The 144,179-nt window shown below is 36.3% G+C and overlaps 10 protein-coding genes and 3 long non-coding RNA genes across 17 annotated transcripts in view; 9 read left to right on the top strand and 4 right to left on the bottom strand.

Moving 5' to 3' along the window:
* disp1 (dispatched homolog 1 (Drosophila)) overlaps positions 1 to 2,855 on the top strand; it is a 55,269-nt gene extending 52,414 nt beyond the window's left edge. For both annotated transcript variants that reach the window (XM_052586530.1, XM_052586529.1), the window contains exon 8: positions 1 to 2,855. This exon is cut by the window's left edge and continues 2,016 nt beyond it. In XM_052586530.1, the coding sequence (XP_052442490.1) occupies positions 1 to 1,551 (1,551 nt within the window). In that variant the 3' untranslated portion in view covers positions 1,552 to 2,855.
* Positions 2,856 to 5,828: 2,973 nt separating this feature from the next.
* On the top strand, positions 5,829 to 7,018 carry LOC127984059 (uncharacterized). Its single transcript, XR_008160537.1, has 3 exons — positions 5,829 to 6,001; positions 6,500 to 6,573; positions 6,680 to 7,018. It is a non-coding gene; the product is annotated as an uncharacterized LOC127984059 (long non-coding RNA).
* Positions 7,019 to 13,782: 6,764 nt separating this feature from the next.
* On the bottom strand, positions 13,783 to 15,118 carry LOC127984060 (uncharacterized). Its single transcript, XR_008160538.1, has 3 exons — positions 14,826 to 15,118; positions 14,478 to 14,566; positions 13,783 to 14,420 (listed from the first exon to the last, which is right to left on the bottom strand). It is a non-coding gene; the product is annotated as an uncharacterized LOC127984060 (long non-coding RNA).
* A 5,879-nt stretch (positions 15,119 to 20,997) lies between these two features.
* On the bottom strand, positions 20,998 to 22,937 carry thbd (thrombomodulin). Its single transcript, XM_052586531.1, has one exon. It carries the CDS (start codon positions 22,731 to 22,733, stop codon positions 21,201 to 21,203), a length of 1,533 nt encoding a protein of 510 aa, XP_052442491.1. The 5' UTR covers positions 22,734 to 22,937; the 3' UTR covers positions 20,998 to 21,200.
* Positions 22,938 to 45,997: 23,060 nt separating this feature from the next.
* Positions 45,998 to 49,756, top strand: LOC127984062 (alpha-1,6-mannosyl-glycoprotein 2-beta-N-acetylglucosaminyltransferase). The gene is made up of 2 exons (XM_052586532.1): positions 45,998 to 46,119; positions 46,237 to 49,756. Exon 2 carries the CDS (start codon positions 46,363 to 46,365, stop codon positions 47,602 to 47,604), a length of 1,242 nt encoding a protein of 413 aa, XP_052442492.1. The 5' UTR covers positions 45,998 to 46,119; positions 46,237 to 46,362; the 3' UTR covers positions 47,605 to 49,756.
* Positions 49,757 to 50,990: 1,234 nt separating this feature from the next.
* Positions 50,991 to 57,913, top strand: LOC127984063 (E3 ubiquitin-protein ligase rnf8-like). 2 transcript variants are annotated; one of them, XM_052586534.1, is made up of 8 exons: positions 50,991 to 51,258; positions 51,477 to 51,605; positions 52,289 to 52,978; positions 54,621 to 54,683; positions 54,766 to 54,855; positions 55,147 to 55,254; positions 56,160 to 56,371; positions 57,481 to 57,913. In XM_052586534.1, the coding sequence occupies exons 1-8, from the start codon at positions 51,130 to 51,132 to the stop codon at positions 57,521 to 57,523; spliced, it is 1,464 nt and encodes a 487-aa protein (XP_052442494.1). In that variant the 5' UTR covers positions 50,991 to 51,129; the 3' UTR covers positions 57,524 to 57,913. The 2 variants fall into 2 exon arrangements, with proteins under 2 accessions (XP_052442494.1, XP_052442493.1); XM_052586533.1 differs by having other exon boundaries at positions 56,160 to 56,364.
* A 2,330-nt stretch (positions 57,914 to 60,243) lies between these two features.
* Positions 60,244 to 68,183, top strand: tcte1 (t-complex-associated-testis-expressed 1). 2 transcript variants are annotated; one of them, XM_052586536.1, is made up of 5 exons: positions 60,244 to 62,513; positions 62,662 to 62,840; positions 64,092 to 64,660; positions 65,131 to 65,580; positions 67,872 to 68,183. In XM_052586536.1, exons 2-5 carry the CDS (start codon positions 62,672 to 62,674, stop codon positions 68,031 to 68,033), a joined length of 1,350 nt encoding a protein of 449 aa, XP_052442496.1. In that variant the 5' UTR covers positions 60,244 to 62,513; positions 62,662 to 62,671; the 3' UTR covers positions 68,034 to 68,183. The 2 variants fall into 2 exon arrangements, with proteins under 2 accessions (XP_052442496.1, XP_052442495.1); XM_052586535.1 differs by having other exon boundaries at positions 60,244 to 62,840.
* Positions 68,184 to 69,196: 1,013 nt separating this feature from the next.
* tmem151ba (transmembrane protein 151Ba) lies at positions 69,197 to 81,932 on the bottom strand. The gene is made up of 2 exons (XM_052586537.1): positions 81,700 to 81,932; positions 69,197 to 73,371 (listed from the first exon to the last, which is right to left on the bottom strand). Exons 1-2 carry the CDS (start codon positions 81,775 to 81,777, stop codon positions 71,896 to 71,898), a joined length of 1,554 nt encoding a protein of 517 aa, XP_052442497.1. The 5' UTR covers positions 81,778 to 81,932; the 3' UTR covers positions 69,197 to 71,895.
* LOC127984067 (uncharacterized) lies at positions 75,823 to 78,579 on the top strand. The gene is made up of 3 exons (XR_008160539.1): positions 75,823 to 75,962; positions 76,558 to 76,674; positions 77,477 to 78,579. It is a non-coding gene; the product is annotated as an uncharacterized LOC127984067 (long non-coding RNA).
* A 4,455-nt stretch (positions 81,933 to 86,387) lies between the features above and the next one.
* On the top strand, positions 86,388 to 100,569 carry nfkbie (nuclear factor of kappa light polypeptide gene enhancer in B-cells inhibitor, epsilon). The gene is made up of 6 exons (XM_052586538.1): positions 86,388 to 86,964; positions 92,096 to 92,198; positions 96,242 to 96,452; positions 98,137 to 98,225; positions 98,306 to 98,554; positions 100,124 to 100,569. Exons 1-6 carry the CDS (start codon positions 86,654 to 86,656, stop codon positions 100,187 to 100,189), a joined length of 1,029 nt encoding a protein of 342 aa, XP_052442498.1. The 5' UTR covers positions 86,388 to 86,653; the 3' UTR covers positions 100,190 to 100,569.
* Positions 100,570 to 101,756: 1,187 nt separating this feature from the next.
* On the top strand, positions 101,757 to 111,515 carry slc35b2 (solute carrier family 35 member B2). The gene is made up of 5 exons (XM_052586539.1): positions 101,757 to 102,133; positions 103,614 to 103,804; positions 104,858 to 105,021; positions 106,087 to 106,365; positions 107,421 to 111,515. Exons 1-5 carry the CDS (start codon positions 102,114 to 102,116, stop codon positions 108,075 to 108,077), a joined length of 1,311 nt encoding a protein of 436 aa, XP_052442499.1. The 5' UTR covers positions 101,757 to 102,113; the 3' UTR covers positions 108,078 to 111,515.
* Positions 111,516 to 120,592: 9,077 nt separating this feature from the next.
* On the bottom strand, positions 120,593 to 127,029 carry hsp90ab1 (heat shock protein 90, alpha (cytosolic), class B member 1). Its single transcript, XM_052586540.1, has 12 exons — positions 126,246 to 127,029; positions 125,305 to 125,448; positions 125,018 to 125,224; positions 124,773 to 124,932; positions 124,048 to 124,181; positions 123,639 to 123,953; positions 123,386 to 123,551; positions 122,624 to 122,814; positions 122,398 to 122,545; positions 121,809 to 122,077; positions 121,150 to 121,483; positions 120,593 to 121,077 (listed from the first exon to the last, which is right to left on the bottom strand). Exons 2-12 carry the CDS (start codon positions 125,446 to 125,448, stop codon positions 120,962 to 120,964), a joined length of 2,184 nt encoding a protein of 727 aa, XP_052442500.1. The 5' UTR covers positions 126,246 to 127,029; the 3' UTR covers positions 120,593 to 120,961.
* A 666-nt stretch (positions 127,030 to 127,695) lies between these two features.
* Positions 127,696 to 144,179, top strand: part of LOC127984071 (RNA-binding protein 25) — a 24,420-nt gene continuing 7,936 nt past the window's right edge. Inside the window, exons 1-10 of one of the 2 annotated variants that reach the window (XM_052586541.1) lie at positions 127,696 to 127,858; positions 129,027 to 129,150; positions 129,617 to 129,666; positions 131,654 to 131,692; positions 133,567 to 133,734; positions 134,996 to 135,053; positions 135,840 to 136,006; positions 136,162 to 136,350; positions 136,606 to 136,689; positions 141,484 to 141,740. In XM_052586541.1, the coding sequence (XP_052442501.1) occupies positions 129,045 to 129,150; positions 129,617 to 129,666; positions 131,654 to 131,692; positions 133,567 to 133,734; positions 134,996 to 135,053; positions 135,840 to 136,006; positions 136,162 to 136,350; positions 136,606 to 136,689; positions 141,484 to 141,740 (1,118 nt within the window). In that variant the 5' untranslated portion in view covers positions 127,696 to 127,858; positions 129,027 to 129,044. The remainder of the gene's footprint in view (positions 127,859 to 129,026; positions 129,151 to 129,616; positions 129,667 to 131,653; positions 131,693 to 133,566; positions 133,735 to 134,995; positions 135,054 to 135,839; positions 136,007 to 136,161; positions 136,351 to 136,605; positions 136,690 to 141,483; positions 141,741 to 144,179) is intronic. The other variant, XM_052586542.1, reaches the window with a different exon arrangement.

Raw genomic sequence — 144,179 nt, forward strand, 5'->3', positions numbered from 1 at the left:
ACCTGGAATATCATCATCAGCTTCTATGCCATCATATCCATTGCTGGAACCATATTTGTCACAGTTGGGTCGCTGGTGCTCTTGGGTTGGGAACTAAATGTGCTTGAATCAGTGACCATCTCAGTTGCTGTAGGCCTCTCTGTGGACTTTGCTGTCCATTATGGAGTGGCGTACCGCCTTGCACCACAACCAGACAGGGAAGGAAAAGTGGTATTCTCCTTGAGCAGAATGGGCTCGGCTATAGCGATGGCAGCACTCACAACCTTTGTAGCCGGTGCGATGATGATGCCATCCACCGTTTTGGCGTACACTCAACTGGGGACGTTTCTGATGCTAATCATGTGCATTAGTTGGGCATTTGCTACGTTTTTCTTTCAATGCATGTGTCGCTGTTTGGGACCTCAGGGCACCTGTGGACAGATTCCTTTGCCAAAGAAACTCCAGTGCTATGCCTTTTCAGAGCACACATCTGAAAACCAATCTAATCCGAGTCCAGGTAAACTTGGTGCTTGCTACGCAAGCAAGTACCAGATAGATAACGCAAGAAGTGAGGGTGGGCACGAACACTATGAGCTTGAGCCCTTGGCGTTGAATATCAGGAATGAGGAAAAGGCTTCTGACGAGGAACAGGAAGCATGTACGCAATTGAATAATGACGTCACTTCTCATCACTCAACCTTGAATAGCTCCACCGACCCAGGAGAACCCAGTCCTGAGATTGAAAATGGCTTACCAGGAACTGAGCTTTCAAATCTTCATCAATATGCATACAGTGCGAGGTGCACCTGTGAGAACTCCATGCATCAGTATATGAGAGAGCGACAAAGGACTCCTTACCATCCTTGCAGTAACCAATGCCCTGCTAAACAGACCAGTCACTTACCTGTGGGTCAGAACCTTCAGTCCTCACAGGATACAGCGCACACTCCCACTGACTGCTTCGTAAATTCTGGCACCTTCCAACATTGTTCACAGAGCCAAACATCAAGGCCAAACCCTCACAGATGTTTCCCCGGGGGCTACAGCATGCATGCAGTGCACCTTTTGCATCAGGCACTGTTGTCCGATACTGCAGTGCATGACGAGTCCCACATAAATGCATGTAGCCCCAATTCACCTCTACCAGAGAGACAGGACTTTCCAGCTCACATTCAGTTTCCAGATGTTCAGCGCTGTGCTTTACCTGACATGACTCGAGTCTGTACTGTTAATCATGATACACAGAAGACAGGGGACCTAGCATTAAATTCCCAGACCTCTCAAAAAATACCATGGAACCATATAAAAACAAAAGTAAATGGCACTTGTGTTTTGCTGCAGGACAGTCGTGAGATTCGCGAAGCGATTCCAGTGGTACCAGAAGACAGTGTCAAATGCAATCTGAGTAACAAAGACAATAATGAAAGGGCAGAGCCTGTATCTCCCAAAACATTTAACTGTTTTAAAAAGACTGTAAAAGCGAAGTGCAATTCTGTAGAGTTTCACAAGCCAAAAACCACTGTGCCTACTATTGCCATTCATTCAAAAGCCTCATCTGAAAGTTTATGCTAACATTTAAAATTAGAGCGTTAGATCGAGATATCAGAACGTATTGCCATATTAAGATTTAGCACAGAAAAGCAGCTGGTTGTTTTCTGCCAGGAAATAGTTTCTTGATATTATGTGCATGGGAATTGTGACATGACGTCAAGGAAAACTTTTGTCTGATTTAAGAGGACACTATTTTGACCCAGTGTCTTGTACTATTAGTGTGACATCTGTTTTAGATTATTTTTTTAATGTCTGGCCACAGGCCATCACTTTTTCATGGGAATAGAAAAACATAATCAGAAATATTTTCCTGCACATTTCATAGGAATTTGTATATATTTTATGTGTCGTGTATGTATTTGAATCATGCACTTTTTCATTGATGCTGATTGGTATGTTTCGCCTGTAAAACTTTGAATACTTCACATGCAAAGTTCAGAAATTTCTGTGATGGTGAATTGAAAGACTCATTGGTGATTAGTTTTTAAGTTGCCTGCTTTTTTCCAGTTTCTCATATAAAGCCACTTCCTCCTACAGTGTGCAAACATTTACATTAGCCTCATGACTTCAGGGAAATTGAGTCTGTTTATGTGATTTCACACAAAAGAAAATAGTTTTTGTCAAATATACTACATGCAGAATTAAGTGTCATGTGTCCTTGACATATACTGTGTACCGCCCATCTGAGAAATTAGGATTTGTTCTGTTGTTTTTTAAAAGAAAGAGAATCAAAAAAAAATTACCTTTTTTTTTTTTTTTTTTTTACAAATGTTCTGTGTTATTTGGTTACATTGGATGTACCAATAAATGCTGCTATCTGGTGTAATACTAATATTATTAATCATAGTAATTTAAATATATAGCATACAATTTGGTGAATTTCAAATAATTGGTACCAGTTGTAAAAAAAATATATATATATTTGTTCTCTGATTTGTCCTTTTTAACAGTAACCACCTGCTGCATGCAAAGGTTAATTCAAATAACTGAATGCAAAACAGCAATAATTTTTTTTATATAGTCACATTTCATTAAAAAAACAAGTATTGTTCTACAGTTATTTGGACACATGTGAATTATAACACACAGTATGATTTATTCATCTTAATGTGCGAATCGTGAAATGGCATGAAAGTTAAAAAATAGTTTACTATTTACATATGTAAACCATTATTTAAAGCAATTACAGTGTTAATGCAGGTATTTGTTCATCTAATTAAAGATTTATCTGTAATGTCACAGTTCCATTAACTTTTACACCAACTGAGAAGTTCATGCTACTGCACATTTTTGATGATACAAAATAAACTTTTATATATGTATACTGTTCAGTATGGTGTCAAACTTAATGCACTTAATTTTCGTCCAAAGAAAACAGGTCAAACACATCACATCCTCAGTTGAGTGAAAAGGGATTCTGTGAATCTTATGTTGTAAGACAAGCATCTGTAGAGACACCAGAGGTTTGAGGACATCACCAGAAAAAACAGAACCATCTAAACTGCACTGAATAAGAGAAAGAGATTCTCAAGGCTGGATAATCCCATTAAAAACCTCTGTTTCTATTTGCAGGAAGCGGTGGTAGTCTAGTTTAAGTAATATTAGTTGGGAGCAGGGGCGGATCTACCGGGGTGGCATATCAAATGCCACCCTAAAAGAAAGCCTTGCCACCCCTGCTGCCACCCCAGTTGGCAGCAAAGAATTAAAGGTTATGTCCAATTTGAAAATTTAAGAGCGCGAATCTTTCGTGATTCGTGATCCCGCTCCGAACTCCCGAACTGATTCAAATGATTCGCTATCCCGCTCCGAACTCCCAAACTGTCTCAAATGATTCGCGACCCTGCTACGAACTCCCAAACTGACTCAAATGATTCGCGAACCCGCTCTGACCTGACTCAAATGATTCTCTATCCCGTTCCGAACTCCCGAACTGATTCAAATGATTCGTTATCCCGCTCCGAACTCCCAAACTGACTCAAATGATTCGCGATCCCGCTACGAACTCCCGAACTGATTCAAATGATTCGCGACCCCCATAACTGACTCAAAAGATTCGCGATCACGCTACGAACTCCCGAACTGATTCAAATGATTCGCGATCCCGCTACGAACTCCCGAACGGATTCAAATGATTCGCGATCCCCATAACTGACTCAAATGATTCGCGATCCCGCTACGAACTCCCGAACTGATTCAAATGATTCGCGACCCCCATAACTGACTCAAAAGATTCGCGATCACGCTACGAACTCCCGAACTGATTCAAATGATTCGCGATCCCGCTACGAACTCCCGAACGGATTCAAATGATTCGCGATCCCCATAACTGACTCAAATGATTCGCGATCCCGCTACGAACTCCCGAACTGACTCAAATGATTCGCGATCCCGCTACAAACTCCCGAACTGATTCAAATGATTCGCGACCCCATAACTGACTCAAAAGATTCGCGATCACGCTACGAACTCCCGAACTGATTCAAATGATTTGCGATCCCGCTACGAACTCCCGAACGGATTCAAATGATTCGCGATCCCCATAACTGACTCAAAAGATTCGCAATCACGCTACGAACTCCCGAACTGATTCAAATGATTCGCGATCCCGCTACGAACTCCCGAACGGATTCAAATGATTCGCGATCCCCATAACTGACTCAAATGATTCGCGATCCCGCTACGAACTCCCGAACTGACTCAAATGATTCGCGATCCCCAAACTGACTCAATAATGGTCGCCTAAAGAAGCTCACGCTAGGGCTCAGCTAGAATATTTTAAACTCGTGCTGAAGGGTTTTATTTCTAAAAATGACTAAGCTCAAGTGGGACTGGGACTTAGTTGGGAACACATTTTATATTTTTTTACTAGAAGCAGGACATTTTACTCTCTCTCTTTCTCTCTCTGTAATTGGTATAGCATTTTGGAAGGTATTTCGTGAAGATTGCATAGAAGTGAAATTGTGTAATTCTCACCTTTTTCTAGATCGAAACTGCCAGTTAACTTACTAGTTTGCAGAAGCTCTTCTAATGGGGGAGACTTTCATTTTCTCAAGCTATGAGGCCACTATTGAACACATACATGAAGACATGGGTAAACGTCTCTGATGCAGGGGATGGTGGATGGTGGATCTTTATCAGTGTAATAGTTAAACATCATATGCAAAAAAAATAATAATAATAATAAAAAAAAATTGTATAGCCTACTATTTGATACAAATGTATTATTAACCAGTTTTAAAGTTTTACTACATTATGTTCCTGAAATCCACACTTTTGAAACCAAGATAATCAAAGGTAATCAAATCAAGCACAACCTAATAAATCATGTTTCGTGGATAAAGGGTTTTGTAAAAAAAGATCATGTTGGTGGATATTCTGGTGATAGCATGATCCGTGGATAATTCATCTCAAAGTGCACCACAATCCACCAAATGATTAAAGACGAAAACAAAGTGTATAAAGACATTTTACAACCTTTTTATAACTACATAGTACATTTTGTCTAAATGTATCATTCTGGGGCAAAAAAATAAAAATAAAATAGAGAGACTAAGAATCTTTATATTCCAGTTCATTTGTATATAAACAAAAAAAAAAACATTCAGCTTTCGCTTTTCTATTAAAACTTTTTTAATGATTGAGCAAACAATTAGGAATGACACAGATCTCTGTCCATGATTGCAAATGCGGTTACTTCCGTTCACGCTTAAACGACTTCCTTTTACACTGAAATGCCTTCCGTTTACACAGAAAATACACGCACATCCACATATGAAATCACCTGCAATTAGTAATTAGAACTAGCTACTAAATTAGTTAAAAATGCCTATCCATATAACCAACCACGGCTATGATTCGCAAACCCCAAACTGACTCAAATGAACCCACTACGAACTGATTCAAATGATCCGCGAAGCCGCTCCGAACTCCCGAACTGATTCAAATGATTCGCGATCCCGCTCGAACTGACTCAAATGATTCGCGAACCTGCTCTGAACTCTCGAACTGATTCAAATGATCCGCAAAGCCGCTCCGAACTCCCAAACTGACTCAAATGATTCGCGAACCCGCTCCGAACTCCCGAACTGACTTAAATAAGATTCGCGATCCTGCTCCGAACTCCCAAACTGATTCAAATGATTCGCGATCCCCAAACTGACTCAAATGATTCGCGAACCCGCTCCGAACTCCCAAACTGACTCAAATGATAAGTTGTTGTCAATATGGCGGCACAGAGTAGAATATTGATTAAGTTTTAAGGGAGGCAGGGATTTTAGGTAGGATTTGATGCATGATGTGTGTGCATATTAATGTTAGGGGACAATGTGAGAGATGAGTACGTTTTAGCAGGAAAACGTATTATATGATCTACACTCCGAAACAGAAGAGGGCGGTAATGCACCAATAAGCTGGATGCCAACTGCCTTTAAACTGGAAAGAAGAATATGAGAGCTTGCTGTGAGAGACAATGGTGAGAATATATTTTTTCCTCGAAATAATTATTTAAATTGAAGTGTATAAGTCATTTTCATACAGAGGTATTGTTTTTGTAGTTAATAATCTATTAAAACTAAGGCGTAAAGTAAGCAACATATAAACAAAAGTTCTAAAGACGCTATCGCCAGGTTTCACAGGTTTAATCTACCCTTTCTGTGACCTACATAATAGATGTAGATGAGCACATCTAACAGACATGAAACAGGGGTCTGAGTGATGTGTGTGTGATATTGTGTAGAATTCACTTTTGTCAACATTGCAATAGATGAGTATAAGTCATGTAAACAAACAAATCTACATAAAGTAACTAAACATAAGTTATCTTTTTTATTTGTCCATTTGCAATATTGATAATTTAGGGAACATTTGTGTTGGATAAAAAGTGAGTTACATCAGTTATTAGTTCAACATGTAAATGCAGTATATCACAGATATATGACAGAGGAGACTGACTCTTGTCTGGATGTTACAGGGACAGATGAGACACACGTGTGTTTATCTGCTGTAGAGACACTGATGAAGGAATGCTGCCAGCAAATGAGTTGTGTAAGTACTCTACAATTTAAATCTTAAGTTGTATTTTATTTTAATGTAATTTTAAACAACTATTACATCTCTTTTCTTATTCTTGATTTCTGTGCATTTGCTGCAGATCTTTTGTGGAGGAGCAGGACCTGCAAGGAAAGGTGAAAAAAGAGGGAAAACCTGAAACAAAAGAATAATGTAATGACTTTTTGTATTGTGTATGTGTATTTTTGTAGGACATGAAAATGTATGTAGACTGGTGTGTGCACTGAGGATGGAGAAGACGGGAGTCACAGATGAAACGCTCCATCACTCCACCTGCCCTTTACTGTCTCATCAGGACCAGAAAATTAATGTATTCACATCGACTGCATTTATTTAACTATATATTCATGTATATTTCACAAAAGAAAATACATTTTGCTTCTTTTACTAAAATGTCATTTAAAAAAAATATATATAATTATTGGTTGGCATTTATCTTTATTATTGCATGTAAGTGTTGGGGTGGGCAAAAGATGCAATTCATAATGGGGTAATGTTAATTTTCGGGTAGTAATACTTACATTTTTAGAGTATCAAATCAACAGTCTTCTCCAAAGGTGAGATCTTCGAGCAGCTGATTGAAGTACACTTTGTGCAGATAACGCTGTGAGGAGTTAGTGCACCTAATCCTATTTTTTATTATTATTGCCAAATTATTACATAAAAGATAATGGTAAGAGGTTGTATCTAACAATAAACAATCATAATGCCATAAAACATAAATAAAAAAATTCATGTGTTCATCATAGTATGAGATACTATACAAGAAAACATTTTTCACGTAAAATTATTAAAAAAATATTCAAGAGATAACGATTTCGGGTTTTCTAATAATATAAAAAAATGCTTTAAGGATAACACTTGACCACAAGTGGAGTTAAATATATACAAAATTAAAATCAACAGTATTGGCTATACTACAATCACAAAATAAAAAGGCAGCCGTTTCTGCAACAAGACTACAACATGGGCAATGTTATTCATTATCAAGATACTTACAAATACATTAATTAAACCTGATAGTTTTTGTGCTTGTTTTAACTTTGTAGGTCACATGATCAGCATAGAGGATGATCATATACAAATTGCATTCATACTTCATATACGCATTTAGGCTGTAGAGTATGTACTCTTTTAGCACTCCGTAAGTTAGTACTTATTGAAATTAAGTGCTTAGTTAAAGGGTATGCGGTTTCGAATGCATCCCGACAAAATCTCGTTTTGACATCTCGCGTGGTTCTGTGTGATTTGAACAACTTCAAGTTACGCCTCCTACTTCAAGTTACGCCCCTATCTTGCAGTCTGCAGACAGACCCTTCTCCAAATGATTCGCGATCCCGCTCCGAACTCCCGAATTGGTTCACATCAGATTGTGATTAATCTTGCAGATCATGACTTATATCTACTCTTCCTCTCCCTGCAGTTTGGTAATATAAAGATTCCTCCTTTGAACTCCCACCTCTTCTGTGGGTTTTATGGTTCTGGGTCTGAATTTGGGCTCCTGTGGTCTCAAAAAAGAAACATTTTCAATCTCCAAGGTGAACGTTATGACATCACCAGTGTTGTGCTAGTTACTAAGAAATAGTTACTGTTACTGGTTACTTAATTCAAAAAGTAACTCAATTACTTTGTTGATTACTTTCACAAAAAGTAATGCGTACTGTTAAAAGTAACTTTTTAGTTACCTTTTTAAATAACTTTCTGTTATGTCTTCATGTAGACAAGAATTTATCTTAGTAAACTTTAATAACTACTATGAAGTATGAACAAGCAGGTTAACATGCATGCAAATGCTCAGCCGTCTTACTCATCTCACTTACTTACTATGTATGTATCTAACTCAAGAGGCTTGAGTGCCATCTAACGGTGCATTAATGTAAGGACATCACATATTCCCCTCTTAGTTACATGAATTATTTCTGTAACTAACAACTGGCATGAAATAGAAATAAAGAACATTAGATCTGTAATCATCAACAATTTTACATCTATATGAATTATGCACTAAGAAACATATAAACTGAATGCAAAAGATCATTTTAAATAATAAGCAGCATGAACCAAACTACTCAACTTCTATTCAGTATTGAATTGTAATGTGAGTGTGTGTAATGTATGTTGCAGAAGTCCATGTCAGTTTCTGTTACTAACAAACATAATCTTTTAGCCAACCTGGCTCATGTCTTTGACGTTTCTCCCGTGGACAAGCTTCAGAAGACACTGAATTTCCAGAAAACTGGAAACTGAGATGGAATCAAGTTTTCAGCATTAGTGGTCAGTCCATTATCCACCAGCACATTAGTCGGTACAGGTGCGAGACACGATGCATGCCATTTTTTTCCATCATCCAAGAGGTAAGTGTAGGGTAAGGGCCAACTTTTTTCCTAATCTCAACTGGAGGAGTGAATTTTGGATGAGCTTTTGGTACGTGCTGACTTTTTAATGTGCACTTTATTCCCTTTCTGGAAAGAAAAATTACGCACACGATTCTTGTGGTCAAAGCGAGATTTCATGACATCCTGACGTGATGAAACACGCTGCTGCAATTGTTTAGGCTCCTGACCTGAAGGTGAGGGTTTCAGGACATTGAGGCGGGTACGCATTTTCCTTCCATGAAGTAACTCGAAGGGGGGAACACCTGTCACAGCATGAGGTGTAGCGCGATAGACTTGCAGGAAGTCAGTCACTGTTGTTTCCCATGGTGCTGATTGTAGGATTGCTGACTGAATTGTACTTTTAAGAACTCTGTGGAAGCCTTCAATAGCTCCATTTGCAGCAGGATGATACACTGATGTGCGAATATACTTAACGTATCTCTCTTTCAGGATCGCCAGTTTTAAACAAGGTGCAGAAGGTAAAGGAACAGGCTGGAGTGCCACCTAGTGGTGCATTAATGTAAGGACATCAAACTTTCTTTAATGCTCCCATTAATGCGCTTTTATCAGAATCAGAATCAGAATCAGAATGAGCTTTATTGCCAGGTATGTTTACACATACGAGGAATTTGTTTTCGTGACAGAAATAAAATTACTGACCCCAAATTACTGACCAGTAACCTAGTGTATTAAAAAAGATTTATATTTAAAAAACATAGCTTCTTTTTTTTTTTACTTTTTATTCATCAATGTATCCTAAAAAGTATCATGTTCTGAAAAAATATTAAGCAGCAGAACTGTTTCCAACTTTGATAATGAATCATCATATTAGAATGATTTCTAAAGGATCATGTGATAATGATCCTAAAAATTCATCTTTGCATCACAGAAATAATTGATAATTTAAAGTATAATAAATATATATATAAATGCTGTATAAAAATGAAATCTATGTTATGCTGAGGAGATGACTGAAAGCCGGCGACTCCACAGTAGAGACAGGTGCATGTTTTCAACAATGTTTCACCTGTATGAGAAAAACATACAGAGAATCACTTAAGACACTTTGCTGTTGACCCATTCCACATAATAATATTCATTAAAACTGTATGTTAACACGTAGGAGCTTGCTGCATAAATCTGTAAGTAGGCTACAGTTTACAAATCCATGGCAACGGATTGTGAAAGTGTGCGCGCAGATTATGAATTCGCCAGTACAGATTCAAAAACCGAGGGTACGGTTTACAAAATCTGAGCTCACGGATTGGAAATTCTTGGGCTAGGATAGGACATTCGAGCCAGAGAGACACAGCTTACATTTGACTAAAAGGTTTTTGTCTTTATGCTCAACTAAAGTGTTTACAGTGGTTGGCATCCACCAATCCTACAATGCGTCGCTGCTGCAAACGGGTTAGGCTGCACTTCAGTCAAAATTAATTAATTATTTTTACTAATAGTCTGCCCCATAGACATCATATGACGTCTATGGTCTGCCCAACACTGGACAAACTGATTCAAATGATCCGCGAAGCCGCTACGAACTCCCTAACTGACTCAAATGATTCGCGACCCCGCTCCGAACTCCCGAACTGACTCAAATGATTCGCCAACCCGCTACGAACTCTCTAACTGATTCAAATGATTCGAGAACCCGCTCTGATTTCCCGAACTGACCCAAATGATTCGCGAACCCGCTCCGAACTCTCGATCTGATTCAAATGATCCGCGAACCCCAAACTGACTCAAAAGATTTGCCAACCAGCTCCAAACTTCCAAACTGACTCAAATGATTCGAGAACCAGCTCCGAACTCCCGAACTGAATCAAATGATTCGCGAACCCGCTCCGAACTCCCGAACTGATTCAAATGATTCGCGATCCCCAAACTGACTCAAATGATTCTGGAAAAATGAGCGCTCGCTGCTTCCATTATGAGCGCGCATACCGTGCGCCTACATTTGAAATAACGAACTTGAGAGCGCAAAAGAAGGGATATGTGAATGGCCCCTTACTTATAGCCTTGTTTGCTGCTCTTTAATTTCATTCTTTGTCATTACTGTGAAATTATGTATACCACAAAACAGTTTTGCTTCATGGAATTTTTGTTAATCTGTTGAACACAAAACATAAACAAAAAGAAGAAATAAACTCATTATTTTCATTAATTTTACAAAGTAAACAATTTGTTTGGATTCGCGCGAGCATATTCACACAGCGCTGACTCGCGAGTGCCGTGCACGTTTTTGAATTCCAACGGTCGAGAAGAGATTGATCCCCGTCTGCTGATTTAAATGTTCTGACGGAAATATTGTTGTGGTAAGTCAGAGAAATACATAAAAAAAAAGCAATTTACTTTTTATAAGCTTTAAACCCATTAGTAATTAAGTTGTCAATGTTTCTACAGCGGATTTACACTAAAACACGAAAGAGCCTGAACCGCGACAGTGTCAAAAGTTGCCTTACATCGGTAAGTTTTGTTGTGCTTGTTGTAAATAGATTTTGTTATTTACTACTTTTTTCAGATTATATTAAACCTGGAAAACAGAAGATCACTTAAGTTTTCAAGAGCACATTACTGTGATAAATACTGAACTATGTAAAAGACAATCTGACTACACCAGAACATTTTCTGAACTTGAGTTCCAAACTGTATGACGTTCATTGTGATGAGCAGATATTTGAGATGCCATCATTTTAAAGAATTGACAGCCACGATCACTTGATTGCATGTAGCTCTGTGAATGTGATAACAAATTAAATAAAAATGTCTTGCTCTTGTAGAATAATGTTCTAATGAAGAATGTTTTCCTCTTATTGACAGTTGTTTTGTAATATCAGGAGGAATACAAAGATGTTAAAATTGAGAGAGGGCTGCTCAGTTTCTCACAAAAACATTTGCACAATTTAAATGAAAGACGTAGAGGCAAAAAATCACTGATGCTTTTTTTTTTCAGCAACCGGCCTTTAGATCTAGCATTCTGCATGTTTTAAATCAGAATAATGTAGCTTGAACGAATAGCATTTTTATTTAAATGAACAACAGTGAGAAAGTGAGAAACTGCATGTTTGTGTAGTGTCTCTTCAATAATCAAGCTGCAAGTTACAGTAGTTAAATCAAAAACAGATACATTGTTGCTTTTTAGTTTTTCAGTATGCTATCCAAGCTATTTTATTAATGAATATTGCATTGATCACAAAATTTCTGTGGTCATGATTGTTTGTGAGTTGTGTGTGCAACCTAGCCAGTGAACTGGCCCTTTCCACTGTGGTAAAAAATGGTCAGTCACATCCCTAATTGTTTGGAAGAACCCGTCTGTCTTCCTCCTCTTTTACGCTCGTGGGCGGAAGAAGGATAAAAAAATTCTTAGGTCTATCTTCCTGAAGGGTTACAACGACTGGATTGAGGGTTATATCCACGATGTTGAAGGTAAACAGTTACTACGTATTTTGTGTAGTTGTAAGGAAATTTCTAGACCTCCATGTTCAGGACGGTCCATGTTAAGTTCAAGTTTTGTTCCTCAGTTCATTTTTGGACATTGTTTGTATGTTTGCTCGTTCGTTCATTCATACTAAATACCAGGCAGGGCTGAGAAGGTTACTTTTAAAATGTATTTCACTACAGATTACAAAATACAAGCTTTAAAAGGTAACCAGTAACGTATTTCGTTAATTACTCAGGTGAAGTAACTTAATCTAAATACTTTAGAATACTTTGAAATACTTAAGCTTAGTAACACAAAGGAACATATTAACCTGATGTCTTTGTTTTTATGCTTTCCGACATCTGCCGCCATAAGATTTGTGTTTTCTTTGCATTTTATTTTTAAGAACATCAATTTTCCAAAGAATTTCTATGAACAACGAAAATGTAATTTCATTTAAATCTTCCAATCAATATAAATTCAATTTGAATACACTGTGCTGTTTCATGCTGCATTCCAAGCTTCAAAACGAATCCAGACACCAAACAAAGTAGCCAAAACAACTGGCACAGTTGTCCAAGTTAAACAATAGATTTTTTTTATGAATGGACCAAACTTTAAGGGAAAAAGAGTCGCAAAAGAATCGCAGAGTGAAAATTGAAAGGGCCTCTTTGCCACGGTCGCAAGCAATGTTGTTTTTAACAATGCTTTCGGGAAATACACCCAAATTTCGGTTGCAAAATGTCAAAATCCCTGGTAGCTCATCGGGCAGGCATTCTTCAGGTTTTGGTAGCCCAAAAAGAAATCGGCTGAACCTTACTATGGACAAATCAGCATGATCAGCAAAAACTAGTAGCATATCTGGATGTAAAGATTCAATAAACTTTAATGATGCAATAAAATTCACAGTACAGATTACACCATACAATTTTCTTACTATTTATTTATATATTTTTACAAAATTAGATTTAAGACAAATTATAAATGAAAATGTGCCCTTTTATTATTAGACAAAAGACAAAATGCTGCATTTTCCTTTGTGAAATTGAAATGTTTAATAATAAAACTAACTTGAAATTTTAAAATAAATTCTAAATTAAATAAATAAATTAAACGAATAGCCCGTTCAATGTGAATCCTCAAACGAGCGATGTTATGTGTGTGTGCGAGCACCTTATGGCTGAACTATCCACTTGGGCTGAGAAAAGGTGGGATTACTACTGTGGCATGAATTTCATCAAGTAGTTCAGACAGGAACCACTTTGGCAAGTTTACTTGACTTTATTGAACACAATTTATCTTTGGCGGTATGGTTCCTTATGGGGGTTCTTGCTCCCAGAATAATAGCCGTTGAGCATACTTACCGAGCAGTAGTGCCACGTATATATATCCCGTGTCTAATAGGAGAGAGGTGGTGTTCGGAGCGATTTGACAGCTGACCTCATCAGCTGTTCACAGCCTTGCCTCTGTGGCCTGACTGAACTAACGCTGCGCTCGATGTCTTTGATTAAAAAGCCTTTATCTACCATCACAGCATCGCCCTCTTCAAGAAGATTAAAAATGCCAGATGACTTGGTGATCTCTTTATCAGAGATGCTTCCTGTTTAAAGACTGCTCATGCTCCCATGAAATTCCAACCAGAGATTTGAGTTTAGTTGTGCCTTTGTAGTGTGAGTAAGTCTCAGAGTTCAGTATCTTGGAGCTGGCACATTGGAATCGAAGTACAATCCAGGATGACTCTGGTTTTGGGGTAGACAGCTTTAAAATACTCTGGCATAAGTTCATCAACTGAAGATCTACTTGGCCATAAAGGCAGACACCCTAGCATGAAGTACAAATAATTTGCCCGGGTTACACAAATTTGACTGACTGTACTTTGTGATGCATTGAAACGCAGAGCAAGGTCTTGTTCAAGAAAAGCTGATTAAACTGGGAGAGATGTTGTGTCTGGCATCCAACCCTCAGTGTGTGTTGGTTTCATTAATTCTTTGCTTTTGAGCCCATGAGGCCATGCTCTGTGCTGTGGGCTGTAGAGACAAGAAAATGGCTCTTAAAATGTCATAATCAGGGAAATTTTGGATTACCCATATTGTTCTGAATGCCAAATGATGGCTTCTGAGACGAGAAATCTCCTCCTGTGCAGCCACAAGCTTCTCCTCAGTAGTCATGGGCTCTACACAACAGTCATGATCAGTGTTTGGCATTGCTATGACATGACTAGATTGAGAGTGTATGGGACATGTACATTTTCTTACAATTAATCCACAAGTTTTGACACATATCTGTCTTCTTGAACTGGCTTACGATTCTTAACATGTTTTGTTTATTTCATGTAATTGTCTGAAATGGTGCTTACGATCTAGCTGTAACCTCTTATCACAAGTATTTTAAACGATATAACTTCATTTGAAGAATATATCTTTTTCACTTACAATTGCAAGGCTTTCCTTTCGTAAGGCCGTTGAGTCCAGGTGAACACTGAGGGAACTGAACCTTCCTTGAGCTTCCTGATTCCAGTCGATGTTCTTGAAAAACATTCCGGAGAGAAATGTTTCGAGCACAGTCTTGTGTTCTTTGTAATATGGGCAAAACTGAGATTTGACCTTAGTTGTTGTTGTAAAACATTATATTTTAGCTCTGTTTAAGCATTTAAAGGAAAACTAGTTAAAAAGGTTTGTCAAGACAAACTTAAAATTAGTTTGAGAAAGCCAAGTGACTAGCATGTCATTAGCATGATTAGCAAAATACTAGCATGCTATTAGCAACTCTATTCGGTTGTTAAGTGATGACGTAAGAAGCGCTGTTTCCGGGTCCAAGCCTCAACTCGCTTCACTTGAGAATAACCTCAGCTTCCGTTTATGAGCACTGTTTATTCATATTAATCATTTAAGCTAAATGCTTTCAAACTTACGGTATACACTACAATATCCGTGCTCACAGCGTCCCAAACACAAATAATTTTTATATATATTTTTTAATATTTATATTTTCATTGTCTGCCTATCTGGGACTTCGGTATGGAGTTAAAGGTTAAGATTATAACTTTTTCGCTAGTATTCTATCACATTGTGAGTTTATATTAGCACCGTTTGTTGTTTTCTCGTGGTAACTGATAGAGCGTTTGGACACGGAAGCTCTGCTATGTGACGTCAGACTAAACAAGCGAATAGCGTGATTAGCAAGTTATTAGCATGTTGCAAGCACATTTCTAACATGATTAGCATGTTACTAGCATGTCATTAGCATAATTAGCAAGTTACTATCATGTTGCTAGCATTTCTCTAGCATGTTTAACATGCAGGGGTGGTGTTAGCGCAGTGGATAAGGCACATGCCTTTGGCGTGAGAGACACGGATTCAAATACACTGTGAGACACCAATGTGTTCCTGAGATAGACCCCTATTTTTTCAAGAGGCGTATATATATAGCAATTGTAAGTCGCTCTGGATAAAAGCGTCAGCTAAATGAATAATTGTAAACTAGCATGTTGTTAACATGTTTCTAACATGATTAACATTTTGCTAGCATGTTTCTTACGTGATTAACATGTTTCTAGCAATTAACTAGCATGTTGTAAGTATGTTTCTAGAATGATAAGCTTGCGACTAGCATGTCACTAACATGTTTCAAGTATGATTAGCATGTCACTAGCATTTCTCTAACATGATTAACAAGTTACTAGCATGTCACTAGCATGTTTTGTAGCATGATTAGCATGTCACTAGCATGTTTTAGCATAATTAGCATGTCGTTAGCATGTTTCTAGCATGATTAGCAAGTGACTAGCATGTAGAGCTGTAATCGGGCCTTAAAAGTTAGGCCCGACAGGACCCGAGCCCGACAGGTTTCGGCCCGAGCCCGACAAGTACATTTTGATTGACAGCTTTTTTAAAGCCCGAACCCGTTTACAGCCCGACATTATTCAAATGTGCGCACGCACACAGCTCTTTTGCCTTTTGTCAACAATGAGTAATTTTATTCATGTTTTAACATAATTTGCTCATAACTAACGTAGACTAGACCACTTGGAAGTAGGAATAAAGAAATTAAATAAGTCCTCTGTGACATCGTAACATCTCAGCATTCTAGACATAGACTCATTTAACCTATAAATAGACCAACGCACCAATAAATCGAGTCATTTAAAAAAAAAATAATTAAGATAAATTTTAAATTAAGATGGGTATTTGGCAATAACGAAATTAAGATAAAGGCTTCGCCAGATTTGCTTTATTTAATAAAATAATGCCAACATTAGCGTAAATACTCTGTCAACATTATGCATTTAAGACTCAATGAATATTTAGTTATTTGAAAAACCTTAACTCACAGAGATTAGGCTAAGTCTACATGTTTTTGTGGAGGAAAATGATTGAATCCACTGTAGATGTCTTCAGTGCGTTCCTGCGCTCACTGATGGTGCGTCATTATTCACTCATTATTCTCATTATAAGCATGGTCAAAACTTTTCCACACCTCAGAGTTTGCTTTAGTTGCTGGTGCAACCAAAACGTAATCACCAGAGGCAAGCCTCCGTTACACCTGCTCAGCATTCATTTTCGCATCTTTTTCGCGCTAATCGAAACGCATCACATGGCCGCTCGTTTACCTCGCAAACCGGAGCGCAAGCCCGAGCCCGGCCCGAGCCCGCGTAAGATGATAGAAATTAAGCCCGAACCCGACCGAACCCGTCGGGTCCTGACGGGTCCCATCGGGTTCGGGCAAAGATCTCTACTAGCATGTCTCTAGCATTTTTCTAGCATGATTAGCATGTCACTAGTATGTTTATAGCACAATTAATATTGCCGTTAGCATGTTACTAGCGTGATTAGCAATTGACTAGCATGTAGCAAGTATGATTAGCAAGTTATTAGAATCTTTCTAACATGATTAGCATGTTACTAGCATGTCACCAGCATGTTTTCTAGCATTATTTTCTATCATGAAAGTCTAGCATGATTTAACATGTCACTAGCATGTTTCTAACATGATTAACATGACGCTAGCATGTATCTAGCATGATTAACATGTCAATAGCTTGTTTCTAGTATAATTAGCAAGTGACTAGTGTGTTGTTAACATGTTTCTAACATGATTAGCATGTTACTAGCATGTCACTGGCATGTTTCTAGCATGATAAGCATATCAATAACATGTTTCTAGCATGATTAACATGTCAGTAGCCTGTTTCTAGTATGATTAACAAGTTGAAGGCATGTTGCTTGCATGTTTTAGCATGATTTGCAAGTTACTAGCATGTTGCATGCATGTTTCTAGCATGATTCCATGTCACTAACATGTCTCTAGCATGATCCGCATGCCACTAGCATTTCACTATCATATTTCTAGCGTGATTAGCATTTTGCTAGCATTTTTTTGCATAATTAACAAGTTACTAGCATGTAGTTAAAATGTTTCTAGTATGATTAGCATGCGACTACCATGTCACTAGCAAGTTACTAGCATGTCGCTAGCATTTTTTGTAGCATGATTAGCATGTCACTAGCATGTTTTAGCATAATAAGCATGTCGTTAGCATGTTTCTAGCATGATTAGCAAGTGACTAGCATGTCTCTAGCATTTTTCTAGCATGATTAGCATGTCACTAGTATGTTTATAGCACATTAACATTTCTAGCATGATTAGCAAAGTGACTAGCATGTAGCTAGTATGATTAGCAAATTATTAGAATCTTTCTAACATGATTAGCATGTTACTAGCATGTCATCAGCATGTTTTCTAGCATTATTTTCTATCATGAAAGTCTAGCATGATTAACATGTCACTAGCATGTTTCTAACATGATTAACATGACGCTAGCATGTATCTAGCATGATTAACATGTCAATAGCATGTTTCTAGTAGAATTAGCAAGTGACTAGTGTGTTGTTAACATGTTTCTAACATGATTAGCATGTTACTAGCATGTCATCAGCATGTTTTCTAGCATTATTTTCTATCATGAAAGTCTAGCATGATTAACATGTCACTAGCATGTTTCTAGCATGATTAACATGATGCTAGCATTTATCTAGCATGATTAACATATAAATAGCATGTTTCTTGCATAATTAGCAAGTGACTAGTGTGTTTTTAGCATGTTTCTAACATGATTAGCATGTTACTAGCATGTCAATAACATGTTTCTAGCATGATTAACATGTCAGTAGCATGTTTCTAGCATGATTAACAAGTTACAAGCATGTTGCTTGCACGTTTTACCATGATTTGCACGTTACTAGCATGTTGCATGCATGTTTCTAGCATGACTCCATGTCAATAACATGTCTCTAGTATGATTCGTATGCGACTAGAATTTCACTATCATATTTCTAGCGTGATTAGCATTTTGCTAGCATGTTTCTAGCATAATTAGCAAGTGACTAGTGTGTTTTTAGCATGTTTCTAACATGATTAGCATGTTACTAACATGTCACTGGCATGTTTCTAGCATGATAAGCATGTCAATAACATGTTTCTAGCATGATTAACATGTCAGTAGCATGTTTCTAGCATGATTAACAAGTTACAAGCATGTTGCTTGCACGTTTTACCATGATTTGCACGTTACTAGCATGTTGCATGCATGTTTCTAGCATGACTCCATGTCAATAACATGTCTCTAGTATGATTCGTATGCGACTAGAATTTCACCATCATATTTCAAGCGTGATTAGCATTTTGCTAGCATTTTTTTTGCATAATTAGCAAGTTACTAGCATGGTGTTAAAATGTCTCCAGTATGATTAACATGTGACTACCATGTAACTAGCATGTTTCTAGCATGATAAACATGTCGCTAGCATGTTTTCTAGCAAGATTAGCATGTCACTAGTATGTCCCTAACATAATTAACAAGTGACTAGCATGTCGCTAATATGATTAGCATGTCGCTAATATGATTAGCATGTTTCTAGCATGATTAACAAGTGATTAGCAAGTGACTAGCATGATTAGTAAGTTACTAGCATGTCGCTAACATGTTTCTGGCATGATTAGTTTATCCACCATGTGGGTAACCACCAAGGGGTTTTCCCATACCGGTGACGTCACCACAGCATCGACGTGACCTATGAAAGGGAACTACAACCATTTCAATTAACTGAATAAAGGCGGTAGTTTAGTAGCAATATTTTAAGAGTAAAACATTTATTTGAATTTAGTTATTTCATCGTCTTAGATTACTCTCAGAATCTTCGTATTTTTATTTAGAAAGAAATAAACAGCGTAGAAATGTTATACAATTATTCAATGCAGGAATGGATGAAGGATTGCAGTTGCAGTTGGTATAGTCAATGGATATACCAACTGCAATGATAGGACATCAACTATTGCCATTCTTGAAGAAATTTTATTTGAGGTGAGCGATGTGTATGAATCAGTAAGTGCACTTGAACTAAAGTTCCTCAATGCCCACTAGAGGGGACCATTTACCAACATTACAGTCAGAAGACGAGCAGAAACTTTTGTAGGAAGGCATTTGCAAAAATAAAACGTTTAGAACTCAAGTTCATTAATACAGTGCCCTTAAAGTGACTTGTTCAGTTTACTTAGTTTTGTCGTGACCACGTTCCCACAAATTTCTGGGAACGTCATATTAACTCGTGGGAACGTCATATTATGTCGTGGCCACGAGATCATTTTGTCGAGGTAACGACATCCTTATGTCGTGGCCTCAAGATGCTATGTTGAGGGAACAACATCCATTTGTCCAGGCCACGACTTCTTATGTTGAGGGAAAGATATGTTTTTCTCGTGGCCACAAGTTTAATGCGTAAACAAACCTTCGTGACCATAGCAACCCAGGATTATCAGAAATGGATTCATTTATATTTTATTTTGATTTAAGAAATTATTATATTATTTATACATATAAAATGTATGCATTTATGACATTTTATGTTAATGTCGAGCATTTACAGTATGCTATTATTTACAAAAGTATTCAGAATGTTAAATAAAGAGATCGAAATTGAAGCAAAAAAATGTTATATAAACAAAATAAAAAATAATATTACCAATAATATAAGGCTAATAATAATAATAATGTACACATATTGCGTGGGAAGTACTATCAGTTAATGGACTTACAAGACTGTATGGATAAAAGTTTTTATATTATGCACGTCATATTTATGTATGATAAACTTCATTTGAATGCTTGACTATCGCATGTAATACAGCCCGGTAGCCAGAGCATATGGTTAAAATAATAATTACTTAAATCAAAATAAAATATGAATGAATCCATTTCTGATAATCCTGGGGTGCTATGGTCCCGCAGGTTTGTTTACGCATTAAACTCGTGGCCACGAGAAAAACATATCGTTCCCTCAACATAAGAAGTCGTGGCCACGAGAAATGGATGTCGTTACCTCGACAAAATGATCTCGTGGCCACGACATAATATGACGTTCCCACAAATTAATATCCCACGACAAAACTAAGTAAACCGAACAGGTTACTTTACGGGCACCGTACATTAATGTTGCACTGTGCATGTCTATTTTCCAGTCTATCTTCATATTTGGACACAGATTGCAGAGAGAGAGCGAGAGAGAGGACGAAAGAACACAGGCTACTGTACATGAAATTTGCTGCACATTATATTAAAATATAGCATTTATTTTCTTCAACAAAAAAAAAAACATTCAGCAAAATACATTCATGAGTTCAAACTTGTGCAAGGTAAGTTTCAGTTTTACTAACATTGTCTAAGTCAAATATATTTATTTTTACAAACACCATCAAAAGTATTTACTGTTTTGTAGCTACTATGTACATTTCAGTTCGTGTGGCGTCCGACTTTAAGTTTCTCTTTCTATATATGTGTCTGGGAGTGTCTGTTGTGCGCAGTGTTTGTCAGTGATCACCGGTTCAAAATTGAAGATTTCATTGTGGCCTTTGTCCACATTGTTATGGTGCTTTTTACTAATCCGTGTCATTATGCAGTGAGCGAGACAGACCAGTAAAAGAATACAAAAAACAATGCAAACCATTATTCCTAAAAGACTGCCAGGTGAGATGGACACTGGCTTGTCTGTTGGAGATCTGCTCGTAGGAGTAAACACATCAAAAGGCGTTGAGCTGCCTGAACCCTCAAAGTCTTCTCCAATACATTTGGTGTTGTCTATAAGCACGTATCCTTCATTGCAAGAACATCTAAAACTTCCAGGTGTATTTAAACATGAATGATCACAGTAATCACTATCACATTCATCTATGTCAACGCAATATTGTTCTTCAAGTACGAAACCATTGGGGCAGTTGCACTGAGCGTTGTTGTTGGGATCACAGTCACCTGGGCAGGTGTATTCCTCACAGTGCATTTCACATTTGTGCATGTCCTCCATCGACTGAATATATCCCTGAAAGCACACACAGTGGTAGCCACCTTCGGTGTTAATACAGTCGTGCTCGCACGGCGCGGAGTTGCATTCGTCTTCATCAACACAAATGCCACCCTCAATGTGAAAGCCTGGTTTGCATTTTTCACAAGACTTGCCATCTGCACCTAGTTGAAACCCCGGGCGACACGCGCACACTAATGCATCGCCGGCTCGCGTGCATTTGTGTTCACATTCAGCGCAAGGGTCCTGTTTGTTGCACGTGACTCCGTTGGTGTCGAGTTCAAATCCCGGCTGACAGATGCATGCATTGCTTTTCCCTTTCTGGATGCACTTATAATCGCATCCACCACCAAAAACTTCACAACTCCAGGGTGCTTGAAGCCACTCGCCTTCGAAGCAAATGTGTCTCGTTCTCAACGGCTGCAATGTCCCATTAGTGAGTTGAGGAATCTCTTTGAGTTTTTCATTTGCTGTGAATCCGAAACTAGTTTGATATGAGACGGGTGCATCGCTGCTAAGCGGCGGGCAGTAACCAGGGTTGTCATATTCGCACAAATACCCCTCGATTGTGTCATTGCATGCTCTTTCGGTCCATTTGAAGTCTTTTTGAGAAACAGAAACACATAGTGGAGAACAAACACTCACGTTGCTCTTCCAGTTGATGTACTGGGTTTTGTTGTCTTCAGTAACCCATCTGTATCCCTTTAACCCCTCGGTTGAGTTTGAACACTGTTTTGCAGCGTATTTCAGCCCGAGCCAAAAGTCTCCAGGAGCGCCGTTTAACAAACCACCGAGAACATCGGCCGCTTTCTCGGTTCGCACGGTCATCAGATGTCCTCCTTTCTCCCGACACACGAGCTGGGCAGCGTCAAAACTCGCTCTGTCTACGTGGAAGACGAAGCATTTTCCATCCACACAAAAGCCGTCACTGATGTTTTCCCCGCTAACTCTCAGCACCACGAGCGCCAGCGCTATTATGATGTCTCTCATCTCTGCTTGCGCGTTATGTAACGGTTCGGAGATACTGAAGATACGGAAGATCTTATCAGCGTGTTGACCGCACGTTCATGAGTTCGAGCTGTGCCTTGCAGCATTTATATCGACATTCAAGACTCCAGACGATTAGTAAGTTCGTGTTCAGGCAGAAACCGCATGAGACGCACACTTCACTCCCTCTCCTCTCCTCTCCCCAACCCTGCTGACACGTGATATTCAATTCCGAACGAGTTACCTCAAATAGATGTTTCCTTTTCGCTTAACTATGTTTCGGTAAAGCTATCCCCCTCCTAAAATAGATAGATAGATAGATAGATAGATAGATAGATAGATAGATAGATAGATAGATAGATAGATATCAAATACATTTTGCCCATTTTTTATTTTTTTTTAAGTATTTTCACTCAGAATTGCTAAATTTCACAAATGATACAAAGAAACCGCAAGAAACATAAATATCACATTTTGAAATAGTATTTTCTTATAAAATATACTACAGCACTAATCTTTATTTATATCTTTTTAACAGTGCATATTTGGATTTAAATTTTGTTTGATTTTTTTTGTATTTATTTAACTTTTTAATAACACTGAATGTATTCCATTAATATAAACATACTGTTACAATGTACATAATCTATTATATGAAGCACTTAAATTGCGTGTGAAATGTTATATAAATAACTTTTCCTAAATATACACACTCAAATGTTTGGTCTGATAACTTAAATGGCACTTGCTTTGATTTTATTAATCAATGCGCTAATGCAAAGCTTTATTTTTTTTTATTTTTTTTTATGTGGTAACAGTTTTTGGTGCCACTTAACCCTTTCATTTAACTGTAATAATGCTAATAATGTTTTTTTTATTACTTTTATTATTTTATTTGAAGTACAATTGGATTTACTTGCATGTTTTGTAATATGAGTCATCATTACAGTTGTGTAATTTGGGGTTTGTATTTATTATGATGCGTGTAACAGTATTAATAAAACACCAGCATGATGAATTAAATACACATATGTATAGATTTAGACACTTTTCAGCTTTTTCCAACTGGACAAGGAGTTGAAATGGCCATTAATGTAATGGTTGTTTAATTGTTCACCAATATCCTTGTTTCCATGACTTCAGTGAACAATGGGTGGATAGCAGTGCCATTAACTAATGGAATATATTTTGATTTTGATAGCGCTGAAGGTTTTGTGGGTGTGTGCATGATGACTGGGAGTAACTTCTGGATTGACGTTAATCAAAGAAAAAAAGAGCAACCCAGCCTGACTTTCTCTTCATTTCATGTCATGCTCTGTGTCACAGCTCAAACAGGATACTTAGGAAGTTTTCATAGATACCGGTCTGTATTTCCCCCTCCAGAGCAGTCCATGAAAGGAAATTGTAAAAAGACTGGGATTGTTTTATTAGTGACAAAGAATGAAAACACAACATAAATCAGGCAGAAAATGGGCGTTATGGCAAAACGAAGAGGCCCCAGAGCCCCCAGAGCCTCATTATTAAATCCCATGCAATAACTATGATTTTGATTAAAGACATTTCTGTATTTTGTCTGACTGTTAACCATTTGATTTCCCAATTAAGTGATTTTCACAAGATGTTCCTATTCATATTTTGGCGACCCTCTTGTGGCAGGAAATTGGAGAGAACTGCCGGAGATGGTCATTTATTCCATCACCCTCTTTCTATTTTTAATCAGTGAGTTATATGCATTTAAACACCACTCACATCATCAAAATGTAACCATCTCATCTCATTTAGAAATGGTTCCCAAACGTGCATTAGTAAGTAATATGAATCCTGTCATAGCATGCTTTGTTGCTTTCTGTCCAGCCATATCCTAAGGACGAAAGGAAGGATGTTTTTCTTTTCTTTTTAATGGAGTAGTAAAACCTTTTGCACCTAGAAAGAAGCAGTCGAAGGGCTCCAAGAATGTATTATATACAACATCCAGATGAAACAATATGAGAATTATTTGATAATGTTAATTTTAGCTCCACAGGTAAAAGTTATTTGATGTGCCAGGAAAAGATAGACTTGAATTATCACAGAAAATATTAGATTAGGTGCTTAAACTTAATTTACTTAATGCATTTAAGGCTTAAATTTGACCTGTAGATGTTTGTGGACATTCACTTAACTCCAGGTCTGTTCAGTACGAGCTTCAACAATCCCTTTAAGAAAAGCATCTACTTAATCACAAGAAACCAAGCACCCAGCTTCACCAGTTAACTTACCACTGTGTTCTTTTTAAATAAACAGCAGTGTGCACATCTTTGTACATTTGTGTAATGTGAAATATGAAGAAAACCCCCCAGGAATTTAATGGTTGAAGCCAATTACTATTTTCATGAATTCATATAGCAGATGCTTTTATCCAAAGACTGCTTTTGACTACTCTCTTGAGACAAAAGCTCACACCCTTGAAGCTCTGCTTCAAAACCTGCCTACGTAAGCAACAATCGCTCTCAATGCAAACGTTGTTCTGAAAGGTATGCAACTCTTAAAATACCTATTTTAGTGAATTTGCATGTTAGGCAGCTTCAGGTGCACCGAAAATGCAGTGCAACAAAGAAAGAAAAATGTTGATTTTAAATACACTTATAGATCATTCAAAGTTATGCATTGATAAGACATTTATTTACTCTGATTCATTTAGTGTTATGCATATGAGTATACCCTCTCACATCTTCTCTGTGGAAATCAAATCCAGACTAAGTTTTATTTTCTTGTATTTTTCATGCATCTTTGACTATACAGTATTTGTGGAATGATAGTTATGAAAAGATGGATGCTTGAAATGCTACTTTTTATTAAAACCTGTTTCTGTTTATATTTCTAGGTATCTTTTATTTATTTGGCAAGGTTTTAAGGAAAGACATTTGAGCTCAAAACTGTTTCAGGAAATGACTGATCCTTGATTGTTAGTGCCATCATTGGTGGACAGGGAGTAAATGAATGGGACAAGCATGAAAATTTAATTTGACCAAGGTTTGAGAATCTGTGAAAAGTCACAGTAATATGTTGAAGCAGGTTTCGATTTGTTGGATTTACTGTCTGGCCCCAAACTATTTCTCTGTGACTTTTTGTTCTGCAGTATTAGGTCTATGAGGTGAAACTATGCAGTAAACACAGGCATCCTATACATGAAGACAGCTAGAGCGGCGTAATTCACTCTGAATGCCAAACTTCAGCAGGTTATTGCTCACTCTGACGTGTAACACATTCTTCTGCGATCATGTCTTTTTGCATTAAATGATGGATTGGAGGGATTTTAATTTTTATGACAGCATAAGATAACACAAAATGAATCTCTCTAAGCTGGTTTATTGCTATCATTTGTTATGCACTGTAGTTTCTTAGCAGTGGTGATGTTTTCGTGATCATCTCTTGATCATGTGCCAGTTTCAAGCTCAGTAAGTAATATGCCGTAACTTTTTTTTACACTCTGTATCTTGCCGTCATTGCAAAATGTAATTTATAAGGTGATATAATCCTGCAGAAGGGAGTGAAAGGATGGTATGAAACATACAAGAACATAAAAGAGTTTAACATTTTCTGATGAAAGTGTGTTTTCCTACAGTATGCACGCTCAGAAAAAAGGTAAAAAGTTGAGATTGGGATGGAACCAGTTTTTTTTTTAAGGTACTAAAATGTAACATTTAAGTGCTACTATGTATTTTTATGATACTAATGTGCACTCTTCAGGGGTAAATAAGTTACAAAAGAGTAAATCTTTCTGAAAGTAGGTGTTTTGATTAGTTGCTTACTCTCTTAAAAAGGACGTTTTTATTATTATTATTATTTTTTTTTTTTTTTTTGGCATCGATGGTTCTTTGAAGGACCTTTAACATCCATGGAATCTTTGCATTCCACAAATGTTTTTTTATAGCGCACACTGCTCTTAAAACACTTGGAGTAAGACGTTTGTTTAGATCACTAACACTAACAGAGAGCAATAGTAACGATTGCTTTAGTAAAAGCATATACAACTGTTGGTGCTCTAACACTCTTCTGCTATTAAATATGACTGTAACTCTCCACATTATTTTACTGTTCTGCTCTTCACAGTAAACAGTGAGGCCCTGACCGGGGTGAAGGGAAAACTGCATGAGCTTGTGAGCCAGGGAGGTTTTGGAGGACATCCAGTCTGTGCCTGCTAAAAATGACGGCACTGGAGCTCTGCAAAACATCTGAGCCGTCCACCTTATTCACATGATTCATCTGAATGGGATTCAGAAGCAGATGGCAGTAATTATGCATGCTGCATTTTGAAATGTGAAATAGTTTTGCTTTAATGTTTTACATTGGCAGTGCACCTTAGAGAAAAATCATCATTGCTGAAAAACACTCACCCTAAGGCCAGCCAGAATGAGTTTGTTTCTTCATGGGAACATATTTGGAGAAATTTGCATTGCCTCAGTCTCATATCAATGGATGCTCTGGAGTGAATGGGTGCCGTCAGAATGAGAGTACAAACAGCTGATAAAAACCTCACAATAATACACACCACTAAAAAATCCATTATTAAGACATCTAAACTGTTTCTTCTAAATAAAATATGAGTCCATAATCCATAACACTTTTTCTCTATACAACACTGTAAAAAAGTATTGAAGTATCACTGTAAAATATATTAATGGTTGATTTTTTTTTATTTTTATATTTTGGTTTCACAAGATGTTAACTGATGGACTTTAGTTTTGTTGATTATTGTGATGATTTTATCAGTTGTTTGGACTCTCACTCTGACGGCACCCATTCACTCCAGAGCGTCCATTGATTAGACACTGATGCAATGCTACATTTAACCAAATCTGATGAAGAAAACTTCTTTACATGAAGGTAAATTTTCTTTTTTGAAGAGCTATTCCTTTAAGCATATGAAAGAAATAGTTTCTGATACTCAAAAAAGGCTTGTATATGACTTGGGAACACTTGAAATATAGAGTATATTTTAAATAGAAGTCATATACCCTACTGTTATAGTAACGTCAATGTACTTGAGTTTTACAGATGCGGTCACTACTATCTTTTATTGAAAAGAACTGAATGACGTTTTTTTGTGATCTGTAGAAGAAAGCAGCAAGTCATGCGAGTTTGGAGCAACATGAGGGTGAGTAAATGGGTGAACTATTCCTTTAAATCCTCAAGCATCCTGTGTCTTTCATTAGAGCTCCCCAGCTGTGCTGAACATATCGGAAATGAAGAAAACAGAATCTCAATAGTAGTAGCCAAGCTTAATTTATCAGGAATGAAAGACACAAAGTATGGTTTTAATAATGTATGCATGACTCAAAAGGTGTTTTACAATTGATTTTACCATAAATGACTGGATTGCAACAAAGAGAATCAAAGAAAAAACAAATGAAATCACATTTCTACACTAGCAGTCAAAGAGTTGGAATAATTAGGATTTGACAATGTTTTTAAAAAGGATGCTCACCAAGGCTATCTATTGGATGAAAAATACATTATAAAAATACAGCGTCAATTAAATATTATGACAACTTAAAATAACTATTTTCTATTTTAATAAAGTGCAACTTATTTCTGTGATGCACAGCTGGATTTTCAGCATCATTCCTCCAGTCTTCAGTATCACTCGACCCTTCAGAAATCATTCAGAAACATGAATAGACATTGCACAGTGAGAAAATCCAACCAGGAAGTCATCCAGACCTATGTGTTCATTCACAACTACTGTAAATCAAGCACAAATGATTAGCATTTTTCCATTTCAACCACATTTGAGACTCTTAAACCGATTCAGTTCACCCAAATCATAATGTCATGATTTACTCATCTCGTGTTATTTCCCTATGACTTTCTTGGAACTCAAAAGGAGACTTTTTTTGTCTTGTTTAACTGTGATGCTATAATAACGTCGGAGTGAACAGCAGTGGATGAGTGTGTGTGTGTGTGTGTGTGTGTGTGTGTGTAAGTGAAGCTGGTCTGCAGTGAGTAACTGTCGCTGGTTTCTGCAGTCGTACAGCTGCACCGTGAGTAACACACACTCACATGCTGACGTCCTTCTTGTGACAGAACCAGAGCTGGAATCACTATTGAACACGTATTAGTTTTAATGGTCTGTTCAAGAGAGTTTGTGTGCAGGGTGTAACTCATCGGGACACATTTCAACGAAATTCTTTGCTCAGTGAATTTCCTTCCAAAGAATCAGTGTTATTTTTAAAGTGCTATCAGTTAACACTACTTTAAATTCAACATTTGAATAAGAAATTATGATTGAAGTACATTATCAAAAAATGTAGTCTATTTAACTTTCTTTTATTAACTTTCTTTTATTTATTTATTTTTTTTTTTCACTTTTTATTTGTATTTTTATTTTACGTAATTTTATGTTTGGTGTTTTTATTAGTTTTCATTTTTATACATATAAAAAAATATATATATTTTAATAATTTTAGTTAGTTACCAAGACAACATTTTCATTTTTATGTTTAGGATTTTCATCCAATATTTATATTTTATTTTATTCAAGCTTTATTTGTACATAATACATTTTTTATAACATAAATAAAAACAATTTTTAATAGCTAGGTAATTTTAAATCGGTTATAATTTATTTTTATTGTAAGTTTTTTTTTATTTTTTTTAAAATAATTTAGTTACAACAATAACACTGATCTAAAGTCATATTAAACATTGCTTTAAATTTCAATGTTGTCACTTTTTTAATGCATTTCATTTGTTAATATATTCCTGTAGATGTCATTAAACATTTCTATTTGGAAATAAGACATTTTTATCTGCAGAAACGTTTTGGCCTCTCAAACAGAAAACTAAATATATAATCCAAATATATAATTAAATGTTTTTAAAAATGAAAAGAGAGAGTTTGTATGAATTACAGGTCAAGTTCCCATAACTCTTTCATAATCAGAATTATAACCTTTTCTACCATTTCCTGTTTCACTTTTTTGCAGTTGGACATAACTTACTATGACTGAAGGTCAAAATAGGAAAACAGTCTTGATGATCTCAAACCCATGTTTCTGTCTGTAGTTCATTGAATCGTGAGAACATCCAGTTTTCTTCTGGAAGCAGATGTTACTGTTCCAGGATCAGTGCATACAAGCAATGCAAATCTGATTCGTTTTCCAGTTTGTTTGTGTTCTTGATTTATTTGATGTTTATATGTGCAAACTATTGTACAGACAAAAATAATAATGAATGTAGCAAGAGAAATAGCATTGCATCAGTGTCTCAGAAATGGATGCTCTGCAGTGAATGGGTGCCGTCAGAATGAGAGTCTAAACAGCTGATAAATACATCACAATAATCCACAAGTTAAAAACATATTAATGATGGATTTGTTTAAGCTTTTGGCTTCTCGAGATGTTAACTGATGGACTGGAGTGCTGTGGATTACTGTGATGTTTTCATCAGCTGTTTAGACTCTCATTCGGACGGCACCCATTTACTGAGTGATACATTGCTACATTTCTCCAAATCTGATGAAGAAACAAACTCATCTACATCTTGGCTGCCCTGAGGTTTATTGCATTTTTAGCAAATGTGTATCTTTAGGTGAACTATTGGTCTGTTTACTTTGATCCTTTTGGTACACGCTTCCATTTACAGAAACTTAAAATAATGACACATTTATAAGGATGTGTGTTCTCTGGTAATCAACCCGGTGACCTTGACGGTAGCTGAGCTACAGGAACAAACACAATGCTTTTCCCTATAGACATGTTCGCTGTACTGGACATGTACAGAACAATATAGGTTCTCAAGCAGGGTTTTCCTGTTTCGTGTTTGGCGTTCTTGTTGCTATTGGAAATATGAGGCACTAAAGTCACCTGGCCTCGACCTCACAAGCACATCCGTAACTTTTAAAGCTCTTGAAAAGTGACAATAGTTCTCCTTGCTCTTCAGTTGTTGTACTTGGGGTTAGGAAATGAATCTCACCCTCCGGAAGTTCACCTTTTCAGATCTAAAGATGATTTAAGCGCTGTTTAGTTTTGAGGGTTTTACATAACTGTACAGCACCTGCATGCTCAAATTTGGCCAAGCCATTGTTTTTAGTGATGTCTCTTCTGAGAAACGGCATTGAAAATCTTTTTGGATTTGACATCATTTCTCAACGGTGTTGTAAAAATCATGTATGTATTCGTGGAAGCTGGTAACAGGGTGCTGATGTGTGCTAAACACAATGTTAACCAAAAAAAGCACTGGTGCTCTGGGATTTGTGTTGTATTCACATTTAACAAGCAATTTTGAACTTCTCTGTGATATATATTTTGGTTTTTATTTTTTGGTAGAACAGATACACCAAATAAATCACTGAAATTAATTTTTGAAATTATTTGTCATTTGCAACCCATTTTATTTTTTTCTAAAGTGACATTTCTGAGTTATTACATTAAAATATATAATATATGTATATAAAGACTTATAGATTTGCTAATTGGGGATGCACAAGTTAATAGCAAAATGTTTAACATATAGGTGAAGTTTTACAAATAACATAATAGTGCTGAAGATGATATCAATCGCATAAAATAACATTTTATAAAATGTGTATTAATATCAGCAATTTAGGAGTTAATGAACTGTTCAACTAAAATAAGTGATGTAGAAACCATTTTCATCTTCTGATTTATTCCTGATGGATAAAATTACGTTCCATCCCTTTTTTTTCGGTAGTTGCATAAGACAAGCATGAGATTGTGCTTCTGCTGTTGGACTGAATAACTTAAACATTAGAGGTTCTGGTTTGAAACATTCAAAATTTATTTTGATGCATTATCTTCACATGATAATATTATAATTGCATTAAATATTGTGTAATTTAAACTTATATTTCTGCATGCACTGATTTTCAGAAAACGAATTTGTTGTAATAAACCTCAACATCGCGAAAGTTATATTCCAAATCAGATCTAGTTTAAACTGAGAGCAGATTGTTAAAACACGCTCAAATGCCTTTCTGAAGCTCATGCTTTAATCAGCAGGAATGCTTGGACTTCATTGGGTTTTGTGCCGTTCCATCTCTGTTTTTGGACAAGCTGGCATTTCTTCCAGCTGTCACATACAAGGTCTTTTCAGGGATTTAAACTTGTCTGTATGTGTATGATTTAGGCAATATTACATTACATACACCAATGCATTTTGTAAATTCTATGCTAAATATTGCAAATTAGTGTGTCTTGCCATATCATTTTAATGCATTATCTTAATTATGACAACACTGCTGTTTAGTGCAAACTGTTATAATGTTTACTGCACGTTATTCTTCTCGTATTTCATACAACGGCTAATGAACCGGAAGTGTCACATATTCACCAGAGATTATTTTACTATAGGGAGATTGGGTCTGTATCACAGTTACAGTTTTTGGTGTGATCGAGCTGGTTATACAGTTCTGTTTGGTGACGCTAATGGAGCAGAACTTCACCAATAAATCAGAGAAACTCAAACACAATGTCAAGCTGATGACACTCATAATCACTCATCTGCATTTGTGTAATAGGACCATCTGCTCTGAGACAGGAGGGCTTCTCCAAAGAAAATATGAAGAGTTTATTGAGGAAACCATCTGTTAGTCTTTATCTGGAATTAAAGATGGTTTGTCCAGGATTTATGTGGATTTGTTGTTCTTTTTGCTGTAGATCAACTGGAAAAAAACAAAACTATGGCTGCATTAATTTAGTCAAAAATACAGTAAATACTGTAATATTGTGAAATAAATAAATTGTTTTCTGTGAATATATTGTAAAATGTAATTTATTTCTGTGATGCGCAGTTGAATTTTCAGCATCATTACTCCAGTCTTCAGTGTCACATGATCTTCAGAAATCATTCTACACGCTCAGAAAAAAAGGTACAAAAGCTGTCACTTGGGTGGTACCTTTAACAAAGGTACACTTTTGTACCTTTTAGGTACCAATGTGGATTTTGAACCACCTCAGTGACAACTTTTTGTACCTTTTTTTTTTTTTGTCTAAGAGTATAATATGCTAATTTGCTGCTCAAGAAAAATCTGACAAACAGTTGTGCTGCGAATATTTTTGTAGAATTGTTATTTTTCAGGATCTTTTTTTATTTTTTATGAAGACAGTTCAAAAGAACATTTATTTGAAATTGAAATATTTTGTTATGAATTACTTTACTGTCACTTTTGATCAATTTAATGCATCCTTACTGAATAAAAGTATTAATAAAAAATAAATAAAAGAAAGTTTATGATAGCAGCTACACACATTAATCCTCGTAAACAAGGATGTTTCTCTGTGAAACGAGTAAAGTTAGAGGCTGATGGGCCTCCGAAGCCCCGGGGTGACTGGAATGTTCAATGTGATTTATGGTTCATGGTTCTTCCATTAGATTATATTCACACTCCCAAAAAAAAAAAAAGTTTGTACAAGAAGTGTGGGACTGGTTATGTGCCAAATGTTAACATTTATGGTTAAAAATGACAATTATATTGCATGAAAGAGTTAAATGGTACAGTCAGTTTTTATTTCAGTAACTTTAATATGTCTGTAATGTATTGCAGAAACTCATCGAGAACGCTGGCCACACACTGACTGTACTGTGTGGTGTGAAGACCATGCCCGAGTCATTTCCGCTCATCAGTTTCAATCTGTCAAAAACCACCGGACACTCCAAGCCGACCCAAGTTCAGTCACATGAGGCTCTCACTACAAGTGTTCAGATATAAACACTGTGTTTTTATGGGCTGAGAGTCGAGGCGATGCCAGATAGACGTATTCTTCCCTGAAAACTGATTCATTTGAACATAAAATAACAATTTTGCACATGCAATTCTTTAGAAGAGAAGTTTTGCTTTGTCTCAGTTGCACGGTCTTGTTTTCTCTCACAGATCAAACTTCCTTGAATTAGAAAACATCTCGGTTACGTATGTAACCTTGGTTCCCTGAATAGGGAACGAGATGCTGCGGTGACGTCACCACGTATGGGAACACCTCTGGTGTGACGAATGTCTGAAGCCCTATACCATCCCGCCAATCCTATTGGCCAAATGGCGCATAGCACCACCCTGCGCATGCGCACGCATGATATACCTGGGTGCAGCGCGCCATTTCGCTCAGATTTCATGACTGAAGATGAAGAGTTATCAAGGTACGGAACGGCCAGAACCGCAGCATCTCGTTCCCTATTCAGGGAACCAAGGTTACATACGTAACCGAGATGTTCCCTATCATAGGTCACTTCGATGCTGCGGTGACGTCACCACGTATGGGAACGATATACCAAAACGCCTGACGTACCTGATAACTGAGATCAGAGGAAGCATCTGCTCAAGCGGAGAGAACCCGGGAGCCAGGAGCCATCCTCACATCCAGACTGTAGGACTTGATAAAAATGCTCGGTGAGGACCATCCTGCCGCAGCACAGATATCATCCATAGAAGATCCACTGAGAAAAGCTTGAGAAGAAGCCACAGCTCAAGTGGAATGAGCCTCAATTCCTAAGGGCGAAGCGAGTCCGCGCGCCTCATAGGCCAAAGAAATTGCCTCCACCAGCCAATGGGACATGCGCTGCTTTGTAACCGCATGGCCCTTACTTTTATGTCCAAAACAGACAAACAGCTGGTCAGATTCATGCCAAGGGGCTGTACGATCCACATAAGTCTTTAAGCTCTCACAGGGCAAAGACTTAGATCTCTTGATCCAGCCTCAGCAGGTGAAAAAGCTTCCAGGAACACTTACTGAAAGCGAAAGAGGTTAGATGCGACCTAGGAACATAGTTAGGCCTGGGCCGCAGCAGCACCTTCACAGAGCCCGGTGCAAATTCCATGCATGAGGGTGAAACAGAAAGAGCCTGTAAATCCCCAACTCTCTTGAGGGAGGATAAAGCCATGAGAAGAAATGTCTTCAGTGTCAAGAATTTATACGATACGGGCTCCAAGGGCTCAAACGGATGCCCTGATAAACCTAGCAACACAAAGGATAAACCCCATGAAGGAACTCGAACAGGGCGGAAAGGCCTCAGCCGTCGCGCACGCTGTATGCAACGAGAAACTAATGGATGACGCCCCATAGAGGCACCGCCTAAGTATTCGTGGTAAGCTGAAATGGCTGCCACGTAAACCTTAAAAGTGGCTGGTGTTACGCCATCCGAAAAACAATCCTGGAGGAACTCCAGCACTGAAGCCACTGGGCAGTAAACTGGATCCACATTACGATTGCCACACCAGGCTGTAATCAGTCTCCACTTGAAAGCATATAAGCGTCTCGTAGAAGCTGCTCTAGAATTCAATATAGTCTCAGCGGTTCCAACAGAAAGACCGGGACATACTAATGCACTCCGCTCAGTGGCCACGCCCACAGTTTCCACAGATCCGGCCTCGGGTGCCAAATCAGCCCCTGTGCTTGTGATAATAAATCTTGCCTGAGGGGAATCTCCACGGAGAGCCCGCTAGCAGACTGATAGATCCGCAAACCACGGCTGCGTGTGCCATCGCGGAGCCACCAGCAGCAGCTGTTCCACTCTGTCCCGCCGTATTCTGCATAATACCGCTGGGATCAAATGAATCGGAGGAAAGCATACAGACTGGTCCTGGGCCAGCTGTGAGCTAATGCATCCACGCCCAGGGGCGATGGGGGGCATAGGGAGAACCATAGCGGGCAATGCGTAGTCATGTTGGACGCGAATAAATCCACTTTCGCTTTGCCGAATACCCACCATAAAAGATTCACCGTCTGGAGGTGTAATCTCCATTCTCCCTGTTCCAGAGCCTGTCTGGATAGCATATCCGCTCCGAAGTTCAAACGTCCGGGGACATGAACAACTCGGATCGACAGAAATTTTCTCTGAGACCAGAGAAGAACATGTCTCGCCAGCCTGCACAGGGGGCGAGAGCGTAATCCTTCCTAATGATTCAGGTATGAGACAAACGCTGTGTTGTCTGATCTGAGCAGCACAAGATGGCCGATCAGCAGATTCGCGAATTACTGGAGAGCCAGAAAACTGCCAGTAATTCCAACCGGTTTATATACCAACTGCGTTGTGCAGCGGTCCACACTCCATGGGCTGGTAGCCCTTGACAAACAGCTCCCCAACCGGTCAAAGACGCATCCGTCGTGACGGTCTCTGGGAAAGCTCAATCCCCAGCCGAACCCCGGTAGGAGAAACTCGGTTGGCATCCATAGTTTTAACGACATCACACAACTCCGTGTCACCGAAATCGTCGGATGCGGAAGACAACGGGGTGAAATATTTCGTCTTTCCGCCCACTTTTCCACTGAAAAGGGGCGCATGTGAAGTAACCCCAGACAAATTACGGGGAATGCCGCTGTCAATCGTCCAAGTGGTTAACAGATAGAGGCCCTGGAGCCGCAACGGGGCCAGAGCTACATCCATGCACTGAGAAGTACGGGGTCTACGACTTCTATAGCCCCTTTGCTCAGCAGAGTTGACATCTCCTGTCACAACACTGCTATTACCATCAGTCTACCACCGTGGAAAGAATTCAGCGGAAAGAGGCGGGCCTCTAAAAAGCGAATTGGTGTATCCGTGACAATTGTGCGTAACACCCATTGAGAAATGCCGGGCAAGCGTTACACGCGACCCAAAACGATACTAGCAGTTTCTCAAATTTCCGCTTTCTGCAACGTTGTCATACACAATGTCCGTGCACGGAAAAGCCTGCGGCATTCGTGCACAGGGGAAGTGTATGCATAAGAGCTATTGCGTCCCGTTGTGTATAATCCTGAACGTGTCCACGGCAGGAATTAGACCAACGAATTGAACATCAAGCTCTGCCGCTAACTAAAACGGCGGCTGTGCGAGCCGTCATAAATGGGTCGTCTGTGTAAGACCCTAGAATCACCCCTCAAAATCTGAAAGCTGGATTGCGCAGTGTCTGAGGGATTATTAGTTATTATTTATGCCTGGCGTCACAGCCCGATCCAATGCTGCTCGAAGCGCTGTTTGCTGCGAGACAGTCAATGTCAGAGCGTAGGGACTGCAGTGAGTGTGTTAGATGCGCATTAGCGGTCCAACAGCACTCTATAGTGGAGGGCACAGTCCCTGGCGAACATGAAGTAAAGCGCATGCGTAAACTCGCTGCGTTTCGTTGTGTATAATCCTGAAGCGTATCCACGGCAGGATTCAATTCACCAAGATAAAAATCGGGCCACGTCGCCATTGCGAGAACGTGGCGGCTGTATGAGCAGTCATAAACTGGCCATCTTTGCCAGCCTTTTGTACCGCCCCTCAAACTCTGAAGGCTGGATTGTGCAGAGTGTCTGAGGGGGCGCTCAAATGATAACTCAATCCAATGATGCTCGAGGTGCCTTTGCTGCGAGACAGTCAATGTTAGAGCGTGTGGACTGCAGTGAGAGGGTTGGATGTGCATTAGCAGTCCAACAGCACTCTCTAGTGGAGGGCACAGACCCTGGCAAACATAGAAGGAAAGCGCAAGCGTCAAACTCGCCGCGTTTCGTTGTGTATAATCCTGAAGCGTGTTCACGGCAGGATTTAATCCAACAAGATGACAGTAGGCCACGCCGCTAGCGAGAACGTGGCAGCTGTGTGAGCCATCATAACTGGCCATATTCGCCAGTCTCTCGTGGCGTCCCTCAGACTCTGAAGGCTGAATAGTGCAGAGTGTCTGAGGGGCGCTCAAATGATAGCTCAATCCAATGATGCTCGAGGTGCCTTTGCTGCGAGACAGTCAATGTTAGAGCGTGGGGACTGCAGTGAAAGGGTTGGATGTGCATTAGCAGTCCAACAGCACTCTCTAGTGGAGGGCACAGACCCTGGCAAACATGAAGTAAGGCGCATGCGTCAAACTCGCTGCGTTTCATTGTGTATAATCCTGAAGCGTGTTCACGGCAGGATTTAATACAACAAGAAAACATTAGGCCACGCCGCTAGCGAGAACGCGGCAGCTGTGTGAGCCGTCATAAACTGGCCATATTTTCCAGCCTCTTGTGGCGTCCCTCAGACTCTGAAGGCTGAATAGTGCAGAGTGTCTGAGGGGCGCTCAAATAACAGCTCAGTTCAGTGACGCTCGAAGTGCTTGTGCTGCGAGACAGTCAATGTTAGAGCGTGGGGACTGCAGTGAGAGGGTTGGATGTGCATAGCAGTCCAACAGCACTCTTCAGTGGAGGGCACAGACCCCGGCAAACATAGAAGGAAATGCATGCGTCAACTCGCTGTGTTTCGTTGTGTATAATCCTGAAGCGTGTCCACGGCAGGATTTAAACCAACAAGATAAACATAGGGCCACGCCGCTAGCGAGAACGCGGCAGCTGTGTGAGCCGTCATAAACTGGCCAAATTCGCCAGTCTCTTGTGCCGTCCCTCAAACTCTGAAGACGAATTGTGCAGTGTCTGAGGGGCGCTCAAATAACAGCTCAGTTCAGTGACGCTCGAAGTGCTTGTGCTGCGAGACAGTCAATGTTAGAGCGTGGGGGAGAACGAGAGGCTTCTCGTAAAGAACCGTAATAAGAGAATGAAATTTTTCCCGAAATAGACACGACTCGATACGTCTAGACGAGACTAGGTCGCGGCGGAGTTAGGCGCGATCCGTTTGGCTAGAGAGGTAGTCAAACGGCATCGCTATATAATAGCATGTCACTAAATCGTGGCAAAAACCCGCGCCGTTCGTGATATGCGCTGATAAGGCTGCTTCCAGGACCTCGAACCTCTTGGTGGAGGTCCGTGAGAAGGGTAGTTTATCCACCGCGTGGATAGCCACATATTAGCACACTGAGAAAGGGGAAGCGCGTTTCTCCTGTCCGCTCGGAGGGAGAGAACCGCTTATGCCGGTCAGAGCCTACTCTGAGTAGAAGCTGCGGTAGACAACATAGTATAAAGCAAAACTGCTCTGATTAACGCGCTCGAGTAGGGGAGAGCGAGCAAGTGGAAAATCCAGTGCATCACTGTACTCATAGTCAAGCCGCACATATCGCCCCTAACCAACACCTCGTGCGGGGCCTCGGCGACCGCAGAAGCGAACGGTGGGGGTTAGACGCGAGGCGACTGAAGAAATAGACTCCAGAGCGCGGATTACTTTCTTATTTTACCATAGCCGTAGGCTATCACAGAGAGAACATGAGAGAGGCTGCAAACGAATCTCTCATGAGTGCCTCCCTGTGATAAACCCATATACGGCTCTTACCTTTCGTTGACTCATCGCGTCCGCGAAAGAGGAGTTAACACTGCTCGAAGAAAATCGCTGGAGAACGCGAGATGATAGGGCACAGATGATTCGCTATTCCTGAAGGAATGAAATCTGAGCGAAATGGCGCGCTGCACCCAGGTATATCATGCGTGCGCATGCGCAGGGTGGTGCTATGCGCCATTTGGCCAATAGGATTGGCGGGATGGTATAGGGCTTCAGACATTCGTCACACCAGAGGTGTTCCCATACGTGGTGACGTCACCGCAGCATCGAAGTGACCTATGATAGGGAACCAAATAAGAATCATGTGAACACAAGAAAACTGGAACCACTTTACAATCCATTTATAATCATTAGTTAACAACATGAGTTACCATTAACTAAGATGAATGAATGCTGTTGAAGTTTTGTCCATTGTTAGTTTAAGATAAATCTTTAATGTTTACTAATGCATTTTTAAAACCAAATTGTATCTGTTAACATCAGTTAAGTATGTAATTGCAATGGATTTATTCATTCAGTGCTGGGTTACAAATCGTTAGTGATTCCAAATTATATGAGAAAAATTATAGTTAGTAAAGTAATGTATTATGTTACACATTTAAGATAATCAAATGATTAGTGATTAGATAGTGACCTAACTCATTTAGATACCATACTGATAGAAACAATTACAAAAACTAAGAAATTACATTTTATTCATTGTTTTTAACAACATGAATGCTTGCATTAATCATTATATTGTGTCTAGGTTTCCCACACTAGGGTGTTTAAATCATAAAAATGTGAAAAATAAATAAATAAAATCAGTTTAAATCAAATCAAATCTAAATTAAAGGCTTACTTAAAATATAACATATTGCATTTGTTTACCTGCTTATGATCAGAGAAACACAAACATGTAAATATAAGGTGAAAGAGGTTTGGAAATATGAATTAATGATGTTACATTTAAAATCGCATTTTAAAGATATTGCAAACTTATGTTAACAAATAAGACCTGAGTGTAGCAATAAATGTTTTTATAAATATTAGGTTGGGACCAGGGAATCATGTGTTGTAATTTTATACACCACAGTATTTCCAGGTCTTTAAGTGGGCCAGTACTCAGTAGCCTACCGCCACTTCCAAATATAGCTCTTGAGCGTACCACCACCTCTCCATGCGCCCAGAACCTGCTTTTAGTGTACAGGTACGTTCATTTGGACATCTGTTTTAATGAGGTTTTAATCCTTTGCCTTCACTTCCGCTTTTCAGAGCGCCCTTCACAATGCACGCTTCCTAGTTCGGAGTATAGAGCGTGAATCATTTGAACCAGTTTGGGAGTTCGGAGAGGGATCGCGAATCATTTGTGTCAGTTCGGGAGTTCGTAGCGGGTTCGCGAATCATTTGAGTCAGTTCGAGAAATCGGAGCGGGTTCGCGAATCATTTGAGTCAGTTTGGGGATCGAAAATAATTTGAATCAGTTTGTGAGTTCGGAGCGGCTTCGCTGATCATTTGAATCAATTCGAGAGTTCGGAGCGGGATCGCGAATCATTTGAGTCAGTTCGGGAGTTCGGAGCGGTTTCGCGAATCATTTGAATCAGTTTGGGGATCGCAAATCATTTGACTCAGTTTGGGAGCTCGGAGCAGCTTCGCGGATCATTTGAATCAATTCGAGAGTTCGTATAGGGTTCGCAAAATGATTTGAATCAGTTCGGGAGTTCGGAGTGGGATCGCGAATCATTTGAGTCAGTTCGGGAGTTCAAAGCGGATTCGCGAATCATTTAAGTCAGTTTGGGGAACGCGAATCATTTTAATCAGTTGGGGAGTTCAAAGCGCCTTCGCGAATCATTTGAGTCAGTTTGGGGATCGCGAATTATTTGAATCAGTTCGGGAGTTCGGAGCGTGATTCATTTGAGTCAGTTCGGGAGTTCGGAGCTGGTTCGCGAATCATTTTAGTCAGTTTGGAAGTTTGAATGCAGTAATGCAGTAGCTCTTTCTAAGGGTACTTTTTTCAAAATCCTTTTACACATTTTATTTATGTTCAGTAGTTCTTTCTAGCTCAGGCAAATCCACAAACTAATAAAATGATTTATTATTAAGGTTGCCTGTTGACTGCTGTATATAAAAGCCCTTCAATATAGTTGTTGTTACCTCAGGGGATGAGGGGGAATCATCAAAAAAAAAAAAAAAAATTTGTGTGGCTATATTAGAGTACCGGCACCTCTTTTGGGCCACTTAAGGCACTGAGTATTTCATAATATTGTATATTATTGCCTAATATTAAATAATAATATAATTTTTCAGAATATAAGCATAATATTTTTTATATTACAGAATCACAAATATTGCCTACTGTAAGCCAAAACAATGATTTGAGGTTTTAGTGTTTGCTTAGTCTACTATTAACTGCTTCAATAGTGTTTTATAATTGTTTTATGATTTAATTGCTGAAAATACTTTTAAATGCTGAAAAACATGTGACAACTAGCCCCGTTCTCCACTGTAATGGAAACTAATTTCAGATCCTTTTTTGTTTTGATGTCACCTGATGTAATGAAATGATTTCACTAGTTCATGACTAATGAGTGTAAGTTGATTTCGTAAAATGAAGCGACATCATTTTGTTATTTTTGTAGTAACATGGCAACCAAGTGTGATTCTCCACCCAAACACAGCATTGCAAACTCTGACGCTCTCGGATGTCAGTCGCTGCTGTCGTTATTGAGGCTGTGAGCGTGTTATGCCGATATGTAATCGTCCTTTTACGTAATCAAATGGACAATGACCATCCATTGTCACTCGTTATGTCCCAACCCTGGGAATCACGCTGAATTAACCGTGTCTCCTTTTATTTTCACATCCCACAGTTCTCCTCGCTGATGCATTCCGATGTTTGTGAGCTGTGATTGAAAACAGATGTTCTGGCCTCTCGTGGTAAGACAGATTAATGTGCTCCAAGAAAACCCACACAAACCTATTGCAAAACCTGAATATGCCTTAACATTAATAAATGCACGTGTCCAGTCACACACCGAATATCTAATATTATGTCCAGACATGCTCTCAAAGTATGCATTAAAGGTTGCATTGATTTTCTTTTCTTTTATTGCTTCTGTTTTTGATGATTAGTAACAATAAACTCTGAGCACATGAGATTAATGCCAGTGTTATCTATAAATGCTCTTGGCTTTTCAAAACAGGACACAATTACAATAAATTATTTGTATGACTAATATTTGGCATTCTTTGGTGCTGGCATCTCTTATACGTTTCCCTTATTTTTGTGCATTTAAATGAGAGACTGGAAAGAGTTAGTTGACTATGTTAAAAACGCTGGCCATAAAACATTTAAAAACTCTAAATGAAAAATATTGAATGTCAGAACTAAAGAAAAATTTAATTGCATTGAGTAAAGTTAATTCTTTATAGTGATGTTTTTAATCAAGTCCACCCACAGAACTGTGAACAATACTCTCCTGTCTGACATGCTGTGAAAATGTCCTGCTTGCATGAGTTTTTAGAGGTGATTCTCATTTTATCGTGCATGCTTTTATAAAATGATGACAGCGGTAATCTGATGAAATGTTAAGGAATTGTTCACTTAATAAAAATAAAAAACCCTCATAAGACTTTTTGTTTTTATCTGGTGTCAGGAAACACTAAAAGGCATTATCAGATTTGGAGCCGTCAGGACCGTTGTGTCTCCTTCCTGTAAACAAAATGTTAATCATTAATAAAATACTAAGCTAACTGAATAGGCTGAACAGTCAGAATGAGAAAAACATCAAAAAGGTGAGCACTAAGATGACACAGCACTCACTTTGAGAAAAACAAATCATTTAAGTGTAGTCTTGCACCGAGCTGAATAATTTAATTCACACAAAAATTCTGTGGGAAGACTGTGGTACAAAACAGGATCTTTGGCAGAACATACATTTGGACTTAAGGTCTCATACACAATCCAACCAACATAAATCCAATTTTTTTTTCATTACAGTGGCTCAGTGTGGATTCCAGCTCTCATCAGTGATCAAATAAGCATCAAGGATTCAATAAAATCCAGATGATGTTTGCACCACTTCCCCCAATCAGACATTTCAAGTTTTAGCAGAAAGATGCTTTATATTCAATCACAAATAGTAAAACATCATGACATGTGCACGTGGTTTTATTGCACAACATGCTTTTTTGAACTGATTAGTTCTGCATTGTTTCCTCAGAAAGCAAGCAAACTTAAAATTAGTACAGAATGAACAAAATTTCCCCATTTGTACAACTCTGAAAGGTTTTAATGTCATTCTGACCTTTTGCAAACTATTTAAAAGAAGAACCACTGAAGACACAGCTCAAGATTGCATTTCACAAAGTTCCCTTTAAAACTAATAAAATCACAACTGAAAGAAGAATTAGCTTTCGCTGTTGGAAAAAACAAGCATGTGTGGCTGTCTCAGACGGCTCCATTATCATCACATGTCCAGAGACTGTTGTTGACCTGTGCTAAACCCACACAAATATATTAAACTGAGGTCTGTTACACAGTTAAACCACGATCTTTGTTTTAAGGCCATGCAAATACTGGGAAGCCTGCTTATTAAGTTAAAGGGATAATGAGAGTGTTTTTAAGAACCGCAGTTCCACCCAAAAATTTAAAAACCTCAATAAGACCTCAGTTTATTGGTTTAATGGGCGAAACCAGTTCACATAAATTATCTTATTAGGTATATTGCACTTTCAGTGGATCTTTGCAAGTATTAAGTTCCTTACACAATTCATCTGAATGGATTTTTCTCTGTTAATTGTCAAGCACATGCATGCAGTAAACATGAACTAATGGTGAAGTGTGTAATTCCTGCATTAATAGTGGCACCAAAAAGTAGTTTGAATTGGGAATCGTTAGACATTTTCTGGTTCTTGTTCCAATTCCACTTCCATTAAAATCATTAAACAACTATTAAAAAATATTTTTAAAAAAAAACTATAAAAAAAATAGTGGGAAGGAAAAATACTAAATGCTCAATACTGTTTATTACTTACTGTCAGCTTAAGGTTGGCAATGTCAGAATTCAACATATATTACATGATCTGATTCCGGTTCCATTTAAATGACCTATTATTATGTTTTTTTGCTATTTGACCTTCATTGAATGTTGCTGGAAGGTGTTGAGTAATAATCCATCAATCGGCATGTGCTTCAAAGCTGATGTTTTTTACACTATCAATAACAGTTTGCTTTCCAAGCCGGAATAAGCTGGTTGGCCAAATACTCAAATACTCATTTGAGGGAAGAAACTTGTTAATTTCCCTAAATTTATGAAATATAAACTAGCTACTTATAACCATGTATACACACTCTTCAAAAAGCCCATATTTTACCAAAGATAATGCAGTCAGGAGATGATGTGATACAATTAATGGTTGAAACCTTTAAAATGCATGAAAATAAATATTTTCTATCACTTTGTTTTATCCCTCTTGAAATGACCTGCAGTAAATAATATATTCCTCATACTTCCTTAACAATAGCAGTCTGTTTATTTAGTGGTCCAAGTTATGAAGAGTAATGACAATATGCGACAAACTTGTCGCACCAGAACCGTTTTCGGAACCGAAACTTAGAAATTGCTCACCGTTCCGGTTCTTTTCAAATAATAGAACCGGTTCTTATGAATAAGACGTATGAATAAGAACCGGTTCTCGGTTGCCAAGTAAACAAAGTCGTTTATTGATTTGAAGTACGAAGGTTTTTTTGTAGTTCGAGTGCTTTGCGAATGGGGGAGACAGAGACAGAATATTACATGTACGTCTATTGGATTTAAATCAACATTTTGCTTCTCTAGTAGCTGCGAAATTAATCTCTTAGTAAAATATACAAGCTTGATTCATCATTCAACTGCATCCTGTATTTAACTGTTATCACTATGGCTGTTACTTTTCTGATTGGTGTTAATCAGACCTGTTGGCTTTTTCTAGGTGACAACATGATTAAATCACATCTAACACCCATTTATCGTCGTTTATGTCGAGTAAAGCTGTTGGGTTACAAGGAGTTCTGGTTCTATGAAAGATATATGACGTAAGCAGTGGGTTTAACATATGATGCTCGTTTGCCATCTACAGGTCATCTGAATAATCAACAAAAGAGCTGCACAGCTGGTTTCACACGAGTCTTTCGTAAACGCTGAACAAAACAGGTTTTTCCTTTTATTTGTATCTCCGTTTTTATCTCTTTTGCTATGTAAAGCTTGTAGAACATCCCACAGAGTCTCTCTCTCTCTCTCTCTCTCTCTCTCTCTCTCTCTCTCACACACACACACACACATCAAATGTATTTGTCCAATAGGCCTAAATAACCTGTCATTTATCCAGACATTAATGTTCGAAAGGTTTTTCTTAAATACTTTTGAAATAAATTCGAAACCAAATTTAATATAAACTGTATACATGAAGGGGAAACGTAAATGGCTTATAATTCTGAAGATTATGATACTGAAGTGACATTTTTATTCATATATTTCCATTTATTAAATTAAATTAAATTGTCTTGAACTGTAAACCTAAACATTTTTCTACATTTTTTTAAAATGAATTTTGTATATTGTTGCATATGAACTTAAAGCTCTTATAGTTATCATTTCAATTATATATATTTAATACAGGTGCATGCTGTTTAATATCCTAATAAATTTTTATAAAAATCAAAATATAATATAATATAAAAAAATATATATATGAATACAAGTAAAATATTATTTATGTGAATTAATTATATGATTATTAATATATGTATGTAATTTATGCTATATATTTTCTCACACACATTTTTTTCATTTCATAATGTTTTACATAATGTTTTACACACATATTCAATGATTATATTAATAGAATACACACACACATGTGTATGTGTGTGTGTGTGTGTAGCCTATATTAACATTTATGTTTACGTAATATAGCTACATTAAACATAATGATATAAAACATCGAATTCCTCAACACATCATTTCATTACATTATTATTTTTTAACTAAACGACGGTATAGCAAATAAAATGGTCTATTTCTTTACGAGTGCATGATGTTTTAGCAGGTATTATTTACATTTTGAGTCATATCTGAAGTATGTCGTAATAAGTGTGTTGTTGGAGTGAGGAGGAGCGATCTCGTGTCGACTGTAAGAACACGTCAGCGTTAGAGACCTCCTCATCCTCTGCACTTTCTCTTCCTGCTTCCAACTTTGTTGCACATGACACTTTATGAGGGTGAGTAGCTTTCGCTTTACAAACTACCAGACTTATGATAAAATATACTTATCATCTTCTCACGCGCCGCGTTACGAGTCGCGTGTAAACTCACTCATAATAAACTTCTTTTGACAGATCGACGTCTGTGTTTCACCTGAACGCTCGCTCGCTGTTGAAATGCCCGGATTACGTCCACATCAGACGCATAACAGCAGCATATGACCCCGAGCGTTTGGTTTCTATGGTGCTTCGGCTGTGAAAATGAGATTCCGGTTGTTGAAGAAGAACTTTATTGCGTTCCTTGTCATTTTAATTGTGTTTTTAATGTTGTTTTACTCTTTACGACGGACTAAAGATGAAACAAACGTGGAGGTGACAGAAAAAGAGGTCTCTCAGACTGCTATAATGGTTAAATTCGACTACGGGACCATTGAGAACATGAGGAAGTCCGTCTATGACAGCAACTACCGGCAGTTCATTCAGAATGGAGACAAGTTTCCATTGGATCCTGAAGTTGTTGTCGTCGTGCAAGTCCACAATCGTCCGGCGTACCTCAAAATGCTCATACAGTCCTTAGAAAAAGTCATTGGAATCCAAAACACGCTTGTGATATTCAGCCACGACTATTTCTCAGAGGAAGTCTCTGATGTAGTCAAAGGAATCACTTTTTGCAGGGTCCTCCAGATCTATTTCCCCTACAGCATCCAGCTGTATCCCAACGAATTCCCAGGACAGGATCCCAAAGATTGTCCGAGAGACATATCGAAGGAGGACGCTGTGAAAAAGGGCTGTTTGAACGCGGAGCACCCGGATTCGTACGGACACTACCGAGAAGCGTCCATCACCCAAACCAAACACCATTGGTGGTGGAAACTGCATTTCGTGTTCGAGCGAGTGCGGGTGCTTCGGGGATACAACGGGCTTGTCGTCTTCATCGAGGAAGACAACTACCTTCTCCCAGATTTCCACGAATACTTCAAATCCATGGGCGAGCTCAGGAAAACCAAATGCGGGGATTGCGACATCCTCGCTGTAGGCAACCATGACAGTTTATCGGGCTTCCACGAGCTTTCCAGCCAAACGGAGACGGCGGGATGGCTGTCCACCAAGCATAACATAGGCATGGGCATCTCCAGAGAGCTCTACTACAAACTGATGGGATGCAATCATGCATTCTGCACCTATGATGATTATAACTGGGACTGGACCCTGCAGAGCTTGTCTGGGACATGCATCTCTAAACCTCTCAAGGTTCTGGTGGCTCGAGGAAGCCGGGTTCTTCACACGGGAGATTGCGGCCTGCATCAGAAGGAGGATTGCCGACCGGAAAAGGCTCAGGAGAGGGTGGATGCAGTGCTTAAAGAGGTGCAAACCGCTCTTTTCCCACCGGTTTTGACCTTGACAGACCACGGGTCGGTGGAGCATCAGCCTCACATGAAGAACGGAGGATGGGGGGACGTCCGCGACCACACGCTGTGCATCAACTACGCGGTTCGACTCTGAGCTGGACGCTTTCACTTATTCAGAAAATCAGGGTTTAATGATTCAGGTTTAGCTTTCACCAAAAACAGGAAAATGTGAGCTATAATGGTGTGTATATTGTGCATAATGTGGATGAATCTCACAAAAAACAGGTCGAATGTTCACAAACAATCAAATAACTAAATATTCTTGTTACAGTATAATGCTTCTGAATATTCTATATATAGAGAGAGAGAGAGAGAATTTATACATTATAAATATAAAATATTATAAGGTCCGCGAGAAAAGACTTTATCAGTCTTCTTAAAAATGTAAAGAATCCCGTCTAATTTAGTTTAAGTTGCCATTTCTTAGAAATGTTATGTGAAATTTACTAGAAAAATTTCTGGGGGAAAATAGTTTCAGTGTATGCTTTACAGTTTTCACGCAGGAAATCGATTGTAAATTTCACAAAAAATCAAAAACAAGTTTTGTGGTAAGACTGAAATAGTGTTTTCTTGTAAAACACGACTCCAGGAATCTTACAACTTCAGATAAAATTTTTTGCTATGCATTGTATAGTAAAAATTTACTATACTATATATATTTTTAAAGAGCATGCACTAAAGCCAGTACACTGTTAAACATTTGTTGTAATAAAACAAATATGATTTGGTACATTTAAAAAATGTCATGCTTAATTCACTGTGCATTTTCTTTGGAATTAAATGTGAAATTTAAAAGCAATTTATGAGTTTAAATGTTTCTACACCAATTTTTCGAGTGATAATACCACGATAAATGAATGCTTTACGATCTAAATGATGTATCACTAGCTCTAGGCATTACGATAATGATAATTTGTAGTTGGAAATGTGCTTAATTGTGTTACAAATGTCACAGAACTAAACAGATTAATAGTTTTGATAAAACACTGGCTCCATTTTTTATGCATACAGCACAATAGTGTAAAAAACAAAACACACACTTCTTGTTTGATTTTGTGGTGACCTGAATATGTTTCCTGAGACCTGACTTTAGCAGATTTACATAATTTGAATATTACTGACACTTGAACATAGGGAAATTGTCCACGGTGCAAAAACATGCATTTTTACAGTGCATTTTAACAATATCAGCACAAATCATAAACCTTCCAGCAAGCAACATCCAGATGGGTGTTAGTTGTAAAAGAAAAAACAATAGTTTGAATGTAACATTCCTTCTGTCTTCTGTTACTGATGTTTCTTAAAAATGAAAGATCTTTTGTTTTTTTTGTTTGTTTGTTTTGTTTATTTTTTAACAGAGGGACATATTTTGGTGGTGTATTTAGATGTGTGAATTTGTGTTTAATGTGCCTTGTAAACATTCTTTTTAAATTTGCATATGGCTATTTGCATTTGTGCTTTGCATCCTTTCAAATCCGGGTTTCTTCAGATCATTTCTTCTTTTTTTCTCACACGTCGCTACTTTGTTGTCTAACATTGTGTTTAATATCTTGCTTAAATGTACATGGAAGACTGGAATAACTGCACAGAACTTAGTCTATGATTTTCATCAGTCAAACAGGTTTGGCTCCAGATGTTTATCCATAATCACTGTAAACTGCATGCAAGAGTCTATTTATTTTCCCAACTGAGACTCTTAGAAGTTGGGGGGTTCCTGGGATGGAAGAATTATATATGTTGTGAAATGCTATCTTTACAGCCTTGACATGAAGCCAAATAAACTTACCTTTGTGCTTGGTTTGGAGAATTTGGAAGATACAAAGGTGGACCTCGTGTTTTTTTTTCCAGCTGACCTTCTCTGTGTGTTTCCTTTCTGTGATTTCCGTTATACCTATAGGGAGGAAAAGCTGACATGCTCAAAAGAGTTGCCAAATGTTTTTGTGGAAGTGGATCTGAAATGTGTTCTTTGATTGTGTTTTGGGTGAATACTGTAAGTGTGCATGAGAGAGATTGATTTCTCTAATGATGCAATCTCTCTTGTATGATTTGTTTCCAAAAACAAATCATAATGCTAGCTCTTAAAGCCATATTCAGATTTGTTCTTTAAGCTTTCAGCCAAAGATGCATTTATCATGTCATGAATTTATGAATAAGGGGTATGCTTTTGATGATTTTTTGTTGTTGTTTTTGAGTGTTTGTCATTTTAAAACTGAGTTTGTATATAATAGATTGTCGGAATAATTACATATTCTGTGTTTGTGTCTCTTTAATAAGGTATAAATTATTATAATTATGTGCCTGACCTGTGTTTAGATACTGGCAGTGCAGGAAAAATACTTTATATGAATTTTATCAATATTTTATCAGACTTGTCAGAAGATTATGTTTTGAGGAAGGAGGTTGTGAATGGCTTATAATCATCAGGCGTCTTTCTATTCTTTAAAATGATTCAAATCCATGATTTTATCATTTGAAATGAAACATTTATAGTTAATTTCATAATAAGCAGGCTGTGTTTTCTCTGTCTGCTCTGTTTGTTTAACTGTAAGCTCTGTTCAGATAAGATAACCTTATTTTGTTTACTTCCAGAGAGCTTTACAGAGTCACAGTACACACCATACACAGCCACAATAATGCTACTTTATATTTGCAAGATCATAAGCGTAAGGAAATAATGATAGGATATGAGGAAAAAAGTAGTATTTTAGATATTATTATATTGAAAAAAACTAAAAAATAAAATCTTAAGTGATTATCGTGTATCGCGGTCACTAGGGGGCGTTAAATATGCTAATCCGCTCTTTTTATACAGTCTATGCTCATGATAGAAAATGTATATATATATATATATATATATATATATATATATATATATATATATAGTACATATGTAATGGTAATTACAGTAAAGCTGTACTGTATGGTAAATACAGTAAAGCAAAGCATAAGGTACTTGATTAGCAATGAGCGTGAAGCAGTTATTACAATGTTATCGCCAAATCGTCAGATAATTCGTTAGTTTTAAAAATTATATATATTTTTTAATATTTTAAATTTAATAGCTATTTACTGATATGTATTATTAGTGTTATTATTAAGCGTAAATTATTGTTAAAAATGTCGCATGGGTTATCACCTGACAAATGTTACTTTTCTCAGCGTTTCTCAGGATGACACAATCACAAGCGTTTGTGCTTAATTCGATGAGGGTTTAAAAAATATATTTTATTGAAATTGCTGCCCTCGATTACACTTCTAAGTCTGGTACTAACCTGTAAAATGTACAATTATTTAAAATGTTAAAACATAATATTTGTATGTATTGAGACAAAAAACATATTTGCATTTAAAATGCCGCTCATCGAAGTATTCGGTTCTTTGAGCCTACAACTGCCCTCTGGCGGAGAAGGGACCAACTGTCAGAGTCTAAAGCGCTCAGCCAATAATCTTCAACCCCGAAACCCTCGCAGCCAATCAGAGACTCCGCTGGGTGTCACGTGACGCGCACAGAGCGTAGAGTGGAAGCGATGTGTTCTTGTGAAAAACTCTTTCATGGCGGTATGCGGCGGAAAACTCACGATAAAAACAATATAACTTCACGGTAATTAATGGCGCAGGAATGATGGAAAAGACTGGAGATCCTCCTTCATTAAACACCGATGAAGAATGTTCTAAAAATGACAAAATATGGTGTTTGCAGCGTGTGGGGAGAGACCGCGACTGGCTGCATCTGTTCGAGGCCTCGGAGGTGAATGTTTCTGAATAAACCTCATCTATTTATATCTGTTTATTATTTTTTTAGAAACTGAATTTGACATGCAGCTTTCTGAGGCAAAGTCAAGAGTTTAACAGATTTATTACAAATCAAAACAAAATTGACCTGCGTTAGTGTTGGGAGTTAAAGCAACACTTTATATGTGATTGATTTCATGATTGCTAATTGGTTTTCTCTCTCTTTTTATTCAGGTTTCTGTTGGTCGTGGTCTAAATGTGACCCATCAGATTCTGTCGAGCATCTGTCCACTGATGATATCCAGAATTCACTGTTTGTTCAAGAAAAATGATGATGGAGAGTGGACCGTGACGGATAATAAGGTTTAGTGTCTGTCTGTTGGTCTATTAAGATATGCATGCAAACTTTGGAGAAAGAACATGAAACGGTCACCGTTGGCACATAATGCAACAAAAATTCTATCAATCTCTATGTAAAAGAATAATAATAATAACATTATGATGATTCCATCTTTCTGAAGTCATTTTTACCCCCCTGTATTCTGGCTCAAAAAAAAAAAAAAAAATTGATTATTCAGCCAATATTCATCCATGATATTTAATATTTTGGGTTTCATTACTATACATGTCTGTCTTTCTACAGAAAAAAATATTAGAAGAAATATGATATAATTTTTATGAATATAAATATACCCATGTAAATATTTACAAAAACATATGCTGTATGTGTGTATTTATATATACATGTTCACAGTACACACACACACACATATATAAAAACAAGATAGACACATTTTAATAATCTACAACATTCAAAACACTGTTTTATATTAACATGGCAGTTATTTTAATGTTATTTAGTGCTGTCAAACAATTAAAAGCAAGCTATATATATATATATATAAGTATGTAAACAAAGACTTTTATTTTGCTTGCTTTTAATCGTTTGACAGCAATAAATAATATTAAAATAACTGCCATGTTAATATAAAACAGTTTGTTTAATGTTGTAGATTATTAAAATGTCTATCTTGTTTTATACCCAGAGTCTGAATGGCGTGTGGATAAATGGGAGCCGGATCCCGGCTGGAAACCCGTTTTTACTCAAGCAGGGTGACTCTGTGCGGCTCGGCGTCCCTCTTGACGGAAACCCCGTGGAGTTTGACTACATCCTGGTCCAGAGGAACTTCAATGATGTCAAATCTTTCCTCTGTAAGAGTCTGAGCAAAGAATCCGACGCTGCTTCCGTCGCCCAAAAACTGAAAAACTCAAAGCGTAAGTTCGATGGAGACGAGTCGGAGCCGTGTCCCACGCAGAACTCCGAATCCAAGCTGTACCGCAGCTCCGACCCGGATAAGTCGCGTGCGCAGCCGTGTCCGTCCAAGGAACGCCGGGAAACAGAGCAGTTCTTCTCTAAACCCCTGGAGGTGGACAGAAGCGGTGATAAAGCTGGAAGCAGCTCGAGCGCCGGCAGTGAAAGCACTCAGCAGCTGGCTAGCGTGCACCGCTACAACAGGAACCTGATGGTGCTGAAGGGCCGTGTGGGACACACACAGAAGCGCGCGGCGGAGCTGGAGCGGCTGGAGCATCAGACGCCGGAGAGACAGCGGGAGAAGCAGGATCTGCAGACGCAGCTGGAGATGCTGCAGGGTCAGCTGAGGTCACAGCAGGAGCAGGCGCTCAAACGCATGGAGACCCTGGAGAAATCCTTCTGTGAGGAGGAGCGACGTCTGGAGGTGAGCACACTGAAATCCTCTTCCATGGCCTCATCGTATAATACAGTGTCCATATCCGTCATATGCACACTTCTCTTATGAGTTAGGATGTAGTATGGAAGTATGCAGTTTTGGCTACAGAGAAAGTGCTGAGATGGCCAATGTTGTAATAAAAATGTTATATAAAAGTTTTGTTATTTGCAATTAAGCTGAAATAAAAGATGAATATTAGATGGAAAAACGTATGTAATATTAGATGAGTTTTATAGAAAAATGAAAATTAGAAATTTTGCCTTGGCAACTGAATCGGAGTTAAAAAAAAATTACTAAAATGTAAATAAATTAAACCAATTTTTGTATAGAATTACATTTAAATATATATATAGAAATATAAAATAAAAAGGATTAAAATAGTTGTATTATAAATAATGAAATAAAATGTCTTTTAGTGAGGTTTGGATGAAGAGATTTACTTTTTTATCAGTTTAATTGTTTATTTATTTTTTGTTTATTTATTTGTTTATTTTTAAGAATATATTTAGATCGCATTGCCCTTTTCCATTTGGAGTCCATGATCATCAGACAATATTTTTGTTATTTGAAATAAAGCTTAAATGAAAAAAAAAAATAAAGATTTTAAATGAAAAACCAACTTTTAGCTGAAATAAAATATGAATATTAGATGAATACTATATAAAAATTTGAATTAGAAATGTTTCCTTGACAACTGAATCGGAAGTTCTAAAATTACTGAAATTATAAAAAAAAGAAAGCAAGTTTTTTATACAATTTTAATTAAAAATTATTTATATAGAAATATAAAACATAAAAAGGATTAAAATAGTAGTTTAAAAATAATAATGCTGTAAATATATTACTATACATAATATAAATAAAATTATAATTTCATCTAGAGGAACAAGGCACTGAGCTTTGGATAAAGATATTTACTTTTTTATGAATTTAATTTAGTTTTTGTTTATTTATTTTTAAGAATATATCTAGAGCGCATTGCTCTTTTTTTTAAGTAAAAAAAAATCATTTAAATGGAAAAACAAACTTTCAACTGAAATAAGTTTAAATTGATGTTCTAAAATTAATAAAATTAATTAAAGCTAAATAATATTTAAAATAAAAAAAGATAAACGCATAACAAAACACACAAACCAAATATACAAAAATAAAAGCTAATTCTAAATATTAATAAATATTAAGGTATATTATAGTACAAAATCTAAGCACCATACCACATGAATTTCAGAGCTGTATCTAGAGCATCATTGTGACAAGATTCGGATTAGTACATTTACTATATTAATATTTATATCTATGTTGCTCTTTCCCATTAAGAGTCCCGATCATCTTCATCTCATCACACATTGAGATGAATTAATAAAGCATAAGCTGTAGCTGAAATGCATTGCTTATCAAAGATGTATGATCTGCTGAAAACATGCTTGATTTTCTAAAAGATTCAAAAGCTTCTGCTTCATCTAAATACATTTCTGTTAGTTCTCTCCAATAATTTCCTGGGTAATTTCGGATGATCTACTGTATTAATAAAATGACCATCATCATCATTTAACCACTTATTTCTGGCATAAGAAGAGGTTGTGGATCATAAAATAAAGCCATTTATATACATTTTCTGTGTTTTCCCAAGACTGAAAAAGCTCAGCAGAATGAGGAAGGCTTGAAAAAACAACTTGAGGAGGCGTTGAAAGAGGTACGAGAAACAAACTGCACATCTTCAGTATTTTATGAGCTTAAGTGTAAGTATTACATAGTGTTTTCTTTTGCTTTGCCAGCACCGGAAAGTTATCGATGAGCTCAAACACGCTCGAGAAGGATTCAAGGAAGTTCTTCAAGCCAAAGATAAGGAGCTGGAAGTTACAAAGGTAGCTCGAGCATGAAAATAAAATAAGTGAGGATAAACGAGCACTAAATGACAGAGGTTTTGCCAGAACATGAAAATGTATTGTTTTTCGTGAATTTCTGTTGAATTTCCTAGCTGTTCTTTCCTGTGTAATGAAAGTGTAACGTGATCCGTCAGGCTTCAGACGTTTATAGACTAAAATGAGTTGTGCATCAGACTCTTCATGGGTCAGCAGATTCGTTTTATGACATAATGCCTAAAAATAATCAAGAACAACCCGTCCTGTGCCATCATTTGTAACCTTCTCCCACAGGAAGAGAAAGAAAAGGCCAAGGCTCAGAAAGAGGAAGTGGTCACACAGATGACTGAAGTGCTGGAGAGTGAACTGCAGTGCAGTATTTGTTCTGAGCTCTTCATTCAGGTAAAAACACTTGATGTGAAAGGTCATGTGATCATAGGCAGGAATGACGGGGGAGAACGCTGACACAAAAAAAAAAAAAGTTTGCAAGTGTCAAAAACTCCACTGGAAGTATGCAAAGGCCCAAAAGGTGCACTGAAATCATGTTTGCATTTAAACAGATCTAAAACAAACAATGCTTCAGAGCCATTTTTACTTGCATGATTTGACTTCTATTTTGAATCATTTTTAGTGCATGCATGAAGCCATTTGTTTTGCAAGTTCAGTGTCTTTTTAGATAGCGGTGTAGTTATTAATTATATTATCAAATTAACTTTTTCCACAAACATTAGAAAGAATCCTGGATTTTTAGTTTTTTATTTATTTTGAGCAATAGGTTTCTTTTTTTTAAACGAATAAACTTTATGAATGGAAGAATGTTTTCATGCTGAGGTTCATTTGAATCAATGCATTATAGCAAAATATGAAAACCAGTGGCATGTATGTACAGTTTATCTCTGTTTACCTCAAAAGTGTGAGGTAAGATTTATTTATGTTTATGAAAGAAGTATTTTATGCTCACTAAGGCTGCATTTATTTGATTAAAAATATAGTTCAAACTGTAATATTGTGGAATATTTTTAAATTTTAAATGAATATTTTTCAGCATCATTACTTCAGTCTTTGCCATCTCGCTAAGTTGGATTTTAGTGATAGTTTATTTTTGATTATTTTGCAATGTATTGTGATGTAAAGGAACCAGTCGCAGTTTGTTGTCACAGTGTTCAAAATGGATTTGTGTGAAATAACGCCACAAAAATAGATTAAACCCCAAATCTTTGAGAGTTTTGGTATCCTTTTCCAGTTTTGCGTGCACTCTACATCAGATGGTAATTAACCGCTTATTTCTCTCGACCTTTGACCCTCAGGCGGTGACGCTGAACTGTGCTCACAGCTTCTGTCAGCACTGTATCCGAGAGTGGCGTAAACGCAAGGACAAGTGTCCCATCTGCTGGCAGACCATCACGTCTCAGACGCGCTCTCTGGTCCTGGACAACTGCATCGACCGCATGGTGGAGAACCTGAGTGCCGACATGAGAGAGAGACGCCTGGCGCTGATCAACGAGCGGAAAGGTGAGAGGTGCGTGACATCACTGCATCCACCGTCTGTTACAAGCACTTGGTGCGTAAAGAAGATCTGTAAAGTTGCAAAGATTAAAGTCTCAAACCCCAAAGACATTCTTTATCAAAGTTAAGGCTCTGCCACGCCCCTTAAAACACCTTGTTAACCACGCCCCCCACATGTCTACATCACTATGTGGGAAGATTTGCATAATGTTGCCCAGAAAGCGAAACTACTTTGTTTGGTCTTCCAAAAAAGGACACTAATATAAATCATGTTTATAATGTTTATGTCTCGTTGTTCCGGCCGGACAGGGCATCAGAGTATGTTTCCATCACACACTTGAGGTATTCGGCCAATCACGACACACTGGATAGCTGAGCAATCAGACCGATGTGCCATGTAAAAAATCGACAGGTTTGAGAAGGCGGGGCATAGAGGAGAAACAATAATGTGATTTTTGAACCTTAAACCGCATAAACACATTTCATTTAATCAAATACATCAAATAATGTTCTTTTTAGCAGCATCATATGATTCCTTTATTTAATTTGCAGATGAGTTTGTTTCTTCATCAGATCTGTAGAAATGCTGCATTGCATCACTTGCTCACCAATGGATGCTCTGCAGTGAATGGGTGCCGTCAGAATGAGAGTCCAAACAACTGATAAAAACATCACGATAATCCACACCACTCCAAACAAAAGCTAAAATAACAAATCAATCTTTAATATGTGTTTAACTTGTGGATTATTGTGATGTTTTTATCAGCTGTTCGGACTCTCATTCTGACGGCACCCATTCACTGCAGAGCATCCATTGTTGAGCAAGTGATGCAATGCTACATTTGTCTAAAATAAATGTGTATTTTGGATGTTTTGTTTTTTTACACTAATCGGAAACAGCATGCTATGAAAAGCCAAATAGACAAAATTGTTCAAATTGAGCAGTGCATAAAAATACATTTTTGCCTTAAGTGTTTTGTTTTAAATCAACAATATAACAAACAGCTGTTCTGCTTAAACTGCCAAGATCAGGTGTGTGCTTAAATACAAGTCCTCTACATACAAAAGGTGCTTTAAAAGTACAAAGTCCTGTCTGAAACACAAATTATAAACTCTTCTCAGGTCAGAAAGAGAGCGTCTCTCCAGCCGTCGTGGTCATAAATGACGACAGCGACAGCAACAGCAGCGACACGTTCTTTCAGAGCGACAGCTCCGTGTTCCTGGACTCCTCCGAGTCGAACGGCTCTCTGGATCAGTTTCCCATCGATGACGACTCGTCCTCGACTGATGAGGACGATTACCTCTGACAAACACACGTGAAGAACACCGGCACAGCTCGTTTGTTTGGATTCATTTAGCCATGCTATTTTTATGTTAGTAGCTCATTGTGACTTTTCTTGTTAAAATAAACTTTATAATTATTTTGCACTTGTTGTTTTAATTACATTTGTACAGAACTTCAGATTTACATATGCAGAACTGCACAGAAAGTCGTTTTTGTAGGCAATTTGAAAATGTTTCATCTATCAATAAAAATGTAGTACTTTTTATCTCATTTAAATCCCATGGAATTTCTCCCAAAATCAGCTCGGAAGATAAGAAAAAGCTTATGTTAAACACACTCTGAAAGCAAATGATGTGACAAATCTATGTCATTCCCATTATAATGCATTGCTGTAATGATTGTTGATTGTTATGGGAACAATTGGTCATTTCCGGTGTCTGACGCAAGAGGGCAGCAGTGTGATATTAAATGTTGATCAGCATAGGCCTGTTGATCTCTTTTGAATGTATTTGGAAGCATTATCTGGATTTTTGTCCAAGCCTATAACCAGTATTGCGTAAAGTTGCTTTTAAAAGTAATGCATTACTATTTTATATTACTCACAAAAAAATTAATGCATTACTTAGTTACTTTTTATGGGAAGTAATGTTCAATTTCATTTGCATTAGTTTTTTTTATCTGAGCAGTAACAGTAACTTGTTTAACTCTAGATTAGTAGTGTTTAAGTCAAGCATCACTATTTCTAAAGCTCATATTTCAGGTTAGTGATTTGAATAAACTAACTTTAAGTGGTAAACTTTTTTTGTTGGTGAAAAAAAAAAAAGGTGTAGTTTGTTAAAAGATGCACCATTTTTGAAACTTGTCTTTGTGTCAGCAACGTTTTCATGTGGAAACACCCAAAAATCTTCAAAGATGATCTGTGCAAACTAATTTATTGCCTGGTGTGTTGTTCTTCCAACTGGAGCATTGTTTTCTTGTCCTGAAAGGCCAGGATCTGACTGAACCGTGCGAGAGTCTGGTGATCTGTGACTCTGAAGCAGATGTTGAACGCCAGTGTTGTGAGTCACCCAGCTGGGCTGCATGGAGAGCTCACTTCACAGCCAACATCTACAGCCCTTCTGTGTCATTCCAGTCTTTTAGTGCAGCAGTACTGGGAAAGCGTGTTTCTTGTCAGGTGGGATTATACTGGCATGACAGTGACGGCCGCCCCCGGGCTGCACTCGGGCCTTAGCTCTTGCGTGCTCATCATTGATGTGTCGTAAAGAGAAGCGTGGCAGCCACGCTCTCGCCCGCAGCTTTTTATTTGTCTCTCTTGCTTGTCGTGTTGCATTGGTGGTTTAGGCGGTGAGTGACTTGATCTCTTTCTAGAAAGGTTTTGGTGAAATGATCAAACCATGAGAAGCGATTGACTTGGGGCTGAGGGAGTAATGTTGAGGTCGTGACCTCTTTGAAGTATGGAAGCCATGGCATAAAAAAAAAAATCTCAAAATTATGACATTTTTCTTGCAACTAATTGGCATGTCAGTTACGACCTTGTTTTATATCTGATTCTGGGTTTTTGCTGCAGTCACGGAATAAAAAATAAAAAAGGTAACTGCGATTTTTTTTTTTTTTTTTTTTATCTAATAAGAACTTTTCTTTCAGAGGATTGTGAATTACACAAAAATACAATTCTGACTTTATTGTAGTTGTAGTTTATATATTACGTAATTCTTTTTTTTTTCTCATAATTGCGAGCATGTATCTCATAAATGAATTTACATCTTGCAATTCAGACTTTTTTCTCGCAATTGCAAGGTTATATCTCACGACTAATCTTAAAATTGCGAATTTATAACTCATCATTTTGAGTTTATCTAATTCTGAGTTTATATTTCTCAGTAATGACTTTTCTTATAATTGCGAGTATATATCTTGCAATTTTTCTTTTGTATTTTGTAATTGTTTATATCTCACAGTTCCGAGTTTATATCTTGCATTTCTGACTTTTTTCCTCGCAGTCACGAGTTTATATCTCACAATAATGACTTTTTTAGAACTGCAAATTTATATCTCGCAATTTTGATTTTGTATCTCAAGACTGAGTTTTATCTTGCAATTCTGACTTTTTCCCCCACAATTATGAGTTTATAACTCACAGTAATGAGTTTTCTTAGAATTGCGAATTTATATCTCGCAATTGAGTTAATATCTCGTAATTCCAAGTTTATATATAAAAATTTACTTTTTTTTCTCAGAATTGCTAGCATTTATCTCATAAATTAATTTACATCTTGTAATTCTGACTTTTTTCTCGCAATTGCAAGGTTATATCTCACGAGTCACGACTAATAAAATTGCGAATTTTTAGCTCACCATTTTGAGTTTATCTCACAATTCTGAGTTTATATTTCACAATAATTACTTTTCTTATAATTGCGAGTTTATATCTAGCATTTTGTATCTTGCAGTTGTTTATATCTCACAATTACAAATTTATATCTCGCAATTTTGATTTTGTATCTCATGAATGAGTTTATATCTTGCAGTTCTGACTTTTTTCTCACAATTACAAGTTTATATCTCACGAAAATTACTTCTCTTATAATTGCGAATTTATATCTCGCAATTGAGTAAATATCTCGCAGTTCCGAGTGTATATCTTAAAATTGACTTCTTCTCAGAATTGTGAGTGTGTATATATATCTCAAAAATGAATTTAAATCTTGCAATTATGATTTTTTTCTTGCAATTGCAAGGTTATATCTCACGACTAATCTTAGAACTGTAAATTTATAGCTCACCGTTTTGAGTTTCTCACAATTCTGAGTTTATATTTCACAATAATTTTCTTAAAATTGCGATTTTGATTTTGTATCTCATAATTGTTTATATCTCGCACAATTCCGAGTTCATATCTTGCATTTCTGTCTTTTTTCCTCACAATTACAAGTTTATATCTCACAATAATTACTTTTCTTAGAATTACGAATTTATATCTCGCACTTTTGATTTTGTATCTCATGAATGAGTTTATATCTTGCAGTTATACGTTTTTTTCTCACAATTGTGTGTTTATATCTCACGAAAATAACTTTTTTTATAGTTTCGAATTTATATTACAATTTTGATTTTATATCTCATGATTGAGTTTATATCTTGAAATTATTATTTTTTTCTCACAATTGCGAGTTTATATCTCACGAAAATAACTTTTTAGTTGTGGATTTATATCTCGCAGTTGAGCTAATATTTGACAATTTCAAGTTTAAACTTGATTTTGTTGCACTTTAATTGGATTATTGTTCTGTGAATTTGCAGCCTTGCTTGAATATTTTGGTGGTTGCATAGAGTTAGCGTGACATTAGCTTTTAAGGCAAAATGGATGTGTATTGAAGAGGGCTGAAATCTCTTCTCTCGCAGTTTTGGGGTGCCTTCATCCTGCAGCACGTCTCAAAACTGCTGCTGAGGTCTGGAGATGCTTCAGGTTGTGTCTAGTTGTTCATGCTGAGGTTGGCGTGAACATGATGAGTGTTTGGAGTCTAACGCTGATTATGCATCTGCTTGTCTAGACAGTCTTATGGTAAGCTATGCCATGGATAACATCACTCTAAATATACGCATCTAACCTTGAACATTCTCTGAATATATTATTAGTTATCTATTAATAATACAAAGATAATTGAATCCCGTAATGATGTTTTTAACATTCAGAGAACATTCAGAAATAACATTTTCATAATGGGTTGTGACATTACTTTTATGGCAGTTATTAAACATATATTCCCTCCAGTTCTCATAACTGTAATGTCAAAATAAATAATAAATAAATATTGACTCAAGCTTTTTTGTTGTTGTACCTGAGGCAAAATTTCTAATTTTTATTTAATTTTTCAAAACATTTTATTTACTTGCTTACTTTCTGGATGAAGTGAGGCCTAGACATTTCAAGTGATTCTTCACTGCATTAGACAATTTTGTTAGATGATTGCAATCCTTGCATTTTATACGAAGTTCGCTGCCTTATAGCACTGTTGTCAGTTTATAACATTCATAAGAACATCACTGAGAGGATGTTTTCCCCACGTTGCCTGTCTCCTCATGTGCAGGTGCTGCGGTCAGATTCATCAGTGTGATGCATTGAAGTTTGACCTGATTTTCAGATGTGTGAAACCTCTCTCAAATGTAATGTTCCCATTCTCAGAGTTTTGTAAACAAAATCATGTTTATAATGCAATGCATTGCTATAAAAATAACTGTCTGTCTTAAAGCAATGTTTCCCTTCTGCTATTTACACAGTCTTGCAACTCATATTAATAAAATAAATATATTTTTTTTAACGAATATTTTGATTCGCATGACATGGCCCAGATATGCATCACACAAGGGAAATCCTCAGCTGGTTCTGAGGTGATGCCCTCATTCTCAGTGATTTGCATCTGTCTGAAGTGAATTCATGGGCTTGTGTGCAATGCAAAACACATGTGAAGTGTTATTTAGTGTGAGACGTGATCCAGAAATGAATTAAAGTACATGCATCGTCGCGTTATTAATATCACCTGTCACATGAATGACATTTTAAACGAAATATATATTATTTTTTAATTATTTCATGTCAAAACACGAAACCTAAATCATATCTAATGAAATATTATAGCCTTGCATATCCCAAACTTTCAACGACGTTTTGCCTTTATTTTATATCTTTCCTCGTCCTTCATTTTTTCTTCTGTTTCTTGCATTTGCATAGTGTGAGGGTGTTAATTATGGTTAATATTTTAATCACTGGTGAGTCTGATTCACACATTCAGATTAAGTTACAGTGTAAGCGCGTGACGCACGGCACGTGTCTGTTACCACGACAACAACAAACTTCACTGAGAAACTGAAAGTGAGTAGCTAACGTTTTGAATCTATTTAACTATCTAATGAATAGATTATTTAAAACCTATAATATGCTTAAAAAGTTGTAGACCTCCTCTAGCACTAATGACCGAGTTATAGCTATTTATTGTCGCAGCTTCTTGTTTTGTGGCCAGTTTTAGCTGCATGTCTCGGAGTCAGTCTTCACGGAGAACCGGGAGCATGAGGCCGGTAAACGCCGCCGCTGACGGCCGGAAGATGCGCAGCATCATCGCGGAGGATCCCGAGTGGTCCCTGGAGCTGGTTCCTCTGCTAACAACTCTCTGTCTACAACACATCATAAAACATTTCAGAGGTAAACCATGTCATTTCAACTTTATACGCTTCATATATACAACTAGAGTGGCATGCAAAAGTTTGTGAACCCCTTGCAGAATCTGTGAAAACGTGAATAATTTTAACAAAATAAGAGAGATAATGCCAAATGCACAACCCTAGGGTTAGGAGTTAAACTCTCTAACCACTAGGCCACGACTTCCCCTGACAGAGTTGTGTTTATGTATATATACAAAATAAATATACACACATATTATGTAAACAAAAACTTTTTGGTAAATTTGGTAAACTAATTCTATTTCCTTGAGTATCCCTAGAAACTTTCTATTGAAATTGACAAACAGAAATAGATAAACTGAAATAATAAAACAAACCCTTCTGTAAAAACCTTCACAATATAGATAGGAATTTTGGTGTTTAAAAGTGCTGAAGAAGTTGAGAAAAATAATTTTGTGAACATTTTCATAATGTATTGTGATTGCAATCTACTGACACAAATAGATACAATGCAAAATCAGGCGAATGACTTATGAACAGATCCCTCTGTTGAAACTGTCTGAATATAGATAGGAATAAAATAGCAAAATATGATTCATGTAAGTGTTGCTGAAGTCAAGGAGAAATCTCATTTTGAGAAAATAGCCTATAAAAGAGATTGAAATATGCAAACGCAGACAGATAAGGTGCAATAAAATAAAGACTTGTACAGTAGGTGTATTTGTGACCCTGGTCTTGAGTGGAAAATTGGGATTTATACATCTTCTGAAAGCTAAATAAATCAGCTTTCCATTGATGTATGGTTTGTTCAGAGGACAATATTTGTTTGGGCTGCAACTATTTGAAATCTGAGGAAGTAAAAAAATAAAATAAATCGACTTTAAAGTTGTCTAAATGAATTCTTAGCAATGCATATTAATAATCAAAAATTAAGTTTTGATATATTTACTATTGGAAATGTACAAAATATCTTCATGAAACATGATCTTTATTTAATATCCTTATGATTTTTGGCATTAAAGAAAAATCGATAATTTTGACCCATACTATGTATTTTTTTTCTGTTGCTACAAATATACCCCAGAGACTTCAGACTGCTTTTGTGCACCAAGATCACATTTTGGATGCTGAAGCATGTTATGAAAACCCAAATAGCATTAAATGTAAAACCTGACCATGCAGTGCATGAAAAAAAAAAAACCATGTGGTGTCTTGATTTAAATGAAAAGATATCCTCAGCCTGTATTAAAGCCCGTACTGTGCTATTTTGCAGAGAAACCTATTTTGGATGAACTTACGCCCAACTACAAAGCATACGTCCTCCAGCGACTACCAACGTCTCTTCCCTTGACCATCACTGCAAACCTCATCAGTGACGAGAGCTACTGGAAACGCTGCTGTGAGGCTCTCTGGGCCGTCAGTGACGTCTCCACCTACGACAACAGCTGGAAGCGCATGTTCTTCGAGCGTCACCTAGAGAACATCATTGAATACTTCATCCCAGATGCAACCGACACCAGGACAGTCCTGGACGCGGTGCCACTGTGTGGAAGCTACGTGAAGCGACTGAGAGTCTCTCAGCTGCTGCCACCCATCCGAGAGTCGGCCCGGTTTGACGAGGACGACCGCTCGGATTGTGCCAGCGACACGGGCAGCGAAGGACCCTCGGTGGATCACTTCGATTTCCGTATTCTGCTCGACAAACTTCCGAACCTGGAAGAGCTCAGCGTGGTGTACGGCGTGAAAGGATGCGGCATGAACTTCGAGTGGAACTTGTTTGAGTTCACCTTCAGAGACTGTGAATCCCTCGCAAAAGCCCTTCATTCCTGCAAGACTTTACAGGTTCAGTTACTGTTATTATTAGTATTCAGTATTTTTAAAACTATATGATAATGTCAGGTTTCTCAGAACTCAGATTTACCGTATTTTTTGGACTATAAGTCGCACCTGAGTATAAGTCGCATCAGTCCAAAAATACGTCATGACGAGGAAAAAAACATATATAAGTCGCATTTATTTAGAACCAAGAGAAAACATTACCATCTCCAGCCGCCAGAGGGCGCTCTATGTTTACAGTGAAGGCTACAGAAGAACTGAGCAGCATCGAGCGCCCTCTGGTGGCTGTAGTCGGTAATGTTTTCTCTTGGTTCATGTCTCTTAGTTAATTTCTCTTGGTTCATGTCAAATTAATTTTGATAAATAAGTCGCACTTGACTATAAGTCGCAGGACCAACCAAACTATAAAAAAAGGTGCGACTTATAGTCCGGAAAATACTGTAACTTGGTTGTAAAATTCTGGCGTTTTGCACCAGGTCTTCAGGATCCATCGCAGTAAGGTGGACGATGAGAAGTGTTGTCTGCTTGTGAGTCAACTGCTGGATCACCCGTCTCTACAGGAGCTCGACTTTTCACACAATCACATCGGGGACCGCGGAGCCCGAGCCATCGGAAAGCTCCTGAACCGCAGTCAGCTGAAGAAGCTGGTCATCTGCAACAACCAGATCAGAGGTCCAGGAGCTCAGGCGCTGGCTCATGCTCTGTCCAGAAACACCAGCCTGATGTCCCTCAACCTCAGGCTCAACCGCATCGGGGATGAAGGGGGTCAAGCTCTGGCTCAGGCTCTGGTGAAGAACAAGACCTTGGTGAACCTTCATCTGGGCGGAAATAAGATGACCGAACCCTCGGCCGTGGCGCTGTCTCAGGCCCTGGTGGAGAACTGTACCCTCGAGAACCTAAACCTGTCCAACAACAAACTGGGAGTTGTGAGTACACCTCAGAATATTAGCATTACAACACATTACTCTCCTTTTATTCCTCAGCTTGGTTTTGGAACATGTGCATAAAAATTTAAATATAAAATAAATAACAAATATTGAATACAAATTTGATCAATAGTTAACATGCAAAAATAAAAAACAAGTATCTATTTGTTTTTTGGTTGCTTATTTTTAGCATAAACTTCATTTAATTTAGATAATTTTACGTAAAACAGTATTTAACATCTTTCTGTGAAATCACATTAGAAAGAGAGTCTTGTTTTCTGTATAAAATATCCAAATTAAAGTTTATGCTGAAATGAGAAAAATATTTACCGTTGGGATTGGAAAGTTAAAACTTGTTTACCCTTCATAGTAATTTAATTTTTTCACTTTTTTCATTCTTTCACTAACTCATTGGCAAAAATTTAATTTTTTTAATTATTATTTTTTCCATAAACCAATTAAATTGGATATATTTTTTTTTGGGGGGGGGGGGGGATAACATCTTTAATAACAAAATATTAAGTCTTGTTTTTTGAAAAAATATTGCCTATTAGGTAGGAAAAATAAGCTTGTTTTGTCTTTGTATTAATTAAATATTTCTAATTTTATCATTAACTTTTTCTGTCTATATGTGTGTGTGTGTGTGTGTGTGTGTGTGTGTGTTTGTGTGTGTTTTACAAAAAACAAGACTTTCTTTCATCTGTTATTTTGCGTCTCAGGTAAAAGATATAAAATCCTGTTTTCTGAACAATTATCCAAAACAAATTAAATTTATGCAAAAAATGTAATTTAATTACACATATAGTAACAAAACACCAACTGCATTATTAACATTCTGAAACCATTAACCACACCCTAACATCATATTGCAATTTTGCTTTATTTATACTATTCCTGTTTAACATGTAATCGATGAGAAACAAAGGACTTTTTAAAGCATTTAATTGTGTATAAAGAGATGAATATGTGATGATGCAGGCCTGTGGTTCATGTTGAAGTATTCACAGCTGCACTAATAGACATGTTGGACGAGTCATATTTCATATAATCATATAATCATATTTCAAACAATCGAGTCTCATTCAGGAAAGAGCTCAGAAACATTAGTCTGCTCTCTCAGATTGAGAGCGTCTCAGTGCAGCCGAGCGGCAAAATGTGATATGCTTTGTCATCAGAGTACTTCGACCTTGAGATTCATAAAGTGCTGTTTACAGTAGAGAGATTTGGTGATAATTATAAAATCTGATAATAAGTCTCATACTGAATTATGTTTTCTATTTAAAGATGGAATGAATTAATCAAAAACATTGCACTTGCAGTGTCAACAGTGTCTTTCTTTGTTTCTGCTCTTACTGTCAATTATTCATCAGAGCATCTTTCATAATTTTTTTCTGATATTGCTTTTTTCTTTTTAAGCCACCTAAATGTGGGCTATTAGTTCATGTTAAAATATCTAATCATTGTAGGTAATGAATTATTTAATTTAACAATTTAACAATTTTATTTGGATACTTTCAATGTCAGTATATGGAATTTATTTTCACAAACAATTAAAAGAAATTATATAATATTGCATTTTTTTTGCTGAAAAATACTTTAATATTTGTATTAAAGCAAGGCTGCATTAAATTGATCAAAAGTGACAATAAAAAAATGTATAATGTTGCATAAGATTTCTATTTTAAATAAAAGCTCTTCTTTTGAGCTTTCTATTCATCAGAGAAAAATAGGCAAATATAAAAAATATGATTAAAATGATTTCTGAAGACTGGAGTAATGATGTTAAAATTTCAGCTTTGATCACAGAAATAAATTATATTTTACAATATATTCACATTGGAAACAGTTATTTAACATTTTTAAAATATTTCACAATTTTAATGTATTTTTGATCAAATGAACACAGCCTCGGTGACCAGAAGAGACTTCTTTCATAAACATTTTAAAATCTTACCGACCCCAAACTTTTAACCGTGTGGTAGGTCTTCATAAATTGCCATAGTTCTCCACTGTTTTGTATTTGTTGTGGTAAAATATCCTTTTTTAACTTTTATACTCATGCACCACAGCTTACATTCATTCACAATAGTCTTGCTCTGAAATCTACTTATTTAATATGATATACTAGAAATATGTCACATTACAGAAGTAAAATGGGTCGAGTGGACTTTGGTTTAAAATAAGAAGCCTCGGATGACATAAAGGCACCCAAGCACTTCTTTAATGAACCGCACACACAGTTATTTCTCTGCACCAAACGAGACGTCACGTCTTCTGTGTGTCTCCTGCAGGACGGAGGGAAGGTTCTGGAGGAAGGGATGTCCCACAACAGCAGTCTGGTGGAGTGTGACCTTCGGCTGACCGATGTGGCTCAGGACAGTGAGTACTGCATCACTCAGGCTCTGCGCACCAATCAGAGCCAAGCTGCATGCAAAAATCAAACACCAGGATGATCCCAGTGTCAAAATCTGAGCCAATGAAGAACATCGTACACAAATAAAAAAATCGCTCTCACTATCTCTATCATTATTGAAGCAAGACCTTACAGACATTTAACTGACTGATATAAATATACTTTGCATAGTTCATATTTCACCCTAAAATTAAAATAATAAATGTATTTTGCATAAAGTGAATATTTCAATTATTATTATTATTATTTCATATTATATTAATCCTCACTTGAAAGGGGAATTTTATATATGATGCTATTTTATATATGCTTTATTTTATATATGCAGAATATAATTTCCTATTTTTTTCTTTTGATTTTGTGACATATGACCCGGGTGTGATAGAATAGCATAACTGAAAATCTAAAAGGTTTACCAAATTAATATCTAGATAAGAGTACATTATTAAAAATTTAATAAAAAATGTTTAAACAAATGTTAAATATTTCTATTACGTCATATTTTAGTAAGTTGATTAATCACAGTACATTAAGACTGTTTTTATATGACAAATTAGAAATATATTTAAACATGCAAATTATGCAGTATCTAATTATGTATGCACTAATTTGCATATTTATGTATGCACTGTAAGATTTGATGCACGTAAGTGCTGCTGAGGTGGAGAAACAAACTCATTTTGCAAAAATTAAATGTTTTGCAATATAAAACTCAAATAGTTGAAGCTTAATAAACACATAAAAGTGTATTTTGTAAATACAAAAAATTGCATAAAAACATTGCAATGGTTATACCTTAAACAATGAAATGAAAATCAAATCAGCATATTATTCTGATTTCTGAAGATCATGTGACACTGAAGACTGGAGGAATGATGCTGAAAATACAGCTGCACATCACAGAAATACATTACACTTTAACAGAGATTCACATACTGTAGAGAACAGCTGTTTTAAATGGAACAAATGTTTTGCGATTTTTACTGTATCAAATAAATGCAACCTTGATGAGCAGAAGAGACTTCTTCTTCCAAAAACATTACAAAAAAGTCCACACACAGCCTCTGACGTTATCTGACGTTAGCTAACTGATTTTGGAGCAAAGTAAGAGCAAGTTATTACATATTTGATCAAATATAATGTGCACTGGTGCATATTATTCACTGTAAGACCAGCAGTGTGTATAAAGAAAGTAAACGGGGATTTTTGATTTCATGCTGACTTTAATGTCATCCTGATTCAAATTAAAACACATATTCAACTTGGACACATATTTGGCCTCCAACCTGAGATATAGGCAACATAGTGTTTACAGACATTGATTATTGTGTCAGCACTGTTTGCACTGTAATGGCCTTTAGCAGCATAAAAACTTTATGCATAGCATCAAAAAGGCAGGGAACTACAATAATCATCCGTGCTTACAACGTAACATATTGTCAGTGGGATACTGTATGAATGACAGACTGTTCACCCAATGTGAAGAAACATCCATTTTTGTCATTTAAAATTAGTTTCTGCATTGAGATACTGTACATCACATCACATCAGATCATTGACACTCACACAATACTGTAATATCTATAGCCATACTGACGTTTACTGTATGCAGACATGGATTGGTCAAATAAACAATCGTGAAAGTTTCTGTGCACATTTCTTTTTTATATACACAATGTTTTGTGTTACAAGACATAAAACATATTTTCTTTCCAAAAACACGTACAAGATGTGGTCACCTGTAAAATCCCTAATCACTATCTCCCCCCAAAATTGTCTTTTGCATAATAAGATAAACCTCTTGAAATATGTCCAGGTCATATTTTACCCTAAAATTTAAATAATATAATATATTTAGCATAGAATGAATCCTAGCATTTAATTTTTTGTATTTTATTATTTTAATAGTTTTATACCAATAAAAATAATTGTTATTATTAAAATTATTTCACATTATAGTAATCATCATTTGAAAGGGGAATGTTGTTAACACTTATGAATTTTTTGTACTTTTGATTTAGGGTGAAATGTGACCCGGACGTATTTGAATAACACGACTGAAAATCTAAAAGGTTTACCAAATTAAATATCTAATAAGAGGATATTTTTATTATTAAGATTAAGTTCAAAAATGAGAAACAAATGGTGAACCTTATGATTTTAAACTCACACTGGAATGTTTTAAACTACAGGATGAAGTGATCTGTATTTGACTGTATTTGAGTCTGTTCTGTGCTTTAATTAATGACTGATATTTACAGTATGTTCATGTCAGAGCTCATGTCATATATTGTGCCACTTGTATAGATTATTTTGCCAATGCTTTATAAAGATGAGTTTGGATTCTGTTAAAAAAAAGCATCAAAGTTTTGGTGCTGCTGTAAATGAAGCCCATTCCCAACAAAAATATCTATATACTTCAGAAATATTTTCCTTTCTCTTGGTAGATTATAATAGTAATTTGTGTATTTTTGAAGGAACAGGAACATGGATATTTCTATTTCTATTTTTAAGATTCCTTTTGAACATCATTTGAGTGTCAGCTGGTCCTGGTTTTCTCTGTTATCTTAATGCTCAATGATTATGACAGCAACCTGGGAAACATGTCAACACCAAAGCTGTTAAAAAATTAAACAAGAACAGTCTGAGGCACTTACATTTCTATAAAAAGAAGAGGTAGTTTCAGCAAAAACAACAACAACAGGAATGCTTTTGTTGATCCTATCTTCATATATTAAATATGATCTTACATGCATTAGATAATGTTTATTAAATATCCAGTAGGATTATCAAAGAACATGTATTTTTTGATGTTCTCATGTCATTTAGGCACATTTATTAAATTATTCATTGCACTGACACCCCTCCATAAATAGATCAGAAGAAAAAGGTGTTTATGAATAGTTTTGAAATGAATAATTTCTGTTCTGTATCATGCCTTATTTGTGATTTTGCTCATAATGGTTTTATTTATTTTAAAATGCTATAATGTAATATAAAATGTAAATAATAAAATGCATAATGATTATTTGTGTTTCTGGTAACAGTATTATTTGTTTTTAAAGAAGTATGTTGCTTTGTTTTTGTTGAAGTGTGTGTGTGTATGTGTGTGTGTGTGTGTGTGTGTGTGTGTTTATATATACATTGCAAGTAGAACTGAAAGTGTTTTGTAACATTCCAATTGAATCATCAAAGAGGAAATGAAAGAAATGTACATTTCACATTTGCTGTTTTCATTTGAAGTCAACATGAACTCAAATAAACCCTGTTTACTTCATTAATATGTTTTCATGTGAACGATTTTTTAATGGATGTTATTGCAAAGTAAATAATGTTATTGCATCTGAAATAACTTTTCGTTTTGGAAGATGTTTTGGGGTATTTTTCAACCCTTATCTATCTCCATACATGAGCTAATCAATGGATCAAGTTTTACATTTTACAAGGATCATTTTTGATTTTTCAAAGGTCTTTTTAATATGGTGTTCTAAATAAAAACACGACATATTATGAAAGTAAATTGGTTTGTGAATGCCGTTTCTTGTTGACTTCACAATGCAAACTTTTCCAGAAGTTGAAAAAGTGTTGATATATTAATAAACGCCAGCCTGCATTTGTTATGAACGTGTGTAATTATGAGCCATTCAACTTTATCTAAAGTTGTTTTTGTAAAAAAAAAAAATTATATTGTACATTTAGGTTGATTACAAATGCAACAAAGTGAGAAGTTGTCGAAGAAGCTGAATATGGTGCGTCACAAGTGTGTAAATATATCACTAAAAGCCAGACTGCGTTTGTTATGAAGAAATGCAATCATGTGCCATTCAGATTCATACAGACATTTCTGTACCATTCTGTTCATTTTATATTTGCAACACCATGTTTGTGTTCTTATGCTAACGCTATAACGAAGTCTCCACGCAGGATCCATTACGGTGCAGTGAATGGTGGTCGTGACCGACGCAGCCCTCGTTGCGGTGAACAATCAGTACTGGAAAATACAGCGCGTCCTGATAGGCCGGCGGAGAAGGTGGGCTCTCCTCATTGGCCGACTGATCGGCCAAGCATCGCGTGCTTTCCGTCGGACATCTGGGATCGTTCAGGCTACTACTGTGACTTCGCAAGCTGCGTCGCGAGCCGTACAAACGGCCAAGAGAGAACCGGCTTCCACTGAAAGGTAAACGCGGCAAACGCGGACTGCTGCTGTTGCAGATGCTCAATGCGCTGCGTGAGAAAATCGACGAGCTGCTTATAGAGCGATGGCAGCGTTCACAGTTCTGCCGATATCCACCGAAGCTGTTCCCGCCGGCCGCACCGATGCCACGCGGCGAAAACGTGTTGCAACTGGACTGCTGCACCAGATCCATGAGCACGGTTTCGGAGTAACTGGGAACGAGCTGTTGGTTGGAGCGAATGTGCCACTCGAGCTCCGTGCTGTCGATGGTGTTGACCCTCGGGATGTGACGACAAAACGGACGCTCATCCAGAGGCGTAACAGCGACATAGTCGAACCCGAAAAGCTTCTCCACGTGGTAGTGAACATACGCCGTGCGGTACTCCATCAAAACCCGCAACGGCCAGGATAAAGTCAACACCGCTGCTAACCAGAAGCTACACTGCGATGCATACCAAGGCAAGCGATCTGGAGCCGCGAAAGTAAGCATGTATTCCTTAAACTCAACGTTTTTTAGATGCATCCCTTCACGCGCTTCCATATAATCATCCAATCCTTCGTTCTCGGTGAAGAACCGTGCTCTTTGCGTCAAATAGGAGTTCTCGGATTCGACATTAGCGAAACTAAAGCACTTAGTGAAGTGCAGCTTAATCACCGGAAAGCCTTCCAGTCCTGTGAGGTGTCTCGAGATGTCTTTAACCCCACAGTTCCCGTAATCGAACTCGGCCTCCGCGACGTGCGTGTTGACGCGCTCGTGGTAAACCTGCGTGGTCGTGTAGGCGTCGCCGTTGCGATACCGCGTCACTTGTCTCGTCCGGCGTATGTAATGGTAGCTTATAGCCTTCCACCAGATGCACGGCGTGGCTTGTTGCATGCGTTGCACGCGCTCGGCGACGCTCTCCAGAGCTACTTTAAACTGGAGTTCGTTGAGCGTGAAGCAGTGCCAACACTCCACCATATAAACCATGTAAAGCATGACGAGGAAAGCCACCGGGATGTAGATGTAGCCATTGGAACAAGGACTGTCGTGGTACAACATGGACTTGCCTTTGAAAGCACTTTCGAAGGTGAGGCGCGTGACCTTTGTGACCTGGCACCAGGTCATCGCGATCACGCAGCAGTACATCAGCAGTGACAGAAGGAGGCATTTCCAGTGTGAGTCGCGACACAGGGACTTGCTCAAAGACTGCTTCACTGGACGTTGCTGTAAGATATGAATAATAAAGAGAAAAAGAGAAGTAAAAAATCTTTGGATGCTCTTCACACAAAGAGAAAATGTTGTGAAATGAGGTGAAACATGAGTGCACTGCTTCTACACTCTTAAAAATAAAGCATTATTGTCTTTAAAGATCCCATGAAGACCCTTTATAATCCATGGAAACTTTCAGAAACAACAGAAGGTTCTTTAGATTATTAAAAAGCAATTTACATCGTTTATTGTAATAACTGTTCACTGAGAGGGAAACAAAAATGGTTCTTCTGTGGCATCAATGCAGAAAAAAAATAGAACCATTATTTTAAAGAGTTAAAATTCGTCCAAACTTCACTTCTTTCTTTAGAAGATTTCTGTGCTTTCAGTCCCAGGTCTCTAATCGTAAGAAGAAAAAGCATTTGATGGATTGGAAGGATCTGAGGACATCTTTTTCCAAACATTTAACTACATACAACCTTACACTCTTTTTTCTCACTTCTCAAATATTTATTACAATATAAGCTCACTTCAAATATAGTGTATTAAACAAATTGATCATAATGCACAATATTTCCATCTAACATGTATTTTGAGCTACAGCTCATCATATCAAAGGAGTGTTTTACTAGTTAGCAGTAAACCTGAATCTGTTCCTAGATTCGTGTTGATGTTATTTATGAACATTTTACACCGGTTATTTGAGTTAATCTCTCAAAACTATGGCGCCATGCCAGTGTTAGCGCTGACAGTGTTTAGTAAACATGCTGAAGACGCGAAACGTGGAGGAACAGACAAATCTAATGAACTGATTGAGTTATTTACACTGGAACGGTTCTGCGTTGATGGCTCTGGAAAAGCTTTTACTTTGCTGTTTCTGGAGTATGTGCACTCTAAAAACGGCTGGGTTATTTTTTAACCCAAAATGCTGGGTTGAGTATGTTGGGTCATTTTGTTGGGTTATTTTATTTCTTTTTAAACACTTTTGGGTAGTTTCAGTTTACCAGGTGTTGGGTTAAACCTGCTGGGTTGCGTCGCTGGGTTGTTTCAGGCCAGCGCTGGGTTATTTAACGCGCCTTGAAGATGTTTAAATCGCTCCCCAACTGTCACTTTGGAAGAACAACGGGGCAAAGCCACGGCTTTCAATTGTTCTAAGGTAAGTTTGTTAAATTTTTTCTTTAATAATTATTATAAATTGGCAGAATTATAACTTTTTTGCGACAACGATACTGTTAAACGTCTACAGGCCAACATTATTTACGTTAAATGATGAACTGTTTACCTCAAACGGGCAACGTTACGTGACTCGCATAATCGTGTTAAGGTATCCGAGACGACAGATTAATACAGTTTTATTAAGTTTCAGACAGTGACGGATGGCTGAAATATGCGAATACATGTGAAAATAGAGGAAAAAGTAGTTTCTGACACTGAACAGCGAATTTGACATTTAAGTGAGTCAAATGAGTTCAAAAAGTGGATACGACTTTCTGCTCTAATGTGAACGACTACAGTTGTCCATATCGACATGTAAATCATACAAATTACGTACAATATAGTCGGACCGCTGGTCTAAGAGAACCGACGATCCGGTTCAAATAAACCGGTTCAGTACATACCTGTCAAGTTTTGGATTTGAAAATAAGGGAAATTTTCCAGCGCCCATTGCGAGCAGTCCCACCACCCCAACAAAGCTCCAGTATCCCTTACATTTTAAGACAGGTGTTATAGCCCAAATTAAAACACAAAAGGGTATATATGAAGAGCATTTATTTAAAGGCTTATTTGCATATTTTCTGTTAATTTAACATTGATGTCTTTACATTTACATTTTATTTTAATTCCACACATTCTTTTCATTTCATATTGCTTTTCTTTAACAGTTTTTCTTTTCATTTCACATAACTTTTCTTTTACTCTTTTAGTGAGCTGTTGTACCAATTTGTTGCAGACTTTGCATTCTTTAAAAAAAGTAAATTCGCTGTCCCATTTATCACGGTATTTACACATGGGTTTTGGTTTTTTGGCAGGTGTGCCTTCACTCTCTATTGTAGCATCCATCATCCGTCTCTGTTTTTTCTTTTGTTGTTGTTGTTTTTCCCACGTTATAACTCATGTCATCTGACCTCACACACCCCTCGCGACAGGCTACTACAGGTGGGAGTTATCGCGAGACTAGTGACAGAGCTCAGATTGGGAATGTTTTTATTATTATTATTTTATTAATTAATAACGCAGGTAAAATAAATAAATAAAAATACGGGAGATTTACGGGAAAATACTAATACGGGAGGACGGCGGGAAAGAAGGGTAAAATACGTGACTTTCCCGGCCAAAACGGGATACTTGACAGGTATGGTTCAGTAATTCTCGAACAAAGTGATTCCCAGAAGAGAATCGACGTCTCAGGGCATTTCAAAGTGCGCGGATGCACAGCGAGTGTCGTAGGCCGCGTTAGTGAGGTGATTTGATGCTTGTGTGGTTTATAAAGTCTTTTTACATGCATATTATAATTCAAAATGTTTTTTTTTTCCTGTCAGAAAAGCACATGGATACATTTGTGAGAGAAAAACTCTTCGAGTGATGTCTTATTGAGGCGTCTAACGGTAAGTTCGTGTTTATTATACATTTTACATAATTGTTTGTCTGTGATAATCAACTAACTTAACATTAACCCTCACGTAACTTAAGCGCGCATAGATTTTTGTTTCGTGTTATAGTTAAAGCTGCACTTAGTAACTTTGTGTTCAGAATGTACATAATTTATGAGCGTAAACATCATAAACATACAGATCGTGTTTTTGACTTGTCCTTATCACTTTGGTACACCTATAAGTGTTTATATATGGACTGTTTTAAAGCTGCGGAGTAACCCCGTACCTGCGTGACTTGTCATAGAAATGTCTGTGTGCGCATGCAGTGAGATCTCCCTTATCTGTGCCAGTGACTGTGTGTGTTTGATATAGCCAGCATATTAACATAAAACTGTGATTTATAATAACTGGAACATCCCATTGATTAGACCGTTTGAAAGCACACCTTTCAGCCAATCACTAGAGCAAATTCTGCTTCTGTAGACCAACTCATAGGTGAATTTAACAAATAATCATGATGGGTAAATTTCTTGATTAACTTCACACAGTTAATTGAACTGAAAAACTGTTATTAAAACCATTTTTTATTTTTTACTTTATTTTAAAGGTTGGAACAAACATGGAATTCCTTAACCAAGCAGAGTCCACAAAACCCCATCCAATTGTCGTGGCGATTTAAAAATGCCAGCAGATCTCTCAGGCATTGATCATAATCAATGGACAGGTAAGGATATTCTGGACTATTTTCAAAAGAAATTGCAAATTGTATATTTAATTGCATTTTTCCACATGTGGATGCAAACATCGTGACATAGTCCAAACACAATTGAAAAGCATTTGCATTTCAGATGCCTTACACAGAAAGCTGTCAATTTGTGTCAACCGTGGGACTATACTATGGCGTGTTTTTTATTGGGATATATTCTGAAGTTTTTAACCCAAATCTCTCACTGTTTGCACTCTGATGCCCGTCAGCAAAACAACATTGCAGTTCTACTCTTATTTACCTATTTGCATCTTACCCTACATTTTATTCCTCAGGTGAAAAGCATTTGGTTAATGGTGAATATTGATCAATAGTACCATGTGGTTCTAACTGTTAGCAGGAGATAGTAGCTGCATTTGGGGTAAAAATTACAGAATTATTTATTGTGTATAGTGCTAAGAATATAGGGAGATCCGGGTTGCACTGTCTGTTCTTTAACACGCATCTCTTGGAGCGGCAGATGCCTTTAGTAGTGCCTTAACCTCCATTGTTCAAAGCATTTTGGCACAATTGTCTTTGAGTGACATCACCTCCCATTACAAACACTCTCCATAGTATTGTCCCACCTCTGGCAAAAATTGACAGTTTTCCATGTGAGGCTTTGGAAATTCAGATGCTAAAGTAATTGCGAATCCATTTGAGTTTTGGCAGGTAACATGTGCGACAGTGAAAAAACAGACATGGTAATTAGTAACACCTCATGTACTTGTTCTTATGCTGCATCGACGCTAATATTTGTCTGTTTCTCTCTTATTCCGAGGTCACCGTAGCCACCAGATCCAGTCTGTATCCAGATCAGAGGATCATTGCAGTCACCCGGATCCAGTACGTATCCAGACCAGATGGTGGATCAGCACCTAGAAAGGACCTCTACATCCCTGAAAGACAGCGGAGACCAGGACAACTAGAGCCCAGATACAGATCCCCTGTAAAGACCTTGTCTCAGAGGAGCACCAGGACAAGACCACAGGAAACAGATGATTCTTCTGCACAATCTGACTTTGCTGCAGCCTTAAATTGAACTACTGGTTTCGTCTGGTCAGAGGAGAACTTGCCCCCCAACTGAGCCTGGTTTCTCCCAAGGTTTTCTTCTCCATTCTGTCACCGATGGAGTTTTGGTTCCTTGGTTTTCCTTAGTTGGGGACCTTTAAGATCAAGCGATATCATCGACTTGATTGCACAGAGGGACGATACATCACTGAATCAATGATGAACTGACTTTAACTGAAAACTGAGTGTTTACTGTTATCCCTTTGCATTATTACACACTATTTTCCTATTTAATACTGTAAAGCTGCTATGATGCAGTATTTGCTTAATATGACAGGCTTATTAGTCATAATACATGGAAAATACAGCTGCAAAGGGACTTTGCTTTTCCATTTGAAATTTGGCAGTCACTGTGCATTCATTAAAAATGAAACAGTAATTTTTGTTCAGTGTTTTTGAAAGTGTTTTTGTTAAAGATTTGCAATTGTGTTTGGATTGTCACATGTGGAAAACGCAATTGAAAATATAATTTGTAATTCCTTTTGAAAATTGTCCTTCCGTTGACAGCCTCTAAAGCAGACTACACTGCTCTCAGGTGTAGATCTTTGCTTCAGAGCTTAAGTGTTTGACAATAGTTCACCCAAAAATGAAAATTGTCACTAATTATTCACCCTGGTCTGAAAGCTCTCGAATATCATCGAAAATATCTTAACTTGTGTTCTGAAGATGAACAAAGGTCTTACGGGTTTGTAACGACATGAAGTTGAGTAATAAATGACAGAATTTTCATTTTTGGGTGAACTATATGTTGAACTACCCTAAGCAGTGCACATCTACCTACATAGGAGTCTTTATACTTGATATACATTTAAGGACATCTTTAAATGATTTAACATTTAAATTTAAAGAATGTTAATTGTCAATGTCATTTCACTGTGTATTTAAATAGCTAAACATATCAAAATGTAATAGTTAAACAGCTAGACACAGGTCATTCAGAAATAATTTTCTTATTTATTGCAACTGTAATTCTGTGATTTTTATTTTAATTATTTATTTTGCATTTGCTGGAAACAAAAAAAAAAAATGGAAAATTCCATATTGTTTGTCATTGGTACAAATTTTTTAATGTCAGATGGCATTAAAATTATTTTTTAAGTCTAAATAACCTGTATTCTTCATTATTTATTAATCCATGATTGCTTTGTTAAGCAAAAGTGAAATTATGAGAATAACCCAGCAAGAATAACCCAGAATCAAAAAAATGCAAACCCACAAATGGTAAAAATGACTCTAACTTGGGTTTTCTAAATAACCCAGCATGCTGGGTTAAAATGTGTAAACCAGCATGCTGGGTTACTTTAACCCAGCACGTGTTCTGTCCAATATTTACCCAGTGCTGGGTTGCCAATTGGGTTATTTTTAACCCAGCCATTTTTAGAGTGTGATTGCATGGCTGTCTTATGCCCTTAACATGGCAGCTGGCATTAAATAATTGATGATGTTCTTCCATAATTATCTGCTCTACCTTTTACCGTGGCCCTTGGACGAGCGCAGCTCTCATCGGGGACCGCAGCATGACAAGTAGCCTTTATGAAGTATTTCTCAGCCATTAATATGCGATGCATTATACTCTCACTTGTTTGTCTCATCGCATTCTTTGTTATTTGAGGGAATTCTGTTCTTCTGAGTTGCCATTCTAGAAAATCAGTGTGAGGTATAATCTTAAATGGGGAAAAAAGATGGATTAAAAAAGCCTTGACTTTCTTAAAAACAAAATTGACTTTTCAGGATTTTGCCAAAAAAAAAAAAAAAAACATTTAATGAATAACCTGGTGTCATCAGGAGACCATGCAGTGAGTTTGAGGTTTTACAGAAATATTTGCATGAGTTTCTTGAAATAATAAAGTTATTTTGCATGGTTAGAATAAACCAAAACACCCTACCCGGGGTTATTAGCTAAAACTATTTAGTTTAAAACTAATAGTTTTTATTAATATTTTGAATTAGATTTTGTATTTATATTTTTCTGTTCACATTTTAATTTGTTACATGTTAGTGTTAATGGTCTAAATAATTTATTTTACAAATTTTTGTTAAGTTAAAACAAAAATGTGAAATGCTCCCCGAATATATATATATATATTTTTTATATTTTCAAATATCTCAGATAAAGTTTATTTTATTATAAGTACTGCAGGGTTATTTTATTGGTTAACTATAAGACCACTGGCAGCCAAAACAAGATTTCACATTTTTGTTTAAATTTAACTTGAAGCACTTAACTCAATCTAAATAATTTTAAATAGACTAAAACTTAAAAACTACTGAAATATTTAATAATAAAATAAAATAAAAAAATTTACCTCTGAATGACCTTCATAAATTGAGTTAATTTGATCTTTCGTCTTGAATATATGAATTAGATTCCTTCTATTTTAACAATACAGTTAAACAAATCACTTTTCATGGACTAAAAGTGTTCATGCTCATCATTTCTAGACATTAATTATTGAGCGGAGAGCTTTCAACTTAAACACTTCTGAGGAAGTAATGATCAAACCGGTTAATCACCATCTTTTAGCAGCCAAATGAAGCTTAGAGCATGAGACGAGAAACACTTTTTCCTCACACTTTTAGGTTAAAAGTAGCTGAAGCACTAGAGACGAATCTGTTCTGTGAAGCCCTTCAGTCAAACAAAGCCTCTGTATTTGTGCTCAAGTGAAAACTCCCACTCTTATAAAGTGAGGACTCTGCTGCTGTGGCTCTGTATATTTCGGGAGGTGCAAGCAAGGCGTCCCACTTTCGTTCGAACTATATTAGCGCTCTGGTGTTTAGTAACGTGACATAACAGAGGCTGACCTCACTGCCAATTCATGAGGTTTAGACCATCAGGGAGACACTAAACTGTTGCTAACATGTAAGCAAGAACTTCACAAGCAAACTAAGTTTTGTGAATTTTCCAAAGTCTAAAATATATATCATAAATAATTACTTAAATGAAAACTAAAATAAAAACTTAAATCCTACTGGGTGATTTTCACAAAATGCAGGTCAATTTAATGTTTAATAGATAATAATAATGGCATATAATTGACGTAATTTATGTAAATAAATCATGAAATAATTTAAATAATTAAATGAAAATGAAAATTATTTTAAAGTGCTAAATTTTTTTGCAGATTTTGTACATTCCTTGCATAACAATCAAGCATACTCTTAAAGGATATATAAATTATTATTATTATTTATACTAATAATATAATTCATTTAAATAAATTATACAGTAATATTTTTTAATAAAAATATAATTACATTATTTTAATAACAATCAAGCATACTGTTACATTTAAATGATTCTATAAATTTTATAATAAAACTATATATAATAATTTATATAATAATTCAGTAATTATTTAAATGATGCATTCTTAAAAAATTACATTATTTTCATAAAAAAATATATATATTCTAACTAAAAATATTTAAGTGGTTTTTTTTTTTGCATTATTTTCATAACATTCAAGTATACTATGTTATGTATATGAAATAAAAAAGTCATAACACATATATATATATAAATTAAAAAAAAAAAAAAAGTATAAATAAGTTATAAATAAAAGCCTCTGCTAAATGAATAAATATAAATATAAACAATATTTTATAGCGTTTTTTTATATAATTTGATTTATGAACATATTTTTTTCAATTTATTTATTTATTTTTATTATTTTTACGTTTTATCATTATTATTTTATTTGGTGGTTAAATATGACCATGACATTAAGTTTCCTGATATTAACTCTATTACTGTCTGTCACTGGATTGAACGCGTAATTGGTTTACACTGTCTAGTATTACAGTAGTCTACACTGTATATGAATCTTTGTGTTTATACTCACACACACAATTAAACATGAATCGCACTGCATTAATTCGCCTTTTCTGAAACACTCCGTTCTCTTCCGTCGCGGTTTGTAAAGGTTTCCTCACCGCTTCCCGCGGAGCGTCCGTCTGCTCGCGGAAGACATCACCGGCGCTGCTGTCCGTCACCGGAGCCGCTGGAGACATGATGATGATGAAGAAGAAGAAGATCCTGGAGCATCACAGCCATGTGTCATCCATCTCCACGGATCTTCAGCGAGGCAGCATCCTTAAGAGACCGAGACTGGAGGGACTCCGCGATCATTCCCCTCGGGGTTTGTGTTCTGGAAATAAAAGAAGGAGAGACGCAGAAACCGTGTGAGGATATAAAGCGCATCCACGAGAGCACGTGAATGAGAGAGAGAGAGAGAGAGAGAGCGTCGTCCTTGACTTCATCCGGTTTTCCTTTTCTTCTATAAATGTTTAGTTCTCCCACCATGACTAGCCTAGGTAATTAACATGATACTCGATTTAATTAACTTACATTTTATCTTATAATTGATTTATATAAGACATTTATAATAATGTGTTCTGTTTATTTTATCAAAACAAAATTTGTCAAAACATTTATTCGAAACATATTTGTATTTTCAGCCTATCAGTAATAACCAGATTGGATGTGGCTTTCATGACCATAAAAGGGGTTACATAGCCTAGAATAAATGCATAAATTACGCAGTTTTTTATTTATTATTATTATATAATTTATAATTAATTTTTGTCTATTAATTTTTATATATATATATAAAAAATTCCAGTATTCCGCAAGTTCCTGTTTATCACCATAAAATGGATTGTATGTAGAATATAAAAACTATAATTTCTGCACATGGTTATTTTATAATTTATTCATATAAACTATACATTTTATAATTTATTTTTATTTATTTAATAAAAATAAAATAATTGTATTAAAAATACTTTATGTTTGTATTTTCAGCAGAATATCAGCCTATTAATAATTAAGTAATTTATTAATAATTAATAAATAATAACCCAATTTCCATGTTCCCATTAATCACAAAAATAGAATTAAAAAGTCAAATTCTGTAGATTTCATTTAATATTTATATAAAATAATATATATTTAACATATTTTCTTCTGTTTATTAAAATAAAATATAATTTTATCAAAAACATACATTTAATTTATATTTTTCAGCACAATATTATCTTCTTAATCTGTATGTTCCCTTTCATGTTACATGAAATAAATTAAATTCTGTACGATTTATGTATTTTATAATTTATTTCAGATTTTATCAAAGTACCATAACATTTTATCAAAAACTATTTATTTTTATTTATCGGCAGAATATTAACCTAGGCCAAAAGGGTTCTTTCTTGTCATTATAGAACCTTTTTTAGCATAAAAGGTTCTTTGGAGTTGAGGAAAGAACCCTATGGTTCTATATAGAACCCCAATGAATCCTTTTTTCTAAGAGTGTGTTGTCATAATGTTCACCTTGGAGATTGAAAATGCAGGGAAAGAGTAGATATAATTCATGTTCAGCAAGATTAACCACAATCTGATGTGATCCGACCACCTCAGAGAAAACCAGTGTTGAGCTGCTGCAAGAGCTTTTGAAGCACAGCAGCTGTGGTCAAAGAGTTCTTGTGTGTTCTGATTGGTGGATGATGACGATGATGATGATGAGTGGATAAAAACTAGAGCAATCAAATAGTGAGAGAGTGATCTGCTCACCTGGTTATGTTCGTGGATGTTTTGATGTGGAAAGCAGTTCGGAATGGAAATATTGATATTTTATTTGTTAACAACATACTTTTCGTACCTTAATGTCAATAAAATTTAATAAATTTGAGAACTAAACCAATAGTAGCGCTGGCGGTGTCATTTGATTTGGATGGGAACTTCTGATTGTGAATCATTTGTGTCAGTTCCGGAGTTCAGAGCGTGATTTGAGTCAGTTTGGGAGTTCAAAGTGGGTTTGCAAATCCTTTGAGTCATTTTGGGAGTTCAGAGTGTGAATCATTTTAATCAATTCAGGAGTTCAGAACGGGTTCGTGAATCATTTGAGTCTGTTCGGGGGCTCGGAGCGGGATCGCGAATCATTTGAGTCAGTTTGGGGATCGCGAATCATTTGAGTCAGTTTGGGAGTTCGGAGCGGGTTCGCGAATCATTTGAGTCAGTTCGAAAGTTCGGAGCGGGTTCGTGAATCATTTGAGTCAGTTCGAGAGTTAGGACCAGGTTCGCGAATCATTTGAGTCAGTTCTGGAGTTCAGAGCGGGTTCGCGAATCATTTGAGTCAGTTTGGGAGTTCAGAGCGTGAATAATTTTAATCAGTTCGGGAGTTCGGAGCGGTTCGTTAATTATTTTAGTCAGTTTGGGGACCGCAAATCATTTGAATCAGTTCGGGAGTTCAAAGCGGTTTAGCGAATCATTTGAGTCAGTTCATAGCGGTTTAGCGAATCATTTGAGTCAGTTCGGGACTTCGGAGCGGGTTCGCGGATCATTTGAGTCAGATTGGTGATCGCGTATCATTTGAATCAGTTCGAGAGCTCTGAGCGTGTTCGCGAATCATTTGAACCAGTTCGGGAGTTCGTAGCGGGTTCGCGAATCATTTGAGTCAGTTTGGGAGTTCGGAGCATTAATCATTTGAGTCAGTTTGGCAGTTCGGAGCGTGAATCATTTGAGTCAGTTCGGGAGTTCGGAGCCTGAATCATTTTAATCAGTTCGGGAGCTCATAGCGAGATCGCGAATCATTTGAGTCAGGCAGTCGCTGGGATTAATGGTTGGAGAAAGCTGACGGAAAGATGAAAAGGAGACTAAAGGCAGCCAGACAGCGATTTTTCATTCTTTGTCGACACCAGAAAAAAAAAAGAAAAAAAAAACCTGACCAAATGGAGGTACCCCTTTAGCTAAATTAGCTGTTAAATTAGCTCAGCGTTTCTCAAAGTGTGAGACAGGACAAACCTGTTTTGTGCCCATCTTTTTAATTCCTTTATTTATTTACCATACACTTGAAACAAAACAGAGACACATTTAAATGTAAGCCTTGCTTAACCGTTTCATACGTAAGTTTAAAAGTTTTTCAAGGTGACCATTATTGATCGTAGTATAGCTTTATGGTTCCCTTGGAGATGCGTCATTCATAGCTTGTCACACTGCAGCCAAAATAGTGCTGAATGACTGATGATCTTCTTTTATTTCCTTTTTTTATACAAAATTTCACAAATAAAAAAAAAGTTAGCTATAGCAGGATTTATCTGATATTCCGATTGTCAAATATGTGCAAGTGGATGTGTTTTGTTGTTCAAACACCTTCATAACGATCGCGTTAGTTGAGCTCAGAGCCATATGGTTGAGCGGTATGTGCAACGTATTTTAGATATCTATCTTATTAAAATACCTAAAAATTATAAGTACATTAGGCTATTAGGAATTTACCACCACCGGTTCAATTTGAGATTATTATTATTATTATTATTATTATTTATTTATTTATTTATTTATTTATTTATTTATTTATTTATTTATTTATTTATTTTAATTATTATTATTTATTTATTTATTTTTATTATTATTTTTGTTCTTTTTGCATGGAGTTTGCAAAGTGACAAAATTAAGCAAAGCACAACTAAGGTTAACGTTAGTCCACACTTGTATTTTCTGTTTCTGAATTTGATGTTATCAGAGGCTAAATGCAAACACATTTTTTTTATCTACTTTTGACTCTTATTTCATGCAAAGTGATGATATAATTGCACTTTGATTTTCTCTATTTGAAAGTTTTTAATGCTGTTATTTGATGTTAAGTTTTTAAAATGTGATGTTAATAAAATAGATTTTAACAGTTAACCTTAAGCCTAGTTTATTAACATTTTGTTGGGGTGATTGGGGCCAGGTGGGGCTCAGAACCATTTCCTACCTCTGAAGTGAGGAATGGCAGAACAAGGGGGTTGCATAATTAAATTATGCAAATTAGCACGTTACCTTTTACACAAGAAAATTATTCAATAAATAAATTAATGAATAAATATGCCAATAATATAATGGTAGACCCAAAGTTACACCCTTGCCTATGCTATTAAGAATATCCACTCACATTTTCTCTTTCACCACACCATGATCTTATTTGTCCATTTACAAATTAACAATAAAATTATTAGCATGCTTTTCAGTCATCTAGTTTGTTCTAAGTGAATCTGGTAAAGATGGGCTACAGCGCCACCATTTGTCATTATTGGTAATGACAGCGTTGAAGATATAAAATCTGTGTATGTGTGCATGTGTAAAGAATGCTTGTACTTCGTTTAGACATTCAAAACAATTTGTTAGTAGTAGCCCATATAATATGCAATAATCACGACAGGCAATGCATCAAGATATGAACCGAAATATATTTTTGTCATTTTTATTTTTTAAATCTCAATAAGCTAATCTAAAAATGCATCAGGAGAAAAATGAAGCATATAAAAAGGTTAGTTGAAAAGGCTATCCACCAGGGTATATTTACCATTTCCCCCACAATCACTCTAAATTTGATGAATTTGATTCTATCTGCATGTGCAATCTTTGGAAACCCATAAATGTCCAGATTGAAGTTGTGTTGCATTGCATGGGATTTAAATGCAGGAGTTGTGAGGTCAAGTCACAGGTGGTTTTTGGGAGTCCAAAACAGAGAACAGGTCTGTTGTTGAGGTATTTTAGGAGATTCCATCCGGGGTTGTCAGGCTGTGTTTGGATTGGATCGGTAATGATATGGGTTTGCCACTCCCTGCGGGGAATTCCCACTTTAGCCGGATTGAAAGCCGCTTTGACTCCGCCTCCTGTGCGCTTCACATTACCGCCAGCACACTTCACATCAGTTTCATTAATTTAAGAGTTTGACTCGCGTACTTTAGCTCAACCTGCCGTTAAAAAGCCGTTGCGTCTGGAGTATCTGAGGCGGTGGTGGGATGAGAAACAAAAGCGAATGTCTCTGGTGTCATAATGTCACGGTGATTTTACGTTTTTCCATCGTTACATTTATATACTGACGATACGCTTCAAAGCTTCGAAATGGCGCGAAGCGGCGACGAGAAACAAGGCAAACTCGATTTCGACGAAAGTCGGATTGACTCCGGAATCGACTCGTACAAATCAATACCCAGAGAACAGGACGGGATTTCACACAGCTCTGAGGATAAAGATAAAAACTGCGCTTTGGAAGAGAGACTGGACTCTGCTTACGTCTCTTCATCGTTAACAGTGGACAGTTTGGGGGATATTATCGAAAAATGCAGCATTTCTGAATGTGAAAGCGCGACGGAGTGTGAATACACCGAAGAGGAAGTCAGTTTCCTAACCACTGTTACAGAAGACGGAGACACGTACGTTTATAAATCTCTCCTTCATTGATGAGTTCCCATCTATCACCTGAGTGCAGTTCAAATGTGTTTAGAAGTCTAAATATTGGCTATTTGTGAGTAATCAACGCGCAATAAAATCCGGACTCGAGGGTGTTCATAGACCCGCGCCGCGGAGTGATATACAACGCGTTAACACTAAGACGGTTTAATCATGATAAAAAAAAATAGATTTTTAAAATATTAAAGGTGCCATATTTCCCTTTCGTGTTAATGGTGTAGGCGCTTCACAGTGATTCTGTTACAAGTGTTAAGTTAATGACAGCTAAAAATAGTTAATAAGAGAAATAAATGTGCACCATGTTACTGTAGCCCACATTTGAACAATATTTAGATTGCACTGCAACATTCCGTTATGCCAGGGACTTTATTTTCAAGCGGATGAATGGAACTTTGAACTGAAAAATAGTGTATTTTTTTTTTTTAAAAGCAGTTATATAAGCAATAAGACACTTTAGCATGTCTATTGTGAACATAATCAAGCTCTAAGGGATTGCAGATTGCCCTATTTTTGTATCTTTGCTTAATTTTAATTCAAAACAATTTTAATTCAAAAATACAATAGTGTATTTTTTTTTAAATAAAACACTTATATAAGCAATAAGGCACTTTAGCACGTGTATTGTGAACATAATCAAGCTCTAAGGGGTTGCAGATTGCCCTATATTTGTATCTTTTTGCTTAATTTCAATTCAAAACAATGCAATGATTTTGGTGCCATAGCCGAAATGTCTATAAACAAATAAAGTCTGTTATAAAAATGTTTCTAAATGTGATGTTAAGTTATAACTGGTAAAAAATAATTATTTTTTTATTTTATCTAGCAGACTTTTTTGTGTCATTTTTATAATGTAATTTAATGTGCTTAAATTCATATTCAAAAAAACAAATGTAGTCTCTGCAACCTAAAATGTTAGACTGATGCATATATAGATGGCATGGAGATGAATGGTGTGCAGGATATTGCTTCAATACTTTACCCACCTTTAATGGCCTAGATTTAGTTTTTGAAAGGCATTAAATGTTCATTTACCTTATGTCATGTTATCAGAGAGGATAGGAAGTCTTTAGGAATCTGGCATTCAGTGTAAAAAGTTTTACTGGATGACAGAAACGTAGAGTCTGTAGTATGAGTTTTCATAATTAAGGCCCATATAACTGAAATTAAAAATGGCTTTGAATAATAACTTCCAATGCACTTCATTTTAAATGCATTTTTTTTTTTTTGGCAAATAAATGCATTTAATTGAATTGGGGAAAAAGCAATTGAAATGGATTATTCTTTTCAGAAATGGTCAACTATTGGGAGGCAAGAAACTAAAATAAAAAAGTGATCTAAGTTGATGAATTTTTCAGCCTGTTTTAGTTTGCTGACTGACACATTCTCATGTGACCGATGAAGTTCTGATTACAGTAGCAGGCTTTTCTGTTTTAAACACTACAGTCAGTTAACAGACGTCTAGAAACTAGATCTGCCGTTTATGGCGCATGAGAAGAAGAAAGCAGAAGTATGCAGACAAGCAGTGGAATTCCCCTCGTTGGGTCAGAAAGCACGTTGTGATGGCAGCTTTTTGGAAAGTGCAAGGCCTTTGTTATAAACATGCATTCGTGTGCTTTTAATACTTTTTTTACCCCAAAAAGCACGTGTCACAAACATGTTTATGCAAGCAGTGACCTTTACACCAGATCGTGGTTCAACCTGTAACGTATATATGTTCAAAAACATACGCAAACATTCACCACACAAGTGGGCACAAACACACGGCCTGGTTAATGTCAGCCTGCTTTCATTTCTGCATTCTGCAGTGACAAACCAGGTTGTATACAGTTCTCATCTCACATTTTGATTCATCTTTAATCTTCTAGTGACCTGCTTAGGTTTACCTTTGGCCTGCTTTTGTTGCTGTTGCAAGAAAAAAACTCTTGTCTTTTCCCTGAATGTCATCAGAGTGAAGAAGATGCACTAAAGAAACTTTTGAGGAGTAGTTCACCAAATTAACCTTTTACAATTAGTTCAAGAGTTTTTAATCAAAATAACTTAAAGTTCCTCGTAGTGCATGGTGGACAGTTTGAATAATAATTAACATAGTTCTTCATTCCTGTTACAGTGCAAGTAGTGCTGGGTAGATTACTTACAAGTTGTAGATTAGAAGTTACATGATGAACGTGATCTGGATTAGACATTCGGTATGTAGTCTGACTACATTTTGATTACTTTTAGATTACTGAAGCATTTATCACATAGACTTGAATGTGATTTATTGTGTACTATTGATTTAAAAAAAAAAAAAAATAAGGGAAAGAAGTATAGCTGTAACGATTAACCACGAGCCGGTTGACAATCGATTCAAATATGTGACCATTCAAATCGGTTGAGATGCTAAACAAATTGCGATTCAGTTAGGGTAAGAGCTTATATGAATGCATGTTGTTAAGATGGTAATTTTTCTTTTCATCTTACCTCTGTATAATGCACATTAAAGTTCATAAGTGCAGCGTTACTTTGTTCATAAGTGCTTTGTTTACAGCGGTAACCAGGGAAATGCTTTAAGCGCCACCTGCTACAGTGTTCATAAGTGCTTTGTTTACAGTGGTAACCAAGGAAACGCTTTAAGCGCCACCTGCTACAGTGTTCATAAGTGCTTTGTTTACAGCGGTAACCAGGGAAATGCTTTAAGCGCCACCTGCTACAGTGTTCATAAGTGCTTTGTTTACAGTGGTAACCAAGGAAACGCTTTAAGCTCCAACTGCAGTGTTTATAGACCCCTTTTGTGCGGACGTCACAGGTACGTCACGGCGCTAGCTGGAGGCAAAACAAACAGAAAACTGGAGGCGGCTAATACAAACCAACACAGGGTCGGCTACTCAAGGAGCTTAAAATGTCGTCTTGTTGTGTTGTTGGTTGCCAGAATCGACGGAGAACATTTTATATACATTGTTGTGATTAATTGTGACCGGAATTTAAGAACATGGTAAGAAAGAATAAATACAGAAAGTTTATAATTAATTCGCAGTCTTCGGAATTTTTATTTCTAGAAAATATTTACATCTTAATAATAATTTTACTGTAATCTCACTCTTTATTTAATCTAAGGATTTATACGCCCTCAGTTTCTCTTTACTATACACGCTCGGTTTCTCTATCAGGTAAGTGTAGATGTCAGGCCACTCAATCGGAGGTAATCCTGTCAGATCGTCCTTCCAATGAGTGATTGTGTACGGGTCGACCAATCTGGTTCCGCCCGTTAAAGTTCACTTTTTCAAATAATTATCGCGGTCCCGGACAGTGAGTGACCTTAAATATTCAGATAAAGCAGATATATTCAGATTTTCTCCAGCAAGCTAAGAAAACTCGCTGGCTACCGTTTGTTCAAGTGTTGAGGGGAATCTTTCTGCCTCCAGCTAAGCCCCGCCCACACAAATACGTCACCTTGTTTACCAACTGTAAAAGGGTCTATACCTGCTTTGTTTACAGCCGTAACTAAGGAAACGCTTTAAGCTCCACCTGTAGTGTCCAGAAGTGCTTTGTTTACAGCGGTAACCAGGGAAACGCTTTAAGCCCCACCTACTGGAAGAGAGTGAATCTGCATCTCGTTCAGTTCGTCTGCTGTTTCTGCTTCATGCAGATATTTCTCCTGTATAGTTTCACAAATCTACAGTCAAACCATTCATTTTAAATGGAAAGACACAGACAAAGCCTTGTATTGTTTATATGACGATATTCCTTTTAAGAAACGTGCAGCTTTTTGTCAAAGCAATAATAAAAAAACACGTTTCATTTATAATTTGTCCAGGGTTTTCATGATTAATGCAATCATAAAAATGTCAAAACCTTGGGAATCCCTATATTATATGAACAAACGTTAATAAACATGGCCAAAGTCTTCCATATTTGAAATCTTTGTCAAGACTTCGAATATTAATGATTAGAGAAGTGCACTGGATTTGTCAAAGACAGTATAACACAGCTATGCATTGATAATGTTTAGTAACTTCAGTATTTATTCAAATATTGTGCACAAATCATACAGTACAGCCCCAGTCGTCATCCAATCTCACTATGTGGGAAAAGAGCAGCGTGAACACTCTTCAAACTCTCTTCTTTGATGTTTCACAGAACAAGGTCACTAGGTGGAATTAATGATGACCCCATTTTTTTTATTATTATTATTTTTTTTATTATATGCGAACTGAACCTGTTGATTTCATATGCAGGGAAATTATATGATTCATGATCGCTTTAACACAATCAGATTGATGACACTGAAGTTGTTCTCACATTATTTTGATGCTGAAACCACTCGCTTCCACCTGCTTCCTTCTGGCTTACTGTAAAAGTGAAGACTAGGTTATCGCATGTGGGGAAAGAAGCCGAGAAATCTCACACCTGCGAGGAAATACGGCAGCGGGAGTATGGGGAAAAAGATCAATTAATGTTCCTGCATGCATCATTTACTGGTTCTGTTTGTGACTCATCTGCGAGCGACGGATTTGTTTCATGCAACCAGCCAAAAACATGTCTAGGTCATATTTTAGTCAAAAGAGAAAGGATATTTTGCATAAAGAAAACAAAGTCTATTTTTAGGACACTTGATTATGTCTTGTTGAAAAACTTCTTTATTTTCTTTATGCAAAATGCAATCTTTTTTTTTTTTTTTCAAGGACGAAATGTGACCTGGACCTGTTTTCTTGAGATCCACTCAACTGCAAATCCTTCACTTCATTTGCAACATTTCCATTTTTATGTCTTCACATCTCATCTGTGTTTTAAATCAGCTGCACTGTCATTTTGTTAGGGTTTTATTAACCAAAGCAGCTCCCTCTGAAGGGTTTTTATGATACGATAGCAAGACGATCGCTGATACCAATGCTCTTATAATGTGCAAAAACTCCAGTGTTGTGCAATGGCTAAATACACTTTTGTGTGGTATATTTCTCAGTATCGTTCGCCTTATTTTTTCCATCACACATTGTGAAATGTGCTGCTTTTAGACTGCGGTTTACTTGATAGTTCCTTCCCCTAACCGTTGGCTCTGCTTCAGCTTTTAACCAGCAACTTTTTTTGTTTGTTTGTTTGTGTGTCTGTGTTTTCTAGGATTCTCCATCTGGCCATAATCCACGAAGAGGAATGTTTTGCACGTCAGCTGATAGAACTGTTTTCTCCAGATCTGATGGATATTCAGAACAACTTGTATCAGGTATCTTGTCAGAAATCTGTTGCATAACAAATTCTGTTGCGTTCAATGGATTGGGAAGCAATCTCTCCAGAAACCCGTTCTGCTTGTGTTTTAATGAATAAGACCCTGAAGGAATAGAAAAGCTGTTGTAATAAGTTTGGTTATTTTTGTTTCCTCTTTGAGGGAAACTCCCTGAGCACATATCAAATAATAATGGTGGTTTATTACACTCGTTTGACAGCCTCGCTTTCAATTGTTATTTTGAAATTTGGGGTTTATCCGATGACAACAGACGAGGGGCTTTCTGAAGAAACCCCCTACGCTATAACTAGGATTGCTTTAGTCAGAAGAGCAAAATGAACCATTTATTTACTTTTTTTGTTGGCATTTTGGTAGCAGGAAGCTGTGGCCAAGTCAACAGACTGATTAATATTCTCAGTCATGGAAATATCAATGAATTACCCTTTCAAAGCTTTGTTCAGGGTGTGATGTAACATCTAAAATAACCACAGCTGATTATTATGATTACTCACATATTCACCATGGAAAGTGGTGATGCACCGCTGGAATATCTGTAGCTAGACAAATGGACTCATGCGTAACTTTTGACATTACAATGCATCATTTTTTGGGGAAAGAACATGAAAATGTTCTTGCTTTGAAGAAAAAAGAAACCTTAACTCTTTCCCCGCCATTGACGTTTTATCTCGTCATTTAATAGACAACACATTCCCGCCACTGACAAGTTTTTATGGCTTTTTGTGTTTTCACTGTTATACACTTGGGGGCGCTATTACACATCTTCTGAAAGGGTACCAAACCTCCCGAACAAAAACACACGTGAACAGGACGGAGAAATGAGCGATCTCTTGTGTAAACAGATGTATATTAAAAATAATGCAATCGTACTGAATATTATCCAGATGTAGTTTTTGATTAAAAAGGCTCAGCTTTTTGCTCAAAATTATTCATTTTTATGAAACCTACCTATATTCAAGTTCTGATTTTAAAAAGTAGAGGCTCTGATCTTTATTTTGGTGCATTGCATATTCAAATATTCATACAGCAAAATATACTGGAGTCCATCAAAGTTGAGTGTAAATCATCGGTGGCTTGCAACTTTTTAAAAAAAATGCTTGCAGGTTTAACGGGAGTTAACGGGTTTACTTTGTTAAAAATTCAGACGGGGTTCAGACTGCGATTTCCAGCCTCAATCTCACTGGAATAGGAACAAGTGTTTCTCGTTGTGCTCCGCTCTAACATATCTTCTCAGAAATCATGAATGATAGAAATGCGTTGGTCAAAAGGCTGGGATCACTAGACATTGTGAATCTTATCCAAAAATGTGACCTTTTTTGTTCAGAACCCTGTAGTAGTTCATATTAACACTGATTCACTCGTCTAGTCTAGATTACAGTCAATTTGAAATCAAAATCAGCCCTGCTTATCGTCAATGATTCACCAGTACGTGTTATTCAGAGAAAGAAAATGTCGTCATGTTTCATGAAATGTAATAACTTGCTCCGCCTAAAGAAACGACTTTCCTTTTCTGGAAAAGGGAAAACCCCGGCATCCAATCGATTCCTGATGGATAAAAAACACATTTAATATCCTTCTTAGGCCCAAAATGTCACGTTATTGAAGTAAAACGGGATGCAAACGCTGTTTTTGATGCTAGTTGGGTTTATTAGATAAGAGGATGTCAGATTTGGGTCAGACGGTCTTGAAGTACATCTGGGTGTGAGTCTAAAGGAAACGCAGCACAAATCTGACAGTCAGCACTTCAAGCTGTGAGTAATACTGGTGCTGCTGCGCTTTTACCAAAAGCCACGTAATCAACTAAGGCCAGGCCATTGGTCATATTACTCACATGTTTCCTTTTGACACAGTCAGTGTGTAACTCCCAGATTGAGTAAACCTGTGCATGGTCCCTCTTCTTAGGAATAAATGAAGCCCAGTTCTTCTTGTCCTTCCGGGATGTGATTTAAATCACAAGGGTTTGTGGATTAATGCCATTCTTCTGTGCTCTTGCTAACCCAGTCAGATCGAGCGTGATGGCCCGAAGCACTGGGGTTGTAATCTTTGCATTTTTGAGACACGGGGACCGTCCCCAGACTGCACATAACCCAATATATCCGGTTGCATTAAAAAATGAAACCATACTTTGGTTCACACGTACCATTTTGGGAGAATGGGTTCATATTATTAATAAAAAATATTATATGATGTATATTATTATTATATGTTTGTATGTATGCAGATTAACTTTATATATGCATGTATATGCACACACACACACACATTTTTATTTCATTATTTGAAAAATAATATATTATACTAATTTATAAATGATATATATACATATTAAAATAATTGTAATTAAGTTAATTAATATGCATATAGCGTAATGATAAATTATGTAAATCAAAGAAGTATGATTTGCAAAAATTAAATACATTTTTTAATTATATACACACAACTGTATGTATGTGTGTGTGTAGTATGTGTGTGTGTGTATATAATATATATATATATATATATATATATATATATATATATATATATATATATATATATATATATATATATATATATATATATATATATATATATATATTAGGGGTGTAACGGTTCACAAAATTCACGGTTCGGTTCGATACAATACACTGATGTCACGGTTCGATTCGGTTCGATACGTTCGTTTTAGATACAGCAAAATGTAAAAACATCTCAACTTTTCAGAATGCCGCAAGCGCACCGCGGGTCATGTGACAAGAACTAACCAATCAGCTTCATCCTTTCCCGTAACAACGTTGAGAGCTCAGCCAAGATGAAGGATCAGCTGATCATAGTTGTATATGGATTGCAATTTTGAAATAAATTTAGTAGCAGAGCTACTGCAAGCGATTTTTAGAGCTGCAAATCCATTTATCCTTCGCTGAAATTTCCGCGTCTCATGGAGAGAGCACGTCATTGTTGCTTAGCAAAGACAGACGCCTCATGAGCGCTTCTGCCCAAGCGCTTTGGAAAGGAGGAGAAAGACGCGCTTAGCGTTTTCCATGCGTTTTTAGGCACGATATGTGAACGGCCCCTAAGGCGCTCGCTCACTCAGCACGCGCTGAAGGCTCGTTGCAAAATGTCGAATGCCTTTAACAGACCAGAAATATAAGATCCTAAAATAACCAACAGGTCTGGTGTTTGGGTTGGATTCCCTGTAAGCTATAGTTTCTAAATGCTGCAGGGATAGTTTGCTGCGTGCATGTTTCTCCTTTTTTTCGTCTTTTCCCAGATAGTACTGACGCATATATCCCAGATATTCCCGCTGGTGTTTTTTTTTTTTTTTTGTAATCCCGCTGGTGTACCCTGTCATGTTGCAGATGCGACATACCGTTGTTTTTTTATCCACCACTCTCTTGCCATCACCATTATAGCTTAAAGGGAATCCAAAGTGCACCCAAACACCAGACCTGTTGGTTATTGGAGGATCTTCTCATTTCTAGTCTGTTAAACACATTGGCTATTTTGCAACGAGCCTTCAGCGCGTACTGAGTGAGCGAGCGCCTGCTGAGTAGCCTAACATAAACATATAAGATGGTGTTTTTTTCTTCTTCGGGAGTGTCAGGGGCGTTGCCTGTTACGTTGTTTGGGTTATTGGGCTACCTTGTTGAACGCATATCATTATATTTCTCTCTCTCTCTCTCTCTTTTTTTTTTTTTTTTCAAATATAATTAATTACTCCAACGAACCGTTCGGTATACATAATGCGTACCGCGTACCGAACCGAAAGCGTCGTACCGAACGGTTCAATACGAATACGCGTATCGTTACACCCCTAATATATATATATATATATGTATATGTATTTTTAACACAAAAACACTATTTATTTAAATTATAAATGTTAATGTATATATTTTAAAATAGATCAATAGTTCAAACAGGAAAGCACTATGATGTCCAGGATCAGATCTGTTTTCATGTGACCGTGCAGTGTTTTTGTCACTAGCCGGGACACTCCTATAACAGCGTTTTATCAGATGCTTACTTAATTCTGCTGTCCGTAGACGCCGTTGCATCTGGCCACGTACCTGAACCAGTCCACCGTCGTGAAGAGCCTTGTAGAGAAGAGGGTCTCGCTGGAGCTCCAGGACCAGGAGGGAAACACCCCTCTCCATGTGGCGTGTGAGCACGGATTCTGGGACTGTGCCAATGAGATGATGCACCGCGCCTCACCCAGCAAACTGGCCTACGTGCTGGAAGCACAGAACTGGAGAGGTGAGAGTCATCACATTCATTAGTGAACAGAGCTGTGCTGCGCTGGGCCTCAGTGACTGACTAGGGTTTGTGCTCCAGACACGACTGATTCCTCCATCATGTGTTTCGTTGCAGCAGCTGCATAGCATATATCTGTGTTTTTCTGGCACATGTGTTGGGAAGAGGCATCTTGAGAAATGCAGTCACACTTCTGCGACTCTGACTGGATCATGAGGATTGTTATTGAACGAAACAGTCGTGTTAGAACAAGGAAGTTGGCAGCAAAAAGTGCCCTGGAGTTCTGCTGTCATGAGCTTCCAGTATCAGTGTTTCATAACATCATCATCATTCAGTTTTCTCTTCATGTCAGCTGCCGTCTCGTTTAGGAAATGCATTCTGACTACTGCTTTTATCAAACACATTACTGCATTGATAAAAAAGCTAAGAGAAGAAATGCATTACATTTTTGTATGGCAACGTCATAAAGTGCAATAAACAATGCATTACACGAGGGTTTTAAAAAGCAATAATTCATTAAATCATAAAAATGTAAAATCTTTTTTTAAGTTTGGCTTTAAAAATTTTTTTGGGGATTATTTAAACATGATAAAAAGGATTCCAGGTTTGAAATCTTTAAAAAGCTAAATAAAAATATTTGAAAAAGCTAATAAAATTGATAATAGCACATAACAATTGCTAAAATTAAAATTGAAGAAATAAAAAAAAATTTAAACTGAAAAAATAAGTTAATAAAATATTAATAAATACTACAATTGTATATAAATGATACTAATGCTCTTTATATTGTCTTGATTATTCATTTACATGAGTACAAAAGCACTCAATATAACTAAAATTATACAACTAACTGTATACTGCAGAAAATAATAAAAATTACAAAAGCACATAACCGTAATAACTTAAAAAAGCTGTATGGAAAAATACTGAAAACAGCAAAATATGCTTACAAACACCTTAGAAACTAAATTTAATATTAAAATGAGTAAAGGTGAAATGAAAACATGGTTTTCAGATTTATTTACTTAACCTTTGTGAATATAATCCATGCTAAATGTTATGACGCAAAGTTGGATTTTAAGAAAGGGAAATTAAGTTAGAAATTATGGAGAATCAAGAAATTATATATTATATAATCAAGTAATCCATAAAATAAGTGTATTCGGATTAAGAGCATTTTAAGATGTAATATACTCTAATTACAAGTACTTCTTCTTGAAAACTGATTACTGTAATGTACAGCGTTTTATATATTTATGTAGCTTATATGTTTCTGTCATCAGAGTTGATACTACTATGTGTTACATAGGGTCAGTTTTATGAAATTGAGATTTATGCATCATCCGAAAGCTGAATAAATAAGCTTTCCATTGATGAATGGTTTGTTAATAGGACAGTTATTTAAAATAATCTGGTATCTGAGCGTGCAAAAAAATCTAAGTGTTGAGAAATCGGTTTTAAAGTTGTCCAAATGAAGTTCTTAGCAATGCATATTACTAATTAAAATGAAGTTTTGATTTATTTAAGGTAGGAATTGAACATGATCTTTTCTTAATATCCTAATGATTTTTGGCATAAAGAGAAATCTAATTCTGACCCATATGATGTATTGTTGGCTATTGCTACAGATGTGCCCCAAGACTGGTCCAGGGTCAGGTGTAACGTGGGCTCTTGTGTTATTCTGCAGGTCTGACGTGTCTCCACGTGGCTGTGCTGCACAAGCATCATCGTCTTCTGCGGCTGCTGATGAAGAGCGGAGCGGATCTGAACATCCAGGTGAGCTGCTGCGGCCGATGTGTTGTGTGAAGTGAAAGCCTTCAGTCTTGTGACCAAGCGTGTGTCTGGTTCCTCCTCAGGAGGGGACGAGCGGGAAGACGGCGTTGCACGTGGCGGTGGAGCTGCACGACGCGCCGGCGGTGAACATGCTGCTCAATAAAGGAGCCAATGTAGACGCGGCTATGTTTAACGGCTGCACCGCGCTGCATCTGGCCGTGGGCCGACAGGACGCCACCATCGCTAACCTCCTGTGTCAGGCCGGAGCCGACAAGATGATCAGAAACATGGAGGACGAGACGGCCCTGGATCTAGCCGACGGCAATGATGATGTAACTACACCCCAGTTACATTATTATCTATGAGAAAATGTGCAGTCAGACAAGAGATTGAGCCTCTTTCAGTCTCAAACAACTCTGAATCGATGTTGTTAATATTGTCGATAAAAACTAAAATTGGTTTTGTTCATTGGAATAAGCCAGAAGTTTATTTGCAAAAACAGATAACAGTTTTTTTTTTATTGACATGTTTTTGTTTTATTGTTAGTTTAGGTTTTTTAAAACTAATTAAAATAACCCAACTGCAGTCTGATTGAGATTAACTGGAATGCACAATGAAAAAACATGATTTTTTAAGTTTTAAAAACTGAGTTATGTTTCTGCAAATTAACTGCAAACTTCTATTCTTTAAGTTTTTATTTGTAATATTTTGTGTGCTTGATACTAAATATTCTAGGTATTATTAATAAATATTAATTTATTTTTAATAATAAGTTATAATAACATTTTATTACTATTTGTATATAATTTAAAAGTATTCCTATTAATTTTGATTTGCTACTATTATAAAGACGGTTGCACTTTATTTTACAGTACGTGTACTAACATGTACTTATAGTGTATTTATCGAAGAAGGTTCTGGTAATACAAGGTAACTACATGGGGTAGGGTTAGGTTTAGGGTTAGGTTCAGGGTTAGTACCTAGTTATTACACAGTTATTGTAATTAATATAATAAGTACATAGTATGTACATGAGGAACAGGACTGTAAAATAAAGTGCTACCAGAAAGACTTTTAATATTCTAATTGTTGTTAAGAGATTCATTCATTATTAATTATAATTATAATAAATATTAATCTTATTATTTCATTTTATAATGAACAATATCCATAATTTCCATTAAAAAGTACAGTAAGTTACAATGTGCAATTCCACAACATTTAATAGGTATATTAAATTTAAATTAAAAATTAAATTTATATATTTAGCTGACGCTTTTATTCCAAGCGACTTAGTGCATTCAATTTATATATATATATATATATATATATATATATATATAACCATACCAAACTGAAGTAGAACTAAACTAACTAAAATGACTAAATATTACAAATTTATAAAAATTATTAATATTTTATAAAGCTAAAGAAAAAAATTTTAAACCAAAAAAAAAAAAAAAAAAAAATGATAAAAGCACATAATAAAGCATCTGAAAATAATCCATAAGATGTTCAAAAAGACTTTAGATACTAACTGAAGTAAAAGTTGACTAGGCCAAGAAAATAAGTTACAGTTAAAAAGCATACAAATATTACTAAAAATGACATAGAACAGGACAAAACTGCATAAAATGAAAGCTAAAAATATACAGTAAGTTAAGAGTAATAAAAATAAAACAATACACAAAATATTAATTCATTTTTATTAAAGTTAAATAATAATAATAATAATGTTGTTTATAATGTCTTGCATAATAAGGGATATATTTTGTGTTGATTATGAATGTGTGCATGATCAACCAATCCATTACTACTGATTACAGGAAATGCATTTGCTCGGTCAGCTTTGCATTAGAAGTGGGATGATGTGGTCACCGTTTCTCCTTTTGCTTTTGCAGATTTTGGCCTTGTTCCCCTTCGATGACATTCAGATCATGGGCAGGACCGTCATGAGCTTCTCCTGAACGTGTCAGCGGCACGTTCTTCAACTTTGAGAAACTAGTGTGAAATTGCAGGACTTTGGTTTTAATGATGTACAGCTTTTGGAAAGGTCTGCGTGTAAGCTCATCTATTTATGTCCAGCGGAGATCGGGCTGGTTGTGCGGCAGTAACCGCTCGGAGTCACTCGTGAAGTGGTCGGGACGTGCGGACGTGACTCGTATTGTATGTAGTCTGTTGAGAAACCTTCATGTCAGACAACACAAATGCATTCTGGTCTATAATTAGCGTTATTTGATGTTTTGTAGCAATACAGTGCTGGTGTAAACAAGATGAGTAAATGAAACACTGCTTTGCAAACGTTTTATCCAAACAAAAGGTTCAATAAAAGTAGTTTTAATATTTACGTGCAGTGTATTCTCTCTACTTAGATTGCATTTTTTATTTTATTTGGGGCCCACGAAGAACATCTGCAAGCGACTATGATCCATATTTACATTTATGCATTTATCAGATGCTTTTATCCAAAGCGACTTGCAGTGCATTCAGGTTACACACTTTTTTTTATCAGTATGTGTGTGTTCCCTGGGGATTGAACCCATGACCTTTTAATGCTCTACCACTGAGCCACAGGAACACTGTGCTGCGGTTCTCATAAGCATTAATACTGGGAAAACAACAAGCAGAACATACAGGAAAAGCCACAAAAACAAGTTCCTGGTAAATTTGTAAAAAGAACAGCATGGAGGGAAACTGTGTGTGTGTGTGTGTGTGTGTGTGTGTGTGTGTGTGTGTGTGTGTGTGTGTTTCCAATCATTTGCCACATCACTCTTCCTCATAATTTACCAATAATGTGTCCCATTCATGTAAACTCAGACGGGTTAAAACACGCTTCCCTTTCATGTAAAACAAGTATGTTTTCTTGTAAATTTCAATCCTGATCTCTAATATACTGTATTATTGTAGTAGTTTTTGTTGACTATATACATAAATGCATATTTTACAATAAAAAATATTTTTAAGCTAAATTGTCTAAATATATTTGTACAATATTTGATACTTCTAAATATTTTTATTACATAACTTTTTTCTAATATGACACAATATGATAATTTTGAAAATAGCTTACAAATAAAAGATTAATATAAATAATAAAGAAAAAAGCAGTAATTAAAATATAATGTATTATATAATGTTTTAACATGTATTTATTAATACATTTAACCATAACGAAAAATGCAATATTTTAACAGTTTTATTAATGTATTTTAACAATATTAAAATTAAAAAACGTAATATAGAAACAACTACATTTTAAATGTAAATGTTAAAGTAAATTTACAATCTTCTAATGTTTTAACAAATTATTTGTAATATTTAGGGACTAAATACATACTTAAGTTTTACAATAAAATATCCAAAAGTTGGTACATATTTTAGCACTATTTTTAAAAATCACAGAGAAGCTGATATTATTGTAAAATATGTATTAATTGTATATATTGTATTGTAATATGTACAAGCGCACTGAGAATGCGCGCCGAGTACATTTCAAATTAAAAGTCCCCAGTGAAGCATAATGGATCTCCCCGCCCACAAACCCAAGGACGTTTTACTCTCTGAACTGTTTCAACAACACGACTGTGACAATACACCTTTCAAATATTTACCAAGGCCTCATAATACTAAATCCACGAGGAAACTATACGGATGCGTGAAGGTGTGTCTCCTTTCGCAACCGGAAGCGCTGCGGTGTGTGTGAAGTGAACACGTCGTCAGTCCAGATGAGCTCACGGATGAAGCAGGCCGGGAAGTTCGCGCTCACAAACACTCGGGATTTGTCCGGATCCTGCATGTTGATGGTGTAATTCCTGTCCGATAGCTTCATCGATACATGTTCGGCGCGGGAGCCCGATTGGAGAAGTTTTAAGGCGCTTCTGCTGGTGGAAAATGCCTCTGTTTACATGGAGGTACTGAAACATCACTGTAACACTCAAATAGAACATCTCTGACGTCACAGTCACTTTTAATGTAACACTGACAATTAGATTATTTTTGTTTGATACATTCATATCTTTTGCCTGCTTTTATGTAAAATTATTTATGTAGGCTGTCAAAAGGTAATTACAAACTGCTTTCAAATACATTGCTGTGTGTTCATCAAAGAATAATAATAATTAAAAAAACATTACAAATAATTTAGAACCAATGATAATTTTGCATCAAATCAGCATATTAGAATGAGCTCTGAAGATCATGTGACACTGAAGACTGGAGGAATGATGATGGAAATTCAGCTTTGCATCACAGAAATAAATTACTTTTTACAATATATTCACATAGAAAACAGTTATTGTAAGTTGTAATAATATTTTAAATATTTACTGCATTTTTAATCAGATAAATACAGCCTTGGTGAGCAGAAGAGACTACTTTCAGCACATAATACATACATATATATATATATATATATATATATATATATATATATATATATATATATATATAATTTTGAATGTGTGCACACGTTGATCTTCATGTGTACAACAATATCTAATATATTTTTATCTATCTATTGCTCTATCTATCTCTCTATCTATCTATCTATCTATCTATCTATCTATATACATGTATACCTTTTTTCATCTAACTATTTGCACAGGAAATCTACAATTTCTATTTTTTTTTTTTTTTTTTTTTTTTTATAGTTTAATTAACATCACCATGAAGCCAATGCAAAATATTTGACCAGTGATGATAAAAAAATACTTTTTGAAAAATAAAGTTTAATATAATATATATTTTTTTGCATTTCAGTAATAATTTTTTTTGACAGTGTTGTTGTTTTTTTTAATATATATATATATATATATATATATATATATATAATATCTTTCCCCATTTTTTTTTTCTAATAATCTTCTTTTTTTTCTTTTTTTTTTTTACCACCACATATATAGATGAGCTCTGGTGTTAAGTGATTTTAATCTGCTAGAAACAGTTTTTTTTGTTTTTTTTCAAGAGAGAAAATAAATCTGTATTCATTAATCTGGGAGTGTCGTGGAAATTCACTGGTCAGAAGGTGCTGAATGAAGTCTTTCAGAGACGCTTGGCAAACACCTTCATAAAGAAGTGTTCCAGGTTTAATGAAGCGCTCCTCTGCTCCTGATAGCAGTGGTCTAATGCGAGGTGTCAGGTAACACAGGAGGAACAGGGGTTAGTTTGTCCCGTCCTGAGCTCTGAACACAAAGCCGTTCTGTTGGAATGGGATCAGACCTGCTGCTGTTTCTGTGACAGGAGCGCTGAATTCTGCACTTACACCTGCTTTCTTTTCTAAAGACTCCTGTGTTGCATTTCGAGCAGGTTTGCTGATGTGTGACCGTTTTGGATTTCCTCGATAAGTGGACATGTGAAGTGTGGTACGAGTCATGTATGATATTGTCTGCTCAGTTTATGTTGGTGTGCGGCGCTGTGTGTTCTGCCGTCGGTGTTTGCGGACGCTGAAGACGCTTCGCTGCTGGGCGGCTGGCAGGACGTGTGGCTCTTCCGCTTGTTCCTCAATGTTTTGGGCTACGCCACCATCATCATCCCTGGATATTTTCTTATCAGCTACTTCAAACGAATCAACTATCTTGAAACAGGTTTGTTGAAGTCACTTACTTGTGTCGTTTCCAGTCTAAAGTTTATTTTTTTCCCACTTATTTGTTACCACTATATTTTTTTCTACTACTCATTCTTTCCGAGTTATGTTTTGCCACTTATTTTTTCCTACTTGTGTCCATTGTATTTTTATTTTTAACCTTTTTTTTCCTAGCTAGCTCCACTATATTTTTCCTTTTTTTCTTATATATATTTCCTACTTATCTAAAAAAAATGTATATATAATTTTTTTTTTACCCGTTATATTTGTACATTTTCCCTCTTTTTTTCCCCTATTTATGTCCCCTGTAATTTTTCCCTACAATTTTAATCCTACATTTTAAAAATATTTTTACCAGTTCTTTTTCAAACCTCTTATTTTTATTCTAAGTTGTCATGCATGTATATATTTCAGAAAAATAGGTTGTTTATTTATTTAAAATATTTATTAGTAATATAAATGATATGAATATGCATAAAGACATTAATATTTTCAAAATATATACTGTATGTGTGTGTATTTATGTTTACATAATAAATAATAAATATTCACAGAACACATATTATGTAAACAAAAACTTTTATTTTGTATGCGAGTAATCGTTTGACAGCAATAATACACACACACACACACTTATATATATATATATATATATATATATATATATATATATATATATATATATATATATATATATATATATATATATATGTATGTTTTTGTTGTTGTTGTTTTTTTTACTTATTTTATCCTACTGATCTTTTATTTGTTTTTTTTTTCCACACACATTTTGTTCCTACTCATATAAACTCTATAATTGGTTTTTTTCACACTTAATTTTCCCTACTTATGTCCACTATAATTGTATACAAGGAAGCTTGCATCAAAACGGTCATCATTTTCACTGTATTTGGACCTGAACATAGTTTAAAGTCATGGACACAGTGCTGATTTAATGTGTGTATGACTGTAGCAGCAGCTGGTGTGTGTGTGTGTGTGTGTGTGTTCAGAAGCTGACCGCTGAATCCTGTCGTCCTGCTGATGTTGTCTGCAGGTCGAGGGCTCTGTTTTCCTCTCATAAAGACGTGTGTGTTTGGGAATGAAGCTAAGACTGCACTGCTGGATGATGATGTTTCACCGGCGGTCAGAAACGAGTCTGAATCCAGTTCATCTGCTCGACAGGCCGTCAAACTCCTCTTCTGCGCTGCTGGACTCCAGGTTATACATTCAGTCCACACCACACTGGCTCGTTTCACTGGACGTTAATGGTCTAAACTACAATAAAACAATATCTGTGTTTTTACACTTTTTAAATAGTTTTAGTTAATATACAGTGTGTGTTTAAGTGTGTGTGTGTGTATATATATATATATACACATATAATGTTGGTGGGTGTTTGCAGTTTGTATGTTCCCCTTTTTTTTGTAAATTATTTTAATATTTAATTAAAATCAACATGAAGGCATTACAGGGATACGTGTTGAATTTAAAAAAAAGTGTAATTACAGTATTTTCTTTTATTTAAAAATATGTACCATTTTTATTTTATTTTTATTTTTTTAACAGTATGCGTTACAATAGTTTTTTTTATTGAAATAATATTTCTTGAAGTTATTTTATCATTTTTAATATGTGCACAAGTTGATAGTCTTCATGTGTTCAAAAATATCTAATATATATATTTTTATCTATCTATCTATCTATCTATCTATCTATCTATCTATCTATCTACATATATACATTTTTTTTCATCTAACTATTTGCACAGGTCAACAATCTTCACATGTTCTACAATATCTTTTTTTTATTTTTTTATTATTTAATTAAAATTACCATGAAGCCAATACAGAATATTTTAAGATTGATGTTAAAAATACTTTTTGAAAAATACAATTTAAGTAATATATATTTTTCTGCATGTCAGTAATGAGTTTTTCAGTTTGTAATTCCCATTTTTCTCAGTATTCATTCTCAGTAGATTCCCACTACTCCAGTTGCCTTTAAAAAAATAAAATGCAAATAGTTATTTTACGTTTAATGCCGTGTGCACAAGTTTAGAGGTTTTCATTGTTTTCTTCATTGAACTCTTTGCACAAATTAATAGTCATGTGTTCGTAATAATATCTACATATGAACTCCTAATTTTCACATATTGAAAAATCATGTTTTGTTCATTGTGCATTTCAGTGCATCTCAATCAAACTGCAGTTGTAGGTATAAAATACAGCAAACAGAGTGAAACCCCAGATTTTTGAGTTCTCTGTGTGTTGTTCTGTGGTGCAGGCGTCGTACCTGACGTGGGGTGTTCTTCAGGAGCGGGTGATGACGCGCTCGTACGGCGCCGGCGAGGCGGAGGGCAGCGGCGAGCGCTTCAGAGACTCTCAGTTTCTGGTGTTCATGAACCGGATCCTGGCGCTGACGGTGTCCGGTCTGTGGTGCGTCCTGTTCAAACAGCCCCGCCACGGTGCACCCATGTACAAATACTCCTTCGCTTCTCTCTCCAACATCCTCAGCAGCTGGTGCCAGTATGAAGCGCTCAAATACATCAGCTTTCCCACACAGGTACAGCACTGCATTCTGGGTAAACCAGCTGTATGGTAAAGCAGGTTTATATATTTTTTTATATAGCACATAAAACAATAAAATAAAAAGTCATTAAAAACACATAAAACAATAAAAAGTCATTTTTCAATAAGTATTTAATTAGATGTGCACCGTTTTTAATTTTTTGACAGTATTTTCCTCAAAAACTCTCACAAATTCTAATTTCCATAATAAATTTATGAAACATTATTACAGCAAATATAACCAACAATGTGTGTGTGTGTGTACATATATATATATATATAATTAAATGTACACACTATTTATTTTTAAAATATATAATTTATTCCATTTCAATAATTTTAACAAATATTACATATAGGATGCATACTTTTTACAATTTAAATAAAATAATGTTTTGGTGAATTTCGGTAATGATAAAATATAGATTTTTTTATATATATTTTAAAATATTTTATATATAAAATCACAGTGAAAGCAGTATAGCATATTTGATTTATATTTATATATTTTTTGTATTATTTAATTAAAATCACCATTGCCGTGACAGTATGATATATTTTACAAAATATAAAAATTAAATCAATTTAAAAAAAAATAATAAAAATGAATAAATATTAAATATTTGTAGCAATAGCCAAAAATACATTGTATGGGTCGAAATGATAGATTTTTCTTTTATGCCAGAAATCTTTAGGATATTAAGTAAAGATCATGTTCCATGAAGATATGTTGTACATTTTCTATCTAAAACTTAATTTTTGATTAGTAATATGCATTGCTAAGAACTCCACCTGGACAGCTTTAAAGGCGATTTTCCTCAATATTTAGAATTTCTTTGCACCCTCAGATTCCGATCCTAACAAACCATACATCAATGGAAAGCTAATTGATTCAGCTTTAATATGATGCATAAATCTAAATAAAAAAAATGGCTTCTTATGACTTATTTAGTGCTCACATCCTCTCTGAGCCTGATGTATGTCAGTATTATTATGTATTTCTCGTGTCGCTCGTGTCTTGATCGGACGCCTGATGTGTCTCCGTCGCAGGTTCTGGCCAAGGCCTCTAAGGTGATCCCCGTGATGCTGATGGGTAAGATCGTGTCACACAAGAGCTACGAGTACTGGGAGTACTTCACCGCCGTCCTGATCTCGCTGGGCGTCAGCATGTTCCTGCTCTCCAGCTCCACGGACAAACACCCGTCCACCGTCACCACCTTCTCCGGCGTGGTCATCCTCGGAGGATACATCGTCTTCGACAGCTTCACCTCCAACTGGCAGGACAACCTGTTTAAGTACAAGATGTCGTCGGTGCAGATGATGTTCGGCGTCAATCTGTTCTCGTGTCTGTTGACGGTGGGCTCTCTGCTGGAACAGGGCGCCTTCTTCGACTCGCTGGGCTTCATGACGCGTCACTCGGAGTTTGCGATGCACGCCGTGCTGCTGTCGGTGTGCTCCGCCTGCGGGCAGCTCTTCATCTTCTACACCATCTCTCAGTTCGGCGCGGCCGTCTTCACCATCATCATGACCCTGCGGCAGGCCATCGCCATCCTCCTGTCCTGCTTCCTCTACGGTCACGCCGTCACCCTGGTGGGCGGCTTCGGTGTGGGTGTGGTGTTCCTCGCCCTCTTCCTGCGCATCTACGCCCGCAGCCGCGTGAAGAAGAGCAGCAAGCGTCCCGCGCAGACACCCGTTCAGAAGGTTTAACCGAACGCTTGTTCGGATGTGTACAGAAGCCACATTTTCGTGGCTTGTTCGTCTTTTTTTCTGTTTGATGCAAAACTGGAGGTTTGTATTCCGTACGGTACAGAAAGGGATTATTGTTTATCATGAAGGGTTAGTTAGTTCACTCAAAAATAACAATTCTGTCCTGTCTCACCCTCATTTTTTTTTTCATAAGACCTTCGTTCACCTTCATCTTGATGAAATCCGAGAGCTCTCTGACTTTGCATAGACAGCAACAGAACTGTAATCTTCCAAGGAAATGCAAACTCTTGCTTCGTAAGATTAAAGTTGAGCCACTGATGTCACGTGCACTATTTTACTGATGTGACCTGGGAACATTAGAGTTGTGTTGCTGTCTATACAGAGTCAGAGAGCTCTCGGATTTCATCATAAATATCTTAAACTGTGTTCTGAAGATGAGCGAAGGTCTTATGGGTTCAGAATGACATGAGGGTGAGTTATTAATGATTTCATTTTAATTTGGGGGTGATTTGTCCGCACATTGTGATGTTTATTTAGATTTTTTCGTGCGTGTGTGAGAGAAATGAGTTGACGAGCCATCGAGTGAACACAGACTGTGATAGCCTTTGATATCTTTGTAATTTGGTACTGAAAAAATATGTTACGTTTTTTATTTAAAGTCTGCTTTAAGAAGTTATTGGAGAGGAAAATGAAATGTTGTTGAGCTGGAGAAGCCTTAGGAGCGCTTGCATCAGATCTGGGTCATATTTCACTCCGAAATACAAAGGAAAATATGAAATTAATAAGAAAACACAATAAGAAATAGAAAAGAACATATGGCCTTTTTTTTAAGAACTATTACATTTTTGAAAATGACATTATTTTCATCACAATTGAACACTTTTTTGTTTGTTTGTTCTTTTGCTCTTTATTTTTAAATGTTTTATTACTATAATACAACAATAAGATCTAAAATTAATAATAAAACATATAATACATAAAAAATGATATATATTAAAAAGCATAAAGGCATTATTAATAGCATAATAACATGCTTTCTCGCTTTGTAGGTATCATTTTTAAATATTTTATTATTATTAAAATACAATAATAAAATATTAAATAAAAATAAAATGGCGTTATATTCGTGATATCTAAGCATATTTTCTGCCCTAATAATAATCATTATTATTATTAATATTATAGATATTGGATTTTTATATTTTATTATAGTTATTGCAATACAATAATATAATACTAAAATAATAATAAAACAAATAAATTAAGACAATGTAAGCTTGGAGAACATTACATTTGTATTATTTCAATGAAAACTAAGAACATTTGATAACATGCAACATTATAATAAATAAATATAAAAATAAAACATTTTAGGAATCACTGAAAAAAAAAATCTTCTGAAAAAAGCACATTTTTAATCTCTAATACCCTTTATTATTATTTTTTATTTTTATTTTATAGGAGTACAGCTTTATTTATTGCATTACCATTAATAGACACACTTTTAACACAATAGTTTTTGATTTTGTGTGAAATGTGACCTAGACTTCTTGACTTGGTTTTTGTCATAAACTGAGATCACAAACCCAGTCCTAAAACTGAAGGTCCTCTTTGTGTTTTTATGATCCCTGTTCTCTCTCACAGGGTTTCTGTGTGTGGTTGTGTATCTGCCATATCAAACCAGAAACCCTCAGTGCCTGTTTGCTTCATCTGAGGGAACATGTGTGAGCGTTAATAGTGACAAACTGATCCCACGGTTTTATTAAAACACTGGATTCACCTCAGTCCTCCTGTCATAAAGAAATACTTGGGTCAAAGAAAAATGATATGTATGTTGCATAAAGAATTTTCATCATTTTCTTTAAAAATTGTTACTTACAATTGCAAATCTAATTAACAATCCTAATGATATATATTTAATTTTTTGCACTGCAGTTAAAAAAAAAAGGCTTTGACTTTAAAATATAGTTAAAGGCAAATTAAAAGTCTCTCCCTCATGTCATTCCAAACCTGCATTGCTTTCTTTAAAAGAGTGCAGAATATTCATGCATATTTTTTTTATAGTGTTTTTCTTTTCACCTTTTGGAGCTTGACCTCATGACGTGCTTTCACTGTATTGAAATAAAGCATGAATATTTTGTCTAATTCTCCCTTTTTTGGGTAATCCACAGAAGAAACGTGTGGAAACTCGGGTCAAACGAGTTTGAATAATGATGAGGGTATTTTTTATAAGAAGTGAGTTCATTTATACAATACTAATATCATCTATTTTAAATGTGTTTTATTAGAACACAGTTTTTTTTTTCATTATATTGAAGGGTCTTAGAGAAGCTGAAATAATTTTTTTGTTGTTGTTTCTGATAATCATTTAGTCTTTTTTCTGTTTTTGATTTGCATGTGCAATAATGTGCCTTCTGTTACAGTTTTGAGCATAGATTGGATTTCTGGATCAGTGTTTTATGGTGTTAAAAGCGTCAGGATGGGGTGATGTCATTCATACGGCTCAGTTAAACATGAGACGGAGGACTGAATTTTGGGAGTTTCACGGTCGGACCTCTTTGAGGAAGACGTGCTTGTTTACGTCTCTTTCGTCCAGCATTTACGTCCTTCCGCAGGTTGCAGAATTACTTAAAAACTCTAATCAGGACTAATGAGTACATTCACTAGACTGTAGTTTTATTTAATTGTTTTTATTCAGTGTTGGGGAGTTATATGATTAGAGATGCATTACCAGAAGAATCTCGTGAAGACCGAATCTCAACAAAAACTAAATAAAAACACATTATGCATAAAAGAAATGATGCTTATTTTAGGCCTTTTACACTTTTTTTAATGTTTCATTTTAATTAATTCATTATTTTTTTATTCTTTAAGTGACATTTCCATGGCAATTACATAAGCAAAAAATAAAACATTTATTATTATAATTATTATTGCACTGTGAAATTTTCATGTCTGGATGCGTTTTTTAATTCATTTTCATAAATGTGCAACAAAAAAAGTTCATTTAAATCCGCAAAACTTACATTAATTAGCAGTTAATAGTAGTATCCCACTAAAAAAAAAAAAAAAAAAGTCTTTAATTGCCATGAAAATATTGTCATAATTCAAAACTCTTCCTTTAGAGAAAACTTTTTTTTCTTCTTTTTTTTTTTGGAGTGAAATATGACCTGGGCGTAGTTGAGGGATCCCCCTCACCAGCAGAATACACGAGGTTTTGTTTTTCCGCGTGCAATATTAATTTCCTGTAAAAGCCCATTCATCTGTGGAGGTCAAAAGGAATCGGTCACCCTTGTAACGCAGATAAAGAGTGACGTGTCACAGTGGCGTTTTCATTTCGTTCTGAGGGAAGGTGAAGGACTAATATAGTCTCATTAACTTTTTTAGGATTCATTGTTTATACATATTGAATTAAATGTATTTGATCATGTGACCAAACTGTGTCAGATTTGTGTTCATCTTCTCTTTCCTCATACATGCTGTTTATTCTGTTTTATTCTGAGTTGGTGAACTGAACACATGCATGATGTAATCTGTTTTAATGGAGTCATACATTATTAATCATACATTATTCTTCCGACGGTGACTGAAAAATGAGTTCACTCGAAACCACAGTCGTGTCAGCGAGGTCATGTACATTCCTAAAACACATCGTACTTTATTTACTTTAGCAACTCTAACGCAACTACGTGAGATTTACAGTGTAATAATAAGAAAATAAGCTGATTTTACACTAGAAAAACAGCATACATTTAAAACAGCATGCACACAGAACTTTCATTTGTTCACAGTGTATTTTAAGGTGCAATTTTCATTATTAACTAATGACTTTTGACCCTGTAAACTCCTAATTTGCTGCTTATTGATGTAAGGAGGGTTGGAGTAATGTAGAACAAGGCTTTATTTATTGTGGATTTTATGTTATTGTGGATTTTAGAAAAACAAATAGGAGGCACACCCCTCCCATTTGTATTGAGGGATCTGAGGTGAAAGTTGTCTCCAGCTACAAATATCTAGGAGTACATATCAACGATGACTTAAAGTGGAAATCCAACTGTAATAGTCTGGTAAAAAAGGCTCATCAAAGGCTGTATTTTCTGAGGAGGCTTAAAAAGGCTGGCTTGGGAACTACAGTTCTCACATCTTTTTATAGGTGTGTGGTGGAGAGCGTCCTAACATCTTGTATAACAGTGTGGTATGGAAACTGCTCTGTAACAGAGAGGAAGGCCCTACAGCGTGTGGTTAAGACGGCAGAGAAAGTCATCGGTTGTAGTCTCCCTGCAATTGGAGATATATACATCAACAGATGCAAGACTAGGGCTGCAAGTATCATGAAAGACTTCTTTCACCCTGCCAATAGACTATTTGACCCTCTTCCTTCAGGTAGGAGGCTGCGCAGCATCAGAGCTAGGACATCAAGGTTAAAAAACAGTTTCTATCCAGAAGCCGTGAGACTTTTTAATATTGACAAACTACAGAATTGATGAACTGAACTTGCTGTCCTAAATTAGATTGCACTAACTTTATTACTATGCTGCTAATTTTTAAGGGTTTTTAGTGTGTGGAGAGACTGTACCCATATATTAATATGGGCTTGTATTATTTGTTATTTTATCTATTGTATTTATTGATGAGTGAGTAGTTAGTTATTTATTGTGAATGGTTTTAACCGGGCCTCAGTGTCTAATTTCGTTCCAGCTCATGTACATGCTTTGGAATGACAATAAAATCCTTTACCTTTACCTTATAAGTCCTAATAAATACATATGCTAGATATATGAATGCTAGATAATAGTGAGAATTGGTCCTTAAAATAAAGTGTTACCGTACATTTAATAAATACAAAGAAATGGCAAGTAACGCATTCAATAATTAAGCATGGAATCTTGAAACTGAAAGAAAATAATAGCATTTTCTTGTAAAATGTTCTCCAATAATATTTATTTACAACTTTGGAAACAATTTTTTTTTGGAGAGTTGTAAAACAGTATGTTAGAAAAACTGTCTGGGATATAAACTCGTAGTTGCAAGGAAAAAAAGAAAGAAATGTAAGATAAAGAGTCACAATTTGTATTTTTTTTTTGTCAAAACGAAAATAAAAAGGGAAATGGAAACTCAGAAATATGATTAAAAAAAATTGCTAAATTACGAGATGTAAACTTGAAATGCAAAAAAACTCAATTCTCTCTTTTTTTCAGATTTAAGATTAAAATTTAAGATACAAAAAATACTTTTGTTTTTATTTTTGAAATGCATTTTTATCCCATAGCAGAAATAAGCTTCTATAGCAATGCAAAATATGAGCAATGCAAGTGAGCAGTCTTAATAGTGAGATAAAGTCACATAAAAAAAAAAAAAATTCTCTAGCAGAAATAGGCTCAGAAAAAAAGGTACAAAAACTTCTCTTAAGTAACCACTTCACAAATACACTAAAGTACCTTTTTTACCCCCAAAGGGAGTATTTTAGTACCTTGAGAATACACAAAAGCACCTAAAGTGCAGAAAGAAGTACCTAAATGTTACATGTTAGCACCTCGTGAACGATTACCAGATCCATTGGCACTTTTTGTACCTTTTTTCCCGAGAGTGTAGGTTGCGATGTGGTTGCTAGGGTGTTGCAGGTGGTTGCTAGGTGGTTTCCGACTGGTCTGTGGGTTCTTGTACACGTTTTAATATTAAATCTGATATTATTCTCTGTGTACAATATGACCAGCCAGATGAATGAGTCTGCGTGTGTTAATAAAGCACCACAAGCGTCCTCAAACAGCCAGGCTTCACACACGTCACGGAAAACAAGAGATACGCAGAGAGGAAGCCGCGTGTGAGCTTCAGTTTGATTGATAGTGGTTGTACAGTGATTTGGAGGACGTGGGCTGATCTCCTGTAAGTGAGATCCAGCTTTCAGTATGTGTGTCCTGAGCCTCTGATGCCATCAGCCGCGGTTCACAGCTTTTCCCCACATGTACTAAAAACAGATCAGATTTGTGTCCCTGGAGCATAAAACCAGTCTTGAGTCGCTGGGGGATATTTGTAGACAGGTTTTGGTTTGCTAGGAACCAAAAGACTACAGAATGTTCTGTTTTTGTTTGTTTGTTTATTTCTGCCACTGCATAAAAGAATAAAATGTGCAATTTTTGAAAATCTCATTATTATGACAAAGAATGTCAGAGCTATGAGATAATTAAACTCTGAATTATGAGATAAAAAGTTGCTACTCTGAGAAGAAAAGTTTGAATTGTGAAATATTGCATAAACTTGAAATTGAAAAAAATATATATTTTTTTTTATTTAATGGTAGAAATAAAATAAGGCAACAGATTTTTATTATTTTATTTTTATTTTTGTATTTTGTATGGCCTTTTTTCGAGGCGGGAATCGAACTTGGGTTGCTGGTGTCAACTTGGTGTCAACTATTTATTTTATTTTATTTTATTTTATTTTATTTATTTTTTTTAATTTTATTTTATTGCTACCACTGAATAAAATTATTAGTTGCAAGTTTTTAGTCTCACAATTCAGACTATTTTTCTTACAATTATGAGAATAAATGTCATAATTGTGAAATATACACTTGCAATCGCAAGAAAAAGTCTGAATTGTGAGATATTGCATAAACTTTAAATTTAAAAAAAATATTTTTTTTTTTATTTCATGGTAGAAACAATATAAGACAACAGATTTTTATTATTTTATTATATTTTTATTTTTTATGGCCTTTTTTCGGGGCAGGAATCGAACTTGGGTTGCTGGTGTCAACTATTTTATTTTATTTTATTATTTTTTATTTTTTATTTTATTGCTACCACTGAATAAAATTATTAGTTGCAAGTTTTTATTTCAAGATATAAACTAAGAATCAAAAAAAAAAAAAAAAAAAAAAAAAACTGTAGCAGCCAGTGACATAAAAAGTCAACAACAACAATCCAGTTTTAGTGCGGCTCGCACAGACGTGGCCTAATGGTTCGAGTCAGACTAGTAACCCTAATCAGACTAGTGGATTTGAATCTTGACTTACTGCTGTGTGTGCACTATTTATCTATCTATCTATCCTAAAAAGGTAGAAGAACAGTGATGCACGATGAAAAAAAGAACCAAAAAGATCAACAAAGGCATTTGACTGCCATGTGTCTCAGTGCATGTGTTCTTGAGTTTCCAGGCTGATCAGTATCTCTGCGGTCGCCCCACACTCATCCTCTCTGAATGACTCGATGAGAAGCAGCATAAGACGCCCACACGGACACAGCCTTTATCAGACATCCTCTTCAGTCACCTGGGCTGAAATGAATGTTACACCCCTCCTCAGTCATGTCTTTTACTGCAACACATGTGACTTAGAAGAAATCGAGATGCAGTGACTGAGTGTTTGGACCATTCAGCAGAAGAACTGAAAAGGTTAAACGTTTCCTTAATAACGTGTGAGCAAAAAGACGCACTGATGGTCTTGAAGACTCATCTCTGACTGTCATTATTAAAGCAGGTCAGACCACTTCCAATAAATACTATGATTAACATTTATTGACAAATGTTTACTGACAGTGTTTACTGTGATGTCCACATTTCTTATCACAGTTGCTTAAGAACTTTGTCTTTATTCTTTTCTTTCTTTTATATAAAGAGAATGAAGTCTAATTTTATTAGTATTATTGTTTCCTTAAACCCCTCTCAAAAATGCCAACACGTTAAGCTTTTTAAATTATAAAATAGGCTATTTATTTTTATGACTTTATGGAGATTTTAATAAAATTGTGTTGTAAACGTGTGTTAGAATATTGACAATGTGGTGACAATGTGTTTCATTCAAGAAAATAATGTAAACAACAACAACAACAACAAAAAAAAAACATATTTGTCTGTTAAAACTGCTTCCTTTACTTTAAGCAAAGGACTTTCTAATAATGTTTGACTTTGACGAGCACAGAAACAGATTCAACTCTAAAGCGCCGCTGACTAAAGCTGGTCAAACAGTGACACCTGGCGGAGAGAAACGGGACTTGTTTTTTATTTATTTATTTTACTTTATTTTCTATACAGTGAATTTTTTTTATAATAAATAATTATATTTTTGCTGAATTAAAAAAAAACAAAAACTCAACACGCGTTTAGCCAGATAAACAGTTAAACATATATATATATATGTATTTGTCCATATGTAAGTATGAACATTCTGCCCCAGTCTAATTGGGCCATCGTTATTTAACATATTTTAATTCATCACAACTTATTAAACGGCATTCATAGGTGAATTTGTCGCCATATAAAGAGGAATAATGATTTGTACTTCTACATCCCGCAATAAAGGCCTTAAGTAGAGCTGTTGGAAGTTGTAATTTCAAACTTATAAGCTTTACTACAAGACTAAGAAACCATATTGTGTTCCATTCTTTAATTTAATTTGCTTGGTCTGTAAAAATACTAAACTTATCTTCATAAAACCTGCAAAATCCTTAATGCATCTCTTTTTGTGTGTTGGGACTAAATAAAGTGAAGAGAATGATTGGATATACTCTGAACAGAGAAAATTGCACTTTTTGACAATATTGTCTTAAAAAAAAGCCAATACAGAGCATTAAAATGATTAATAAAATCCTAATTAAAGTGCAACATAACACTTAAAATAATTCTCACCTCCACCTGGTGGCTTTAGGAAAACAGCAAACGGTGTTTCGGAGCGGGATCGCGAATCATTTGAGTCAGTTAGGGAATCGCAAATCATCTGAATCAGTTCGGGAGTTCGGGGCGGCTTCGCGGATCATTTGAATCATTTCGAGAGTTCGTAGTGGGTTCGCGAATCATTTGAGTCAGTTCGGGAGTTCGGGGCGGCTTCGCGGATCATTTGAATCAATTCGAGAGTTCGTAGCGGGTTCGCGAATCATTTGAATCAGTTCGAGAGTTCGTAGCGGGTTCGCGAATCATTTGAGTCAGTTCGGGAGTTCGGAGCGGGATCGCGAATCATTTGAGACAGTTTGGGAATCGCAAATCATCTGAATCAGTTCGGGAGTTCTGGGCGGCTTCGCGGATCATTTGAATCAATTCCAGAGTTCGGAGCGGGATCGCGAAACATTTGAGTCAGTTCGGGAGTTCAAAGCGGGTTCGCGAATCATTTGAGTCGGGGATCGCAAATCATTTGGATCAGTTCGGAGCAGGATCACGAACCACGAAAGATTCGCGCTCGTAAATTTTCTAATTGGCCATAACCTTTAATTCTTTGCTGCCAACTGGGGTGGCAGCAGGGGTGGCAAGGCTTTCTTTTCTTTTCTTTTTTCTATGCCACCCCGGTAGATCCGCCCCTGTGAAATAGGCTATTTGTTTTTATGACTTTATGGAGATTTTAATAAATTGTGTTGTAAACGTGTGTTAGAATATTGACAATGTGGTGACAATGTGTTTAATTCAAGAAAATAATGTAAACAACAACAACAACAACAACAACAACAACAAAAACATATTTGTCTGTTAAAACTGCTTCCTTTACTTTAAGCAAAGGACTTTCTAATAATGTTTGACTTTGACGAGCACAGAAACAGATTCAACTCTAAAGCGCCGCTGACTAAAGCTGGTCAAACAGTGACACCTGGCGGAGAGAAACGGGACTTGTTTTTTATTTATTTATTTTACTTTATTTTCTATACAGTGAATTTTTTTATAATAAATAATTATATTTTTGCTGAATTAAAAAAAAAAAAACTTAACACGCGTTTAGCCATATAAACAGTTAAATATATATATATATATATATATATATATATATATATATATATATATATATATATATATATATATATATATATATATATATATATATATTTGTCATATGTAAGTAATGCACATTCCGCCCCAGTCTAATTGGGCCATCGTTATTCAACATATTTTAATTCATCACAACTTATTAAACGGCAATCATAGGTGAATTTGTCGCCATATAAAGAGGAATAATGATTTGTACTTCTACATCCCCAAATAAAGGCCTCAAGTAGAGCTGTTGGAAGTTATAATTTCAAACTTATAAGCATTACTACAAGACATTAAGAAACCATATTGTGTTCCATTCTTGAATTAAATTTGCTTGGTCTGTAAAAATACTAAACTTATCTTCATAAAACCTGCAAAATCATTAATGCATCTCTGTTTGTGTGTTGGGACTAAATAAAGTGAAGAGAATGATTGGATATACTCTGGACAGAGAAAATTGCACTTTTTGACAATATTGTCTTAAAAAAAAGCCAATACAGAGCATTAAAATGATTAATAAAATCCTAATTAAAGTGCAACATAACACTTAAAATAATTCTCACCTCCACCTGGTGGCTTTAGGAAAACAGCAAACGGTGTTTCGGAGCGGGATCGCGAATCATTTGAGTCAGTTAGGGAATCGCAAAACATCTGAATCAGTTCGGGAGTTCGGGGCGGCTTCGCGGATCATTTGAATCAATTCGAGAGTTCGTAGCGGGTTCGCGAATCATTTGAGTCAGTTCGGGAGTTCGGAGCGGGATCGCGAATCATTTGAGTCAGTTTGGGAATCGCAAATCATCTGAATCAGTTCGGGAGTTCGGGGCGGCTTCGCGGATCATTTGAATCAATTCGAGAGTTCGTAGCGGGTTCGCGAATCTTTTGAGTCAGTTCGGGAATCGCAAATCATCTGAATCAGTTCGGGAGTTCGAGGCGGGTTCGCGGATCATTTGAATCAATTCGAGAGTTCGTAGCGGGTTCGCGAATCATTTGAGTCAGTTCGGGAGTTCGGAGCGGGTTCGCGAATCATTTGAGTCAGTTCGGGAGTTCAAAGCGGGTTCGCGAATCATTTGAATCAGTTCGGGAGTTCGGAGCAGGATCACGAACCACGAAAGATTCGCAAATTTCAAATTGGCCAAAACCTTTAATTCTTTGCTGCCAACTGGGGTGGCAGCAGGGGTGGCAAGGCTTTCTTTTCTTTTCTTTTTTCTATGCCACCCCGGTAGATCCGCCCCTGTGTTTAACCATAGACAGTAAAAGAAATGGACACAACGACCCCATTGGATTCAACAGAGACGTTGAAGTGAAGTCATGGAGACATGAAGTCAATTAGAAGCACGCACTTCCTGGGGGTCGATCGTACTCATAGACAGTAAAACAGTAAAAGACATAGACACAGCGACCCCATTGGAACTCAATTGAGACAAGTGAAGCCCGTTTTTAGCATTTTTAGCACTTCCTTTTCTGATGGCAGACTCAAACTAAGCTTGATGACATCAGCAACCTGTCTGACAGATGTAAATCTTCTAGTAGCTGTGCGTGCAAACTGCCATCGTTAATCTTGCAGAGACGGCGAGCTTGAGCGGGGATTTCTTTGGCGTGAGTGAGCAGGAGTAAGTATTCTGATTAATTATTTTGTATAGTATTTTAAAATTAAAGGCCAGTATGCCATATTAAGTTAATTGCCTGCGAACTTCTCCTCCTGTCTGTACGGTAATGCGACAGAGAGTCGAGTGGTTATGAGGCAATCGTTAACCTATTTTTACAAAAACTGTTTATTCGGGGCCATAATGTAACATAGAAGGTAATGGAGCCCTTTATGCATTGTCGTGTATCTTTAGAAATAAATAATGGACAAATGGAGTTTTTAAATGCCTCAGATGTCAAGTTATTCGCTGTCAAATTGACGCCAAAATTAATGGGAGTCAATGGAATGCTAACAGCAGGTGAGGGTCCGCTAGCCAATGGCGGCACCCAGAGGTTCTTCAAAAAAATATGAAACCCTACTCCAGTGTTTAACACACAATGGAATATTTTAACTGTGTTGCTAATAGTGCATCACTGTTAAACATGTCACTTCCTTTTGACAGTGGGTGGCACTATGATTGACATGTTGAGGAGTTCAGGCCAGGACAACAATTTTGAGGCAGATTGGACAATTTATACCCGAGTTATAGCAACTTCCGGTTTCATTGTATTAATAGCATGCTTAAGCAAATTAGCTAAGTGCTGCTAACATGCTTTACCATGTCGCTAACTTATTTAACACTTGCTGACACTTTAATATCTAAAGTCCATTACAGGGTTAAACACGTCACTTCCTGTTGCCAGCAGGTGGCACTATGGCTATAACCAAACATGGGCATATAGTCTTCAGGGAGTCTTATAATTAAGGAGTTTGATGGTGAAGATTTACATTGTTTGCCTGAATTACAGCAATTTCCAATTTCATGGAGAAACAGCAGCCAGTCAGGGACACGGTCTTCAATGAAAGCTTTGGAATTTAATGTCACAAAGGCCTCAAAATAGCCCTGGCCAAATTTAAAGAATCTTTTTAAAACTTATAGGAGTTTCAAAGTATGAGGCCTGGAAACCCTACCATTTCGAACTTTATTTTCATTCTTAAAAGAAAATTGAGCCAGATTAACAAACGCTTCTCTGTTAATTTTAGCGAATGATAAAACCACATACAGAAACGTCTTCCAGAGAAAATAAAAAATTAGACAAAACTCAAAAAAAGAGAAAAAGAAAAAAAAGTCAGAGCAAGAAAGCAAAGACAACACTACAAATTCAGGTTTCACCACGTTTTAATATCTGAAAAACAAGACAACATGCCTGCAGTGAGGCAAAGGTCATTCCCCTTCCATGCAGAAAGAAATCATGCTCGATTCAATCGTGCACCGCCAGCAGACTCAGTATAAGTGAAACACAGTGCTCATTGTGCTCAGACAATACTGCAATCCATGAACATCACATGATGTAAAAAAACAAACCAAAAAAGGTACATTACAGCTCAAAACAAAGTTGCAAAGTTGACAGTATGCTTTAGTTACATTATGATTCTTTCAGGAATCATTACTGAGATCAGGTCAAAAGACAACAACAGGATGTTAAGGAATGATTACGGAAAGTGTTAAGGGAATTTTAGACAAATGGGTTTAATCGACTTCCTCCATGCGAGAAGCATCATCGTCTCCTTCCAGAGGTGGGATTTCTTCAGGAGCGGCAGCGGAGCTTGGCTCTTCCACAGGAACGTCTTCATCTTCATCAATCCCTGCAGACACAAATGAGAATCAGTAACGGACCCAAGTCTAAAACATGGACTAAAAAAGGAAGTTAAACTCACCCAATCCCAGCTTGATCATTCTGTAGATGCGGTTTGAGTGCGTCTGAGGATCGTCCAATGAGAAGCCGGAGGACAGCAGGGCGGTCTCGAACAGGAGGATGACCAGATCCTTCACGGCTTTGTCGTTTTTATCGGCGTCGGCCTTCTTCCTCAGGGTCTCCATGATGGGATGATCGGGGTTGATCTCCAGGTGTTTCTTGGCCATCATGTAGCCCATGGTGGAGTTGTCCCTCAAGGCCTGGGCCTTCATGATCCTCTCCATGTTGGCCGTCCAGCCATAGGTGCTGGTCACAATACAGCAGGGAGAAGACACCAGCCGGTTTGAGACGGTGACCTGGAAGAGGATTCAGATGGGCTTGAGGAACGGGAATTAAAGTTCTGGTGGATCACTACGTTACGTCACACACAATACTTATTAGTTGCTCAACAAAAATGCATGTCATTCGAACAAAAAAGGCTAGTAGGACTCAAGGTGCACGCTGGAATTAACATGTTTTCACACACTTCAGTCTGCAAGCGAAACACGAAGTCAGTTACATAAACTCACCATCTGTGCAACTCTGACTACGAATCCTGTTTATAACACAGTTTAGAAGAATTAATCCCTAACAAGACCAAAACAAACTAGGTTTAAACACCCACGTTATGCAAACACACACCTTCTCTACTTTCTTGTCTAGGATCTCCTTCATGAGCTTGCAGAGGTTCTCGAACTTGGCCTTGTCTTCCTCCATCTTTTTCTTCTCGTCTTCGTCCTCAGGCAGCTCCAGTCCCTCCTTGGTGACGGACACCAGAGACTTGCCGTCGAAGTCCTTCAGCTGCTGGACGCAGTACTCGTCGATGGGCTCGGTCATGTACAGCACCTCGAAGCCTCGCTTGCACACGCGCTCCACGAAAGCAGAATGAGCGACCTGGTCTTTGCTTTCACCTGGAAAACAGTAGAAACATCGATAAGAATACAGGATTCTTTAAAATGGGAAAAACCAACAACAACAACGATACTACAACTGTGAAATACTAATATTTATGACCGTCTTATGTTCTTTATATACAAATGTTAACATGTTTTGGGCTTAAGACAGAAAACCCCAGGGAGCCCTTTAAATACGTTTTTTAATCACTTCTCTTTATAAAAATATAGATGTTGCATTCCCAAATGCATGTTTAAATGTCACACCAAGTCATATTGTGGTTTTCTTCAATTAATCATGCAGTCCTAAAAGCAGGTTGATGTTGAAGAAGTCTTACCGGTGATGTAGTAGATGGACTTCTGGTTTTCCTTCATCCGGCTGACGTATTCTGTGAGGGAGGTCATCTCGTCGCCGGACTGTGAGCTCTGATAACGCAACATTTCTGACAGCTTCTTGCGGTTCTGAGAGTCCTCGTGGATGCCCAGCTGGAGTTCATAACAAACATGTTAATACCACTTAATTATTTCCATCACAAGTATGGGATCAAAATCTCGGATTCGTACTTTCAGATTCTTGGAGAAGCCGTCGTAGAACTTCTTGTAGTTCTCCTTGTCCTCGGCCAGCTCGGCGAACAGCTCCATACACTTCTTGACGATGTTCTTGCGGATGACCTTCAGGATCTTGCTCTGTTGCAGCATCTCTCTGGAGATGTTGAGGGGCAGGTCTTCAGAGTCCACCACACCACGGACGAAGTCTGGAGGGACAGTGATTGGCTGTTAGAGAGACTGCAGCATTTGAAACCTTCGGTCATCAAGACCCAAGATGTTCAGCAGCAAAACCTCATTTGCAATGCATTCAACTTTTGTAGTTATGCAAAAAGTATCATCAGGAAATAACGGCGCAGGACTTTGTAAAGTGCATCAGGATTAGTCCACTGGAAAGGCACATAATTGTAAACTTCCCAGACTCGTGCAATTATATGTTGAATTTAAGGAATCTTTTAATAGAATAAATTACGCCATTTATTTGTCTTCACATCTTTCCAAATTCATAAGATTTTGGTTTATCTTTAAAACCTAAATTAAGATTTTTTTGAAACTATAGAGGTAACCAAAACTTAAAACATATCAATTTAACAGTTTTATTTAAGCCTTGTGTATAAATATAATCACTTTATACAAAGATTTAATTTAGACTTTTGTAATTGTTATCTAGACATTTAAAAGAAAACAATTATTCAAATATGAACCACAAAATCTTGAGGGCGTGCAAACGTCAATTTTCATTTTTGGGTGAACTGTCTCTTTAAATGCGAAGCGACTTACTCAGATACTCTGGGATGAGCTCCTCACAGCTGTCCATGATGAAGACTCTTCTGACGTACAGCTTGATGTTATTCTTCTTCTTCTTGTTCTCAAAGAGGTCGAAGGGAGCCCGGCGAGGGATGAAGAGGAGAGCGCGGAACTCCAACTGACCCTCCACAGAGAAATGCTGCGGGACCATGCAATAAAAGTGAGTATTTTATCAACTTTCTAACGTTTAAGTGTGAATCTTGTTCTGCAGAATCCGGTGTGTTACCTTGACGGCCAGGTGATCTTCCCAATCGTTGGTCAGGCTCTTGTAGAACTCTCCGTACTCTTCGTTGGAGATGTCGTCAGGATTGCGGGTCCAGATGGGTTTGGTTTTGTTCAGCTCCTCCTGGTCGATGTACTTCTCCTTGATCTTCTTCTTTTTCTTCTTGTCCTTGTCTTTGGAGTCCTCGTCGTCATCAGAGCCCACATCCTCGATCTTGGGTTTGTCTTCGCCTTCCTCCTTCTCCTCCTCTTCTTTCTCAGGCTTCTCCTCCTCCTCGGCCTCGTCGTCGCTGATCTCCTTGTCACGTTCCTTCTCCACCTGCATGGACATTGGGATTTTGCCATCACTCAACTACCAGAGCAGTTTTATCAGAATAAATTCAACTCCACTAGTTAAACCGAATCCCACTTACGAAGAGAGTGATTGGGTATCCGATAAACTGCGAGTGTTTCTTGACCACTTCCTTCACTCTCTTCTCCTCGATGTACTCGGACTGATCGTCTTTCAGGTGAAGAATGACCTTGGTTCCACGGCCGATGGGCTCACCTGGAGATCGACAGGTGTGTGAAAGTCACAATCACCCTTAATATTGCACTCATGTCATTGAAGTAAAGGGCTATATTTTCTGGGATTTTATTGATAAATAGTAATAAATACTTTGAATGGGATTTTAAATTGCCAGTAGCTGGCAGCAAGTCACTGTTAATAACCGAGTCATTGGGATTGAAAAGAATCATTTAAATAGTTGATTCACTCAGGAACGAATCACTTATGTTTCTCAGAGATTCAAAATTATTTGGAATTAATAATGGAAGTCACTTAGTTAACTTCTTGTTTAAAGAATGGCTGTAAAAAAATACAAATTTCATGTGAAACTTACTATATGAAATGGCATTAATTTTCTGACCCCATGTCTTGAATTTGTGATCATTCTAAATGCATTTTAATAGACTATAAATGTGCACTTGTCTAGACTTCACTTAATGCATGCATGCACTCTATAGGGGTGTTTTGAATGGTTTTTGCAATATACTCAAATGTCAAATCACACATCATTAAAACTTTTTTTTAAATAATTATTTACCACAGATGATATACATCACACACCCTTACATTAAAAATTAGTTTGTAGCATACCATTGTCCACTTTGACTGTGAAAGAGCCACCAGCGGACGACTCCCAGGCGTACTGCTCGTCATCGTTGTGTTTGGTGATGACCGTGACCTTTTCAGCCACCAGGTATGCGGAGTAGAAGCCCACACCAAACTGCCCAATCATGGAGATATCTGCACCAGCCTGTAGAGATGAAAAGGAAACATTAGGGACCAAATTCAAAATGGAGAAATGTTGAGAGGCATGCCAAAACTAGCAGACGCATCACCTGCAGAGCCTCCATGAAGGCCTTTGTCCCAGATTTCGCGATGGTACCCAAGTTGTTGATGAGATCGGCTTTGGTCATCCCAATACCGGTGTCAATGAGGGTCAGCGTGCGTTCATGAACATTGGGGATAATTTCGATCTTTAGGTCCTTGCCGCTGTCCAGTTTGGTGGGATCCGTCAAGCTCTCATATCGGATTTTGTCAAGAGCCTGTCAAGTGGAGAAAAACCAGGTTGATCTAGATCTGACCACCATATGTGACACTTTATTAAGTCTATCACTGGTCTTACGTCGGAGGCGTTGGAGATGAGCTCTCTGAGGAAGATCTCTTTGTTGGAGTAGAAGGTGTTGATGATGAGAGACATCAGCTGGGCGATCTCCGCCTGGAAGGCAAAGGTCTCGGCCTCATCCTCTTGGCGCATTTCTTCAGGCATCTGAGAAAATACATTCAGATCTCAATTATTACATCCATGGATATGGTTTAACAAATCAACAATATACTTTAAAATAAATGCACATTACTGGTTTTGTTTATAAAATGTCTAAATTGAACAAAGGGTTAAATGAAAATGAAAGCATTCAGAACTTTAGTACAGTTATACAAGACAAACCGGTGCAGCATAAGAGTCCCGGATGCGGAAGAGCATGCCGCAGAAGGACAATGAGATCAACACGTGCTTTACTGCCGCAATACTTGAATTTAAATATGATTTAAGGTTTATTTTTTTTAACGGAATAAATAAAATTTTCATGGCGCTTATTCAAACGCTAATACGAAAACTTTAATTAAAAAAGTATTAATTTTAATACACTAACCACCCATTCCGGTCACCTCTAGCTCTTATATGGTTTATATATGCACCACATATATAACGTTATATTAATTATAGCAATACATTTAGATTAATATGCTTAGTAACCAGTAACTATACAAGCATCAGTGATTTAAAACCACTGCACCTGCTCATCACGTCATTAAATAGACATAAACAAATAAACATAACACCCTACATTAACGTACCATTATTTCTAAATAAAAATAAAGCGGTTTTATGAAAAATGACCGTTAGATTGGAGACTAGGGACTCTTAACCGGCATCCGCATTATTACAACACCGGTCAAAGAGAGAATGAAATAAATAATCAATTCAAAGATTAAACGCCGGTCTTTTAGTCTGGATTCATTCCTGAAATGATAAATAATCGTTTCGGGTGGAGATCGACGTCTTACCTTGGTTAGTTTCGTTGATTTTTGATGGTTTAATCGCCACAGATACAGCTGATCTCCCCTTCACTGAGACTGAGGGAAGCAGAGAGGAGCGATCCCCGCGTGCGCGGCTCTTTTCTTTGAATGTGCGGCTGTATCCCTCCGCGCTGACTCACTCTGGGACGCTTGCATATCATCAACAAAGAAAACTACTCTGTTTTATTTATTTTTGTAAATCTAATTTATTCCCAAGCTACAGATGTAGTATTTTACTAGCTGCATCATATATAAATAACGTCTACAATACTGAAATAATATAGTATTACGTTTCTTAAGAAGCTCTTAATGAAATACATTAACATTAAAAACTAATTTTAGAACTTGAAATATCTAGAGTCTGTTATCTGAAATTATTATAAAATTTTCCTGCTGGAAAGGACCCGGAATGAGTTTATTTTTATTTAAAAAAAATCTGTTTCGTAGTAAAACTCTATGTTTTTCTTGCACATTGTTGTAAATTAACCATAATCATGCTGATTTGACTCTTGGTAAATATAATAATACCTGTGCTACTTAATGTTTAATAGTTAATCAGAGAACACCATACAGTTATGAAAACAGGTAACGTTAACGTTTGGGAAGATGCGCGCAAATTGTGCGCTTTGCTAAGATGTGGCTCTTTAAACAATCTTCACCTTTTCAAAATATTTTTTGTCATTAAAACATGAAATAGTCAAACGGTCAGAGAACGCAGTAAAAGAAATACGCATTACAAAGCATAATCGATTGCACTATGTTCTGCATCGGAAGAACATCAGGCGTTGGAACATGCGGTGCTTTGTCTTTTTCCAGCACTTTCCATGAAAATCCCGCCTTCGCCTACGTCACCTGTCACTCATACGCAGTTCGCGGTCTAGAAGGGCGATTCTGAAGAAACGTCTGGTTAAATTTTAACACGTAAATCGAAAGGAAAAACAACAATAAATTATTTCTCAGTGTCCATAAAAATATGTTTAATTAATTTCGATTTTTTTTTTGGAGAAAAAAAAGTATTTTAAATTTATAGACCGTTTGGTTTTGTTAGATTTAACCAGAGATACATTTAATTTGAATATTTTCTGGGTTTTGATTATATCTAATGCGCAATTAATTGAATATAAATATAAAAACTTGGATGTTAATGAATAAGAATTCTGAGTTCATCTTTTATTTACAATCATCAGAAAATATGGTTAGCGATATTACGCAAAGAACAGTAAATAATATTAGAAAAACTATTTTTAACCGATAAATGTGCAAATGTTTTGCAGATGTTTATGAAGTAACGTTACGTGCTGAATGTGATTCTATATGTTTAAAAATAACGGTGGAATGAAATATGCTGAAAATCAACAAACAAGATCATGATTTCGTATCCCACACCAAGAAATTGGTGAAATTTTATATTTGTATTTAATTAGTTTATTTTATTTAGCGTAAAAAATAAATAAATAAATAAATCTGAGGTCTTTTAATTTGCCCGTTATTTACCCGAATTCCACTTCACCGGAAACTGTCGGTTCGGATTGCTCGTTGCTTTTATTACGGATCCGGTGAAATTTCCGTGTGAGAAACGAGTTAATATCGATTTGGTTTGAGTGAGTATGATTTATTGAAGTATTAGTTATCGGCTTGAGTTCATTTTGTCATTGTTTCGTACTGGACTTTGATAAAACGAGTTAATCAGTTGAGAGCGGTCAGAATAAAGGCTTTTTGTGACCGTTAGCTCACAGCTAACGTTAGCAGTGGTCTGGTTTGACCGAAATGATTCCCGCTGGTATTTTCTGACAAACCGGTCCGAATTATGGATTTAAAATACTACATTTCACATAAACAACACGATTTCCGCGCTATAAACAGTTTTAGCTATCATACACCTGTTTATTTGGCTAGCTAACGTCAATGGTTAGTCACATTGTGACACGTTACTCCAACGTGAAATCGGCCTTTAAATAGTTTTAAGAACTTTCACCTGATTTGAGTACTTTCAGATAATCTCTGATTTCAGTGCTTTAAACTCAGGTCAGGTTGATTTTCAATATTTCCAATCTGATTTCAGTACATTGAGTGTTGGCTTTCAGTTTATTGTTGCCTTTTTAGAGGACAGTTTATTAAAATATAGGGGATTTTATGTTTTTTAAAATAGATTCAGCTATATCTCTAATATTTAAACTTATTTAATGTTGACTTTAGAACTAACTAAGATGGTTTCAGGCCGAATTTAGACCGATTCAGAGCTGTCCTGAAAATCCTGAAATCGGCTGATCGGTCTGTCAAGAATTTCTGATTTGGTGTTTGTTTATTTTGGGTTATTATGTGCTATAGATAAATGCATGCAACATAAAATTCAACGGCTTTAGATGTAGACTCAAGTAATAGTACTATGATAATTACTGTAAACTATGAGGTGAATTGCAGAACTAATTTAAAGGGTTAGTTCACCCCAAAATGAAAATTATGTCATTAATGACCTGCCCTCATGTCGTTCCAAACCCATAAGACCTCCGTTAATGGAGTGATAGAAAGCTCTCGGACTAAATCTAAATCTTAAACTGTGTCCCGAAGATGAATAGAGGAGGTCTTACGGGTTTGGAACAACACGAGGGTGAGTCATTAGTGACATAATTTTCATTTTTGGGTGAACTAACCCTTTTAAGATCTTGATTGTGTAGGCGGAGCAATGTTTGTGTGTGTTTTAGCAGCCTCAACCATGTATAAACCACAGTTATTTAAAGTTGTTAATGATGTGTTTGCCTTCTGTTTAAGGTGGGTGTTCGGCCCAAGATGTCTTTCCCTCCTCATCTCAACCGGCCACAAATAGGCATCCCAACGATGCCACCAGGAATCCCTCCACCACAGTTTGCTGGGTTTCCACCGTCGATGCCTCCCGGTAATCAAAATAAACTAGATTTAACAGACCTTGTGTAGGCATATCAGTGTTCATGTGGATCATCTATTAGATCACGGGATTGAATTACATGGAACACACATTGGCAGTTGCTTTGGATAAAAGCATCAGCTAATTGCATAGGCTTCATGTTGATTATAAAGATTCAGTGAGCTTTTATGACTGTCAACTGTTTCAGCTTCATTCTACAGCATGGTGTTGCTTGCTTTGAGTATTCAAAGTTTTGATAACAGATTTGCTGTCATGCTTAATGCAATATTTTCAAGGAAGTTTAAGGTCTGTTCTGTTGTTTTTTAAGGGGCCGCATTAGATCTCTTCTGCATTGCTAGGTTAAGTTTCTATGCTAAATGAGCCTAAATGATTATAAAATGTAACTTTGACAAATTCAAATTAGTTTTAAATTTGTCATTATTTTCTGATGATGTTGATTTTTTTTTTTCCTTTATAGGAACCCCAATGATTCCTGTCCACATGGGCATTATGGCTCCAGCCCCTGCGGTAATGTTATTTAATTATAGAAAATTGTTATTTCTTTGAATTACGTTCAAAACCATTCTGCAAAACCAATATCGATTCTTAAATCCCAAGAACGTAGTATGATATAAAAGTGAATAAAACGTCACTAAACATTGTGTGCACACATCCCATATAATAATCACAAAAAGCTTTTCTACTTTTGATATGAGAAAGTCTCAGCTTTCAAATAATTATTTTTTGGCATGCTTAAAAGGGTCATGAAACCCTAAAACATTTTTTGAGGCGTTCACAGGTCCCACACCAGTGAAAACAGTAAAGCAGATATGAACCATTATTGCGATGAGTGATGTATATTAGTTAATTTGGAGTGGTGAGTGGCTGGAGAGTGTCATCAGTTTTCTGAGTTTTTTTCAGTATTATTCATGAGAATGTGCTCTTATGATCCAATCACAATGCTGTATTATGCATGAGGTCATATTACAGCAGAAAATTGAAAATCTCCTGAAAGAGCTTTTGCGTTGTCAGTTCACTGACAGTAACATTTATTTAATAAGTAATAACACGTAGAGAGTGCGTAAGAGAAAATGGTTTGATTTTATAAGTTTGCCCATTTACAAAGAAATTAACGGTATGTCATTTTTATGGTAGGTTTATCTTAACATTTAGAGGCAGAATACCAACCAAAAAAATCCAGGAAAAACAGATTATATAAATGTTAGAAATTGATTTGCAGTATTTGTTCCCCAAGCCAAACCTGACTTAGTACTTGGTGCAGAAACCCTTGTGGTTTTTATAGTTGGTCACCAGGTTTGCACACGTCTCAGGAGGGATTTTAATCCACTTCTTTTTACAGATCCTCTCTAAATCCTTAAGGTTTCTTGGGTGTCGTTTATCAGCTTGTTTCAGCTCCCTCCACAGATTTTCTGTAGGATTGAGGTCTGGAGAGAAACTAGGAAGCTCCATGACCTTAATGTGGTTCTTCTTGAGCCACTCCTTTCTTGCCTTTGCAGTATGATAGTTTAGATGAATCTTTGTTATATAGCTGTTTTGTTGTTTGAATAATATTAGTGACATATTCATATGTGTGACAGAACGGAAGAGACACTGTGCGAGATGCGGGTTGTTGTGACATGCTTTAAGTGTGAGTCAGACAGCAAGACGAGACTGCAACTTATTGCACTTAACTCTTTTTAACATCAAGCAATTCTTTGCCATATGTGTCGAACTACAATTTCAACTTTCTTCAACGTTATAATATAAGTAGCTTATTAAAGGATTCAGATATCGCACACTCTTGCAATATGCATTTTGTGATATTTACATTTGCAATATTTTGATAATTTCGATATATCGTGCAGCCCTATTTTAAATTTTAAATGTTTTTTTTTTTGGTTGATATTCTGTCTCTGTATGTTAAAATAAACCTACCATAAAAACAACAGACCCTTAATGTCTTTGAAAGTGGGCAAACTTAAAAAAAACAAGAGGATCAAATAAATCTTCTCTCAACTGTATCATGTCTTCAAATTAAATATGTGCAAATAAGGGCACTGACACAGTAGCATACACAGCAAACAATGATATAGACCAAAAAGTAAACCAAATTAAACTTATTTTTTTATTTTTATGTTTAAACTGATGTGTGTCACTTGTTCAGAGACTTCAGTGCTGGTAAATATGAAAATATTATTAGAATTTTAAATGTTGTTCTTAATAGTCCAATACCACTGCTGATATTTATTACAAATAATAATTTATCAAAGCATATTTGATTTGTAGTTGTTAGTAATCTCAAATTGTTAAGACATCTTGAGAGTTCGTTATCATTATTAGTATTTTTTTTTAATTTGTTTTATCATATCAAGGTAGCCCCTACCTCCGTTGTTGTTATTGTTTTAATTTTTTTCTCTGCTCATTTTTTAACATTCATTTGTCTGTATAATGAGTGTGTTGTAGGTCTGTGTTTTATTGGTTGTTTTCTCCCCTCTTCACTCCCACTTTTCCACAGCTTTACATGCCCATTTCTGGAGTCTTGTTCAAATCTAAGGTGTGAAAGACCAGTGCTAAAAACAGGGAGGTTTTAATGTGGTGTGACCGTTTAATACTAGTTACAGCACGAGATAAACATGAATGAACATCAGTACAACTTACAGAAATATATCCCGTCTCATCTAATCGCTCAATTCAAGATTCAAGATTTTTATTCGTCACATACAAAATTATATATAGCATATATAACCAGCAGTGAAATGTGAGTCAGGTCCGCTCCATGGACAGTGCAATTATTAAAGAAAACAACACAGATGAAAAATACATAAATAAAGCTATGTAAGAATGAAATAAAAGTAAACAATAAAAATATAAGAATAAAATATAAAAAATGTATATTGTAGAATTAAACATAGAACGCAAAATAATGTGCATGAATGTAAACTGTAGTCTTAAATATTAAGATGTACAGGGATGTACATTGTGCATATGTGCATTTTATATGCATTTTACTGTGTTTACAGTGTTTCAACCACAGAGAGATAAAACAGCTTGTAAGCAATGTCACATGACATCATATTTATTTTAGGAAAGTCATTCAATGTCCATCATTTTGTAAGTAAGCTAAAAAAATAACTTTAGAGAGGCGTTTGCTAAATATATGCACTATATAATTAGACACATAGTTATATCAATTGAATATACAGTAGAAACTAAATTTTTGTTGCATCATTTACATAAAACCGTGTAAATACAATAAAATTAGCTGAAAGCAGATTTTATATATCTAATATAAACAGATATTGAAATTGATACTCTGTTTATTTTAACCTGTCAGGGATGTCTGTATAGTTTAAAGCTTTCATTGAGAAGGGTTTTTTTTTCTTTTTTATCTTAATACGCAGAATATGCTTCTTGTTGAATCAGAATTTTAGAGAGAAGCCAGATCTCATTTTTATATTCGTCACCATCACATTATAGTTTTTTGTCACATGGCTACATATTAAAGGATTAGTTCACTCGTTATTTAAAATTTCCTGATAATTTTCTCACCCCGTGTCATCCAAGATGTTCATGTCTGTCTGTCTTCAGTCGAAAAGAATTTAAGGTTTTCCAGGAAAACATTCCAGGATTTTACTCCATTTACTGGACTAAATGTATATAATTTTTATTTATTTTATTTTTTTAGAAAATGACCAATCGTTTGGTGAGATACGACCCTTATTCTTTGACTAGGATCATGTAGGGCTCTTTGAAGCTGCAATGAAACCACTATTTGATCCCCATTCAAGTTCACTTTATGGTGAAAAACCCTGTATTAATGTTTTCCTCAAAAACCTAAAAGTCCATGTAAAGTCAATATTAAATGCATGTTTATCACACCACAGAAAAATGTGTTATTTACCAGCCGCCCAAATTTAATCAATAAAAAAAAAAAAAAAACCAAGGGAATAAAGTAAGCTATCAAAATCTTGCTCTCAAACTCTGGGGGCGTGTCCTCTGGCACTGAAACCACGCCCACTCTCTGAAAAGTTGCTGTCTCAACTGTCTTCTTCTGCAGCTTACTTAAATGAGACCGAGCTGTTTTGTAAATTATTGCAATCAGGTATTATGCATTTACGTGGCGAAGGCATAGCTAGCGATCAACGTCTAGTCATGCTTTAAGCCCCGCCCACAAACTCTGAACACGAAAATGGTGATAACCCTTTTAACTCCGCAATTAAGTACTACATATTTCACAGTCTTTGTAACATGTTTCCACAGTGCATTTATAATGTGTTAAGAAACAATTCTCAGATACACAGACTTTAATTTCTTTTTGACTGAAGACAGATAGACATGAACATCTTGAATGACACGGGGGTGAGTGAAGTATCAGGAAATGTTGATTCTGGAGTGAACTAACCCTGTAATTGTGATGTGATGTATCAGGTTCTCATGCCCACGGCGATGCCTGTGATTAGTAAAGTCGCTGCTCCCAGGAAGGAAAGCGCTGCTCTGGCAAAAGACGGCAATGACGGCAGCGGCCCCACGACTACCGTGTTTGTGGGCAACATCTCTGAGAAAGCGTCAGACATGCTCATCAGACAGCTGCTGGCCGTGAGTATTACATCACATCCAGTCCTTCCAGTCTCAAATCTCAACTAGTAATAATCACTTATGCATTTTCTTTATACATTCTGCAATGTGGAGATCAGAGATCAAAAAAGGTTCACTTGATAATAGTTTGAGTTTTACTCTAAAGTAAAATCAGTCTCGATTAGGGCTGCACGATGTGTCGTTTAAGCATCGTTATCGCGATATACGAATCCACGATAGTCACATCGCAGAATGTGCGATGTAGGCTGTCGTAGTTGATCCGTTATTCATTAACTCTACGGGCCAACTGCCCCCTGGCCCTTGACGAATGTGATTCGCGGAGAGCGCGAGAGAGAGCGCACTTGCGCGAGAGAGAGCGCACTTGCGCGAGGGAGAGCGCGAGAGAGAGGGAGAGCGCACTTGCGCGAGAGAGAGGGAGAGCGCGAGAGAGAGGGAGAGCGCACTTGCGCGAGAGAGAGGGAGAGCGCGAGAGAGAGGGAGAGCGCGAGAGAGAGCGCACTTGTGCGAGAGAGAGGGAGAGCGCGAGAGAGAGGGAGAGCGCACTTGCGCGAGAGAGAGGGAGAGCGAGAGCGAGAGAGAGCGCACTTGCGCGAGAGAGAGGGAGAGCGCACTTGCGCGAGAGAGAGGGAGAGCGAGAGCGAGAGAGAGCGCACTTGCGCGAGAGAGAGGGAGAGCGAGAGCGAGAGAGAGCGCACTTGCGCGAGAGAGAGGGAGAGCGCGAGAGAGAGCGCACTTGCGCGAGAGAGAGGGAGAGCGCGAGAGAGAGCGCACTTGCGCGAGAGAGAGGGAGAGCGCGAGAGAGAGCGCACTTGCGCGAGAGAGAGGGAGAGCGAGAGAGAGCGCACTTGCGCGAGATAGAGCGCGAGAGAGAGGGAGAGCGCGAGAGAGAGCGCACTTGCGCGAGAGAGAGGGAGAGCGCGAGAGAGAGGGAGAGCGCGAGAGAGAGGGAGAGAGCGAGAGAGAGCACACTTGCGCGAGAGAGAGGGAGATAGATAGAGAGAGAGAGAGAGAGCTTGAAACAACACGAGCACGGTCTTGCTCTCTCTCCCTCGCGAATAATAATCAATTGACACGATGGTGTCGATGTTTAAATCATTTAAAATGAGAATGAAAAAATTTGATTTCATATCGCAATATATATCGCAGAAAAATAAAATATCGCAATGTCATTTTTTCCCAATATCGTGCAGCCCTAGTCTTGATAAAATTTCATGTTCAGTGTTAGTTGGATTGATATTAATAATAACCACTTGTTTTTCAGAAATGTGGTTTGGTATTGAGCTGGAAACGAGTTCAAGGTGCCTCAGGGAAACTCCAAGGTAAAACATTTTTTAACCCCTAAACTGATTTCTGAGCCTTTCAGTGTCTGAGAACAGCTTCATTCATATATGATCTGAGCGGAAATCAGCAGCGCATATTTGTATTTGCCTGCAACTCAATAAAATAACAGCTGGATGACTTACTGTTTGAAAATGAATAAGTTAAGAGACACATTATTTTTGTAATTTTACAGTAAACTTTTTTTCTTCAGTGTTTATTGTACAGTGTTACATTTCTTATTTTAATAAAATCACAAACTCAATGTTGTAGTCAATAAATAAAATTACAATTACATCATGATTATTATTAATTTTTTTTTTTTTTCATTGAAGTAGTCAAAAACGGTGAGAATGATGCCTGTGAAAAAGTGGAAATATTATTTTTTTTTTTACTGAAATGGTTACTGAAAGAGGCTTGAACTGTTTCTTGTAAAACGGTAACTCAAAGTAGTACAGCCTTTTATCAAGTTCTTCCCAAATTCTGCAGCCCGAAAAGGATTTAAAAAGATATTTGAAAGAAAACCCTTTACTTAAGTTTTTTTTTCTTCCTATGCATAAACACTTCCCACCAAAATCAACCCACTAGCTCTAGAACGATTTATTCTTTCTGAATATAGCTAGCTATTCAAACAATCTGGTGAAAATTGCTTTATTGTTTAAAATTGCAGAAGAAGAAAAAATTTAAATGCCCTTTTTTTTTTTTTTTTTTTTTTTTATCATATGAGTCTATTTGCATTTCCTGTGAATGTTATGATTATGACATCTTTTTTTGTTCTTTGCCTCCAGCGTTTGGTTTCTGTGAGTACAAAGAGCCAGAATCCACACTACGATCTCTTCGGCTGCTTCATGAGCTGCAGATCGGAGAAAAGAAACTTCTGGTCAAAGTCGATGCCAAAACCAAAGCACAACTGGATGAGTGGAAAGCAAAGAAGAAGAGCACCAGTGAAAATGGAGTAAGGAGTCAGGATGATACTAATATGAGAACGTACTGTACTGTATAAAATATATTCGATACAATTTTCAGTGGTGTTTTTGATTTCTGATTTTGCGATAATCTCCGATGCGTTTTGCCACAAAGATGCTGAGATTTGATCTATGTTTCTGTCAGAATGGCAAGGCGGAGGATGCTGCTGGTGAAGAGGAAGAGGAGGTTCTGGATGAAGAAACTAAAAAGCGGGACCAAATTGTGAAAGGTGCTATTGACGGCCTGATCCGGGAGTATTCGAGTGAGCTGAACGCTACATCACAAGACGATGAGTCGAGTCGCCGCAAAAAGAGGAGGGAAAAGAAGGACGAGGTAGGCTTTAGTTTATCTCAACCTTTTCTTCTTTTAATGTTTTGGTGGTTGTTTGATATACACGTTAGGTTGCCCTTTATGTTTTTGGAAATGTTAACCTCTCACCCCCTCATTTGTTTCTCCACTAGAAGTTAATAATGCATGCAAAAAAAACTCCTTCCAGATAATTTGTCATTTAGGGTGTGCTCAACAAAGTTATCTATATATATATATAGGGTATGTTATGTATTTTAACCATGGTTTCCATTTCTTTAGGAGGACTTCAGTGCCATGGAATTGGAAGATGACAAAAGAGATCTGATTTCCAGAGAGATCAACAAATTTCGTGATACGCACAAGGTAAAATGCTTGCTAATGTACTCCATATCACAGGAAGAACACAACAGCCTCTCACACCTAGTTTAGTTTGACAACACACCAGCATGAGTAAATGCTATTTAACCTGTCAATTCCAATAAAAATTGTATTACATTTAAGCTTTAAATTGAATGATATAGTGCAGGAATCATATTAAGACTAGGCCTCAGTGGCTTGTGTAGCGTGGCCTTCATGTTAAGGGTGGGAAATGTAGTCACACATACAATGCATGGACGTTCTGTGCACTTCCCTTAAAGCTAATCTATTCATTAAACCCCACCATTATGATAGAGATCATATGGTGACTAAACCAAGATGAATCTGTCAGCTTTGGAAAAAGTTGCAAGGATAGGATGTAAGTATGAGCTTTCCATTTTTCTCTATTTGTACTGGGCGCCCCCTTCTGGAGGACTCGCACAGGGGCAACTGCACCGACTCGCTCTGAAACTGAATCTCTGGGGTTAATATCAGGCACTCATGAGGGTGTTACATCATGTCTACAGTGTTTAGAAAAGGGATGAACTATAAATCGACAAATTCTCTGGTTCTGTGAGACACGGGCGGCCAGTGAAGCTGTGTGGGTCTGCTAGTAAAAGTGATGTTGGTGCTATAATGAATACTGCTGACTTGAATAACAGTGAATTGGCCGATTCGGCTCTTGTGAAAGTAGGGGGCGCCCCTCCACAGCACACGGACTTTCTGAAGATTTTAACAGGTATGAATTCGCTTTGTGATTGAGATTACTGCCATCACCTCTCTTCATTTCTGCTTGCTTGCACTTTTCTTTTCTGTTAAGTGTTTCTTTGTGTGTGTTTAACATCTCGTATCGCTAAAGAATTACTTCAAATCCAAGAAAATGGTTTAATTTGTGAACACCGAATATTAAACTTTGAAACGTCACAGACACATGATTTCTCAAATCGTACATCTTGAGGAGAGATCGCTTTTCTGGGAGATTGCGGTTACATTTAGTAAAAAAAAAAAAAGTCCCATATGCATAGCAAACATACATTTTATATATATATATATATATATGTACACAGTACAGACCAAAAGTTTGGAAACATTTCTATTTTTAATGTTTTTGAAAGAAGTTTCTTCTGCTCATCAAGCCTGCATTTTTTTTGATCAAAAATACAGAAAAAAATTTAATATTTTGAAATATTATTACAAATAAGAATAATAGTTTTCTATTTGAATATACTTAAAATAATTTATTCCTGTGATGCAAAGCTGAATTTTCAGCATCATTCCTCCAGCCTTCAGTGTCACATGTCACATCTGTCGATCACATGATCATTTAGAAATCATTCTAATATTCTGATTTATTATGAGTGTTGGAAACAGTTCTGCTGTCGAATATATTTGATCAATAAAAGTTAAAAAGAACTGCATTTATAAAAAAAATAAAATAATAATAATATATTTTCTTTACTATCACTTTTTATCAATTTAACACATCCTTGCTGAATAAAAGTATTGATTTTATTGTAAAAAAAGAAAGAAAAAAATGAATGACCCCAAATTACTGACCAGTAGTGTATATTGTTATTACTAAATTTTTTTTTTAATTTTTTTATTTTTTTTTTACTTTTTATTCATCAAAGTATCCTAAAAAAGTATCACATGTTCTGAAAAAATATTAAGCAACAGAACTGTTTCCAACTTTGATAATGAATCATCATATTAGAATGATTTCTAAACGATCATGTGATAATGATCCTAAAAATTCAGCTTTGCATCACAGAAATAAATGATCATTTAAAGTATAATAAATTTAAAAACAATTATTTTAAATTGTAATAATATATCACAATATAAAAACAATCTGTATTTTTGATCAAATAAATGCAGGCTTGATGAGCAGAAGAAACTACTGTCAAAAACATTAAAAATAGTAATGTTTCCAAACTTTTGGTCTGTACTGTATATTTATATACAGACACACAATCTCTTGAAGCATCTAAGAGACATTTTTTAAACCGTTCTTCTGTATTTAGTATTTTTAATGTTGATGAGATCAGATCTCTGTGTGGAGCACTGGCTGTTATCAGACAATAATCTCACTGGATTATTGCAATTAATGGCAAAATTAATGTTTGGAAATGTAAACCAATATTTCCTACCGATACACTACGGCAAAAGATAGAAATAACTGACTAGTTTCTGTAAAAATACTAGTATTCATAATTTTGGCCACCACTTTATATGCCAAAATATTATATATACTTTTACATAAATAATTTTGAAATCGATTTTATTTGTAAGTATTTTTGACTTTATTTTAATTCAAGGATTAGTTGTTTTTTCAATGTGCTTTTATTATTTGTGGTACTTTTAGTCATTTTGCTTCAACTTTCTAAATTTCCAAAATATTTTTGATTATTTTTTTTGTTTTTTGTTTTCTACTATCTGCCTTTTAAATACTTTTAAATGCGCTTTAGTTATTACTAGAATGAAAACTTGATGTAAAATGTTAATAAAATATAACTTCCTTGTAAGATTCTCCAGTAGAAATGTTCCTTAAAAGCAGCGTCACTTGTAAACAGCGTTTATGTAATTACTTTTAGCGTAATGCGTGTATCTACAGTTTGTTTTATTGTCCTGTCTCCTCTTCACCTCCTTTATTATGTGTTTATTTACTGCTTTGCTCAGTTGCGTAACACCCACGGTTAAGCCATTACGAAAATAGTTTCATATTAAAATAGAGACTTTAGTTTTCTGTGAAGTAGTAGCTGTTGATAGACGTCAGATGCTTTGTCGAACTGCGATGCGAGAGCTTTTGAATTGAGACTAAAGCCGTGGATGTCATGCCGCTCTTCAGTGCATTTCATAATCGCTCAGTCTGATCCTCTGAGGGCCGTGTCGTCTGCCGTGGGGGTAAGCACTCTCTACACCTTCATTTGTTGCCTTTTCTATCCAAACCACAAAGAAACTGCAAAGAAAACGAAGGATTTCTAACAAATACAGTATGCAATGCTCCTGTCACAACGTTTTCATTATGTCTGGAAGTTGTTTTTGCGAAGAGAATAGTTTGTTTTTATTTTCCCTTGTGAATCCTTTGACTTGCTTTTCCTCCCAGGCCTAACAATAAAGGCTTGTAGGGCCACGGAAGCGCTGTGAGTCGCTAGTCAACACCTGTAAGTGAACAAACAACTAGTTTCACAAGGATTGAAGCCTCTTTATGTTGATCATGTGATGAGACGGATATTACAGCGCCCTCAACGGTTTCTGATCTTATTCAGTTGTTTGCAACGTCAAATTTATATCTCGAAAGTGGTTTCCAGGTTTCCTTCGCTTAATTGCTAAAGAATTTCTAGATTCACATGCCGCTTCGAAAGTCGAAGAGTCTACAATGAAAAAAGTTTTAGATTTACGTTTTATTAAAATATTTAAAGCTGAGATCAGACATGCGTGTTGGAAACCCGTTTCTGCCACGTGATAAAAGTAATTGCGACTTTTTATCACCGATAAACTCTGTGAAATAAACATTAAATAAAAAAATAAAAATATATTAAAATATAAAATTAGACTTTAAAAAATATTTATAATGAATTCAGAATTTTTGTCCTATACATTTTGGTAAATATAAATACAAATATATGTTAAATGAAAAATTTGAAATATAAAAGCTGAAAGAAATTAGTACAAAATTAATACATTACTTTTTTTTATATATAAATATATATCTTTCAAATACCTTTCAACAATTTGCACATTTATATTCAGAAAAAGATATTCAGAAAAAAATGTATAAATGTTTGTAAATAAAATTTGAAATATAAAAGAAAAAAGTTAATATAAACATAAATAAAAAGGAATCAAATACATTTTTTCATACTGAAAAATAAATATTCTTCAATATAGATGTCAAAATATATAGAAATATAAAAGTTGATAAAGAAAATGGGATAAATACAATGACAAAATATGAAATATACAAATATATATTTATGATTAAATACCTTGTTAAAAGGAATCAAATACGCTTAAAAAATATATATATATTTGTATTAATAAATATTTATAAACCCAGATTAAAAAAGAAAAATATAAGTGAGAAAATGTTAGAATAAATATGTAAATATTTATAAATAAACACCTTTCAACAATAACTACTTATACATTTGGATAAAAGCATCCTCTAAATTAATAAATGTAAAACGTTTTTTTTTTTAAATGAAGATAATTGTGATAAATTGTGACTCTTTCCTCAATAGTGAGTTTATATCTCGTAATTAAAAAAAAATTTATTCTAATAAATTGCAAACAAACTCAAAATTGTAAGACAGCTGCAATTACCTTTTATCTATTTATTTAGTGGCAGAAACATTTTAAGTGAATAGTGTTAATTATTTTTCACTAGCTAAACAGATTTGCAAACTCAAAATTAAAATGTTCAAATTACCCACTTTTAATGTTTTGCTTTATTTTGGTGTCACTAATCAATTAGGTATTTGATCATGTGACTCTTTGTAGATGCTTTTACCTCAATTGAAGCTAAATATATGATCTTGTCAGGTTTTATTCATGTAGCTCCACTGATACTGTTATTAAAATAACTCCTACAGAGACGTTATGCTGATAAAGTAATTTATAATTCAGCGTTTATTGAATACTCTAGTGGTCTCAGACTCTTGGTGAATGTGTTTGAGTGCACATGTGAACGGCAGGGACTGTAAACCACTTTCTCATAGAGTGATGTAGTGTCATGTGCCTCTGTCTTGTGTTTGAGCAGTCGCTAATCCAAAAACTTCCCTCCCCGTTTTCCCACAGAAATTGGAAGAGGAAAAGGGGAAGAGAGAGAAGGAGAGGCAGGAGCTGGAGCGGGATCGCAAGGAGAGAGACAAGGAGCGCGAGAAGGAACGGGAACGACGGGATCGCGAGCGGGAGAAGGACCGAGAGAGGGAGCGCGAGAGAGAGAGGGAGCGTGAGAGGGAGAGAGAGAGAGATCGAGACCGTGAGCGCACGAAAGAGCGTGACCGGGAGAGAGAGCGAAGCCGTGACCGCAGCGAAAACCGCAGTCGATCCAGGTACTCCAGAGAGATTTTATATATATATATATATATATATATATATATATATATATATATATATATATATATATATATATATATATATACATGCATACACACACACACAATATATATTAATGCATATACACACACACACGTGTATATTAGGGCTGAAACGATTCCTCGAGTAACTCGAGTTACTCGATTACAAAAAATGATCGAGGCAAATTCCTCTGCCTCGAAGCCTCTTTTAATTTATTTTAAATCTCCCGTCAGGTTCTTTCGCAATGATTTTTTAATGTGACACATTGCGTTTACGTCACCCACAAAGTGGAAGGAGACGCAAGCGCTGCATCCGAGATACTGCAAGGAGTCAGCAGTGTTTGATTAGAGCGCGCGGGCAAACGTGAAGAGAACGTCGTGGCGTGTGTCCATTGCAAGATAGAGCTGGCATACAACAACTAGGGCCATATGATTTCCGCGATGCAGAAAACGCAGAGGGAATCGCGGAATCCAGTCATAAAAACGGAGTTTAACGGAGTTTAACAGTTTAATGCGGAATGGCACGAAATTTGACAAATTGTGAATGAATTAATCAAAAATAGGTCATTGCACTTACATCAAATCAAATATGGACTAATATCTGTAAATATTAAGCCGGAACAGTCTATTTAAATATGAATCCTGCATGTTCTGTGTGTCTCTGTTAATGAATGGAGCAGAAGCGCGAGTTCCTTTATCACACACACTGAAGCGCGCGTACTGTCTCACTAAATAAGGACGTGAACACATGAACAACATTTCCAGAACTGTCCTGACAGTCATGAGCATTTGACCGCATTTGACCGTTGTCACATCACAATACAAAGAACTGTAAAGGTACGTCGACCCGTCAAAATAAAAGTCCTTTTTTTAAGGTTTAATCACACAACATTTCTTCCATGTTTTATTTTTAATAGTAAATCCCCTTTGTTTACCAAAAAGTTAAGTTTGCTTAATTGTCAATAATTAAAATGTAAATTAAATTAATGTTTTGTATTTAATGTTTAATGTGCATCTCAGAAAATGCTTTATTTTAAACCCCAACTGAATGGCACTTAAATGAACTTAATTCATCTGTCAACTTTATTGTCATTGTTCACATTACGAGTACAGACAGAGAAACAATGGGTAATAATTAAATGTTTATTTTTGATGTATGCAATGCATTTGATGCATTTAAAAAGTAAAAAAAAAATTCTAAAAAAGGAAACTTATTTGTTCATTTTAAGAGCCCCAGGAGTCTTATTTTCTCTCGCATAATTAATATTGCACTTTAATTAAGCAAAAACACATTTTATCCGATTACTCGATTAATCGATGGAATTTTTGGTAGAATACTCGATTACTAAAATATTCGATAGCTACAGCCCTAGTGTATATATGTTAGTGGGTTGGACTCCCAATCGAAGGGTTGTGGGTTCTAGTCTCGGGCCGGACGGAATTGTGGGTGGGGGGAGTGCATGTACAGTTCTCTCTCCACCTTCAATACCACGACTTAGGTGCCCTTGAGCAAGACATCGAACCCCCAACTGCTCCCCGGGCGCCGCAGCATAAATGGCTGCCCACTGCTCCGGGTGTGTGCTCACAGTGTGTGTGTGTGTGTGCTCACTGCTCTGTGTGTGTGCATTTCGGATGGGTTAAATGCAGAGCACAAATTCTGAGTATGGGTCACCATACTTGGCTGAATGTCACTTCACTTTCACTTTTTCACTTTCAAAAAAAAAGTGAAAAATTTAATGAGAATTTTTATGTATATTATTATTACATTTATGTATCTGTAAGATACTTTTATCCAAATGTATATTTCTGAAAATGTATAAGCAGACATTGTTGAAAGGTATTTTTAACAAGGTGTTTATTTATAAATATTTATATATTATAACATTCTCACTTGTATTTGTCTTTTTTTATCCATGTTTATATTTATACATTTATGAATATTTATCAAAACAAATATACATTTTTTAAAACCGTATTTGATCCCTTTTAACAAGGTATTTATTCATAAATACATATTTGTGTATTTCACATTTTGTCACATTGTATTTATCCCATTTTCTTTATCAACTTTTATATTTCTGTATATTTTGACATCTATATTGAAGAATATTTATTTTTCAGTATGCAAAATGTATTTGATGCTTTTTTATTTATAAATACTTTTTTCTTTTATATTTCAAATTTTATTTGCACATCTATTTATACATTTTTTTTTTTGTGAATATCTTTTTCTGAATATAAATGGGCAAATTGTTGAAAGGTATTTGATACCTTTAAACAAGGTGTTTTATTCAAAGATATATATTTATATTAAAAAAAATAATAAATGTATTATTTACTAATTTTATCAGCTTTTATATTTCAAATTTTTCATAAACATTTCTAACACATATATTTGTATTTATATTTACCAAA

Source organism: Carassius gibelio, chromosome B20 (genome assembly GCF_023724105.1).
Source record: "Carassius gibelio isolate Cgi1373 ecotype wild population from Czech Republic chromosome B20, carGib1.2-hapl.c, whole genome shotgun sequence".
Lineage (NCBI taxonomy): Eukaryota > Metazoa > Chordata > Actinopteri > Cypriniformes > Cyprinidae > Carassius > Carassius gibelio.

What these genes read in the sequence shown, in the direction of transcription:
- thbd (XM_052586531.1), bottom strand. Translation starts at nt 22,733, where the DNA reads ATGAGAGACATCATAATAGCGCTGGCGCTCGTGGTGCTGAGAGTTAGC.
- LOC127984062 (XM_052586532.1), top strand. Translation starts at nt 46,363, where the DNA reads ATGAGATTCCGGTTGTTGAAGAAGAACTTTATTGCGTTCCTTGTCATT.
- LOC127984063 (XM_052586533.1), top strand. Translation starts at nt 51,130, where the DNA reads ATGATGGAAAAGACTGGAGATCCTCCTTCATTAAACACCGATGAAGAA. An exon ending in ATCTGTTCGAGGCCTCGGAG is followed by an intron (nt 51,259 to 51,476) that starts GTGAATGTTTCT and finishes CTTTTTATTCAG; the next exon opens with GTTTCTGTTGGTCGTGGTCT. An exon ending in AGGAGCTGGAAGTTACAAAG is followed by an intron (nt 54,856 to 55,146) that starts GTAGCTCGAGCA and finishes CTTCTCCCACAG; the next exon opens with GAAGAGAAAGAAAAGGCCAA.
- tcte1 (XM_052586535.1), top strand. Translation starts at nt 62,672, where the DNA reads ATGTCTCGGAGTCAGTCTTCACGGAGAACCGGGAGCATGAGGCCGGTA. An exon ending in CATCATAAAACATTTCAGAG is followed by an intron (nt 62,841 to 64,091) that starts GTAAACCATGTC and finishes GCTATTTTGCAG; the next exon opens with AGAAACCTATTTTGGATGAA. An exon ending in CCAACAACAAACTGGGAGTT is followed by an intron (nt 65,581 to 67,871) that starts GTGAGTACACCT and finishes TGTCTCCTGCAG; the next exon opens with GACGGAGGGAAGGTTCTGGA.
- tmem151ba (XM_052586537.1), bottom strand. Translation starts at nt 81,777, where the DNA reads ATGTCTCCAGCGGCTCCGGTGACGGACAGCAGCGCCGGTGATGTCTTC. An exon ending in CGGACGCTCCGCGGGAAGCG is followed by an intron (nt 73,372 to 81,699) that starts GTGAGGAAACCT and finishes CATATCTTACAG; the next exon opens with CAACGTCCAGTGAAGCAGTC.
- nfkbie (XM_052586538.1), top strand. Translation starts at nt 86,654, where the DNA reads ATGGCGCGAAGCGGCGACGAGAAACAAGGCAAACTCGATTTCGACGAA. An exon ending in GTTACAGAAGACGGAGACAC is followed by an intron (nt 86,965 to 92,095) that starts GTACGTTTATAA and finishes TGTGTTTTCTAG; the next exon opens with GATTCTCCATCTGGCCATAA. An exon ending in TAGCCGACGGCAATGATGAT is followed by an intron (nt 98,555 to 100,123) that starts GTAACTACACCC and finishes TTGCTTTTGCAG; the next exon opens with ATTTTGGCCTTGTTCCCCTT.
- slc35b2 (XM_052586539.1), top strand. Translation starts at nt 102,114, where the DNA reads ATGCCTCTGTTTACATGGAG. An exon ending in TCTGCGCTGCTGGACTCCAG is followed by an intron (nt 105,022 to 106,086) that starts GTTATACATTCA and finishes TCTGTGGTGCAG; the next exon opens with GCGTCGTACCTGACGTGGGG. An exon ending in ACATCAGCTTTCCCACACAG is followed by an intron (nt 106,366 to 107,420) that starts GTACAGCACTGC and finishes TCTCCGTCGCAG; the next exon opens with GTTCTGGCCAAGGCCTCTAA.
- hsp90ab1 (XM_052586540.1), bottom strand. Translation starts at nt 125,448, where the DNA reads ATGCCTGAAGAAATGCGCCAAGAGGATGAGGCCGAGACCTTTGCCTTC. An exon ending in AAGATCACCTGGCCGTCAAG is followed by an intron (nt 123,552 to 123,638) that starts GTAACACACCGG and finishes ATGGTCCCGCAG; the next exon opens with CATTTCTCTGTGGAGGGTCA. An exon ending in GCTCATCCCAGAGTATCTGA is followed by an intron (nt 122,815 to 123,385) that starts GTAAGTCGCTTC and finishes CTGTCCCTCCAG; the next exon opens with ACTTCGTCCGTGGTGTGGTG.